The sequence below is a fragment of the Malania oleifera genome, chromosome 10 (assembly GCF_029873635.1).
Source record: "Malania oleifera isolate guangnan ecotype guangnan chromosome 10, ASM2987363v1, whole genome shotgun sequence".
NCBI classification, from domain to species: domain Eukaryota; kingdom Viridiplantae; phylum Streptophyta; class Magnoliopsida; order Santalales; family Ximeniaceae; genus Malania; species Malania oleifera.
This window is the reverse complement of record NC_080426.1, coordinates 3,431,031-3,569,804: the sequence shown is the minus strand read 5'-3', so window position 1 is coordinate 3,569,804 and position 138,774 is coordinate 3,431,031. Positions and strand designations below refer to the sequence as shown.

The following is a 138,774-nucleotide window of genomic DNA, read 5'->3' as shown; positions in this document are numbered from 1 at the left end:
TGTAGTTGATTGGACAAGACCGAAGAGTGTGCAGGAGGTTCGGAGTTTCTGGGACTGGCAGGTTACTATCATCGATTCATAGAGAGTTTCTCTAAATTGTCTGGACCTCTGACACTTTTGACCATGAAGGGGGTGAAGTTTGACTGGACTAGTGATTGCGAGCGGTGCTTTCTTGAGTTGAAGCACCAGATGGTTACTACTCCAGTATTGACCATTCCTTAGGGGGATGAGGGTTTTGTGATCTATAGCGACACGTCCCTGAAGGGTTTGAGATGTGTGCTTATGCAACAGGGTAAGGTAGTAGCTTATGCTTCTCGGCAACTTAAGTAGTATGAGAAGAATTACCCTACGCATGACCTAGAGTTAGCTACTATTGTTTATGCCCGGAAGATCTGGCGACACTACCTGTACGGTGTTCAGTGTAAGATTTTCACTGACCACAAAAGCCTCAAGTACCTTTTCACGCAAAAGGAGCTGAATATGAGGTAGAGGCGGTGGCTAGAGTTGATCAAGGACTACGATTGCACGATCAGTTATCACCCGGAGAAGGCTAATGTGGTAGTAGATGCGTTGAGTCTAAAGTCAGAGCATGCGGCAGTATCTGCAGTTGTAGCTCAACATTATATCAGGTGGGATCTGGAAAGCTTTAGCGTAGAGTTGGTGTCTGGTGATCATCAGGCTTTCATTGCTAGCTTGGTGATCCAGCCGACTTTGTTTAAGCGTATTAAAGCCACTTAGGCTAGTGATGCGAAGTTAGCTGAGGTGTGTTGAGGTTTGGGACCAGGCTGTGTGTTCCAAACTATGACGAGATCAGGAGGGCAATTTTGGAGGAAGTGCATCGTTCTTTGTATACGGTACATCCGGGTAGTATAAAGATGTATCGGGATTTGCGCGAGTCCTTCTGGTGGAGTGGTATGAAGAGGGAGATTGCCCAGTTCGTGGAGCAGTGTCTGACGTGTCAGCAGGTGAAAGCTGAACATCAGAGGCCGGAAGGACCGTTGCAGCCTTTTCCTATTCCAATGTCGAAATGGGAGCACATTTCCATGGACTTTGTTACCGGATTGTCGCCAGCATTTCACGGGCAAAATGTTATTTGGGTAATCGTGGACAGGGTGACGAAATATGCTCACTTTATACCGATGAAGGTTAGCTACCCTTTGAGTAGGCTAGCGGACCTGTATGTGCATGAGATAGTGAGGATGCACGGAGTACTGGTGTCCATTGTTTCAGATCAAGATTCAAGGTATACTTCCCGATTTTGAAAGAGCTTGCAGAAAGCACTGGGGACGAAGCTTACTTTCAGTACAACGTTCCACCCCCAGACTGATGGACAGTCAGAGAGGACGATACAGATCTTGGAGGATATGTTACGGGCTTGTGTATTAGACTTCAGTGGTAGTTGGATTCAGTTTCTACCATTGGTGGAGTTTGCTTATAACAATAGCTTCCAAGCTAGTATCAAGATGGCACCATTCGAGGCTCTGTATGGTCGGAGGTGTCGATCTCCTTTGTATTAGGATAAGGTCGGTGAACGTCAGGTTCTAGAACCTGAACTCGTGCAGCAGGCGTCTGAGAAGGTGGGTTTGATCCAAGAGAGAATTAGATTGGCTCAGAGTCGGCAGAAGAGTTACGTGGATGTTCGCCGCTATGAGTTGAAGTTCGAGGTGGGGGGTAAGGTATTCCTTAGAATCGCTCCGATGAAGGGAGTGTTGAGATTCGGGAAGAAGGGCAAACTGAGCCCGAGGTATATCAGACCGTTTGATATTCTTAAACGAGTGGGTCCAGTAGCCTATCGGATTGCACTTCCTCCTGCGCTCTCAAGGATCCATAATGTATTTCACGTATCCATGCTGAGGAGGTACGTTCCGGATCCGTCGCATGTTATTAGCTACGAGTCTTTAGAGATTGGGGAAACTTTGACGTATGAAGAAGTACCAGTTCAGATTCTGGACCGAAAAGTTTAGAAGTTGCGTACCAAGGAAATACCATTATTAAAGGTATTGTGGTGGAATCACGCGGTTGAGGAAGCTTCTTGGGAATTGGAGGCAAAAACATGCCGGAAGTATCCGCAGTTGTTTTGAGTAGTAGTCCTGATAGCAGAGTCGGTATGGTATGTATGTATGTAGTACTCTGTTATCGTAGTAGTATTGTATGGTTAGTCTCTGGGAGAGTCTTGTAGTATTGTGAGCTCCCGAGACCGTATATGTATATAACCACAGTATTCCTCCGCCATAAGTGAGGGAATATATGTATGTATGTATCGTAACAGGGTTGCGTATAAATGGCCGCCGGTTCTTCTTAAAGTGTGTATCTATCGTAACGGGGTTGCGTATAAATGGTCGCTGGTTCTTCTTAGATTATGTATGTATCATAACGGGGCTGCGTATAAATGGACGCCGGTTCATCTTAGAGTGTGTATGTATTCGGTAGTATGAATGTGTTCGTAAAGAGAGATTGCAAATTTCGAGGATGAAATTTTTGTAAGGAGGGGAGGTTGTAAGAACCTGAACCATGATATATGGATTTATTATATAAGAGGGGGCTAAATTGGTAATTGAGTAGAGTTTGTCGACAAAGCTAGAGTTCGTCAACGAAGTCTATGTGTTGCTCGTCGATGAAATTCAAAGGCTCATCGACGAGGAGAAGCCGAGGGATTTCGAGAAAATCGGTAATATGAGATTCATCGACAAGGTCCTTGTCTCGTTGACAAGCAACCTACATGGCCTCGTCGACGAGGACGTAATTCGTCGACGAGGGCAGCCAAGTCAAAGGGGTTATAAATATCAGTTTCCATTACTTTGGAGCTAAGTAATCTCAAAATATCCTCTCCCTCTCTTTCTAAAACTTGTAGATTTCTCTCTCTCTTTAGATTTCTTCGTCGTTCGTTGCTTGATTTGTAAATCCAACGTTATCGCGTAGATCAGGGGAGGATTCTCTATGTTTTTAGTGGATTAGAATCTCGTTTCGAGTGGTTTCGAGTTTCAGGCCAAAATCGAGGTAAGACTCGATTTTCCTTTCTGATTTAAAATATGTGTAGTAGTATGAGTTGTGAGCATGTATTGTATTGTGGTTTATAGGTTTTGGAGTCTCGATTTGTATTTTTGGGGACCGTAGAGTTCGTAGTTGGAATTCGGGTTAAGGTAAGGGGATTCAGTTTATATCAGTTAGTTTTTGAAATCGGGATTGGTAAACCTGTAGGTTATGATTGTATGTATGTTTTGGTAACTTATTTGGGGAAATCTATCGGATAAAATATGGGATTTTCGGGTTACAGTTTTTGGGAAAATTTGGGGATTTCGAGTATCATCTCTGCTTTGTTTGGAAAACCGTTTGTTTTGGTTTAAACTGTATTATTGAGATGACTGTTATCCATATTTGTATAAAGTTGTATACTTGAATTGGAAAACGATATGATTTTTCGTAAACCAAATAAGTGTGGAATGTATGGTTGTATGTAATTTGTAATTACCTAAATAATAATGGTATTTAATCAAGGACTCGTCGATGAATACAGGGGATTCATTGACGAGAATAACACAGAGTCTCGTCGACGAGGGTAGCTATTGTCGACGAGAAATACCGAGAGAATTTTTGGGCGACTTTGAATTTCGTCGATGAAAGGGAGAGTTCGTCGACGAATTTCCTTTTGACCTCGTCCATGAGGTGACGTGACTCGTCGACGAAGCCCAGTGTATAAATAGGGCCAACTTTCATTTTTGGCCAAAATCGTGCGCAAACATTTTTCTCTTTCTCTCCTCTATGCCCCTCCTACCTTCTCTCTACAATCTTGGGCCAGATTCTCGCCAGTTCGACGATCTGAAGCTACCACGACGCTCTTGGTGAAGTTCTCTCTAAGTTTACCGGGGCAGATCGTCGGTGGGGCTGAGTTGGACCATCCCAAATCCAGGGTAAGGCTTTCTACTCATTATTTGGTTTCTTGACAGTTGTAGAAAGCGTAGTACATGTAGAAATACTGAATTTTAGTTATGGGAAATGTCTTTTTCAGGGTGTTGAGTGGGGAACCCTGTGGGTGCAAGAGTATTTCTCTTAGGGGCTTTTCAGGAATCAGGTAAGGAGATAAACTAAGCTAGTATTTTATGAAAAATATGTATATTGTTACAACATTTGATTTCAGGAAAAATAAATATATTTATATATGTTTTATATTTGAAAAATACTGTTGAAAATAATGGTATGTTAAATATACAAAAAACCTGTTTCGTGTGGCATGAATTGAAATTAATATGAAATATTGTTTTCTGGGAATATGATAAACATATGAATTTTTATAATGGAAAATCAGCGTACGGGCTGAGATTTTGATATATTTGTCGGCATACGGGCCGAGCTATATGTATGATTTGTCGGCGTACGGGCCGAGCTATGGATATGATTTGCCAACGTATGGGTTGAGCTATGTATATTATTTTCCAGCGTACGGGCCTAGCTATGGATGTGATTTTCCAACGTATGGACTGAGCTATGGATATGATTTGCTGGCGTACGGGCAGGTGATTTTCATGATATATGCATATATGCAAAATGATATAATTCATTTAATAATTAATGGTATGAAATATCCATGTATCACAGTTTCGGTATATGTTATATGTTATCAAAACCTGGTTGGCTTAGTCTAGGCTAGCACTTGCACGGTACCAATGCTATGTGTTCATGATTTATCATGATATTTGTGTTAACGCCGTTGTATGGAGTGGTGCGAGATTGGATGGTCGATGAGGTTTTAAGAAGTGTGTGAGCGCCGCTAGTGTACGGACCAGGTCTAGCAAACCCATTGGACTTATAGATTGTACTCTTGACTTGGCAGTGGTTAGTCAACCATTGTTAGGTCCCGCCTTCGGGCCACACAATCCAGTCATGTGAGGGTAATACATGACAACAACTAGCTAACCTACCAGGATGTTTTTGTATTATTATTTATATGAGATGAATTATACTATGGAAACCATTATGTTCTGTCATGTTTTGGTTATACATGTGTTTTCCCAGAAATGATATATATACAGTTTACTGGTTATATTTATAATTATATGTATACCATATAAATGCTCATGTTGCCACACGCTAGTGTTAGTTTATTTCCCTTACTGAGAGGTGTTTCACCCCAAAATTTTATAAATATTTCAGGAGCCCATGGTAGGAGAGTGGGTAAAGCATCGCTGATTTAGTACTGTTGATCTGCACTCTTTGAAAGGCAAGTTTTGGTAAGGACGGTTGGATTTTGTGGGAAATGTCCCTAGGTCTTTCTTATTTGGGGATGTGTATATAATGGATGTAGTAACTCTGGTGTATTGCGATGGATTATTATGTATTTATGATATTATGATTTTATGTTTCCTGCTGCTTAGGTTTCCACATTGTGTTATTGTTATATCCCTGACACTCACGAGTCCAGGTGGATTATGATCTGCTAAGTTTTGTGATATTGGTTTTATTATATTATGGAAAAAAAATATGTGGAAATTAAGCAGGTCGTCACATAATTGTTCCAGGTATTTTGTAAAACAGCAGTGTGGCAGCTAATTACCGTACGTTGACAAGTATAAAAACGTGAGTTTCAAAATGATTCCAGGTTTTGTGAAATCGGCTAGTGGCAGCTAATTACCGTACGCCGAAATAGTTATGTGGCGGCTAATTACCATACGCTATGCCATGTTCCGGTGTCAAAATCGTGGGCGAGAGTGTCCGACTCTATATCCAAGGGTGTGAAATATCACCTGTGTGTTCCGGCTAGTCATCGAGGGGTGTGAGCTACTTGTATTGGCAACGTAATCACTGTGAAGCTACAAGTTTCATAGAGTAGTTGCGTATTAGTGTGAGCTGCACCGTATTGGCAACATAATCGCTGTAAAGCTTCGAGTTTTATAAAGTAGTTGCGTATTAGTATGACGACATTGGCCGTATGTTTGGGTATCGTATGTACTGGAATGGATTTGTGAAAATATTGGAACTGTATGGTAATGTTTTAACTGTATCGTATTGAATGATGTTAAGTTTTTTCGTAAAATAACACTGGTATGCCACACACTGATATAACTTGCTTTCTTCCGTACTGAGAGGTGTCTCACCCCGAATGTACATACAAATGTTTTCAAGTCCTTCAGGTAGCCGTAATTAGCATCCTAGCAATCGGAAGCGGGGGTGTCGTTAGCTGCTGTTAGTGCCTGTTTAGGTATGAGTTTTTGTAATCGGGTAGTCGTGATGGTTTTTGTAGACACCTGGGGTATGTTTTGTAAATATGAGAATGTATATCCTAGCTTTGTATAGACTTTGGTATCGTACTGTACATGTATAGAAAGATCGTTTTTTGCTGTGTATTTGATGAGTATGGATGTATATGTGTTTGTGTATAGGGCATCTGTATACCCCACGGGGTCGGACCCTCTTATTATATCATGTCATGTATGTTTCAATTGATACAAAGACAGGTTAGGTTACTATATTCACACCTGGGACCCATCTGAGGGTTCGAGGCGTGACACCGGAGATTTAATGTGGTTTGGCACTAAGCCTACGTCCACGCCTTAGCACCAAGTAAAAAATTTTACAATCCATTATGAGTACTCCTTCACTGGCGGAGCAAGTGTAACGACCTAGAAAATTTTAACTATTTAAAATAATAAGGAAGATAATAAATAGAATAGGGAAAAATTGAAGAAAGGGAAGAAAAAAGAAATTTTTAAAAGGAGTGTCAGCGAGGCCTGGGGAGGATACATGTATCATTGATGAGGAGTTACCGAGAGAGTTTGAGATATTTTGAAATTGATGAGGAGTTACCGAGAGAGTTTGAGATATTCTGAAACTCGTCGATGAGCTCACGGTCTCGTCGACGAGTGTTCTTCATGGGATCGTCGACGAATCCACGTGTCTAGTCGACGAGTCCCTACTTATAATTAGAGTTTGCTTCATTTTTCAGCGAGAAAATTTTACATGAAGTCTTTCTCTCTCTAGAAAAACGGTATTTCTGCCTTCTCTCTTCGAATTCGACTTGGATTCAATTGGTTTGACGATCCGGAACTACCACAAGGTTCGTGGAATCGTTCTCTGCAAAGCTTCCGGAGCAAATCATTGATTTAGGGTTTTGGGGCACCATCCTAAAATCAGGGTAAGTGGGTTATTTTGGAGTTTTCTTGTTAAATATAATTATATGGAACCTATGAAGTATTAAATGAGTATTTTTTGAGATTTGAGTGAGTTGGGAATTTTGGATTACAGGGTCTCGTTTTCCATTTGATTTAGGCAGGAACTTGAGGAGCAGGTAAAGGGAAATACGTTATAATAGGTTTTATTCATTTTAAATTGGTTAAATTTGAGTATAAATTCTATAAATTTAGGTATATTTTTATAAACAGTGCAGGCATTGAAAATTATGTTTTTTTTATTATATATTATAATGGAAAAAAAACCGTGTGGCATGAAAACAACTTTGATAATTAAATGGTTGTGGGTACTGCTTGATTTCATCTATTGTTCGCTTGTGATTACTGGTTGGATTGCAAATTTTGTTTGGTTGTGATGCTGTTTGGATAAACAAATACTAAGAATGGGAATGTAATGATGTGTTTACCTGTATTGGATGTGTATTATTTTATGGTTCATGTAAATTGCGATACAACGTTGGTAGTGGTATGAGGAAGTCGTTATATTGCACCTGATATAACCGTCATATAACATTGGCAGTGTCAAGCCCCGAACCCGCGGATGGGTCCCATATGTGAATATAGTAACCTAACTTGTCTTTGTATCAATTAAACATACATGATACAATACTGATTGAGGGTCCAACCGCGTGGGGTACACGTAAACCCTATACACATTCACATACATATCCATACTTATCAAATATGCACCAAAAAATGTTCTTTCTATGTATACATTATACCATACCAGAGTTTATACAGAACTAGAATATACGTTCCCAAAATTATAGTACATACTTCGGGTGTCTACAAAACCCAACCATGACAAACCAGTTACAAAACTTGTACCTACTCAAGAACTAAACGTAGGTAACCGACACCCACGCTTCCAGACTCTAGGATGCTAGTTTCGGTTACCCGAAGGACCTAAAAAATATTTGTATATTTGGGGTGATACACCTCTTAGTAAGGAAGAAAACGAGTTATATCAATGTGTGGCATACGAGTGTTATTTCAGCGTAAAACATAACACAATACAATACAGTTCAATATAGTTCCAGTATTTTTCACAAATCCGTTCCAGTACATACGATACCAAACATACGGTCAGTGTTGTTACACTCAAGCACCCGATACCCTACAATAACCAAAGCCTCATAGCGATATCATTGCCAGTACAGTGTAGCTCACACCCATCGGTGACCAGTTGGAAAGAACAGGCTATATTTCACACTCTCGGATATAAAGTCGGACACTCTCGCCCATGGTAATTAGCCGAGACATGGTATAAGTGTACGGTAATTAGCTGCTCCTAACTGATTAAGCGTACGGTAATTAGCCGCCCTTAGCTGATTTACAAAACCTGAAATAATTTTGGAACTCATGTCCTTATACTCATTAGCATACGGTAATTAGCTGCCCCTAACTGTTTTTACAAAACCTAGAACATTTTACATACAACAGTTCATTCCACACTTATTTGCTATACAACAAATCCTATTTTTTTCAGTTCAAGAATACAGTTTAATATAAATATGGGTACGATCATCTCAATACTACAATTTTAATACAACATTCGGTTTCTCCAACAAAATAGAGATGATACCCGAAACTCCCAAATTTTTTCAAAAACTGTAACAAAAAAATTCCGCATTTTCACCCGATAGATTTTTCCAAATAAGTAATCAAAACATACATACGATCGTAACCTACAGGTTTACCAATCCCGATTTCAAAAATATACTGATATAAACAGAATCCCCTTACGTTTTCCCGAATACCAAAATACGAACTCTACGGCTCCAAAACTATGAACCGAGGCACAAAAACCTAAACATCCAAGAACTATACTTCACTATAATTCTTACTACTACATATAAACCGAAACGAAACTAAAATTGGACCTTTACCTCGGTTTTGGGGTCAAAACTTGAAAACCCTAAAACGAAGATCTAGTCCACTATTCTCGAAGAGATTCCTCCCTTGATCCGCACAGTAACGTCAAATTGTCGAATCAGGCGACAAATAGCGAAGAATCAAGGAGAAAGAGAGAGATCTCGCAGGTTCTAGAGAGAGAGAGAGAGAGAGAGAGAATTTTAGCTTACTTACCCATGAAGCAATGAAATAGGATATTTATAGCCCCTTTGACTCGGCCAACCTCGTCGACGAGATGGTGCCTTCGTCAACAAATCATCCATACATTTCGTCGATGAAACGGCTCCTTCGGCGATGAACCCTATTCCGATATTTTACAACACGTTCGGTATCTCTTCATTGACGAGGTTATGAATTTCAACAACGAAGAGTACGAGGGCTTTCGTAGACGAGAACAATGACTTCGTTGACGAAACTTACAAAATTTACCTTTTCACCCTTTCACTATTTAGTCAATCTACATATCTTGGGTTGGGTTCTTACAGGCAGTGGTATAAGGAGGTCTTTATATGTGCGTTTATAGTAGGGGGTAAAACATTGGCAATGGTATGAGGAGTTTATCTTACCTATTTTCCATGAACATGGTAGTATGTGTTGCAACCTGTGTGGTTGAGAAGATTATGTAGTAACATGTGTGGTTGATAATCCTATGTGGACGTGTGTTTTATATGGATTAGAGTCTTGTGTGGCGACATTGTATTTTGTGTGGATATGAACCCTATGTGGGTGTGAATGAAGACTGTGTGAATAATCCTGTGTGGATGTGGGTCCTGTATGGACTATGATACTTGTATAGTTATGGACCTTTTGTGGGTGTGCATGAGCTATGTGTGGATTGGTTGTGGTAATGCAAATATGCGAGGATCTCTATGTAATGATAGCATTTGGATGCATGTAACTTTAATTATATAAGTATTTATGGTAAAGTAAGATGCTCCACCGAGGGCTTGCTGAGAAAAGCGAGTGCTCGGGTAATTATTTGTGAGTACCAGAGTAGAAGGAAACTACTTGTATTGGCGGGTATGTTTCCCTATTCTTAGAGACTTTACTTGGATACATAACCCGAGGGCTTACTGAGGAAGGTGAGTGCCCTGGTTTTAGTACTAGAGCAGAGGGAAGTTACTTGTATGGGCCGGTAGACTTCCCTATTCTCGGAAATTATCAGTAAAAGTAATTATGTATGCGTGTATATGATTGGGTAACAGAGAAGTCGATAATGATGTGATTATAGATGCATTTTTCTCAGCTGCTATTGATAGTGAAACACAACTGTATGTATACTTTGTAATTATATATTAAACACTTCAACCACACACTGTTGTAATTTATTTCTTCCTTATTGAGAGGTGTCTTACCCCGACGAATATTTAATCTTTTCAGGTCCTCCAAGTGATTGAGCTTAGAAAGCTCCAGGGCGAGGTAGTTTTGTGAGTAAATAAAAGAACAAATATGTTTATAGACCGTGTTTAATGTTTTGTCCTAGTTATGTAATATGGAATATATGGAGTACTTCTTTTTATGGGTTTGCATATATAAATATAGGACTCTGGTTTTTTTATTTCAAGTTAATTATTTAGTTTTGTTGCGTGAATGGTATAAAAGACGTATGTATGGTCTCATAACACCACGGGCCCCACTTGGCGGGTCTGGGGGCATTACAACAAGCCTTATAACTCAGGTACCAAACCCTACACTCGGGAACAAATCCCTGCCGCGCTCATGAAGGGCCTTCACTTTGGTTCACAACGAACCTTCACCAAACGGTTCACAAAGAACCTCACAAGCAACCTTACAAGAAGATGGGAATACAACACAATGCTCCTCAAATGAGCAAATATAAATTACAACCCAAACCTCATACTATTCTCTTAAGAATTGAATCAAACACAATAAGTGAGCAAGAGAGAATGAGTACATGTAATGAAGAACTAATATGCAATGTGCTACGTTTGGTATAAAATGATGTTTTTCACTAAGAATGATCAAAGACCTTCAAAACATGCTAATATAAGTCTAATAGCTTGTATTTATAGCCCAAGAGCCAAAGGAGTCGTTAACTAGCCGTTTGGGGGAAAAAAGATATTTTATTTGGTAAACTAACCCTTTTCCACCCGTTGGACTCATCGACTAGTCCATACACTCGTCGACTAGTGTTGACTAGTGACTCGTCGACGAATTCCCTGTTCTCGTCGACGACTATCTCGAATCAAAAAAAGTTATCAACATGAGAGTTGTGAGATTTTTTTTTTTTAACTTTACAGGGACACCAATATCGTGCTTTTTGGACTCTTTTAGCAAAAGTTATGCCTAAAATACCGAAGAGTGTTTAGAAAAGATGATCGATGCATAACTAAGGTTTTAAATCCAACCAAGAAGCCTTTTAATCATTTATAACATTTTTGGACAAAAGTATATGTAAAATATTAAGTCTAATAAAGTTTAATACTTGGCCAAAAGAGTTTTCCTTTAAATATAAGATATCTTGTTTTATGAAAATACATTTGAAAGTTCATTTGATATCTTATATGCTTATGTCTTTTTATAAAAATATGCTTGACTTTCTTTGAACCTTTAGGACATAAAGCTCGTGTTGACACAATTGGGACCAAGTATGAAAATATTTATAAAACCAAGATGTTTGAAAACTTGTCCCTTTAGAAAACATATTTGAGTTTAGGATTCATTTGACAAACTCTTTAAATTAACTTTGAAAACTATGAAAGTTGAGTTTGTGACGTAAGGTGAAATCCTATAAACTCATGTGTCATAGTATGCATGTGTTTGCTCAACACTTGCTTAGAAATCACGTAAGAAACAAAATGCAAGAGTTACAATATAAACTATCTTAAACACACACCCATTACATATAATGCAACATTGAGCTTCCTTGGATGTGTTGATGGGGATCAACAATCCCCAAACATAACATTCGCTGAGATGGTGTCATGTGGATACATTCATTGGGATGAAGGCAACTGTGCACCTTTACAAAAAAAATGCATAACTTCATATATAGAGGCCCAAATAACCTAATTCCAATTGGGCTGGAAAGAAGACTCCCATACCTTTCTTTGGGTATAGGGAAACACATGAAGTTCAAATTGTGCATGATTTGGCTGCCCAATAACAGTAGTTATTCATCCAAAAATTCTGCATCACATGGACAGTTGTACACCTTCACCAAATATGCATAACTTTCTTAAAAAAATCCAAATGGAGTGGTTCAAAGTGTGTTGCAAAGAAGACTTCCATATCTTTAATTTGGTATATGGTAGGTGAGCTTGTTGGCTCGATTGAGCGTCTAAAGGGGGGGTGAATAGACTTCTTCACGGATGTGCTAACTTTCTACAAACACAGAAAACTTACCAAGAGCAAGTGCATAAAATTGCAATGTAAAGATGCAGGAAATCACAATAAAAGTATTAAGGAGATATGAGAGAGGAAAAGCTTAGCACAAAGATATTTACGTGGTTCAGCACCCCGCCTACGTCCACGCCTTGAGACCAACTCAAGGATTCCCAAAATCCACTATAATCCTCCTTCGGCGGAGAAGCCAATACACGGTAGCTCACAAAGAGCTTCAACAAGGTGCTCACTTAGAGACACCCAACAGTAGTTCACAAAGAGCCTTTCTTTACAAGAAGTAGATGAGAAATAAATGTAAACTTGAATACTCCCTTTGAGCTAATTACAACAATAAAATCCTCACTCAATGTCCTCTTGTCAATAGAGTAGAAGCAAAACTAAGAGCAGCAAGAAGAGGGCAAGTGAGTGTATGAGCAAACCCTAGAAATGAGAACACCAATGAATGATCTTTTTACAATATCAACTTTCTTGGTGAGGAATAAATGCTATTTACTCCTATTTAAACACCAACTGGGTGAGGGGAATGCTGGAGAGCCGTTGGACATTTATTAATGTAAGATAAGGGTCAAACTAGCCATTCTGCAGCATTTAATGTTCGCTGCTGCCCGACGTTCGTCGACGAAATTGGAGATTCGTCGAAGAGCTCTTCAGTCAATTCGTTGACAAAGCTCTATATTCGTCGATGAGTTGCTGGTTCTGAATTCAGGTACCTCTCGGTATATTTTCGTCGACGAGAACCCTGTGTTCGTTGACGATTTCTTCATGCCATTCGTCGACGACGCCTTGTGTTCGTCGACGAGTTATGGCTCTGAATTCAGATGCCTCTCGGTATCTTTTCTTTGACGAGAACCCTGTGTTCGTCGACGAAATTTGTGTTACACTCGTCGACGAAGCCCTGTGTTCGTCGACGAGTTCCTTCTTCTTTAAGACTTGTTCTTTTAAGTTCAAAGAAGGTCCTTGTCTGTTTTGGGGGTTTCTTTTCACACTTTTAAATAACTTTACTTGTATTTTGTTGTGTGTGTGTGATATGCCCATTTCTTGCTCTTAGTTTTGAGTTTCACTCTATATACAAGATATTTACAAGATGGTCTCTCTCTCATTCTCACACTCATCCTTCAGATGACTTTGTATATTGTGTATTGTCCATGAATGCGTTGAGAGGCTAGTGCTTTTGGTCATGGCATGAGTTGCTTTGACTGTTTGTTGGTTCAGATGCCGTTCTGTATAGTTGAAACATGACTTAGAGAGAAACGTTAGTAGCCTTAAGAACTGCTAATGGGTTGTTGTCATCAAAACATGGTAGGAATGAAAGACCCTTAACTACTTGGTCTAACAGAGCTAATTCAAAGTATTGAACATCTGGAAGGCCGAAGAATGAGACTATTTGTTTTGAAATTTTGACATTTTTTTGACTTTTTTGGTTTCACTTTATCATTTTCCATTCAAAGTTTTGTTATATTTTATTTACCTATGGTTGGAGGGTTGTTCCAACATCTCTATATATAGCTGGTCATGTAAGTTATTAGGGACATCAAGTATTTTGAATTGAATCAAGAGTTATTGCCTTGTGCTTACGCTTTAAGCTTGTCCCCTCTTTGTGAGTGAGTGGTGAGAGACCACATCCCTTCTACTTTGGAGATTGAGTGGCGAGAGGCCACGAAATTATCATTCTCCATTCTCCATCTTACCATTCCAGTAGTTGTTATTGTTGTGTTGGAGCCAGGAGATGCGTGAGTTGTGATCTGCAAGCTGGAGACGCATCCGCAGTTGTAATCCGTGGCCATTAATTGTAAATGAATGAAATTCCTCAATTTTGATTTATTCCAGCTACCTATAAATAGAGGAGCTGTTGAGAGATAGATAGAACAGAGAGGAAGAAGAGAGTGTAAAGGAGTGAGGAAGAGAGAAGAGAGGCTCTGGGAGATTGTATTTTCTTTCCTAGTGGTTTAGTGAATTGTGGTGTGTTCCGTGGACGTAGGTCGATCTTGACCAAACCACATAAATTTCTGGTGTCTCTCAATTTTCGGTGCTTGTTTATTGCTCACAGGGTCTTAACAGTTGTGTGAGATTATTGCTTCAACAATTAAGTGGATCAATCACAACCCCAAGTAGAGCCGAAAATCATCATTTGGGATATCGAGTAAGGTTCGAGTGTGTTGTGTTTATCATTCCGAATAATTTCAGTAAGCTCTTTTAACAATCTCTGCAGACTAACTCTTCAAAGCCAAGAAGATTTTCACACTTGAATGCTTGATTGTATCTTATTCTAAGGATATATAATTTGCATGTTTAGGCTTAATTCCAAGGCTTGAATCTACCATCTTTCAAGTGATTATCTTATTATACTTAATTAGGTTCTTAAGGACAAGTCTACGTGAATCTTATAACTTTTTGAATTTTCTACAACCTGTAGTTTTCGCATATAATTTATATTGTTCATTGCGGTTAATAAAATTCTCATCTTAAAGTGTATCTGATGTGTGCACATTTGTGAGAGGGTCTTTGGTAGGACTAGGGTTCCTAGAATTGTCCTACATCATGAGTCCTTTCCGAGTACGTGTCAATTTGATCTTCCTACTTTGATCGTCAACTCGATCCAATACTTCATGAATGTGTCACTTGTACCTGTACTAAGCATAATCTACAAAGATGAAAGGCACTAGGAATAACAAGTAGGTTAATATCATCAAAACACAATAAGCCATGATAGTATGACCATCAAGACTAACGTATACCTTACTTTGTAAGTTTGTTGAATTTTTAATTTTTTCTTTTTGTTTATGATGGAAGCAAGGTTGATAATTAATACAAGCGTTTTTGGACTCTAGATTGGTTTTGCCATGATGCACTTGTATGTGGCAATTAAATTAAGGTCATTGAAACTAACTTGGAATTAGAACTCCTACAATCACAAATGTTTGGGAAGAATTCATATATATTTGCCAAAAAAATAAAAATAAACACATGCAAATTATATTACGTGATGTTGAAACCCTAAAAACAAAATATAAAATATATATTTAATTAATTAAAATTAATATAAGTTTAAGTCTTATTTCAATGGTTGGGATTGATTCAAATTATCAAGTCAACATTAAGATTTTAAAGTCTCCTTAAGAGTAGGAGGGATTAATTTTGAATGATTCAAAGACTTTCAAACATTGGGCCTATAGTCACTTAAATACAAAATTTTCCAAAAATAGGTACCGTTTAATCATATAAACTAACATTGATACTCTCTGTCTCTTGTTATGCAGGTGGATGGAAAAGACCCAATAAAGTCGCCCAAGACTTGAACACTCAATTTTCAATTTGTATGATGTTTTAAAAATGATGTATTTGTATTGTTCATAGAGGAATAAAAGTATTTTTTTTTCTTTTACAAAACGCTCAAATGATGAAAACTCAATTCCGCGCCCGGTGAGGTTGAGAGAATCAAAATGAGAGATCCGTTCTAAGTGAAGACCTTAGATGATACTTAAAAATGATGACAAAATTAAAGAACAAAAAATTTCCAAATTTGGCTATATAATGAAAAAAAAATGGAGTGTCTACATTAATAGTTACAAACCTACTCATAAATACTTTGTAGTTCATACAAAGTCAACAATGAAAACTTAAAATAAATTTGTTCCAAACACTTAACCCTATGTTTAGATAAGCCGAGCTTACTTATATTTAAGGGCAACTCATATTATATATTAATTGCTTGCTACACCAAGATGTACACATAATACGTCTTTATTTAATTCTTTATATATCTTGAATATTTATTCTCACTATGAGTTATTGTAAGTTACGATGTAGTTTTTTGTATTTGAATTTTAAAATGATTTAAAATCATTAGGATATAAAAAAAAGAGTTATCAATAATTATATATTACTTATGAGTTAGTAATAATAAATAATATGTTAATTATAAGGTCACATTTTGGTTGGAAAATGAAAAAAGGTGGAATAAAATGAAATAATAAAAAAACTGAATAGAAAAAAAATAAAAATTAAGTTACAAATATAATTTATTTTATTACATTTATATGCATCAAATATCCAGATATAATATTTTATTATCATTATTATTTCTTAGATATCCTAGAGATAATTATGTACAGATGGATATGTCTTATCTCTAATTACAAAAGATATTTAAAATACATTAGCTGGATATTCAATGTGCTTTTATTTTGCGGTAAACTGTAAATTCCAAATAGTAAATCTAAACAGGATATTTATAATTTTAAATTTCCTAAATTTAATTAAAATTTAGACAATTATTTAAATTTTTTTTAATAACTTACAAAAATCTCATCCAAATACACCTTGAATTTGTACTTTAAATTTGCTCAGTCTCCATTACAGAGAAAGGATTATTAATTATTTATGGATTAATCCGATAGGCTGCACAGCATTGTATAAATATAAATTATTTTATATAAATTTATTATTTAAGCAAAGAGGAGTGCAACCCCATCCCTGGTTGGTTCCACTGGTACCAGGGCTGCAGCAGCCCGTCACTGGCGCAACCCACAAAGCACGAACCTCCTTTTTTCTTAATAACTATAAATTCCAACAAATAAATTATTATTTTTTAAAGGTAAAAATATTTGAAAGGGACAAACAGGTCCTCCATCTTTTAATTTTTTTTTCTTCCTAAAATATCCTTTCACATTCAATGCCGTAGAGAGCGGCAAATAATGGGAAATGGATGCTCTGGCTGGCAAACCACAAAGGTCTAAACGCAAAAAAAGGCAAAAAATTTAAAATTTTGTCTACACTTCGTGGGCTTTTCTCATCTTTCGATGAACATGTAGCACAAAATTTGGTGCAAGAACCTGGGCCATGGGCCCAGCCATCTGGCCCACGATATCGCAGGCATGTCTCCTTGACCAGCGGTCCATTCTCTATTCCCACCGAACCATTTTCGCCTTCCCTCTCTCTCTCTCTCTCTCTGTCTCTCTCTCTCCGTCCCTCTCTGTTTCTCTCTCTCGCCATGGCTTCCACAACCCACAGCAATCAACAACAAACACCAAGCTCACACGGCGCCACCGCAGCTCCGCCGCCGACGCCGTCGACCCAAGCACCCAATCATCTGTCCACGTCAGACGACGCCGCCGCCACCGCCCTATCGCGGCTCCTCCACCGCCTGCCACCCTCTCTCTCTTTCCCCCCAATTCGCCTCTCATCGACCGCCACCTGTCCCACTCTCACCTCTCTATCGGACCAAAACGCTAAGCCGCTCCTCTCTTCCGCTTCCCAACTCGGCTTCTTCCAACTCGCCCACCACCACATACCACCCCAACTCGCGCGCTCGGCCGAGTCCGAGTCGCTCGCCCTTTTCGACCTCCCTCCGGACCAAAAACGCCTGTACTTCCCCAAAAACTGGCCCACCGGCTTCGACGACGGCGACGATGACGAGGGAGAGGGAGGAGTGGAATCGTTCTGCCTCGACTCGTCCTGTTCTGAGGAGTCCGCCGAGTTGTCATTGTCTTCCCTGCGCGAGTTCACCCGGGCGATGGAGAAACTCGGGATGGAGGTCGTGGAGTTGCTATCTTGTGCGGTGGGGTTTGAGAACCCGTTTCGGGAGGATCCGAATCGGGTTTGCTCTCTGATGTGGGTATCGGAGTGTTTATCGCCGGGTCGGTTATATCCGTATGTGGTGGGTTTGCAGTACCAGATGAGGAGCCAGAAGTATTCGTTGCTGGGCGATTCGGGTTGGGTGGGGGTGACGCCCCGGGTGGACTCGGTCTTGATCACGATCGGCGACATCGCTCAGGTGAGTTAACTCGGTCCGTTTAATTATTTTTATGGAGGGTGGGTCCTGCGTCGGTTCTACTTGGTCATGACTTGGCGAACGTGTGAGATGTTGATGGTAAAATTTGTTCAGTTAACAGCAGTTAATTCTGTTAAGTTACTTAAGTACGCGGGGGAGGGGAAAAAATAAATAAAAAGAGGTAATTCTGAACCTCTGAGATGGTGGTCGTTGATTGCCCTGAAAGCCGCCATTAGAATAGACCCTACTTTGTTTACAATTGTCTGAATTTTTTTTTTTAAATATGAAAGAGTTTACTTTTTTTTTTTTTTAATTGTTAAAGTAAATAAAATAAAAATAAAAATAAAAATAAAAATAAAAAATATATAAAATTAATCAACAAAAATATTATTTTACACATTGTTTATATTTAATTTTTAAAAAAATTTAATCATATTTACATTTTTATTTTTAGTAGTATTTAATATTGATAAAAAATATAGTAAAAAATAATAATATATATATTTATTTTTTTTCACAATCAAAATCTAGATCCAAACATGTCTTTTAGCCAGTGGGATTTGTTTATTATTTTGGCCATTGGGCGGCCACTACTGAAATAAAATTGGGATAAAATAAAATTATTATTGTATAAGAATATAATAATTAATAAAATAAGGTGTTTTTTTTTAACATAAATGATTATGTAAATTAGTACTTAGATATAGACAAAAAATAATTTATTTTGAATATCACTATGACTATGAGAGTGATTATTCATGTCATTTTAGGTTTGTGAAAATAATGTTATTATTTTTTTTTGGTATATAGTTATTTATTTTGAAATGATGTCAAAATTTTATTTTATTTTGTCGAACAAATGTAACAAAGGTTAATATGGCAGTCGCGGGTTGAATAGCTCCATAATTAATAGTTGAGCTGTAGTTGGGCCAGCTAGGGATTGGGCCTGGGCCTGGGCCTGGGCCTGACATGACCACCACTCGTGCCTGCCTAATTTCAGTAATTTACAGTGGCCTTGTCAATCATTTTAATATTATGGAACGTGTAATGGTTGCCTTTTGTAATGAATGAATTTTTCTCTCAATTATCCTATTCAATCTTTGTGATCTTTAAAGGAGAGAGAACTCATGAATTTTGTGATCTTTGATTTTACAAAATAAAATTCTAATTCCTCGCATTACTTGGTAGAAATAATAAATAAAGTGATAAATAGGTGTTGGTGGGACAAAAGGCCGATCGAGATGAGTAGGAATCGTATTGAATGACCTTAATTAAATAATGTGTGATGTTCAATGCAAATAGGTCGCAAATTGCAGTTAAATGACCAATTTAAGACTAATACATGACGAAGTTTAGTGGGCATTTATAAATTTATACTCTTAAGCTTCAATCGTTGAATGTATTGAACTGAATTAAATAGGAGTCGCCACTCTTATGGCTCTCAAGTTAAGAAAATCTTAAGGTCAACCATGTCTAGGGGCGAGCCTTACATTTGCCCAAGATTCTCTCAAGATACAACTTTCGAAAAAATTATCGTTCTCTCTCTATGTTTGGTATGCCATCTATTATAGATCGATAGGATAATACATAAACATGGTTTTCCTTTTTAACCTTTTTATTAGCTTTTATCTCTAAATTCCCTTAGTGGAAGCTGACCAATGGTGAGCGAAGGCCGACCATCTCAAACTCTTATGAAGAGGTTAAGAAGCCTCCCCCTAATATGTCTTATCTACAGTGGGTTAAAGATGCTATGGAGTTGTGTGTATTTGAAATTGTGTGAATTTGGATAAAAATGCAATCTCTTCGTAGCTTGAATTTTAGACTTTGGTTATGATTTGAAATTTTATGTATTTGGACAAAAGGCAGTGTAAAATCATACTCACTTTTATCCAAATTCATACAAATCAAAATTTATAACCCTCGCAAAATCTATATTCCTTAGTATGAAGTGAATTTACTCAAGCCACATAAATCTAATTTCATGCTCCCAATAGAGTGCTTAATTGATTGAGCTCGGCTGGCTAAGCCACACAAATCTAATTTCACGCTCCCAATGGAGTGCTTAATTGATTAAGCTCATCCGGCTAACTCTTAACTTGTAAAACGTTCACTCTAACATGCAGTTATGAATAGAGTATTAAGAAAATATTTGGTATGTACATCAGATATATACATTAGATCTATAAAATATCTAAAATGAATTTGTTATGTGTACAAAAACAATTATCTGATGTAGTTAAATGCATACAAATAACAAACCAGGTTAGATCTGATGCGCACATCAACATATCTAATAATTTTTCGAGCGTGTTGTCAATATAGTGATGTGAAATTAGTGTGATGAGGGTGGATATGTGTGGAGCAGGTGTGGAGCAATGGGAAGTTAAAGAAGGTAAGAGGAAGACCCATGATAGCAAGCCCAAGTGGTGCTGGTCATCTTCAGGGAGACATGCTCAACTCCAACAATGACAACAAAAATTCATCACGCTGTATCAGCATGTCCCTGCTGCTCACTCTCCCTCTGGACGCCACCGTCCGCCCTCTCCCTCGTCCAACCATCGGCGGTGAGCACCGCCACCTCCACCGCCAGGATGATGACGATGAAGTCAATTACCAGAATGATGAAGGGCAAGTTGGGGACACTACTACAGCTGCTAGCTCTACGGGTGGCGAAGAAGCTGAAGGAGAAGAGAGGATGATGCAGGTGGTCAACAAGTTCAACTCCTTTTCGTTGGAGGACTATGCATGGAGAGTGTACCACGAGCGCCTCATCCTCAAAGACCCTCTCGACAGATACCGCCTAATTAACAATTAATCGAATCAATTATATATCTATGTTAGATCCATTATGAATTCATTCATTTTCTGTCTCTTCATTTGTTTATTTTCTTCATTTCTTTGTTGCATCACCCATCATGAGTTGGATCATTTGTGTTCACAGAACTGCCAAAAAGAGAGGGAGAGAAAAAAAAAAAAGTGCATGTTGGGATTAAATGAGAAGTTGCTAGCAAAAATACTATTCATTTCATATCGAAAGTTTTTTTTTTTAATTTTTTTTGAATGTTTTTATTTTTATATTAATCGAGAGTTTACTTTTTTCCCCTCGATTTATATTTGTATCCCTCAGATTATAAATTGGTGGGACTTCTTGCCCTAATCATCTCTTCAACATTCTCCCTAGATCTTGATGTGTCTTTTTATTATTATTACTGTGACAATTGTTCGCAATATTTTACTACTTTTATCTATAATAGTAAATAATATTTATTTGGTTGAATCGTGGTTGGCGGTATGATCGGTTTTTGTCATAAAAGATATTTTATACCGACTATTGTTAGAATTCATAAAAAAATAATTTTTTTTATATATCTCCGTCTATTTTTAACATCATCAGTTGTGAATTTTCTAATCCAGCTTTTTAATAAATAGTATTGAGAGAATACACATTTTAATATATGAGAAAAAATTAATATGTATGTATGTACAAATATTAATTTATAAAAGATGTACTAATCAATAGTATTTATGACACTTGCCATAATGTTTAACAACAATAAAAACAAAAATCAAGTCTTAGTCCCACTAAGTGGGATCAGTTATATGAATCTTTTTTCGTCAATTTATGCGATCATGGACCATTTTTTTTTTTTATTTTGCTTGAGAAGATGATTAGTTTATTTTCTTAACTCAAAGTCCAAAAGATAGAGCATTGGCAGTTTTAACTATAGAATTAATGGACACAATCACACAAACATGGTATATATGTCAATGCCCCAAAATATATAATAGTTTAATATTAGTCTTTACATTATAAACCTAACTAGTAATTACTTTAAACCTAATTATTAATTGGTTCATCTGATATGATGAATCTATCTCTATTGGGTAGAACCTCAATTTATATTAGATTTTCGGTCAACAGTTGCTTAATTAGATATCCAAGATTTCATAATTACACATTGGCTCTGTTAGACTGAAGAACAGAGATAGATGTTTCAGAGAGATTTGAATGAGAGAAGGCATGGGGTCACCTCAAGACCGGTTCGTCTGAGCCTTTCCACCAATCTTAATAAAACAAGAACTCTCTGGCTATGGCCAATTTTTAAACCAAGATCTAGAATGCATGCAGCTCTTTGGGAACGTATGAATATAGGATATGGGTTAATTGGTATCTAGGTATTCTAACAACTTTACATGTATATGCATTGTCATAGAAAATGAAATGAAACAAAAGTTGTCTTTATAATTTTTATATGTCCGGTATAAAAGTTTAACTTTATATTTGAAAAAAAAAAACTTAAATTTGAATTTGTATCGATTTAGATAATACATAATATAAAAGTGTACAGTAATTTATCTACATCTAAATCCAAGACCTGAAAGCCAAACACAACCTTCATTCGAGTTCATTTCTATATTCAAAAACCTACCTCTTCTTCTTCCTCTCCGACATCTTCCTCATCTCTGGTTGCTCTCTCATCTCCGACTGTTACCACATTTCCGACTTCTTTCTTGGCTCCAGCTGTTTTCTCATCTCCGAGGTCTCTTTCTTCTTGTTAAGAATTCCACTTGTGAGATTGTCCCACATTGGAAAATTAAAGTGGATAATGGGTGCTTATATACATGGATGGACCCAAGACCCAATTAGCTTGAGCTTTTGGGTCAAATTGGTGTTCACCCATGTGTATCAAGCCCACCTATGGGCTCCTCCGGTCCTAATACATCTCCTAGTTCTTTGCTCTTTCCTACATTTTCTTTAACCTCTTCACTTTGAAATACTGCCTTCATGATGGATCCTGTGCACTCTCCTTTGTGGCTCGGGAGCACATTACGTGCATTGTCGTCTCCGACTATCACTGAATCCAGAAAAGCATTGCTATATGAGTTTGTGTTGCTAAGGCATGCCTTCCGTGCTATTCTTTTTAAAATAAATTTGTGCCTTTCTTCTTCAAGTTCCACCTTGAAGCTGGTGTCCCCATTTTTTCCACCACCAGGTCCTAGATGTGCCAAGAGTTCAACTTGACTCCTAATGGAAGCCCCAGATATGTTGAGGGAAAGGCGTCCATATTGCAATTGAGAATTTTTGCCTTCTGCTTTGCGCCTGTAGAGACTCTCATTGAGAAGATACTATTTTTGGAAAGTTGATTTTAAGACCTGCTACTACCTCAAAACAAAGTAGGATTGCCCGTAAATTCCCGAATTTATATGAAGAATTGCTACAAAAAACCAATGTGTCATCTGCGCACTTTGTTTGACTGTTTTTCCATACTGATTTCATAGCCTTGCTTTCCATACTTTCCATTTTAGTTTCTTGGAACCATACGATATTCGATTTCCAAATTTCCAGATTGCAATTGAGAATTTTTGCCTTCTGCTTTGCGCCTGTAGAGACTCTCATCGAGAAGATACTACTTTTGGAAAGTTGATTTTAAGACCTGCTACTACCTCAAAACAAAGTAGGATTGCCCGTAAATTCCCGAATTTATATGAAGAATTGCTACAAAAAACCAATGTGTCATCTGCGCACTTTGTTTGACTGTTTTTCCATATTGATTTCATAGCCTTGCTTTCCATACTTTCCATTTTAGTTTCTTGAAGCCATACGATATTCGGTTTCCAAATTTCCAGTATTTGCTTAATTTTTCTTCTCTTGACCAAATTATTCAATCCCCTAACGTTTCATGAGATTATTTTGGTATTCATGGACAAATTGTGATCGTATCCATGGCCTCTTTCCCTTGTTCTATTTCTGTAAATAAGCGTCGGAGCTCCCAATTGCAGTCCTTCTATCTGCATCCAACTTCTTTACTGACCTCCATAGCCTTGTTTATAACCCAATTCTTTTTCCTTACTTTATCTTTATTTAAATTAAATCTCAAAAAATTCACAATAGACCGCATGTATAATTAATTGGGAGACTCACCTCGTCGTGTGTTGGATTTTCGGCACTTTCATACCATGGCAACAAATCAACTTCATTATGTTGGACGTCCCTTCGTGGTTAAGATGTGCTTCCGGGCTGGTTGCATGGTTCCTTAGACTGTGAAGAGTTTTCTTGTATTTCTACTAATATGGGAGGGTGATTTTGCTCACAACTCTAACCTTTGTATGACTGGTTTTGTTTAAGAATCCAAGTTGCTTGCTTGAATTTTTTTCTCTATAATGAAATTACGTTTCTTAAAAAAAAAAAAAAAATTTCAAGTTCAAGATAGCTTTTTAATGTTTGAACCATTGCAGAATTTTTTCACATAATTTTTGATTTTACAAAAAGATAGGAAATAAGCGAACAAGGCTCGCTATGGCTGTTTTTTTTTTTTAATGTATATATATGGCAAAATTTGATCCAATCATACTATTGTTAGATAATCAAAAACAAAGAAAAAATAATAAAGAAGATCTGACGAAAGATCACAGCAGAAAAAAGAATATCTAAACATCGTATAGGGAATTGGGATGGAGAAAAAAGGACAAAGTGATAAAAGAGATGATCTTAATTATTAGCTCCAAACTCTTCATTATACTAGCTACAAACTGCATGCACCTTATTAAGCTTTCTCTCATTTTGGTTCACCAGATCAAGTAACTTTTTTCTTGAACAAGAAGGCCTCATGCTCAAGGGCGTGCCCTCAAAACCCATTAATGTGGCTTTGAAATGATTACGACAAGATGCTGAAAGCTACCATAGGGATGGAGTGGGAGCTTCTGAGTTGAAGCTCTGTGGCATATAATTGCCTCTTTTACAAATTACATATACTGCGTCGGGTTGAGGTATAAGTAGAGTTGCCTTTACTTGTAAAAAAAGTGAAGTTGCTCTGACCCCATCAACCCACTTGGCGTACGCCCAAAGGACAAACCCACTACACATAAAACACAACCCAACGTGCTCGCCTGAATCCTGATGTTGCTGTGGTACTCACTGGCTGCACCTAGCGACGTCTATCTAGATGAATTCTAGCCTGCTGATCGACGCCACACGGGGCTTTCCTTAGACTTTACTTTTCTCAAACATAAAGCTATTCATCGTTCGGAATGATGATTTGGGCTGGTTAAGTAATTAATCAGTCATCAACATACGCAGTTCACCATTAATTAATTTACAGTTAGCCTTATTGATGGGGATCGATAAGTTATAGATCATGAGAAAAACTTATACACGGTGAGCTTGATATGTTGCAAGTATTGGGTTTGTCTCTAGCTACCATCTTTTTAGCCCTCCAAAGACTTAATATGTAGAAACAGTTTAGTTGGTCACATGGCATTCAAAAAGGAAAAAAATGATAAACCATTAATGGAGAGTACAACTTCGTTTAAGGAACTGAAGAGGGTCAAGAGCACCACCTTATGAATTTAGCTTTCCTTCTCTTAGTAGTATGACCTAAGTGTTGAATCATCGCTCAGGCGTACTAGTCATCAACAAAAGATATATGGTCATAAAAGACTAAGATAAATCTTCTAAGAATTCAAGAATCAATAGTATTATAGTCAATTAGAAATATGACGCTACAAAGATCATATATAATAATGTCATAATCTTCAAGATTTAGCCATTTGAAGAAAGTGTTTGAAGTTGAAGGAATAAGGAAAAAAGAATATGAATTGAATTTTCTAAATTCTTTAAATATGTAGGCAATTATCAAATTATCTATGATTAGTTGTATAATAAAGTGTAATAAAATTATACTTTATTACATTGAGAACTAATCTACCTATGTCACAATGCCACTGTAACACCCCTACCCTCCACGTGGCCTCAGAGTGCTACTAATCCGTTTATTTACCTGATAATCCATATTCTAATATCACTTATGTAGCGAAAAATATAAACATAATCTTCCAACAAACATAATACTAGAGTTTTCTACTCCTATCTATATACTATAATAAACCATGCATTTACCTGTATTCACATATATACATATCTTCAAAACATAACCTACACTTCCAATATTCACAACCATCCATTTCTTAGAAGACTTAAAACATAAAAAATAAAACATAAAATTTATACATTCCCAAAAGTATCATTAGAAATTATACCCTTTCTATTACTATATTCTAAAATGATATAACAACCTCGAGCCCTCTAACCTCGATCTCGTAGAGGTCTTGAAAAAGATAAGTTCATATTCGGGTGAAACATATCTCAGTAAGGGAAGAAATAATATATTAAAACAGTGTGTGACCAACATAAAGATTATAAATATCATTTTAATAACATTTACAAAACGTTATCATAAACATTGAAACCATTCTCCGAGCCTAACCAAATACATGTAAAAGATTTAACCCACAGGATTACCAAGGATAGGGATGATTATTCGTCCATACAAATAACACCCCTCTGCTCTGATACTTAGGCAACCCGAAGGTCACAACTGAAGCATATCAGGACACTCAACTTACTCAGTAAGCTCTCAAGTAATAGATTAATCTCATATTCACACAGTTCATACAAAAGTTTACTAGCGAAGGCTCCCAAGAATAGGGAAATCTATCCGCCCATACAAGTAGTTTCCCTCTGCCCTAACACGTTATGTAACTTACTGCTACACTTGATACAATCAGGGCACTTGCCTTTCTCAGTAAGCTCTCGGATGAAGAGTTTGCCTCGCCCAAACGTAATATATTCTATTAGCATAAATACTGATAATATCATAATACATTATTTTGTTTGTCATTATTCTGCATTTCTCAACTGTTCATGTTTCCATTTTTTACTTTTCATTTCATTTCACTTTACATGACTTTTCCCATTTTACATTGTTCATATTTCACATTTCATTTCCGTTTCATTCATTTCCATTTTCATTTCATTTCATTTTATATACAATATCTTTCAACTGTTTTACCCAACATCTTTCAGCTGTTTTACTCAACATTTTTCAACTATTTTACCCAACATCTTTCAGCTGTTTACCCAACATCTTTTACCTGTTTTACCCAACATCCTTCAACTGTTTTACATGGTTGCATTAATACTCCCATGCAACATATTTCATATAACATTTTCATGTTCAATTCTTTTCTTGTATACCCTGCATCTTATACATATAACATATTTCCACACAACATTTCTATTTACTCATGCCACACTATTTAGTAGTAAAATTCATATATATATATATATATATATATATATATATATATTTCCTATAAAATAAGTCAACCCACATTTAACATTCACGTACTGGAAAAAAATACCTTTAATTTGCTACATAATTATTTTAAAAAATATTCCACTTTCATCAATTCAATTTCACATATATGTATCTAATAAAACAACCCTAGGCTCAGAAAGCATAATTTAAAAGGTTGACATTTTAAACCCATACCGAAACATATACACGTATATATAACACAATTCATTTTTCATTAAATTCATAAAAATTATGATTTAATATATATTTTTTCCCTTACCTGGTTTCTTGAATTACGCCAATAAGAATCCTGAAAAGATACTTGCGACGCTTACCCTAGCCCTGATACAAAAATTCTAGTTCTATTAAATTAACCTTGAATAAAATACTATTTTAATATTTCCTAAGCCCTTAAATTTTAAATAAATAATTATGCTCTCAAATATAACCAATTTACTTATTTTCCCAAATCTCACTTTCGCTTTGAAGTAGGGCATAGGAAACCAAAATTGAAAATTTACTCCGATCAAAATGATGACGATCGCGACTAGGACCCCGTGGTGGTGCCCGATCATCGATTTAACGACAGATTTAACGAGAAATTGAAGAAATAGGAAAAAAGTTATCTTATCCCAAGAATGGTGTCTACGCCGCTCCCACGACAAATCTGCTCTAATAGAAATGTCAATGGTGGAGTTAGGAACCCAACGGTACCTTCCTTTTCCTGATCAGTCGAATATTTACTGAGAAAATTAAGGTAAGAAAAGAGGAAGGCAGAGAGAGACGATGAGAGGCCGCGCAGAGCTGCGCAGGGGCGGCCTCTCTGTTGTTTCAAAATTTGGTGAAAGAAGATTCCTCTTTTTATATATATATATATATATATATATATATATATATATATAATATAATATAATATATTATATAATTTAATTAATAATAATTATTTAATTAATTTAATTTTAAATTTTAAATTTTAAATTTTAATTTAATTTAATTCCTTTTTTTTGTTTAGATCACTACAACCTCTCTCTCTCTCTCTTTCTCTCTCATTTAATTTGAGTCTAATCACCTCTAACAACCCCCAATCTTTTATTAGATTTTTACTATTATACAATTCTTTCTTATTCAAATTCCCTATCCTTGCAAGGAAACCCTAACATTGTAGGGTACACCACACCTTTAACGTGAATAAGGCATAAGATCCTAATTCACCAGCTCCTATCACCCCATCACCTTCAATCTAAAATGTGTTTGAATTTGTTAAACATGCTCAAATGTTAGGAGCAAGGGGATGGAAAGAGGAATGAAATGATACATGATAAGCCTCCAGTGGATTAAAGGCGCACACTTAGTCTTTATTTATTTATTTGCTAGGCACAACATACAATTAATCTTGTTAGACCAAGCATTAACATTTTTCATGCTGGCTATACCTATTTTTAAGAAAAAATGATCATCTTAGATCAAATTAATGTTAGTATATGTGTCTTAAATGAAAAAAGCTAACATAACAATGAAATTAAAATATAGTATAGTCGTGCTATTTAAATAATTTTTTTCATTGACACAAATAATTAATTTCTCTGCTTTACTTATTGTCTACTACTTTACTATATTTCTCCAATAACTCGCATTTATTGAGTAAAAAATAAATTAATAATTCGCAATCTTCATAGCAGTGATGGATCCACATATATATTAGTGGCACAACTTTGAGTCTAAAGAGAGATTTTTGATAAATTAAGGAGACCCCGCTATTTATTTCCCCCTATCTTCAAAAGTAATAAAGATATGTAAAAGATCAAAACTTTATGGTAAATACAGCCATTTAAAATATACATATTTTTTTTATATACATTTTTCTATAAAAAAATATGAAAAAATATTTATATTTTATTATTAATATATTTCATTGAGTGAATTTTTTTTTTTGAATCCATCATTGTCCCCTAACTTGATTTCTAAATTACATGTTTTACCTTAAAAAAAGAAAGGTGTTTTATGATGTTTAACAAGTTACATGTTTGATGTTTACGACACTCCTGAGCTTGAACTTTATTTTGTCCTAAAATAAGTTGGGTATGAAATAATAATAATAATAATAATAATAATAATAATAATAATACCCTAAATTTAATTTATTTCAGTCATCGGCCTAAATATTTTACCAATGAAGCGTCATACTTTTTTTGTTTCAATTAAAGTCAAACATAAAATCGAATTGATCAATTTTTAGTTTTATAAAGAATTATTTTAAAGAACAATCAATAATTTTTTTTAAAAAATGTATTAAGTGATTCAATTAACTTATCCAACCAAAATTTTAATTAATAGATCTAAAATACAAATTTTATTCAATAAAAAGATTAAATTTAAATTAAATATAAATCCCTCCATAATACCATGCTTAGTTGTTCACCATAAAGCTTTGTTTGTTGAAGACCGTTGAGTTGACTGGGCTGGGGCAGCCAGGGCCCAGGTCCAGCCCGGGGCCCAGGCCCTGTTCTAAGTCCTCGGAATCTCATAGACAGTAACATCTCGTCTACCATCGTCTGCAACAACCAACGATGCCCCCCTTCATATCAATATCATCCCACATCGAAACCTGCTCTCAAATTAAAAATAAAAATAGCCCCAGAACCTAACCCAACCTGGGCAAGCTTTGGATTCACTCTTCGTTCTCTCTCTCTATCTCTCTCACTCATTGTCTGTAACTTGGAAGAAATGAACGAAGTAGTTAGCAATGGATTAGATGAAAACTCGAAACCAGAGAAAGACAGAGACAACCCTCCCCCCACCAAAAGCCAAGCCAGTTTCTTCAAGACAATCTCAATCCCACCAAACCTCCCCATTAAAAAAAAAATATAATGATAATTTCTACCCATAACCCATCGATCCTAACAATGTAACTCACCCAATCTTCTCTCTTATATTCCATTCTTTCTCTGTATTTCCATCCCTCTCCTCACCTGCTCCTGTTCCTCTCTTACTCATGCAGCCACCTCGTCGGAAATCAGCACCCCTGTTCCCCTCCGACACCGTCCCGATGAAGCATCCCGGCGCCGGCGCCCGGAAAAGCAACAACCTTTCCTTGTTCGTGGTGGTTTTCTCCGTGTTCCTCTTCGGATGCTTCATGTACAACGAAGACGTGAAGTCTTTGGCGGAATTCCCGTTTTCGTGGCCTAAACCAAGTGATAATCAGGAAATCAAAGAGGAAGGATCAAATCCGAGCGTCCCAGTTCGGGAAATTAGAAAAATTGGGGAGGAGGACAAGGTTGTGAGGAGTGCGAGAACGGGAATGGAAGAAACCCAGGTGGGCAATTCTGAGGAAGTCGCCCACGACTCCCTCAATCTGAAATCGATCTTGGCGAAGGAAGAACAGAGGAGGGAGGAATTTGAAGAGGAGGAGGAGGAGGCAGAGGAGGTGAAATTGCCGTCGGAGGATTGCGATCTGTTTACAGGGGAATGGGTTTTCGACAACGTCACGCACCCACTGTACAGAGAAGACGAGTGCGAGTTTCTTACGGCGCAAGTAACCTGTATGAGGAATGGGAGGAAGGATTCTCTGTACCAGAATTGGAAATGGCAGCCGAGAGATTGTTCTTTGCCCAAGTGAGTGAGATTGTCTGATAAATTTTGAAATTTGAATTAATCCTCTACTGATTGCTTGCCTTTTTTCAGCTTATTATGAATGTTTTGGTGATTAATTTATGAAGGTTCAAAGCGAGGCTGTTGCTGGAGAAACTTCGGGACAAGAGGCTGATGTTCGTGGGGGACTCGTTGAATCGGAACCAGTGGGAATCCATGGTTTGTCTGGTTCAGTCGGCGGTTCCTCCGGGCAGGAAGAGCTTGAACAAGACGGGCTCTCTCTCTGTCGTCAGACTTGAGGTCCCTCTCTCTCTCTCTCTCTCTCTCTCTCTCTCTCGGACAACAGGGGAAGGCGAAATGTCACTTTCCTGTCTCTTCCGGCACATTTGCTTCTTTCATAATAGTCCGTAATTATGGTGATTAGCAGTTTTATCAATCATGGAGTTTTGTTTTTTGTTTTTGTTTTGTTTTGTTTTTTTGCTTGCTGAGATGGGAGGGTAAATTTATTTCTAAAACAAAATCTACGACAATGAACAAATCTCCCACAATCATTTATTCCTAGAAAATATTTATAAATTGCTGGTCATACACTCATACTTACACCTAAGTGATTCAAAATATAAATGCATTGAGAATTATTCATTGCAAAAAAATAATAATTGTGTGGGATTGAATCTAAGCAATTAAATAACATCTCATTCATATTATTAATTAAAAGGCTATGAGTTATTACACATCATACACACGTAAAATTTTAAATTTAGAACAACACTATAATATTTGATTCGCACTCTCCCGTGTCATACTTTTTATAACTAGAATAATTCTTTTGTAAATGTATGTTATTTTATTTTGACTTCCTTTTCTCTCTGATACTAATACATTTTTGTCTTATTTTTATTTTTATATTTTCTTAGACCTTATTTAATTCATGCATTATTATCTTTCAGACCTTTTTTTCTCCTTCCTATTCTTCTCTCTTTTTGGAAACTGTGTCAGATATTAAATTATTTACATAATAATTTATTTATAATTCAAATATTTACATTTTTAGTAGCTTGGTATGCCCATTATAAATACATGACATTTCAAGAAACTTTGAAAGATAGTAGTATAACCTAATAATACTTCATCTTATAAAGCTTTATACATAATTTATTCATTTTCAAATCTTTAATTTGGATTTAAATAAACTTAAATAAATGTTAATATAATTTTATATTATATTTTATACAAATTCAATCGAGTTCAATGTATTCTTTATATATATATATATATATATATATATATATAAAATGTATGTGAACATTCTAATTTGTGTTCACCAACATGGCATTGGCTCTAGTTTGGATTTATGATATATTTTGAAATTTGTAGGATTACAATGCCACGGTAGAGTTTTATTGGGCCCCATTTCTGGTGGAGTCAAATTCGGACGATCCGAATATGCATAGCATTTTGAACCGGATCATAATGCCCGAATCCATCTCTAAGCATGGTAAAAATTGGAAGGACGTGGACTACTTGGTCTTCAATAGCTACATTTGGTGGATGAACACTGCAAATATGAAAGTCCTGTGAGTATCTATGATAATTATTTTGTTTATTACTATGTTTCACTTCTATTCTATATTATTTTAGTACAATTCTCGCTTTTTGCTTTTATTTATTTAAATTCATCTAAATAATTATAATTTCTTTGCTATGGGACTTTGAAAAAGACGTGGATCATTCGATGAAGGGGCTACAGAATACGATGAGATCGAACGGCCGCTAGCTTATCAAAGAGTTTTAAGTACGTGGGCCAAGTGGGTAGAAGAAAATATCAATCCAAATCGTACCACGGTTTTCTTCAGCAGCATGTCTCCTCTTCATATCAAGTAAATAGTAATTTTTTTATATAAAAAATTTTGTTAGACTTTCGTATAATATGAAAACTTAGAATATTTTCGTAGGTAAACATCTAAAATGTTAACTTTTTCTATTCATTTTGAGCACCTTGTGAAATAATATTTGTAATATGGTATAAATTTAATCAATCAATTTTGTTTAATTTTTGTTGGATGGAGTGAATTACTAGAACCAAGAATTGACCATGCTGTCTAGGCACGCACGGTTTTAATATAAATGACACATATACTTGAAAATAAAATATTTTTTAATGTAATTTTTGATTTCTGTGAAATTAATAATCTATGTATATAAATATCAAAGTGTTGATCCTGTTTTGCATTTGATAATATAAAATTAATTTAATATTTGATGATCACTTACTAGTTCAATTAAATTATATGCAAATTAATGGGATGTAATTACCATAATATAGGAGCTTGGATTGGAACAACCCGGATGGGATCAAGTGTGCAAAGGAGACCACCCCAGTACTGAACACGACGACCCATTTGGAAGTGGGCACGGACCGTCGGGTCTTCAGAGTAGCGGCCAACATCACCAAATCCATGGGTCGGGTGCCCGTCCATTTCCTCAACATAACCGCGCTATCCGAATACCGCAAAGACGCCCACACCTCCGTCCACACGATCCGACAAGGCAAGATGCTCACGCCCGAGCAGCAGGCCGACCCGGCCAACTTTGCGGACTGTATCCATTGGTGCCTCCCGGGTTTACCCGACACGTGGAATGAGTTCCTTTACACACGTATTATCTCTCGGCCTAATTAACACAATTTTTATTAAAAAAAATTATAAAAGCACGGCCTTTTTTTCTTTTTAATTTTCTTTTTAATTTTTAAAATTTTTAAGGGAAAGGGTGGTTGTATTTTTTGTGTTGTACTTGTCTTTTCATTATCTATTTTTTAAAAAAAAAATTTCTTATGACATGTTTGCTCCTTACCTTTTCCCTCTTAGTTTTCTCATGACTTGGGTCGGGTCAGTTCTAGGGTCGGACCGTTGGTGTAATTTTTTGTTATTTGGTCAGCCTATTTGACGTGCCCACAAGTGGACAATGTGATTCATCTGCCTTAATTGTAAAATAATGTATTTGTTGAACAGAAAATAAAGTAATACAAAATGTATGTAAGTTTCATTTCAATTTTCAACTTTCATTTAACAATGCTTTTCCTTTTTTTGGGTTCTCCGGTTTGTTTTGGCTTGTACTCAACTTGCTAAGTCGTTTTCATCATAAGACTAATGTAATGTATGAAAGCCCTTCGACCATATAATTATTTTAGGGCTTTGGCATGCTCTTTCTATTGAGAACAAATTTAGGATGGATAAGCTCACCGATGTGCATAGAGATATGATACAGAATGATAAATTTCTCCGTGTGAAGTTGAATGTAGATATTTGTCATGTGACGATAAATTTTAATTTTTTTAGCTCAATGTTGAGCAGTGGTCTTTCTCACAAGTGGTAACGTTCAAAATTTTGCCTCAGTTCAAAACAGTAGTAGTACTCACTACACTGATAGTTTGACAAAAGACATTCTTTGTCACAAGAAAGCAAAGATAAGCTAGAAGTTTATCATGATCTTAAGACTAAGTTAGAACTTGCGACAATACCATTTTTGAAAATGCAATACAAAGGGTTATGGTAATAAGTGGGTCATTCTCAGCCAGATCAAAACCCAAAATCACTACACAATAGTCTACTACTTACAGTTGCAATTGCTACATATTACCTTTCAGTCCTGGCCGCAATCATTTTTGCTGGGAAAACTGTTGCGACAGTTCACTTGGTATCTTCTGCGGAGACAACCTCCAAACAAAAAAATTTGAGATTTGACAAATTTAAAATGCTTTAAATAACGTTTTGATTTCTTGATACCTAAAAGATTTCACACAATCAACTTTAGGAAGGCAAAATTCTTGCCCACTTGGGTTCCATTTACTCAAACCAGTAGTGTTGGGGATAATGAATACATTGACAAGACAAGTTTTATAAATCTATGACAAAAAAAAAAAAAAGATAAGATAGAACTTAGAAGAGATTCATAAATCTAAGTTCAGGAAAGATTATTATTATTTTTTTTTGGAAGGATAGATTTAGATGTAAGAATTTCTTTTATAATTATAAGTTATAAGTCATGATAATTATACAACAGGGATAAATACAAAAACAGGATTTTTTCTCTCCGTTTAGTCTAGCAGGGAAACATTTTTCTACCACACAGCGGCTCCTACAAAATGATACAGGTAAAGCTTGGCTGCAAAAGGCAAAGGCCTACTGCCCATATGGTTGGCTTCAGTAATTCTCAATCTGCAGGGTAAACATCAAGTTTGAGTTGCATACTATGATTGAGCTCATTGTCTCCAAAACAAAACCTCGTCACTGCCATTTCGAGCTGCACTGGCAGTGAAAATTTGCCCAGATGGGAGTTGTCCAAGAGACGCATACAAAATTGCCCATTCCTTCAGACCATAACTGATGACACACGTCAATGGCTAATTTGAGAAGGAAACCAGAACTTATCCATCTCACTAATAGCACTAATGTGAGTTCTTGGCAACAGCAAACACAACAAAGGAACGGAAGAGGAGGATGTTGTGAGCTTTGGTTTGATTCGCTCCACAGCAGTCTTAATGACAGATGGTGATGGAACAGCAAACCACTGAAGATACCAGGCAAGAAGTATCGACGCTCTCTCTCCCTGGGATCCCTTGTCAGGCCACCTTCCAGAATTCATGTAATTGCAGAAATCATCCTTTATTCCCTGGGAATAATTTAGAAGCTCTACCACCCGTTTCGCTAGAGAGCCTATGAAGGCAGATTGAATAATGCCGCCTCTTGGAGTGGTTAACCTCCCACATAATAGAGCTTCATTGTAGGCTAGAGCAAGCTGCAATAAAGGGATAGTGAAAATTTATAAGCCATTCTGGGTACCAATGCGAACAATGTACTAGTTCATATTCTGATCAAGCTGAGCAAATGTTCGAACAATATAGAAAATAACAAGCTGAAGTGCTGAACAAAATTTCTTTTTGAAAGGCAACCAAATATTATGACTGTATAGAGAAGTGATGTTTAAGCAATGGACAACAGACGAGACTAATCATGCCAACGAACATTGTTTAATCATTTTTTTCTTCAACATTTGATATGTGAGAGCCAAACATGTAAAACATCCACTCCACACTGGTTGTTAGTCAATTTCCTAGTCAAGACGGTTCTTTGATTTATTTATAACCTCTTCAAACTTTTCATTTTTTTCACCCTGACATTTTGGATGATTGAGGATATCTGATGACACCATGTTTGCAAACTCCTTGTGGAATGATATGGTAGACAACGTGCTCGAGTTGCATGAAATTACCTTTAAACCATGGATGAAGAGGGAGTCGCCTAAAATGAGGGTACCACTAGTAACCTGATCAATCATTGACCCAATTGTTGTGTATAGTGACAAGTAAACCTGCATAATTTTCAGAGCAATTGTAAAGGTGTGACAGATTATTAAGAGCAACAAAAAGGAGACATCTGATACAATTTACCAGTAATTGCTTTAAACATTTACACTTACCTGTAAGAGAGCTGGTCTGTCTTTCCTCACGCATTCAAATAATACTTGCAAGCAAAATTCCTGAAAATCAATATCGGATCTGCAAACACGTTTGATGAAAGATTATATATTCAGTAACCACAAATCAGCAATGAACAAGACTACTCCACTCTTGCATGTAAGATAATGAGATTTTTTTTCCCTATAATTATTATTATTATTTTGCTTGGTAAGATTTGAAAACACACCCCGACCCATTTATTACCTGAGTCAGACCTCAAGGAGCAAATACAACATAATTAATTTGGGTAAACTCTCAACGAAAGAAAAAAGTAAATGAGCTCAAGGGAGAAAACAGTGTAAAAGATTGGAGGTACTAATGCACGTTCTTCCTTGCTACTCCCACAAGATGGCCAAGTGGGTATGTTACTACCACTGTTGGACACTTGCATCTATACCCTACCACTTTTTATGGGTCAGAAATCAGAATGCGATCTAAGAATGATAGAAAAGTTCCACTTATGCACAATAGTAATTTCTGGGAACACTAATTTACCAAGGATTCAAAACAAAATTGCAGTCAAAGCGGGAAACTTCTACAGATGCACAATTTGATTTAGAAGTCAATTAAATAAAAAATTAAGTATAAGAATAAAAAACCCTTCACCTACCTCAAGCCTAGAATTTTCACTATTTGATCTCCTAACCCATTTCCTCTCTCCTGTATAACTAAGTATCCTGAGAAAAGCACCAGAACTGGGTACTTTAAACAGCAGGTGTCATCAACCAAGATGCAAGTTGTAGCACTGGAATCTTCCCATTCTGGTGCTAGCTAGTAGCTAATGAGAAAAGCAACCTTCAAAAGAAATTCTGCACGACTGAAGCTTCACATCATGCATCTTGGTTGCTTATGTTCTGAGACTACCTCCAGGATAAAACATTCAATGACCACATTATTATATCCTTTACCCCAGACGATCATTCTTTATGTTTTGAGATTTCTAAGAACAATTCACACTTTTTTTTCATTGCACAGTTGGTTGAAGCTTTTCTGTTTACTTCTTTCAGAAGCTTTGGTTGGAGTAAAGATGCTAGCAGGTCGCGGGGACGTGTGGTTTTTGTTTTTTGCAGGGTTTGGGTGGAAAGGAATATGCAAATTTTTAATGAAGCATTCAGACTTTATCAATGCTCTAGTATACAATCCTGTTTTTTTTGGGCTTTTTCTGCCTTGCTGCTTTAAGGGGATCTGATTTTCTGATTTCTAGCATGATTTTTGCCAGGTGTCACAGACCCCCAAGTTAAACTCAATTACGGGGCCGCGCGGCACTTGTCAAGGCTCTCCCTCGACAGAGTCGGCCAGCAACTACACATTCAAACCCCCTATCATGAACACCTGAGAGGTTTTCAGAAGCCATTCATAGTCACAAAATATTATTTCCAACAATAATGAATTCATGAAGACAAGCGACCTTCATACTCAATGACATGTGGAACTATTTGTTTTATTCAATTCACCAGACAACCACACAAGCCATCATCTGAGTAATTCGACATCTAGTATAAATATCCCTGGCGAGGACAAGTGAAGACATCTCTCCTCCCCATTTAACCAAGGTCACACTGTTAAGCCCTAACATTCTCCCCCACTCACTCTATCGATGTCCTCATTGATGTATTTGTAATAAGACTTCCCACTCTTTTTGTTGATGACCTTCGTCATAGACTATATGTCTACCAAATTATACTCTACATATTTAGTCTCTACTCTATATGACTCATCCACAGTATGAGAGAAATACAACCATTGACTTGTAAAGAACAGAAAAGGGATACGACTCATCTACTGTGCGAAGTAACTACAACAACTGACTGGTAAAGAACTGAAAAAGGATATAACTCATCGATAGTGTGAGATAACTACGACAACTGATAGTTAAGGATCTAAAAAAGCATACGACTCATTGACTCATCCACTCCAGTTGGTTGTCTTTTGGGTATTGAAATCTACCGAATCTCACATCATACCATCCTTCAAGTCATCAGAAGCTTTCAAGTCTCTACATTAACTTGGTCAGAGTGTGCAGCGTTCACCTTGCCTACCCTTTTCGCGCTTTGGCGATCACCCTGCTTGCTTTCCTAGGTACTTGGCGTGAACTTATTATCCTTTCCCTACCATATGAACCAAAGCATGCATCGCTCACCTTGCCAACCCTTTAGCGCATGGTGTGACACCCTGCATACATTCCTGGGCACTTGGCGTGAACCATTACTCTTTCTTTGCCACGTTGACTTAACAAAGCGTGCAACGACAGCAACGTTCACCCAACCAACCCCTTTAGCACTTGGCATGACACCTTGCCTACTTTCCTAGGTGCTTGGCGGGAACCATTACCATCTCTCTATAATCCTTCTGGAAGTCCTCTGTTCACTTCCCCATCAAATTGTCATGGATTCTTTTCCAATCTCTGCATGCCACAAACATAAGCAATGATCTCCATAACTCCCGTAGGGAGGCCTCAAGCTTTATTGGCTCTACCCCATAGGATTATGGATGGCATCATGCCCACAATGTGTTTCGGCCTAATCAAGCCTTCTGACAGCTCAATATTCTCTGACAGACCTCAAGCTCCATTGGTCTATTTCCCATAGGGAGGCCTCAAGCTATATTGGCTCTACCCTTTGGGACAATGAATGGCATCACGCCCTTGATATGTTTCATCCTACTCAAGGCTTTCAATAACTCAATATTCTCTGGCATACCTCACGCTCTATTGGTATGCTTCCTGTAAGGAGGCATCAAGCTCTATTGGCACGATCCCTTGGGATGATGAATGACATCATGACCTCGATGTGTTTTAGCCTACTCAAAGCGACAACTCAATACTTTCTAGCAGACCTCAAGCTCTATTGGTTTGCTTCCCGTAGGGAGGCCTCAAGCTCTATTGGCACTACCCCTTGGGATTATGTATGGAATCACGCCCTCGATGAGTTTCTGATTGCTCAGTCCTCCTTTTGAATATTGCAAGCTCTGTTTGTCTTTCTCCTTCAGGAGATGGGAGATGGCATCATGCCCTCAATGTATTTCAACCTATTTTCGAGGCTTTCAACTACTCCATACCAGGGATTCTTATACATGGAGTGACTTACTCAAGTTCCACAATTTTGTTTTCAAAATCAATTTTCTCTTTGGTGGCCTCAACTCAATTGGCACGCCTTTCTCTTGAGTCATCCCTTGCCTCACATGCCTCAACATTGTTCTGGTTTACAAAATTTTAAATTCTCATTTTACAACTCAGTGTTCACGCACACCGGGCTCACGCACACTGTGCTCTGATACCAACTGTCATGAACCCCTAAGTTAAATTCAATTACGGGGCTGCGCGGCACTCGTTGAGGATCTCCCTCGACAGAGTCAGCCAACAACTACACATTCAAACCACTGTCATGAACACTCGAGAGGTTTTCGGAAGCTATTCATATTCACGAAATATTAGTTCCAACAATAATGAATTCATGAAGACAAGTGACCCTCATACTAAATGAAATGTGGAACTATTTGTTTTATTCAATCAACAAGACAACCACACAAGCCATCATTCGAGTAATTTAACATCCAGTATAAAAATCCTTGGCGAGGACAAGTGAAGACATCTCTCCTTCCCATTTAACCGAGGTCACACTATCAAGCCCTAACACCAGGTTTTATTGAAGTGATGTTGCTCTTTGTCCTTTTCTTTTCTTTTCCTTTGTACCTTGATTTTATTTTTTAATGTCAAGGAAGATATCATTGGCGTTGTATATTCTTCTATCCTAATGAAATCTCTTATATATTTAGATATATATTTATATATATAACGTGTCTACTGAGATAAAGGGAAAAAGGTGACAAAACTGGTGCAAAATTACCACAAAAGTAGGGAAGATTACTGGATTTATATATTAACAAGGATTATTACAAGGATGTTTGCAATGACAGCTTTTTTTGCACGTTTAAAAACTATGTTTCTCAATATTATAAATGGTGATATCTAAATAAGGCCTAATTAGCATATTTGCGCAATTCAAAATACTGATATTTCTGCAGCCCAGTGATCCAAGTGATGCTCACATTATAAAAACAAGATGCAATTTGAGTATATCATCATAAAAATAAGTTGAATCATCTTTCTTTGTACCTACCTTTCCATTTCCTAGATTACTTCTTTAAGTTGGGAGAAACTCCAAATCATTCACATTTTCAGAAAACTGGAGTGTGAAATGAAATTTAAACCAGTTAGTGGCTCATGATAATCTCAGATTCCTATTTAGCTTCATCTCTCAAAACTGTTTTCACACACATACGCACACATATGACTAAGAAAGACTAAGAAATCTATTGTTAAAATGTCTCTCTATGGCCCTAAAATGGATTAAAAGAATGGCAACAGATGTTATTGTCAGCTGCATAAGTCAACCTGGATTCCTTACCAAAGTGATGCCATCAGAATTAAGTAGCTTCTCATACTATGCAAAAGAAAGTATTCCAAAATAACAAAAAAACAGGGACACAGTTGGACCTAACAAAATAAAGGGCATCATTAATGAGGAAAAAAGAGGACAAAATTAAAATGGAGATTTGCAAATGCTTGCCTGCTGTCCCAGGAATGATCACAGCAGAGTTGTGCGAAAGCAATTAAGCTTGGATCTGATGAAAAGGTACTGACCAACTGATCGACAGTCCCTGAACCTAGTCCACTGTGGCCATTGGTGCTTCGTGTACAAGCTTTAAGACTAGTCAAACCAAATACCTGCAACATGTAGGTCAATCCAATTTACCTATATTTGGACAGATTATTGAATGGATTGGGTGTAGGTTTAATGAATGGCTAATAAAATGCAACCACAACCTTATGCATTGCTCGTGACAGCAGCGACTGGCACCCTATGGGATCATCAACATATGAACAAGCCCCGACCTTCCGCTTAATGTATAGGACACCAGAATTAAATGGGTGGTTCTTGTCTCCTAAACTCCACCAAGGTTTATCTGCGGAAGAGTAAATTTCTGGAATATCCCAAATTCATATATTATGCAATAAACATGACTAAACAATCTACCTTCAGGAACAAGCTCTATCACTCGAGGCCAGTACCGAGGGCCGCAAACACGTACAGTTTTCAACTGCAAGTAACATATTCAATTATCCATTAAAGTTGCAGATCAACTAATTCAACAGATATAGTTCCAGAATATTTTCCTAGTGGCCAATATACCAGAACCTTTTCTTGGGATATATCATGTTCCAATTAAACATTCCATGCTAGAAAATTTGTACACTGTGCCAATCACATCGCTTCAGATTTATGCCAGAATATGAACAATATAAGTATATAACATCTGAAATCCTTTTCTATGCGCCATCATGCACATTTGCACTAAAAATTTTGAGCCATGGATAGAACCTTATTAAGAATGCAAACAACAACAATACAGAAACTTACAATATCACGTTCTGGAAGAATGCAAGGTGTAACCTCACAAAAACTTGTCTCAGCATAATGCTCGGTTTCCCTAATAGTAACTTCTAGTGGGGCATAAACAGGTAGGCCTGTGTCAACATCAACTGTCTGAATCCATCGAGCTTCAGTTGCAAGGACATACAAATGCCTGAATGCCTGGAAACAAGCGTGAGCAAGAAGTAAGGCAACAGAAGTATATGAAAATAATACAGACTAGAAAGCAACCTGAAACCCTTCAGCTACGTTAACATACATCACAGGGATTGCACAAAAGGATGTGTTGTTGGTCAAAGTTAAATTGCAATATCCATTGCCATTAATCAAGTTATACAGGGAATGAATGCTTCATATCCTTGAAAAGAACATTTAAAATTTTTAAACAAGAAATGGAGATTGAATTGAACAGCAATTTAACTGATTTTGCCCATATTAGTACAAAACAGGGACACAAAATGATAAATCTAAAATGAATTGAACCTGTGTCATGCCCTTTTGTAGCTGAAAGCCTTTCAAATCCATTTGCAAATTATTCAAGAAACTCCAAACTATAATTCATTTTATAGGCATTTTCAAATACCTGAAGATGACAGCGATTGTCGCTTGGTCCTGTAGGTAAGCGCGGATAGAGTGTGATCAGCAAAGCAGCAATAGAACTGTTACTAGTTGAAAAGGTTCGCATTCCTCCCCCAAGAAACAAGAAACCAATGGCTAAGCTCACCTGGAGAGAAGAAGGGAAAAATGAATAAGAAAAAAAAAAAAAAAAATACATAAATGCATTTTATCTAAAATTATCCTTGTCCTGTATTTAGGTCAACAGTGACCCATAGAATGTAATTCATTCTAAGATATCCCAAAGTTGAATGTTTGCTCATGCAAAAGTGAAATTCATCAATGAGATAACAGGAGGGACTAATTTTACATCTCATAAAAGTTAGCAAGTGATGCAATGCAAGTTGGAACTCATTTAACATCCTCAGTAGCCAATATGAAGGCATTTTAGAAGGGCAACTGAGCAGGACCATTAAAATTTTGCAATATGATGACAATAAAAGATGCTACCTGCTAATAAATCACATGCCTGGCGTTTGGCTCACATGCACCATTTCTTAAATACTTCATGCAATTTATCTTACTTGATTTGATGTTTCTAGTGTACAGAAATAATGTCTGAAGTAATAATTGCAAGAGCTTTCTGATTTCTGGCATTTTCAGGATCTCATAACATGTTGGGAAGAAAAAAGAATGAAACAGTTCCGAGCAGGAGAAAAGAGATCCCCAATACTAGGTCCAAAAACTTACCGCCATCTGTGTACCATAATTAGTATGCCCATCTGTACAATTTCGACTGCGAAGAAATCTCAATAATCTAAATGTTTGTAGATGTCCAGAACCTGCCATAACCTGCTCAGCCAAATATAAGCATCGAACACCTAACCATAGTTCATTTGCGAAATGATATAATAATATAGCAGAAAAATAAACTCAGACTCAAAAATCTACCCACCACAGAAAGGGAAAGAACAATGAGATGAAGGCATATTTCCAATGTGCCTCGATCAATGTATTGAGACAATCCCTTCGGGAAGGTCTTTCGACTCATAATAGACACAGGCTTGATCTGTACAAAATGATATAAATATTTTACTACTATTAAATTGACTGATGATAGTTGAGGAACATCTTTGAAGGTCAGACCTCATTTAGAAAGTAGACAGCATGATCATACAACAGCTCCTGCGCATTTCCATTTTTTGTTCCAGCAAATCTCAACCCTGCCAATCAAACGCATGCCAGCCGACAAATTAAAGAAATCCCAAAACCAACACTTGAGAGTAAATAAACACTTCAATACTAAAATCAGGATTCCTTATGATTCTAGAAGTTGAGCAGCATTCAGAGCTACAAAGATCAGCCCTAGAATCCCACATGAATTTCTATCAGGAGTTGCCACCAAAAGAAATTCAATAAACACAACAAATGACACGTAATTAATATTTTTAGGCTTTCTACATAAAGGAAAAAAAGTACTAGACATCTTCAGGTAGTCAACCCCTATTCAAAAGGATATTAAGCACTAACAACCTTTACTCAGTTGACCATTTGTTTCACTAATGAATTACCTATGAAATCTTTAGAAGATTTGGAAAGCACTGGGGAATACAATAAATATCTACTTAGAATAACACCTACAAATCAAATCATTGAGGAAAATCAAAATTGAAAGGGAAAAAAGTTCATCCATGGAAAAATTAATCATTGGATGATGAAATTAGAAAACCAATACAATCAAAATCTATTACAAACTCAGCAAAGCTTAAATCCCAGTTGCTTGCAGTTAACTGTGCGAGTGCGCAAGCAGACACATATTTTTCATTAAACTAGATAATATGTCACATGCAAGATGCAACACAAATGGTTTCAAATGAATAATCTTGACTCCTGTATTTAGTTAATTCTTAATATAATTTGGATGTTTTTTTTAAAACAAATAGATATACATTGTCACAATAAATTTTATAAACTAAAGAAAAAAATACTCAAAATTATTTAAATTTTAAATTAAAACCCAGACATAAGATACTTTTACAACACATATAGATATAAGGAAACAACACACATGTAGGGACACAATAAATCCAAAAGATATAGGACATGATGTGATAGGAACATGCTAGTTAAAGTTATATATAGTATACTTAAATATGTTGCTGATACCAAATATTAAATTTCAATATTTACATCACACTATATGAAAAAAAATTTCAATATATGACTTCTTTGGTTGAAAATCTCAATAGGCTTGCCATTCTCTTGTAATATATTCTTCTTTTTTAAATTTAAAAAATATATAAATATGTTGCCACTTTTTTAAAAACATCAAAGTTGTATTGCTATTCTTGAGCAATTATTATTATTTTTATTTATGAAAACATAAAATAAATCACATTAATTGCATTATTACATGCCTTAAAGGCTTAAACAAGTTCCAGAGAATATCAGGCATTAAAAATATATTTCTAAAACCATAGACATATTTATATAGTGTCAAATGTGTGACAAAGAAGCATCAAAAGGATTGTTTTTATGGATATGACAAGGATACAATACTTCTATAAAAGTGCAGATACATATGGCATTGCAAAAACTAAAATATGATACTTACTATATAATACTAAGATTACACTTTGATTAAAATATAATAAAAGATCAAACACATATTTATCTAAATTTAGAAGGAACTTTTCAGATTATTATTTTTACACAATTGTAATATAGTGATATAGTGTCATTATATATAGGTTTAAATGAATTGATAATACTTTATTGTGGTTATAATTATTTTGACATAACATTTAATAACATATTTATTAATATATCACACTGTCCTTCAAATTAAATTTCAAAATAAAAATTATATGGTGTAGACAAAGATAGGAGTTTTAATTCATTGTATCACATGTGTGCGTGAGTTATGTTTTTTATTTATAAAATATCAAAATAATTTTAATTTACAATTTTAATTTACATATTAAAGTGGTATGTGAAACCCATCAATGGAATTAAAAGGTATAGTACACAATTTATACAGATGTTAATAATTAAAGTGTTATATAAATTGTGATTCATTAGTTACAATCTTCATGACTGCAATTTTTTTTACTTAATGGATAATTTGTGAATTTGTTCTAATTTTAGATAAATTTAGCCTTTTACCTAAATGTACTTAAGTCTATGATTTTATTCCTAATATTGATCTTTTGGAAGTTAAATTATTGTTCATTTGAATAATAATACACACTTTACATAGTTTTAGAAGATATCAGATAGGTATCCAAAATAAACTTTTTCAATGTAATTTTACCCATTTTTTGGTAAAATTTAATTCTTTGAGAAATGTCTGGTCCTACTTTTAAAAGATAAGAATGGTCTTGCCCACAAAATGAATTACACTACTTGTACTTTTATATACACATAGGTTTACTGCCCATGCCCGCGCGCGCGCGCACTGGGGGGGATGGGGATACAAGTGTGTCTGCCTTTAAAAATGAATAAGATAGAATCCTAAGGAGATAAATTGGAAGAATTGGGTGGAAGAAACCTAAAAAATGAACTATTTTAATTGCCCTTGATTGACATGACTGAAAGTTGAGGATGGAATCGTATAATCAGCTTATTGATGGATGTATGAAAACTATTGAGAACCAAAACATGGCCATAAATTTCCATCCTACAAGTGGCCTCATTGGAGCAGACAACTCTTCCTGTGCCCAAGCTCCAAAGTGAGGGAAGGTGATTCCATAGTGATAGGAAAACTACAACGCATAGAAAGACTCTAGACATGATTCAACGCTGCAAAAATTCATGGACAGGTGAAATATTGAATACTAGGGTAAAATTATACAAAGGTCATGCAAACAGAAAATGACTCAGCATATGTAAAATTAATAATAATGTGATTCAAGGAAATTTGTAACTCTGGCTGCTACTATTTACTATTGAGCTGAATGATATGATTATCTTTCTTTGTCTCCTGGGTTTAAAATGAATCAATTTTTGATAAATTTAAGAAAAACATTCACGTGAGTTTGTGCGTAAGTAACCCCAAACAGCTGGGATTTAAGGGTTTATAGAGTTTGCGATAATATGATTTTGTGTGATGTAAAGACTCAAAACGTCTCACCACCATGACCCACATTGTTGCTAACCTTCCACTGGTCCCTGTAGTAACTTGAACTAGTATCAATTACTCCTTACCAACCAGTAATTATTTTTCACTACATGCAAGCAAATAATGTTGCATAAAGATTGCCAGTCCTACTATGATTGCTAAGGGAGGATTTGTATGGCTTGTAAACATGAAAAAGTCCAACACCACAACCAAGTATCTTGGCTTAAGCATTTAGGGCTGTATGGGCAGCCCAAAAGTTGTTGGGCTATTAAGCATTCGTTTGGGTTTCAGTCTTTCAGAGCACACCATCCAAAACTGTGGAACAAAATGCTGTGCAGAGTTCAATGCGACAGTGAATGGTGGGAGCCACATTCTGAATCCCACATGGCTTGGTGAGACAAATGACATGCCACAAGAAGGAAATTGTGCATTCGAGCAGGGAGATCGTAAAATCACAATTTCCAGTCCTAGAGAGGTTGTGAACAACGTGTTTGTTTCAGTGGCAAGGATTACAAGAATCTCTTGTCCCATGTTAGGATTGCTATTTAAAAATGGCAAGCTGACTATTCAAAAGGTGAAAATGTCCTTAATAAAAAGAACAAAAAAAAATGAAAATAAAACAAAGGCTGTCGAGTCCTTTTGTCTACTGAGATTGCTATGCCACTGCTGGGGGGGGGGGGGGGGTGGGGAGTGGGCAACTGGCTAGACTTCTACCATACAAATGGGTAGGTCCTCCCTCTTGTCCAGTTCTATCCCACACCTGTGTTGCACCAATCATGAGCTAAAGGTGCTCAGCCTTGCCCCTCGAGAAGGCACAAAAACAAATACACCTGAAGGAAAGATTTGCATCTGTAAGTTTCATGCAATGATTCTTAATTCTGAATTTGTATTGATCATTTTTAAACCACCCATCAAAACAATTACAAATATGATATTTAAAGTAGAAAACCAATTAACAAAGCGAGAGAGAGAGAGAGATGCTTCCCAATTGAGCACAAACAACAGCTTACCAATGGAAATGCATGCTCCAGCCATTATATTGACATATGCCTGAATTAATGTTTCAGCATCCATTTCATCAACATCATCTGTTTCATCACCAAGGCGTTTGACACCATTACTAATAATTTCGGGAATCTGGGACTGAATCCAATCATTGGATGGATGAACCCTACAATAACAGAAGCATGTTGATTTGAAAATCAGGGGAACAGCCAACAACTAAATTTTCTGCTGTCTGGTTTACATGACAAAAAATACCTGCTCCACATTATCATATTTCGAGCAATGACACGAAGCATTATGAAGTCTGGCCTCACATATTGCAAGTCAAAATGGGTATGAGGAATTGAAAGACGAGATACCATCACCTCTGATTCAGTCTGTAATAAACAGGCAACTGAGTGATAAAAACTTAACATATGTTTACAGAAACACAAGGGTTTCTTGCTTAAAAAAGAAGCAAACTGATCCAATTGGTCCAAGAAAGCGAACATATTATTCAATTAATAATTCCCTGCTAATGAAGTTACCTTTAAAAACATTAGAGCTAGAGCAATTGTAGCTCCAGGTGCAGTGACATCAACATTGATGGGGGCTCCATCTATATTCTAAAACAATAGTAACCCAAACAAGTGAAAAAAAAAATGGATGTCAATCGCAGGAAATAAATTGCTTTCAGCGGTAAGTAAAATCCATATACAAGGTTTAAGATAATTAAGTCCATAACACCAAATAGTTGACACTACCTTCCCAGCACCACGATTGTATTCTTCTGTTGATAATGTCAATGGCAGGGACTTCTCCTGATCATTCAGATGAAATAGAAAGAAAAAACGGAAAACCAAAACAAAAAATACAATAATTATGATCAATTCAAAATGCTTCAAATCTTATAGCACAAAATGGAAACATTGAAAGATTATTAATATCAACAAGGACCAAAAGAGGGGAAGAGAAAGAAAGCATAATCAGAACCATCATACCCCATAAAGTTCTTTGCCACCAACATATTGCAGCAATCGATTGACCAAACTGTCTGCAGAACCAAGTGCATCCTCACCCCGACCTTCAATGAAATAAAACACAGTTAGCTAGAACCCATATGTTCAATAAATTTAATAAGTCATACCCAATGCAACAATGCCTAGCGAAAATCCTGCAGATACGGCGTAACCCTCTCTTTCAAGTACATTATCACCTCCACTTCTACGGCCTATTTCACCCTGAAGATTACATAACATGCAAAATCAACATGGCAATTGAATTGACAGGAAAGAACAGGGAAAAAAGTACAAATAGTGTAATGGCCAAGAAACGCATTGCCATACTAGAGCATAAAAACTCACAGATCAAAATCAAGGATAATTACATAAGTTACAACTTGCAAGAATCTGTAAATTTTAGACTACAGGTCTATTCCTCATTATGCTTGTTGGCAACATATGCATAAGAAAGAAAACTATCGACATTTAAATAAAGATGCCAAAGTAGCAGAGAAACAGGGGAAACCAATATACCAGAAGAATTTGCATGGTTTGTGGGTGTGCTGATCCTTCATAAAGAAGCCCGACAGACAAGAGCGCTGCTGACTGAATATCAAAGAAAGAAAGTAGAGGATTATTTTGTGAAATCAAAAAACAAACAACCATTTTATTTTGGTTTGTAAATTTGACAAAATATCACAACCACATCACTGGTCAACTCCACAACAATCAAGATAAAGACATGCAGAAAATAATGAACTACAAAAAATGCGCTAAAACAAAGGGAGAAAAGGTGAAATTAAGTGCAAATGAAAATCATTCAAGAACAAGTGTTAAATATCAGGCGAAGACAGAATCCCTGATTTTCTGACTAATAGATAAGGGAGAGGGGAACTGTGTGACACAAAAATACATAAATACCTATGTTCATTAGACACAAATTTCCTTCATACCTCCCTCTATTCCAATATATATCATACATATCTATGCATATCAAGCTTAGTGGCTAATCTTACCCACAGCAAACCCAAAGCCAAGTGACCTCAGGATATGAGCAAGTCAACGGCCATGTAAGATTAAAAATCTCTCTTCCTATTATTAAAAAACAAAAAAAAATGTAAAACCTGATCTTATGTAAAGATTTCCCAACATAGTAATCTGTCAAATGGGGGCCAATTCCCTTTTGCCTCGAAAATATGTGGTTAAAGCATGATGGTTTCATGGAGCTAGTGAAAACTTGGTGGCCTTCCAATCTTGTCACAAAGAAGGCTAGTTTTGTGCTTGTCCCAAAGCTGAAAGGATGAAAGAAAAAGCTTAAGATTTGGAACAGAAACACCTTTGGGAATGTCCAAGCAAAAAATATTGTTATCTTTAATGGCATCAAAGAGATTGATGAGCAAGAATTAATCCAGGGACTTAATGATGATCAGAAAGCCATGATCAGAGAGCCAAAAGAGCTAAGCTTAAGAAGGAGTTGTACGAGGTTATTAATCTCAAAGAGATATCTTGGAGGCAGAAATCCAAAGCTCTATGGCTCAAAGATGGGGACTGTAATACAAAATTCTTTCATCGGACAACAAATGCTCACCGTAGAAGTAACATCCTTTCCAACATTGAAAGTGGGGAAGTCACCTTAACCAGGGAAGAGGACTTTAGAAAAGGTATTTGAGATTTTTATAAAGACCTCTACACTGAATTTGAGTCTTAGAGACCTACAGTTGATGGCATCAATTTCAGATCCCTCAGTTCTTCCGCTGCAGAGTGGCTTGAGAGACCTTTTGAGGAAACAGAAGTACTCCAAGCTATTAAAAATTGCAATGGGGATAAAGTGCCTGGCCAGATGGTTTCTCCTTGGCTTTCTTTCAGGCTAACTGGAGCCTCCTCAAACATGACTTGTTAAACATGCTTGAGGGGTTCCATAGATTAGGAAAATTCTCTAGTTGCATATACAACACTTTTGCAACTCTTGTTCCTAAGTTGGGGCTGCTAGCATCAAAGATCTCCGCCAAATTAGCTTTGTGAGAAGCATAAAATCATTACCAAAGTATTTGCTGAAAGGATAAAAAAAGCAATACCGGAAGTCATTGGTTAATATCAACATGTTTTTGTGGCTGGAAGACAGATTATGGATGCTGCCCTTATTGCTAATGAAGTGGTGGATGCCTATCAGAAGGAGGAAAAAAGGGGAATAGTGTGCAAACTGGATATGGAGAAAATCTTTGATCATGTCAACTGGAATTTCTTTCTTTATCTCCTCATAAAAATGGGCTAAGGTGAGCATTGGTGTAGTTGGATTGTCAACGCATAAAAATCCCAAGCTTCTTAATGCTTATTAATGGCTACCCTTCTGATTTCTTTTGCTCATCGAGATGTTTGTGAGAAGGAGATCCCTTGTCCCCTTTTCTGTTTATTTAGGTCATGGAGGTGCTTAGCCTCATGTTGATGAAGCTACTGAAGAAGGGATCTTTAGAGGTCTCAAGGTGGGCAGAACTGGAACTATTACAGAAGTTTCTCGTCTTCTTTTCGCAGATGATACTATTATTTTTTGTGAAGATGAATCCCTCCATATCCTCAACCTCCAATGCATTTTGTTGGTTTAAGGCCATCTCAGGCCTAAAAGTGAACCTTGGCAAAAGTGAGCTTATTCCAATTAGGGAGAACACGGGGGACTTTCCTTATTGATCTCTTGGGTTGCATGATGGGAACCTTTCCCATTAATTACCAGAGTCTCCCACTCAGAGCCAAATTCAAAGATAATGGAGTTTTGGACTCTATTATTGAAAAGTTTGAAAGGAGACTGGCAGCATGGAAAAGAAATTTCCTAACAAAAGCACGTTGAATAATCTTCCAATTTACTTCATGCCTCTGTTTCCCTTGCCTCAGTCGCAAGGAGATTGGAGGGAATTCGGAGAAGATTTCTTTGGGGAAGCTTAGGGGAGGAGTTTAAATACCACCTTGTTAGATGGGAAGTGGTCAAACCCATTTGTTCAGGAGGTCTAGGGTTGAAATCCCTTCACTTTAAATAAAGTCCTCCTTGGGAAGTGGTTATGGAGGTTCATGAAGGAGGAAGACCACTTTTTGTGGAATATTATTGTTTCTAAATATGGGTTTGAGCACAATGATTGGACAACACACAATGGAATAGGTCCATATGGAGTGGGTGTTTGGAAATTCATCAAGAAAGGATGGTATGGTTTTTTTTTAATTTTGTGACATTTGAAGTGGGAAATGGGGCCAATGTTTACTTTTGGCATGATGTGTGGCGCAAGAACCATAATCTTAGAGCTGCATTTCCTTCCATCTACAACTTGGCTTGTGATAGAAATGCCCTTATCAGTCATCATCTCCTAATCACTGATCAGAGAATTTTCTGGGATATTCCTTTTACAAGGAACATGGCAAATTGGGAACTTTACACACTCTTTGAATTCTACAGATTTCTAAACAATTTCCGTCACCAAAACAGCCCCAACGAGCCAAAATGGGCTTTGGACAAAAATGGTGTTTCTCTGTTAAATCTTTTTATAAGAAGCTCTCACTGTTGGGAACAAATTACAATAAATCCGCTTGGACTCACATTTGGAGGACAGCAGCCCCTTTAAAGTTACCTTTTTTGCTTGGGAGTCCATACATTGAAATATTTTAACCCTCACCAATCTGCAGAAAAGAGGGCTTATGGTCACAAATTGGCGTTTTCTTTGTATGGCTGATGCAGAATCAGTCAACCACAAGACTCCACTGCCCTTGGACAAGGAACATTGGGATTTGGCTATTTTTTCTTGACTAGGCAGCAGTGGGTTACGGCAAATTCAGTTGGAGGGGAGATTTGGGCTTGGAAAGGCATCAAGATCCACAAAGGAGAAGCGAAAGGATTAGAACTTCATAGTCCTCATCCCTCTCGCCATCTTTTGGTGGGCTTGGAAAGAAAGGAGAGCCTTCAAAGATTCATCTATTTCGCTTCAGACCTGCAAAGCCCAATGGATTACTGCTATCTACAGCTGGCTTAGTGGGAACATTGTTAATGATCATTTTGTAATCCTTGATGTTTGCTACACTCTATTGGTGGTTGATGTTTTGTACCACGGGGTTGGCATCCCCTTGATGCCTATATATATTTTTGCTGATAAATAAAAAATCTCATGGCTTTTGATAGATCTCAATTACAAAAATGAAAAAAAGATTCATGTGGCTTAAGTGTGGGATTTTAAGGCTTTGATGAGGCAAAAATAAACAAATATATACAGACACTTACTCCACTTCCCCCCCCCCCCCCACCTAGAATGCAAGAAATGTGAGCGCACCAATCTGAATACAAGAGCAGATACAATGATAATGGAAAAATAAAAATACCTGTAGAAGCGTTGGTAACTCCAGCTCAGGAAAGGAGGATGGATGACGAGCAGGAATGTGAAAATAGAGAGACTGCACAGAGCAGTACAGTTAGGTCAACATAGATAATGAAGCTGAGCAAAAATTACAGATGAAAAATGCCATTGAAAGATCATGAGAAAAATTTCACCGCCAAAATTTATATGCGTATTGATTAATTGGAGCAGCAAAATGAAAAAAAGATAAAAAATAACATTAGGGGTTGTACCTCTTTTTTAATCAGCCATTAGAAATTTTATTTTACCAATTTGCAGTTATTCAACCAAAAAGACAAATATATAAAATAAAAAACAAATAACATACAAGAAGGAAACAATAATATAGAAGTACATAATGCAGGAAAGCAACATTTTAATGTAATAAAAAGATCATAATAAGACTATGAGGTAACAACATTCATCAATTTTAGGGGTGTTCAATAACCTGATCAACACAACCAATTCAAGTTAGACCGGCTCAAAAAATTGGGTTTCGAATGGTTTATGGGTTAGTCGGCAGTTTTTCATTTTGCATAACCCAACTGTATGGGTCAGTCAGTTTGCGGATTTAGTATCTAACCCTTCTGGCCCAAGCCAACTCAGTTCTAATGCTTATATGTAAAATAATAATAATAACAAGGGACTGCAACTACTTGGGACCTATGATAGAATGCAAAGGATCGATTGCGGGATTGATACATTTTAGAGTGTTTTAATTTTTATATTTTCAATTTTATTTCTATTATAGCAATGTTTAGGGGTATGATGTTTTGGTCCTTCTAGAAGAAAATGAACATATTTTGCATTTTATGATTTCATGTGATTGATGGTATGCATATTAGAAAATAGATATAATAATTCTTTGATTATTTTCAGAACCTTCTTCATACTGTATTATCAATGCAAAATTGAGATTTGTAAAGTACTTATTATGTTACACCATATAGTCACATTGATACTATTGTTTTTCAATGAGAAGTCTACTAATCTAATATAAATAAATTTGAATAACACTACTGTAACTAGTGCTTTGAATTTAACAAATGTTATTATGTTTGCTTTTTTTCTTTTCTACTTTGCCTTTAAATAAGCTAAACCACCAACTCAAACCAACCCTTCCAATAACTAGATCAACCCAAACCAACACAAGCCGCATCCTCAACAGTTTGACTTAGGATTGTCTTTTTGCCTAAACACAAGATTGGATCGGTTGGAATTTTGAGCCCAGGCTGACACAACCAAACCCATGACACCCCTAATCAATATTATTCAGCTTTGATGTATTTACTAGCTTTGAGCTTGTTTTGAGCTTTGATGTAGCATGATGTGTAGTTCTTAGTCTTGGACGGTTATGATGTAATTTTGGATGGGGTTCTTTTGCTCCCCTCTGGCTGGGTATGCCCAGTGTATGCTGTACATATCCATTTTGATCTATATAAGTTTTACCCTTTATGATAAAAAAAAATATATATATTATTCAGCAAACCAGTCCAAGAAAGAAATTATAAAAGATAAAAATGGAAATGACAAGCAAAGATAATATTATTACATGAGTTTACCTTTGATATTGCTGGCTGCATAGTGCCCCTATATGAAGCTGCTAAACCAAGCAGTAATCCAACCGATGTGCTTTCATGTTCCTATAAGCAGAATTCATCAACAAACAAGAAGTAGACGTGTTAAAGGCTGATATACATTGTTGGCCCACAACCTTACAGCTTAAGCTTCTAAGTGGTAATGTAACATGGTATTAGAGCTAGATTACCAAAAAGTTCTAGGTTCTAGTCTTGTGGCCCGTATTTATTGTGTCATGTTTAAAAACTGTTGTATTCCTTATAATGGGTGCTATTTATCATTTGTTTATCTCATGAAGTATCAGGCTGCACATGCAAGGGGGCCTTAAAGCTTGATATACATTGTTGGCCTACAACCTAACAGCTTAAGCTTTTAGATAAAGTAGTAATCTAAGATCAGGAAAAATTGATTGAGTGTAAAAAAAGAAAAAAGAAAAGGGCAGGTATTCAACTTACATACTTCTTGAAGATAAAACAGATAGCACGAGAGAGAGAGAGAGAGAGAGAGAGAAGCACAATAGAAAAACTTCTTGATGTAGGACAAGAAGCCTCACCATGGGCAGATGATTATTGGAGACTAATTTAGAAGAACCGGGTCAAGGGATTGTTGTGTTAAGTTAATTAGTTTATTATGTGGGTATAGTTTACTTAGGAGTAGAAGTACGTGTATTTGAGCGTCTGTCTCTAATATGCGTGTTTTAGGGGTTTATTTGTAATTTCATGTATCTATAGGGATTTATAGATAATTCTTGTAAATTTAGGCTTGCTTATAAATACGGTGTGAAAGCCATGTATGAGTTAGATTTTTATGAATTTGAATTGAGTTCAACCCCAACTGTATCACTTTCCTCCTCTCTTCTTCCTTCTTCCTCTCTCCATTATCTCTTCCAAATTCTCTTTTAGCTATAAATCTATGATATGGTTCTGGATCATTTGGTATCAAAAACCAAAATCAATCTATGTTTCCATTTCTATCCCCCAGTTTCGACTCTCTTTCTTCTTCTTCTTCTTCTCCTTGTATTTTTTATTAACTCGAGAAAATTCTGCAGCATTCTTAAACTAACAGCACCTCTCCATCTCTAATTTTCTTCCTCCCTCCTGCTTCATTCTCCTTTCTCTCTCCCTCTGTTCTCTATTCTCTGTTCTATTTCTTTTTTCCCATTCTGTAATTAATTTCTATCCTAAATTGCAACAACTTCTCTTCTCTTCTTCTTCATTCCCTCTCTCTCTGTTTCTGATTTTCTACACAAATATTGAACTACCAGTCCTAGATTTTGAAAAAATAAAATAAAAAGAAAATTACAGCCGTTGCCCTTGTGTAGGGGTGTACAAAAATGACTGAAAAACTGAAAACCTGGGAGGCACTGATACTTATACAAGACATGGATATGAGTACGACTCTATATTTAGGCATGTTACAAATATGTTGAAATTTTTATTTAAAATGAAATATAAGCACCATTCATGCAAAAATATCAATTACATATTTTACAAACTTTACACATTTTACAAACTACACTAATACAATCATCAACTACACTAATAACTCAAGTGCATGGCTGATCATGGGCAAATGGCATTACTTGTCAATAAATTAAAATATATATATATATATATATATATAAATATTATCAAAAAGTGACAAAATTGCGATGACCTTATAGAAGGAGGAATTTTTACGGCTGGGAGGTCCAACAGTGGTTTACAAGGCTGGTGTAGTGGCGCTAGGGCTCCAAAGTCCAACCACTCCAATATCAGAGAACCTGACTCTCGATCTCTTGACCTATCCGTATTTTCTTTTTCTGAGTTTTATTAACAGAATAAAGGGGCAACAAAAACACACTGTTTCAGCGCCAGAAGTGTCCAGGAGATGTTCTTATGCGTATCGTGAAGTGTATCAGTCGTGTTCAAAAATAAAAATAAGTTGAATGATTTCTGATACATGTTGGATACGTGTTGGGGTGTGTTCGGCAGGTGTCGGTATTTGATACGTATCAGACACTAACATTTCAGGCTTCCAGAAATGTCCGTGTTTCCTAGCCGAAAACCAGTCCAAAACCAGACCAAAATAAGTTTTGCTTTAGTTTTTCAGTTTTTGGATTCAGTTGCAGTTCTTGCAAATTAAAATTTGCAGTTATGGATTCGGTTTTTAACCCAAAATTGGAACAAAAAACCAAAAACCAAATTTATCAGTAATAATATATAAATTTTGATATATAACATTCATATCAGGACTTTGATAGAATATTTTATGATTTTTATCTGTATATTTCTTTCCTTATATATATATATATATATATATTGATAAATAAAGAATTGTATTAAAGGAGAAAAGAATGTACATCAAAAAATTTGAAAGAGAAAGGAAAGAAAAAAGAAGAGACAAGGAGAAAAGAAATTCTCCCTTAACATCAATAGAAACTAGTCACAAAGAATGCAACCAAAACAAAGAACCAAACACTTTTGACTATTCTAGTGTCCCTTTCAACCAAACACGCCAAATAATAGCCATAACGGTGCAACTCCCTAGAGCTTTCCTACCATTTCCTTTTCCAAAACCCCTAAAAGTTATGTTATAGAAGGCCTTCAAAGTGGTATGGACAGACCCAAATTTCACCAAATATACCAAATAACTTATTCCAAATAGCCATGTGGAAGGGCAAAGGACATGAATGTTGGGGGGGCAGGGCCTTATTAGCTCTTTTCTTCTGAAGTAAATCATTGGTATTAATTCTATCAAGTATCGCAGTCCAAATGAAAGCTTTTATTTTTGAGGGAGCTTTAGCTTTCCAAATCAAAGGATACAAAGAAAAAGGGCCCGCAGTAGAATTACAAGAATATAAGTCAAGTAGGCGACAAAATATTTACAAGAAAACTCTCTAGAAGGATCTAAACTCCAAAATCTATTATCACTCCCCAAATTATAATTTATAATTTTTAAAATAATTTTTCTTTGATAAATCTGATTTTATAGAAAATCAAATATGAAATAGATACTAATAAGTGCGCTTTAGGAGAAAAATGGGTTTTTATAAAGGTGGGAGGCCTTTCCAACTTACAAGTTTTCGATGTGGGCAAGAATGTTCAAGTTCAACTCTCAGTACTTGCAATTGTCCCCCATTTTGCCCTACATCGGTTGAGCAACAGACCCTCCCCCTCTCAGCTGCTTATAAATAGTCAATGCCCGTAACTGAAGTCTTTGTGCCTTTCCCCCATGAACCTTCTACTTGTTCAGAGAGGACCCACCAACTAATATATTTCCTTGGTTCTTAAAAGCAACGTAGTTAAAAATAGTAGCTGCTTAAGTAATGTTTGTGATTCTGTAATCAGTTGAAAACCAAACGTGAACCGTTGAACCATAATATATTTGGCATGAAAATAGTTGGTTCTGGTTTGGTTGCGCTTTGTCATTTTCAAGAACCAAGTTTTTTGGTTTGGTGTTTGGTATTGGTTCAAACTGAACCGATTCGAACTGATTACACCCCTCCCCTGCATTTCAAACCCTACTTTTCCAACTTCTTGTGACTGTTCCCCCAACATTAAAAACATAACCCATCAACAGGCCATTCCCTGAAATTTCATCGCCATCATAACACTGTAGAGACCCCATGCACCACCTGAATATTTTTCCACTATCACCCACCTTAAATAAACTATTTCCTGAACATCACTCAAAACACCACCACCACCACTGAAACTTGCTCCTCCTGATCTAGCTTTACCCCAAAGTTCATTGCCTAAGAGTCACCGCCAGCAGCTTATGCGCCGTCAACACGTGTGTGGGAAAATTTCCCCAGCTCTGCACTTCCAAATCATAAAGTATTTGTTCCCAGCCATTGTACTCTGACTTTTCAACCAAAAACCTGAAAATTTTTGAGTAAATTCAAGAGAAAGTTTATTGTTATGTTTGGTAACAATTGGAGGGATCCATCAGAGCTGCCAGCAGCAGAATCAGACCAGACTGCTTTAAGTTGTTTATTATGGTTTGCTTAATTGTGATGAAATACTCTACAATAAAGGAAAAATTGAAGAAAGTTCTTGAGAAATTGGAGTCAAATTTGTGATTTTGCATGAGTGGATTGAGCACTATGAGCAAATTCTGTTAAGGGCTTTTGATGATATATAGCTGCAATATATTTAAATAATCCAGCAACATGGTGACAACTTACTGGAAAAGGGAATGGCTTTTGTCATACTTCACCCATAATACTAAGTCATTCCATACCTTTGTGAATCATGTCAAAACATTCCTACAGTTGATTGTCAAAACATACAAGGAAGGAAATGAATGTGTTTGAAGACATCAAAATTCCTACAATTGATTATCATTCCTGAAATGTTTGTTAATGCCAATTCTCAATTCAAGTATGTGGTCCTACCAAAGGAACTGATTTCATCCGTCATTCAAGCAACAACTTTCAAAGAGTCCAACTACAGAGATTTGATGTAGGACAAGAAGGCAGACCATGGCTAGACCCTTGTTGGAAAGTACCTCAAAACAATTGAATCAAGAGATTGTTGTGTTTAGTTAATTTGTTTATTATGTGTATAGTGTACTTGGTAGTAAGATAATGTGTATTAGGGATTTTGTTTGTAACATATGTGTGTTTTGGGGGATTTATCTGTAATTTTGTCTATATTTAGGGGTTTATGTGTAATTCTTGTAATTTATGCTTTCTTAGAAATAGGGGTGTGCAAGCCATGTAAGGGTTAATTCTTGTAATTTCATGATGCTGTTCTGCATCAATTGTGCAAAAAAAAAACTATAAATTTTATTTGAAAACATAAAATAGTCCTAGCAAAACTAACAAGAGATTATTAGCAGTTAACATCACAACACAAACAAGCAGTACAACATGCAAAAATAGTAGTTAACTTTATCATCTTCCAGATTATTTCACCAAGCACAATGTGTATCCAACTACACTGATTTAATAAAAACAAACAAAACAATGCTACATCAACTGGTTTGATGGTAATGAAGCAACAATGAATAGGACAGTGAAGCAGTGGTGATGTGGTGTGCAAAGTGAGTGCACAATAAATCATCCCTGGAATACTCAACCTGTGCAAAATACGTGTATATATCAGTTATAGTTAAAACACGCAAATGTCCATGCAATCCGAGAGCAAGGAGAAGTCCTGCATGAGTAATATTTGGCTCCTCAGTCTTATTATATGTTATCCACGTTCTTGATATTTTTCCCTGAAAATGAATCGCAAAGACACGTCACAAAGTCAAGGAGTGGTACAATATACTGTGAAACAAAGAAATGTAACTAGGCAGGACAAAATGAAAAGAAGATCAAAAGTTGTGTTTACTCAATCCATACTTAATGAAATGCAACCCAAAAAAGAAAAAAGATAAAAAATGAAATCTACAATAAAGCATGCAGCAGTCAACTGTAAACAGAAATTTAAAAACTAGAAGAAGCATCCAATGAATAGAATTTCTTCAAAATAAAATGAAAATATTACAGTGACATTTCAAAATTTGGCATCAGATGAGCTGTCAAGTTACTTATGAATAATCTCCTGAAGTACAAACAAACCTGAAGGGGTGCCAGCCTCAAACCAGCAGCAACAGCATTGTGAAACTCTGGCCAAGATTTAAGTTCTTGAATATTCCTCATATTTGGATCTAGATTAACCTATTCGGAAAAGAAATAAGCATGTAAGAAAGAATTGCAGTAGGGTAAAAATAACATGCGCAGATGCTCAAAATAGGAAGTTATGAAATAATGAATGTTAATGCATACGCATTACTATAAGATTATAGGCATAAAAATGTTTAAAATAAAAATAAAGAAAGAAAGTATCCCACACAAACCAAAATTCCAATGGTAGAGGAAAAAAAATTACAACTGGAAAAATAAATCTCGAAAAAAAAAAAAACACTCTGGAAAAGGAAAAGAAAGAAAAAACCAATTTCATTAAAAAAATTCATATAAAAAAAAAGTTGAGACTAGGAGAAATTTTACTGCTCTCAGTTTGCCACAAATAGACAATATGTTGCTCAAAACCAACTAAAATCAACAAAGCAACACATTTGATATTACCAAAACAGCACATGCACACATGTAATGCCCCTGTAAATTACTGCTACGAACATACGGTTGCATTTTGTTGGGCAGGCAACCGACCTGCTAAAACGAGCTTTGGAACAGTTAACGCCTACAAAATAAATAAATAAAAATTGATCTAGTTAGGACTACAAGATGCATTTAAGCAATGAAATACAGAACATGAAATTGTAATTGACAAGTAATATAAGCAACCATTCAAATGATATGAATTTTAATCCGTATTAAAAAATACATACAAGTGAGCTTAAATTCCAGGCAAGATAGCAGATTTCTCAGTAGCTACTACAAAACAAAAAATACCTCTGTCAAAAGAGTACACGTGGTCGCCAGAGTAAATGCCCCACGCCCGAGAGGAAGAGCAGTAGTCCTTTGTGCAAGCTGCCATAGCTGAGCCTTCACACACAAAAGAAGAAAAGAAGCAATCAAATGACAGCCTAAAAAAAATTTAAAAGGAACAAGAATCGCACATTTAAATTCACAGGATGCAGAAATTGAGAAGAATTTTTCCCTTGTATTGTCAAAATAAGGAAAAGTGAGAATGGAAATGCAGGTTAAAATCAGGAAAAGGAATGAGAATTTAATTCAGTGATTTCACCTTTCCATATATATGTTTTATCACTGATTGAACATTGAAAATTGAAAAGGCTATGGGCAGAATGGTAAATGAAATGGCCATTCGCATTCTTTACTCTCTCATTCTCATTCCTTTTCCATCATGCAACTGAACATATTGTTCTTTCTTTTTCGCTTTGCAACTTTCTGGGTCAATTGCCCATCAGATAAGCTCAATATGTACGCAACTTCACCTTTTTTTTTCCTTTCCTTTTTTAGTAGAGGGAGGGGAGGTGAGGGGACAAGAATTTTATTAAAAAAAAATAATAATAGAAAAAGAAGAAAGTACAATTGGAGCATGTAATGTAGGGCTGCAAATGAACCAAGCCGTTCACGAGCCAAGCTTGCACTTAGACTTTAAGCCCAAAAGATAAGAGAGCCGAGCTTCAGCTAGATGATACTTAGCTCCTTAAGCTCATGAGCTAGCTTGTTTAACTAGCTTGCAATTTAGATTATTTAAAAACTCAAATAATAGGCTTGTTTAATAAGCTTAGGCTAACTAATGAAGTTTATGAAATTTTATTAGTATATAGAATAAAAAATAGACTTGTCTATCTACTTGTTAGGAGGCACATTAATTTATATATTTTAGAGTTCATTTCAAATTGACATTATTTAAGACATGGGCGCGCGCGCACACACACATATCTATTTAAAAGTATGTAGACTTTATCTTTTAAATTTTTTTTAATGACATGAGATAGTAAAACATGAATTAAAATATTAAAAGTACTTTTTAAATGAACTAAATCATTTGTTTGTTTGTATCACTGAGCAATTTTAGATTTAATTTTAAAGTCCACTAATATATAATCAAAATTTTAACAAGATTAGTTTTGGCTCGTTTAGGCTTGTTTTAAGCTCGATTAATAAATGAGCCAAACATGAACAAAGCTTCGCTCGGATTGTTTATTACTAAGCCCAACTTGAGCTCAATTTTGGGGCTCATTTATTAATGAGCCAAGCCTGAACCTGCTAAAGCTCTGCTCTGCTCAGCTCAATTGAAGCCCCAAGCATGGGTGTGCCAACACCTTCACGGAAGACAACACACCAGAGCTTTTAAAAATCATATTAAATCTAATATAAAAAACATTAAAACCTCCCAAGACGAAATACCAAGCTACATAGCAAATAAAGTGGAAAAGATCAGAAGAAATTGAGAAATGAAATTGATTCCATTCTGCACAATTCCATCCCATTCCTATGTAGTATATGCCAAACATGTAGTAAAGCACCACATAAAGCTTAAACATGGCTCCTCCACCTAGCTCTCCTAGGTTACACAAGGCAACCATCAAAACTAGAATTAACATGCTATTGAGAGACTCCCAAGAAAGAGCAACAAGGGCGACTTGGGTGGGTACCTAAAACACCCAAAATTTGGCATGCACAAGTGGTTGGAAGCCTCAACCTAACCTCAACTCCGATTGGACTTGTCGTGCATACACGTGCAAAAGTAAACATGCTCTTTTATAAATCTTATGTGGCAATTTTAAATGCTGAATATATTTTAATTGTTCTTTGACAAATGCAGAATAATTATTTTGAAAATCAATTACATAAAAGACCCAATTCATTTCTAACATAACCCAACAATAACAACAATATATTAGGTTCCACCTGCTAGAGCTAGAGAAAGAAAATGCAAGGATTTAGGTAATGTAAAATGCATAAAGTATGATGATGATAATGTCTTGGTTAGAGAAGAAAACATAAAAAAGAGGTAGCAAAGACACTTTAATAAGTTATTTATTGAAAAAAAAAAATTTAAAGTTTAAGCTTAGAAGTGACAAAAAAAGGTAAAGACTAAAAATTTGAGATTTATTGCCAAAATTAGAATCGTGCAAGTTAAGATAGCTTTAGAATAGATGAAAAGTGGGATATCTATACGATTGGATAACATCCCAATTGAAGCTTGGATGTCTAGGGGATAATGGAAATACATTGCTAACTAATCTATTCAACATTACTATAAAAACAAAGAAAATACCACATTAATGGATGAAAAGCATGTTAGTACCTATATACAAAAACAAAGGTGATATTCAAAATTGTAATAACTATTTCAAAATTAAACTTAAGAGTCATAAGATGAAATTGCAGGAAAGGGTAATTGAACAAAGAATAAGATTAGAAACAAGGGTCTCAAAGAATCAATTTTGTTTTATAAGTGGGAGATCAACAATAGAAACTATTTATCTTTAAAGAAGATTTATGAAAAATTTTAGGGAAAAAGGACTTCATATGGTTTTTATTGACCTAGACGAAGAGAAAGACTATGATAGAGTACCTAGGAAAGTTTTATGGTGGGTTTTAGAAAAGAACAGAGTATGCAATCGGTATACTAATATCATTAAAGATATGTATGATAAAGAAATGACTAGCATTGGGACTACAAAAGGAGAGTTGAGAGAATTTTTAATCACAATAGGTGTACATCAAAGCTTTACTTTGAGCCCTTATCTTTTTTCTTTAATGATTGATGAACTCACTAGGAGTATCCAAAATGAGATTCCATGGTGAATACTACTTGCAGATGATATTGTTTTGATAGATAAAAGTAGGACTAGAGTAGAATCGAAGTTAGGATTATGGAGAACAGCTTTAGAGTCTAGACGCTTTAGGATAAATAGAAATAAGACAGAATATATGAAATATCATTTCAACCGTGCAATTTAAAAGTTCTAGAAGACTGCCATAAGTCCAACCATGCTTTATGGATCAGATTGTTAGACAACAAAGAACAACATAACCAAAAAGTAAAAGTTGTCGAAATGCGAATGCCAAGGTGGATGAGTGGTATAACATTAAAGGATAAATTAAAGAACAAACATATTAATAATCTAGGAATAGCACCAGTAAAAGATAAGACAAGGGAGGGCATAACCTAGACCGTTAGGGCATTAGAAACATAGGCCAAATAGTGCACTAATGAGAGTGACCTAGTCATTGCTATTGGTATAAGAAGGGGTAGGGATAAACCTAAATATGGAATGAGATAGTGGGCAAGGATTTAATAGCTCTTAAGCTAGCCAAGGAAAATGGCCTCGATCATGAGAATTGGCAGAAATATATTCATGGAGCCAAAACCACCTCGTGCGACTAAAGGCTTGTGATTGTTGTTCTTGTTTTTGTTGTCATTGTTGGGTTGGGTCAAGTTAGGTTGGCCTCATGCATTGTTTCCATCAACTTGGACTGGTCTCTAAGCCCCAACTCACCCTAATTGCATCTTTTTAGCAGAAATCTCCCTTAAAAAAACTAAAATGCTGCCTAAATGAGCATGCAAGAAAAATCCAATAGGATGAAGTTTAGCAAATACATATTCAAATACTGCATAACCAAGATCAAAGAGAGGCCATAAAGCATGCTTTATCCTGGAAAAATCCGCAAAATAACATTAAAATTCTAGCATCCCTTTCGAACAAATAACCCAAACCAAGACAAGACACAGATGGCAGCAGAACACGAGTCTGCATCATAGATCACACAATGTCGCCCATCTCCCAAAATGCAATGACCAACATGGCCAAATTTCATTGTATTTATACTTGGTTAGCTGGGTTTTTGTCTGCAAGCCTACTAGTGAGGGAGCACTGGGCACAGGCAATTTGGTGTCAAGAAACATTTCATTGCTAGGAAGAGGTAATGTCAGTTCCCTTTAGAGTCCAATTCCCATTAGCACGAAGTAATTTGTAGAAAAAAATGGATGGGATGCTGGAGGTGGGGCTAATGTCAGCCACACATACCCATGGAAATTTGTCTCAGACAACCATATTTTCCTTCCCATGTGTCAGGGGTATAAAATTGGGAAAAAGGAGGAGAGGGTTCATATCAAGGAAGATATTTGGATTGAGGATACTCCTTTTGATTGAGTATTCCCAATCTTTATCGTTTTTCTGCCGTTCATGATTCGCCTACTGCTAATTTCTCCTTTGCTTAGGAAGATTCTAACTCTTGGAACTTTCATTTCACTAGAAATTTGAGTGATAGGAAGACTATGTTTTGGTGGTGTTCTTGAATTTTCTTCATTCTTTTTATTTTTGTGCAGAGAGCTAATTTGATGTGTTTTCTTGTGAGTCTTTTCTTTGCCCTTTTGATTCATAACCCCCAATGTTCATTCTTGCCATTTTGATAATTTTATTTGGAAGTTTAATGTTCCCTTCAAAATCAAGGTTTTCACCAGAACTACAGTCCCCCGTAAAAATTCTAATTTAGTGGCGAAGTCATCTCCTAGAATGCTGAGAGAACTGCCATGCAGAAGAAGCTTCATTTCCGAAGGCAGAAGATTTTCCGAATGTATGAACCAAGATCCAAAGAGTGCAACTAATAAAGAAATTCTACTAACAAACTCAGTTTCCACTGTGATAAAAATTCATTTCTGGGGAATTCTGAAAAATAAACTCAACGCCCTAGCAGAATCTGTGGTCCACATTTTTCAACATATGTTTACATCCTTTGGAAAAAAGTTAAAATCAAAAACGAAAAAAAAAATAAAAAAATTGTGTAAGCTGAAAATAAAATTAAAGTTATATGATCATAGTGTAACCACCAATGCAATTCTTCCCCCCCCACCCCCCCTTTAAAAAAAAGAAGAATGAAAATAATAATATGCACCTGCTGGAGGTCCTGATCAGAGGCACTTGGGTTAGCAGATGTTTGAATTGCCACTGGTTTTGCAGAGCACAAAAGGCGTCTAACCTGGAAACAAAAAAAGTAGCTGTCAAGCACACAAAAGCATCCAACCTAGCAAACTAATTGAAATTTAAAGATTACCTCAGAATTAGTCAAAACCAAGGATGAGTGCTCAGGCTCACCAAGACAAACAAAACAAACAAACAAATATTCATACATCCGTGCATACATACAAGGATGCATGCCCAGCAGTAAAAAACAAAATAATAAAAAAAATAATTACACGTGCATACATACAAATCAGCATGTTTACCAACATATAGACACAGATTTGCGATTCTGTCATATAACAATTTAGCCAAGTGATTATGAAGAGGAAGGTGAAACGTTAAGCAAAATTGAAAAAATAGTCAATATTACCAGCAATCAGCTGCAGTCAAACACATAAAACATATAAATTAATGGTACAGACTGGAAATTAACAGGCCAAAAAGAAAAAAGCAACGTCAAAGATTCAGAACTTGATATGAAATTTATCTATGCCTTGACAAAATTTAAACAAGATGTGAAAAGGAAAAACAGACCATCTTCCATTGACAGAAACTTCAGGTGGTCCAACAACCAAAATTTCACAAGTCATGCATGTATAAAAGTATCTAAGCCCAACTGTTAAAAATCTTGATCATTCCTCACATCACGAAAGCCAGTGTGATATATGGAAAACACAAATATATACAAGAACAACAGTGTAAAAAGAAAACCCAGAAAAATCCAGGCTGCAGGGTTGGTTTAGGCAAATGATAATCTCTCGCCCTTTTCATACAGCAGGAATGACCATTCAATGAATCACTAAGAATCAAGGACTGTAAGGATCACCATCAAACAAACAAAAAAAATTTCCTCACTTCAACAACCCTATACAGCTATACCATGTAATGAAATGAATGAAGCAATTCTGATGAAACAAGAAAAAGAAAACCATGCTAGAAGACCCTCATTACAGCAAAAAGTTCTGTAGCAAAGAGTGACATGTAACTTTCAAATAAAAAGCATGTGCAACAAGAAAAAAAAAAAAATTGAAGATGGCATGCAATCCTATCTTCATCTTTGGGTTTTTGAAGCCTTCCATGATAAAAATCAAGATTTTAGAATAAACCACATCTGCAAACTATAAATCAAAGTTAAATTCCTCCATTCCATGTACTTTTTAATACCAATTTAGTGCAATTATCTCAATGTAAGTACCAAAGCTGACCTCATTCAAACGCAGATCGCGGCCATAACGCAACTGTGTGCTAGAATTAAAGATATGTTCCATACCATCCGTTAAAGACCCATCAATAGAATCTGTATCCTCAAACTTGGCATTATCTAACCCGACCGTATCAGAAACTGTGGAAGGAATAGTCACCGGATGCAAATGTAACATGTACGGTGTAGACACAGAGATTAGATTCACATTGGTTTGTGTTTCAAGTTCCTTGGATTTGCCTGTATGCGCAAAACATGACAAGGCCAAATCTTCTCGACCAAGAAGATAATATGCAGCAGCAGGCCAGTCAGTTGGAGGAGATTCCCGGCACTTATCCAATGCCTATGAGTCAAACAGAAACATATACCTCAATAAGATAGTCGATCATTCAATCAGAAAAGCATAAAGCTAGCTATGGAACAGCCCAAGGACACCTCACTGGTGGCGCAAAAGTAGCGCATACAACCAAATAAAAAAATCATCCAAATTCAATCCTAACTCTAATTTTGTCCAAATATTTTGAGCACAAGAAAGACATAACAACAATCAATTTCCTGTGATTTATAACAAGTCTGGCAGTATGCTATTGTAATTCAATAACCACAAATATAATCTTCACATCTCTGCAGATTTTCTTAGACAAAAGAAGAATATTATTTGTCAAAAAATAAAGGTGATAAGAAAAGAGAAAAGCACCGGATAAATCATAAAAGAAAAGAAAGATAACCAAAAAAACATGAGTTTGGCAATGTCACTGAATTTCATAAGCATACACTACTCATATTGGCACTAAACAGAAGTTTTTACCACTAAAAACAAAGAATTTAATCATTAGAGAAAAATATCATAAGCCATCTTTGTGAAGCATGCAAGATAAGAGCATGAATGAAAAAAATAAAGAATTAAAAGAGAGGGGGAGAAGAAATGAGCAGATGGAGGAAGCAATAATAATTTCTGTTCAAGTAGTTGGAATCAGTTCCAAATAGAGCTAAAAACAGAATTTTCAGATTGATTCGTATCCATCAGCTCACCACACTATTAAAGTTACTAAAACCAGACTTACATGTCGCAGAGGAAGAGATATGCCAGCCGGCAGTAAGTCTAGCTGTTGCAGCCCAAATTTCTCCCCGACCATTGCCAAGACTGCAAGCTCCTCACAGGTACAAGAAGATCCTGTGGCAATATTACAGTAAACGCCAGATGACAGCTTCTTCCCTGTCTGTTTTGCCCCAAATAATATACTGTAGAAAGAGACTATCTTCCGGGCCCAATTCACAACAGAATTTCCATCTTTATGAATTAGAGGTGGGAGGTCACTAATATTAGAAAAATTACATCCGTGTTGCAAACAGTTTTCAAGCCATCTGAACAAACTGGGAGGAGTCCTTTGGGAGAAAGATGCACCACAGATTCCATATTTCTTTGAAAGATTAGGAAAATCACGAATATAATGATCCAAATAGCTTTCTTGGCCCAGAAAATCAGCAATAATACATAAGAGATCCACCAGAAGACCCAAGTCCCTATAAACAAAATGTTGAATCTTGAGACTGACATATTTGAAGAAAGATTTAAAAACAACAGATTTGTAACATCCATCATAAAATATAGCTTCAATCTGCTAGATATTTATGGGTTGGGAGTTCAACCAAAATTGCAACTAAGGAGCCAGAAAAAAATTTAAAAAAAAAAGGTACAAAAAAATCAAGCCAGCGTTGATCAAAAGTGATCAAACAAAGGAAATATTAGCGCAGTTTTCAGCTGACATTGAGAAACAAATATATCATCACTTGACTCACTTCCTGAGGCCCCAAAAGCCTCTTCATGTCCTCACCACAATTGATTGATGCTTTCAACATCATTACTCAGAGATCTAAACACATTATAAAATCCTAACAGCATTTTTTCGTGGGACACATGACATCCCAGTATTTTAAAATTATTCCGCAGTTCATTGAAGTTCAAGAATAGAATTGTGATATGTTAAATTTATTTATAATTTTATTTTAATTTGTTTAATATGAAAATGATTATTTTCATGATTTCATTTAACATGAAAACAGAGGCATCCAAATATAGAGGAAAAAACAACCTGAAAATATTTAAAAAAGAAAAAAGGAAAAAAAGACAATGAAGTCAACACTGAATCAATAACTCGCCAGTCATAACTACAGTCAACAATGCAAACTAAAATGCAGCGCTTCGACCTCGTATATGTGCATGATGTGTTGAATGCAACAAGACCCCAAAATATAAACACAAGGGCACAAGCACACTTTCAATAAAGTTTAAAAGCACACGCAACCACACTTATATTAACCATATAACTGGCCCCATCAAATTATAATACCCAGTTAAACTAATGATTCTAAATTTCCACAAATTTATCAAAAATGTGCATAAAAATTCCCACTTTCCAGCATCCACCACTCAAGAAATCAAAATGACAATCAATTTTTATGTTAGAAAAACTCCTTCAAAATTTCTTAAATCGTCCCAAATTTATCTTAATTATAAAAATTTCAACAATTTTTTTGACATTCCAACAATGTAAAAAAAAAATTGAAATTGAAGTTTTATATTCAAAACCCTCCAACACTATAACTCAATATAGTCTCATTCTTGTGAAATTTTGATGAAATTTTTCAAGGGTTCAATAATTCTCATACAAAATTTTTAAAAAAAATCAAAGAATTTTGCAAAAAAAAACTATTTTGATTTAGGCAGAATTTTAGATATTTGAAAAGCTTTCAATTTTTTGTAACCTCTGTTAAATAATTGGGTAAAATGGAAAACCTAACCTTAATGATAGGTCTCTCCCTCTAATGACCATGATATCCTTACCAATCATATTTACTAGCATAACTCCAGCACAAACTAATAAAGTTAAATGACCAAAATAACCATTAACACTCCCCCTCAAGCTGGAGCATGCATATCACTTGCTCCAATCCTATTAAAAGTGAATTTAACACAAGCACCTCCCAAGACTTTAGTAGACCAATCAATAAGCTAGAGTTATGCTCTCCCAAACAAATTGGCAATCGACTTCAATGTGCTTTGTCCGCTCATGGAAGACCGAGTTGGAGGCAATATAAATAGCAGCTTGATTATCACACATCAACTCCATAGGCCGAGAATGTGGAAAACCCAATTCTTCCAACATGTTCTTCACCCAAACAAGTTCACATATAGTGTGAGCCTTGACCCAGTACTCTGACTCACTTGACCTAGCCACCACAATTTGTTTCTTAGTCTTCCAAGAAACCAAATTACTACCAACAAAGATGTAGTGCCCAATGACTGCATCCCAATTACTTGTTCTCAGAAAATCAAGAGACTCACAATACTTGTTACAAAAGATATGTTCGATCCAGTGACTGTGAAATAATTCAACTTTCCAATAATTCTCCTATAATGTCCTAGGTTAGCCAACAAGTTACCCATATCTGGCACTAACTTACTATTGGAATCCATGGGCGCATAAATAGATATGGATTCAAACAGCCCAATCTCATCGAAAAAATGAAGAACATACTTCCTTCGAAATTTATCAAAATCTCAAAATTTTAGCAAAACTTGTCAAAATTTTAATTATAGAAGGAAAGTTCCTCGAAATTCAAACAAGAGAATTTCATTTGTATTAACTGAATATTTTTAATGCACATTACCTTATACAAAAATTATATTACAACTTTTCCACCTCACACACAACATAGATGTACTTAACTTGTAATATATTAGTCCTAAAACTTATGTTATTATGTCTATTGACCATTTCTAAAGTTTCAAAAAAGAATTACATGATTTGCTACTGATTTACATTATTTTTTTCAAATTGAAATAGAAATTCCATTGAAATTTCTACAATTTTGGAGCTTTGAAATTTGAGTCGAAATTGGAATTTAAGACCTTGAACTCAAGTACTACAACAATAAATTGACCAAGACATGCTCTAGGAGACATTTTTAAACCATATAATGAATTCTTGAGCCAACGCACTAAGCCTGACTCTCCCTAAGAAACAGACCCAGATGGTTGCTCCATATAGACCTCCTCGTGAAGATCACCATGTAGGAAAGCATTCTTAACATCTAACTAGTGTAAATGCCAATGACAATTAGTGGCTAAAGAGATTGATTAAACATACTAAGGCAAGTTTAGTGATTGGAGGGAATGTGTCTCAATAATCCAAATCGTACACTTAAGTATATCCCTTAGCAATAAAGGCGGGCCTTCAAACGAGCCACAAAACCATGAGAATTGACTTCACATTGTACAACTGGTCACAACAAAAAAGACAATGCAGTCCTCCACCTAGAATGGGATAGGGTTACAAAAATAGATTTTGGAAAAGCAGAAGAAGACACAATGCTAACAAAATAGTAATACAAAGGTTACAAGAAATCAAAACAAACAAAATTAGAGATTGGATGTTGGGTGCAAGTATGTTTACCATTCCAAGCAGCTATAGAAGGATCAACATCATGGGAAAATAGGATCATCTAACAAGGGAATAAGGGGTGTGGAATTAGGAGCTAGAGAAGGCTCTCCTCGCTTGAGTTGTCGTGTTTAAACCAGCAAAATGGGATGATCCAAGCCATGAGAAGGACTCAAACTATATGAACATTTAGGAGGATAGGGCACAGATAAAGGTTAGGATCTTGAAGGCAAGGCAAAGGAAGCAACTTATAAAAGTCAACAAAACTCAATGAATCAAAGTACCATGGTGTAGACTCAAAAAATGTCACATCAACAAAGGCAAAGAATCGATGTAAAGTAGGACCATAACATAAATATCCCTTTTTCAGTGTAGGAATAGCCCCAAAAAATACATTTGATAGCATGAGGATCCAACTTATCCATTCCTAGAGTTAACTAATGGACAAAGGAGAACAAAGGAGCTTTAGGGAAGATAACTGAATATCATATTTTACAATCAAGAACAAAGGATGACATTTTACTGATGAGAGAGCAAGCAGAGAGCACATCATCCCTCCACAAAGCTTTAGGAAGATCCATTTTATACAATAGGGTACCATGACTTTGAGAATATGTCTACTTTTCTGCTCTGCACCTCCATTTGTTGTGAAGTGTGAGCGCAAGATAACTAATGAATCATACCAGACTTAGTCATCTAGGTATTGAATTGGGTATTGAAGTGTTCCTTAGCATTATCACTATGAAGTATCTTGACTCACATATCAAACTAAGTCTTAATTTGAGGACATAAGGCACAAAATATATCAAACAATTCAGAAAGATCTTTCATTAAACACAACCAAGTCATCCTGGAGTGGTGATCGACAAATGTAACAAAGTCCTGAAACCCCAATTTTGATGCAACACGACTAGGAACCAAACATTGGAATGGACTAGCATAAAAGGACTAACCGCATGTTTGTTTAACGAAAAGCAAAGGAAACAAGATGACATTTTCCTAATTGACAAGACTCGCACTCAAGATTAGACACAAAACTCGAGGTAGGAACTAGTTGTTTCAACTTGTCCAAGGATGGATGACTAAGACGACAATGGATTTGAAATAGTGTAGCAAAGGTTGTACAAGCAATAGGAGAAAGTGACTAAACGTAGTAAAGTCCACATCACGTCCTATGCCAATTGCCTTCCTCATCTTTGGATCCTGAATAACCACTAGGAAAGAAGATTACAGAACAATTTAGTGACTTTGTAAGCTTACTAACATGAGATTGGAAGGGTATTTAGGAATGTACGAAACACAAGAATTGAGGTAGATTTTAAGGATACTGGAGGGCAAAAAGAAATTGGTTACACCTGTCATATGGTTAGTGGCAGCAGAGTTGATAACCCAAGGACTAGAGGGAGAGATATCAGACAACATTCAAACTGTAGATTACCCTTCTAAGCAAAAGATGCAATGTGATGAGATGCTTTTAGGGATGCCTAATACTATAAGAACCTTGAATACTCTTCCTCTGATATGGTTATACTACATTGTTCACCTAAACAAATGCCTAACGAGGGAAACAAACTTTTTGGATTTGGGGTTATCATTCCAATAAACACACAACTTTGATACAGCAGCAAATCAGAAATACACAGCAAACAAAATGCTTTTGGATTCACAGACTCCATCCCAACACTCGCAAACAAAGCCAATAACAAACAAGGTGAACTTCCGGACCATCTGAAACAACCAAAAATAAGGTTAATCATCAACCAACCACAAACAAGTCACTAACAAAAAAACATAGAACTGCCACAGCCCCCAAAAATTAGCCACAAGGCACCAACCAAGCACCTTAATAATACTAGACAGAGACCAATAAGGTTAATCACCAAATCAAACATGAACAAGTCACCAACAATTGGGCATAACACTGCCACAGTCCCCAAAAATTAGCCTAAACACACTGCCACTGCCACAAAATACCAATTGATCGCCTTAATCATACTGAACAACAACTAATGAGTTCCCACGAGTGAATTATCAAAAAAGGTTGAATCTTCGAGGAAAGAAAAACATGACCAACAACTTGATTTTATGGTCAATGGCACTCTATGGAAGAAATCAAAGCGTTCTGAGAAGAATCAGAGCAGAAAACTTGCTTAAAAACATGCACCGGCGCATGGAGTCAACTGCTGGCCAGTGAGTGGTGGCGCGTGGGGCACTCTCCAGCTATTAACTTAACGGGTCAATTGATCGGCAGGTTCTATGCTTGTCTATGTCGTTATTTTTGAAGACTATGAATGATTTTTATGAGTTTCTAAGAGGGCAGCAACGTCCAGGATTTTCCAGCGAATACAGTGTTTTCCAGCAGCTCCCAGATCTTTGATGCCTGGTCTTTGGTGGTACAAATAGTCCTTCTACGTTCCATGTTAAATAATTGGGTAAAATGGAAGACCTAACCTCAATGATAAATCTCTCCCTCTATTTATAGTATATGTCAAATAAATACCAATGACCATAAAACTCTTACTAACTCACACTTACTAACTTAACTCTAGAACATACTAATAATGGTAAATGACCAAAATAACCATTAACAATCTCCAAATAAAAAATAAATAAATAAAGAACAAATACACAGTACAGAAGAAGATAGAATCCTCAAAAAAAGAAAAAAAAAAACTAAAGAAGAAAAACAAAACAATTAATACAAAATAGCAGACCAATACACTGAACATCTTCAAGACATAATCCTAACCAGCAGCAACAGCCCATAGAGCTTTCAAAATTTTGACAAATCTTAATAGTTGATTTGTACATATAATTTCAACCATTGTTCATAATTTTTTACCAATAACCTTGATTTGGTTATTTATACTATATAAAGCAATTATAACACAGATACTAAATTTATTGTTTTTCAAAAATTTGATAATTGTTGGCAAAATAATAAACAAATATATCAAAAACAGCAAATAAATTTGTTAGATTATTATATGCACATTTTGTTATAAATTGGCATCTAACATTTCAATTCTAATTAAGTGACATCATAATAGATCTTCTTTCTTAGTTGAAAATAAAGATTATTACTAGAAGGATAGGAATTGTTGGAATTAGATTTTGATGATTGACAAAACATAGGAGAATTGTCGATGAAAAAATATATTGGTGTTTTCAAATTATGACTATGCCAAAATTTGTGAGATATTTCAAGAAGTGGCAAAAATCTTGGTAAAAGCATTGATAGATGCATTAATAGATGCTTCAACAGAAGCTTCGACAGACACATTGATAGATGCATTAACAGATAAATCATCAGGCGTCTATTGAAGCTCCCTGCATCTACAAAATATGTTCATTGGACATTTATTGAAACCAGCTGCTGTTTAAATGTGTTTGCTAAATTTATATATACTGATGAAGTTCCTCCAGGTTGAAGAACAATTGAAATACATACATAATTGAAGCTATATATTTTAGTCATTGAAAGAGGTGATATCTTCTATTGTATTTCTAAATCAAGTCTGCTCATTGTAATGTCCTCCAAATAGGTTGAGACTATAATTCAGTCTCTCTAGTCTCACTGATTTTGATCAAGAATAATCTTGAGTGAGCTAGAAAAGGACCTCTAGATTAAAGCTTATTTATATTTTGTAACAGGAGCATTTCCCCATGAGAGCCGAGTGTCCTAAAGCGCTATTGAACTAACTATTATTGGCTTCGGAGCCAAGATGGTGCATGAGAGAAAAAGATGGTTGTCCTGATTAAGTGAGACTAGTGTAATTGGTAACTGAACATGGTGAAAATACTCAAGCTGGTTTGCTTGAGGAGTGGATGTAGGTCTGCTTGTCTCTATTGCTGCTCCGCATTTATTTCTGTGCTCCTTGTGGTTATGTTTAAATTGCAAAATCTCATTTATTGTATTGATTGTGATTTAGTTAACCTTCAATTTGATTTGAAAAAGGATTTAAACAAGCCATATTTTTAAAACCACCCAATTCCCCCCCCCCCCCCCCCGACTTTGGTGGGTGCCAATTTGGACCAACAGGAATGATAGAATTAAGCCTTTTTAAATTTATCAAAAATTGAACTTTGATTTTTTTTTTTGTTTCAGGTAAACAAAGAAATCTATTTGCATAAAAACTAACATTTTACTGATTTATGAATTTCATATAAATTAATTTCAAACATGTGATATAGATATCATTTTACAATTATTGCACCTTATACACCACATACTTGTCACTGGTGAATTGTATTTGCAATATATTAGTGAAAAATTTATTATTATGCCTATTAACAGTTCCCAAAGTCTTATTAGAAATTACCACGTTAATACATTCACTTTTATCATTTTTAAAATCAAAATTGAATTTTCTATATTCCCTAATCCATGAAAATTCAGTTGAAACCAAAATTCAAAACCCTAAATACTCTAAACAGATCAAAACTGATTGACCGTGTAATCTTCACAATTTGCCAAGAGATTAAACTATCATTAACTAGTTAATCTTTAAGCATAAAACACATAAATTTTGAAGCTATACATCTACAACAATGCAGAAATTAGCAAGGAGATGTCTAGGTTTGTGCAAAAGCTCCAATTATCGATATTTTAACTGTTGTTTGACAAAAACTATCAACAGCCAGAAATTTTGGTAGGAATAAATTTCACAGACAAAACCCAAATTAAGAATAAAATGTAACACTCCATAAGGACCCGATATCATCAGGGGTTTGGGAGGGCATGATGTGCACTCAATCTTACCTCCACAATAAGTGAGACTGTCTCTACGACTTGAACCTCTGAACCTGAGGATCGCCTTCAAAACCCAAAGGAAGAATGCCACAGGAAATACATGTATCCAAAACCACAAAACTCCAAACTTCACTTCAGAGTTAAACAAACATAAAGTTACCAAAGAAACCCATCAAAAATGCACGTGAAACCAAATGGTTTGTGAAATATTCTGAATGCTTACTCTGCAGATAACTGTATATCACATCATGCCCCCCTCATGTGCAATAGCTCTTCACAAATTCAAGGAGTGGCTCACAGACTCACCCTCTGACTAATCTTACAAACAGAACCGATAGGCATCACAATTTAACCCAACAAACAGCAAGACATCTAAGTTCACCAAGAAATTTCCCATAACAGTTGCTATACTAGTGGCAGTTCTGGGGTCATAGTTCATTGTATTAAAGATATTTTACTCATTGTTTATTAATATATAATACGGTTATCTAGTAAGTTAGAGCTTACTCTCTCTAGCCAAAACTCTTTTCTCGTCTTCATCACTCTTTTCTATTATATTTTCTAACACCAACCCTAATTCTCATAAGAAAGTTAGATCTAGGTTCACAACATGCTATTAGAGCCATTGTTCTCAAGAAGTCTTGGGTTCAATTCTTGTTGCTTCTTTCGTATGTTTGTTGCAAAAATTATCCTATTTCCTGTAATGACTGTTATTCATAGTTTGTTTCACCGCACTATTAGTGTTTACAAAGTCTTTGTTTAGACCTGCATTTTATTAGTGTTGTGCCAAGATAGGATTGATGATATTTATACACTCCCAGCTTGAGGGGCAGTGAGAGTGGCATCAGGTCCAGGTTATTGTTGCTATTAATATATACTTTTTGGCTACTTGCCAGAGCATTCTCTCTGGCTAAACCCCTTCTCACATCTTCTTCTCTCTCCGCTTCGGCATTCTATCCTTAACTCTTTCAATAAAATTAGATCCTTCAGGTTCAAATTTTGCAACAACAATGCCTAAAAGGAGGTTTTAGATCAGCTTGGCTCTAATTTGCACACATTTCTAGGGAACATTCCAGTTCTTAAAGTAAAGAAAAAAAAAATTATATATATAAATATATATATGTGTGTGTGTGTGTGTGTGTGTGTTCCATGGTTTCATGATCTTAAATTTCCAAGAAATTGTTGAAATTTCCGATTTCCGTCATCCTCGAAATCTAAATGGCAGTCAATTTCTGCCTTGCATAATTTCCGTTGAAATCTCAAAAAATCATCCAAAATTTATTGAAATCTTGAAATTTTGGCAAAACTTGTCAGAATTTGAACTATGCAATGAAATTTCCTCAGAATTCAAATGAGGGATTTAGGAGTGAAATGAAGTTTCTCTTTTAATTTATTTTATTTATTTTTATCAAAACAAATGATTATTACAAGTTCTTTTGAAATTATATGAAAAAATAAACTTAAAATAACATTTTATTTCACCATTCATTTCTAAATTATCATCATTTGTATAATAAATAATATTTAAATAATTAATGAATTTCATTTGCATTAACTGATTCACTAAATATGTTTAATGTACATTATCTTACAAATATGTTAGACGCACATATTATATTACAACTTCTCCACCTTATACACAACATAGATGTATTTACTTGTAATATATTAGTCCTAAAACTTACATTATTATGTCTATTAATCATTTCTAAAGCTTCATAAAAGAATTCCATGTTTTACTACTGATTTCCATTATTTTTTCAAATCAAAATTGGCATTGAAATCAAAATTTCCATCGAAATTTTCGTACTTTTGGAGCCTTGAAATTTAAGTCGAAATCGAAATTTAGGACCTTGCATGGTTTTTCAATTTTAAAGCAAGATATTTTATTCCAAGGAGGATTTCTTACGACCCTTTTTTGTACTTTCTCTTCTCCCTAATAAAATTTCCTTTTTCTATCAAAATAAATTAACGCAAGACATTTAAATGCTATTCAAGACCCAATCACCTTGCCAACAGCAATTTAGGTCATGGTGCAACAAGCATATTACTTTTGAGAAACTATATGCTGCTTAATGCTTAAATTTGTCATGCAACACTCATCACCATAGGATTAATTGAATCAATCAAAGGCATGGAAATGGGAGTACTTCAGCAACACAAACCAGAGTTTACCGTCTGCGAAGATTATCCAGTTTCAGACTTTCATATACTGCATGCAGACAATCTAAACTCTCCATCAAAAGCTCAGGGCAGAATGATTTTTCTGTGCTCTGTATTTCGCCAGCATGTGATCTAGAAGTATCTGCTTCTTGGAAGTCAATTGCTATTCCACAAGAAATTCCAGTCGTAAATGTAGAATGACAGTAGTTCTTGTGAAATTTGCTGTTAATGAGGAACTCCCATGATGAGTTTATCGAAACTGGAAGTTTCTTAAGAGTGGCTCCACCCTTTCTGCCCATGTGGATCAAGGTACTGCTAAAAGATTCCCATTGTGAATCAACACTAGAATCACCCTTGGACAGATATGTAGAACTATCATCTCCCCAAAGTAGAACAAGAAAGTGAATATAAAAATTGAAGCTTAGTCCCTCAGCCATTGCTGTGATACAATCATCTGCCAAAGAAGATGAAGGGCTTCTTCTTAATGCACATCTAAACATCTGGAAAACAAAGGAATTGTAAGGGCCAAAATAATAAATCTTAAAATGAGGAATACAAAGAAATATTGATGGAACAGTCAAGATATTTAAGGAATATAATTGTACAAATATGTGCGTCCAAACTGAACTTTCTCTCATGCTGCTTCCCATATTTGGATTACAGTATTTAATTCCAACTCTAACTAGCAAATAAGGTATTCTCCACTGAAGAGAAAAACAACAACAAAAGAAGAAAACAACTACAAGAGCAAAAAAATTGTAAGAAACAACTCTCCAATTTATCTGCATTTCAGTCAAAAGAAACTCCTCTAAAAAATCCTTCAGCAAAACAGTAAAGCCTTTTCATCAACTGCAACAATACTAATCAACAAAAAAACAGAACCCTTTAAAATTATAGCATTGCAATAAAAGCAACCGCAGCCATACTTCCAATTGAAGTTGGCAAAGCAATAACTGAGACATGCATCCATCTACATATGAAGGATCTAACGGGGAGACATTCAGAAAGTGACATCCAAGCATAGTTCAACTGACCATAATGTTTCTTACAGAAATGAAAGGCTTTAGATTGAATATTATATACCCAAATAGAAGGCCAAACAAACAGTGCTCAAAACACCCAAGTCACTGCAAACATTACCAAAAAAAATAAGAAAATTTCCAGGTCAAATAAAACGGATACCGCAGATTTAATAGGATCTGAGTGAATACAAAGAAATTTGCAGATGAGTTCAACTTCAAGAAACAAATCAAAAGCATAAATAATACAGAGGAGAGGGAAACATGCCTGTCCATTGCTTAAAATCACATTGATACGCCCTTCAACAGCATCAGCCAATCCTACAATTTTCAAGTCACGGAAACTGCATGCCATTTTTGAAGACTCCAAATTATGCAAAGCTTGGCCTTTATCTAAACAGGAAGAAAGAGAATACCTACATAGGCATTGCTTCCCTAACTGCAACAAAGAGCATATATAAGTTGTTCAAGAAACATATGGCTGTACAATTTTAAGCAAAAGACACGTCAACCTTCGCCAATAGGAATTTAAAAAAAAAAAATTGAAAAAATAAATGAAAAAAAAAAACAATTAATAGATTATACAACAAACAACAAAACCAAGCCTTAAGTCTCACAAAGTGGAATCGGCTATATGAATAATTTTCCGCCAATTTATGCAATCATGGACCATTTCTTGGACAAATCCAGGGCTATTAAATCCTTACTATCTCATTTCAAATTATTTTAGGTCTACCCCTACCCCTTCTACTGTCCCCCACAATAACTAACTCACTCCACCTCACTGGCGCACTATGTGGGCTATTGCAAGTACCCAAACCATCTAAGTCGTCCCTCCCTTATCTTCTATAAGAGCTACACCTAACTTATCATAAATATGTTCATTCCTGAATTTATCTTTCAGTCTTATACCACTTATCCATCTAAACATTCTCATCTCGGCAACATTTACTTTTTGGATATTTTGTTTCTTCATTGCCAAACATTCTAATCCATATAGCATAGCTAGTCCTATAATCATCCTATAAAACTTCCCTTTTTAATTTTAAGGGTATTCTATGATCACAAAGCACACTTGAAACACTTCTCCATTTTACCCAACCTGCTTTAACTCTATGCATTACATCATTTTCAATTTCTCCTTTAGCTTGCATAATAGATCCAAGGTATCGAAATCTACAAGTGCTATTTATTTCTTTATCACCAAATTTAACTTTGTCTCCAATATTCCTCTTACCATTACTGAAATTACATTTCATACATTCTATCTTATTTCTACTAATCCTAAAGCCTCTAGATCCCACAACTTCTCTCCATAGTCCTAAGTTAGCCTCTACTCGGCTCCTAATTTCATCAATCAATACAATATCATCTACAAACAACATACACCATGGAACCTCATTTTGAATGCTCTTAGTCAGTTCGTCCATCACTAAAGCAAGCAAATCCTTGATGCACACCTATGGTGATTGGAAATTCTCTAATTTCTACATCTATAATCCTTACACTAGTCATTACTTTATCGTACATATCCTTAATGACAACAGTATACCTACTACATACATCTTTTTCTCTAAAACCCACCATAGATCTTCCCTAGGCACTCTATCATATGTTTTCTCTAAGTCAATAAATATCATATGCAAGTCCATCTTCCTTTCCCTAAACTTTTCCATTAATCTTCTTAAAAGATATATAGCTTATGTGGTAGATCTCTCAGGCATAAAACCAAATTGATTTTCTGAGACCTTCGTTTCTAGCCTTAATCTTTGTTCAACTACCCTTTCCCACAGTTTCATTGTATGACTCACAAGTTTAATTCCACAATAGTTATTACAATTTTGAATGTCTCCTTCATTTTTGTATATAGATATTAAAGTGTTTTTCCTCCATTCATCAGGAATTTTCTTAGTTTTCATATTTGTGTTAAATAAATTAGGTAACCATATAATTCCGCTATCACCTAAGCTTTTCAAAACTTCAATTGGGATATTATCCGATCCTATAGCTTGTCCAATATTCATCTTTTTTAGTGCAAACTTAACTTCATTAACTCTAATTTCACGAATAAATTTCATATTTTTAGTCTTTTCCTTATTTGACAATTCTAAGTTTAAGTCTTCTATTTGGTTTTCATTAAACAACTTACTAAAGTAGCTTTGTCATCTATCTTTTATGACATCTATCTTTTATGTCTTCTTCCTTAACCAAGACAATAGCATCCTCACTTTTTTTATACATTTTATATTTCCTAAGTCCTTACTCTTCATTTCTCTAACTTTAGCAAGTTTAAATATATCTCTTTCCCCTTCTTTTGTACCCAATCTATCATACAAACTATAAAATGATCTGTGTTTAGCTTCACTAACGGCCTTTTTTGCATATGTTCGCGCATTTGATACTTTTCAAAATTATCCATGTTGCTACATTTTTGCCACGTTTTATACCAAATTCTTTTTTGTCTTTATGGCTTTTTGGATATTTTTATCCCACCACCAACTTTCTTTACTATTCGAGAATCTTTCCCTTAATTCACCTAAAATCTTGTTTGCTATCTTTTTAATAGAGCTAGCTAATCTACTCCAAATAGTATTTGTATCTATCTCATCCTCTATAGTCTAATCCCCATTTTGATCATTTTATCTTTAAATTTCATTATATTTTCTCCCTTTAGGTTCCACCACCTAGTTCTCTTACACTGATTTATTTTATCATTTTTCTTCCATTTTTTAATGCATATATCTAACACTAAGACTCTATGTTGTGAAGTTAGGCTTTCACCTAGAATAACTTTACAATCCTTACATAATAAACGATTTACCCTCCTAGTTAAAAATATATATATATATATTTGAAATCTGGTTTGTCCACTTTTAAAGGTTATTAAGTGTTCTTCCCTCTTCTTAAAACAAGTATTCACTGTAATAAAATCATATGACATAGCAAAGTCTAAGATCATCTCCCCAGGCTCATCTTTGTCTCCATATCCTCTATGAATCCTCTCATAACCTTTATTATCCCTTCCAACGTATCCATTCAGCTCTCCTCTTATGAATATTTTCTTGGTCATTAGTATGCCTTGTATAATACTATCCATATCTTCCTAAAATTGTCTTTTGAGATTTTCTGCTAAGCTTACTTGAAGAGCATAAGCACTAATGATATTTATTATCTCTTGGCCTAACACCATCTTGATTTTTAAAATTATATCACCTACTCTGTTTACATCAAGAACGCTATCTTTTAAGTTTTCGTCTACAATAATTCCTACTCCATTCTTATGTTTTTCTTTTCCAGTGTACCAAAGTTTAAATCCTAATTTATCAATTTCTCTAACTTTCTCCCCCCACCCACTTCATTTCTTTAAGGCAAATTATATTAATTTTTCTTCTAATCATTGTGTCCACAATTTTCATGCTTTTACGCGTAAGTGTCCCTAAATACCAAATTGCTAATCTAATCCTGGTTTCCTGAACTAGCTACTTTACCTACCCATGTCCAGAATGATGCAGGAACCCTCACATATTTGACATCGTACTCAAGCTCCGACACGGCGCATCACTTCAGGGTGATAACCTAGCCTACCCTCACCCACTTCTCGCTACACCCAGGTGGTACAAGTGCAACACATTGCTCGTAGGGGGCGCCCCAGCAAAAATTGCCAGCATGCCAATGCCATATCCCCGCACCCAACCTTAAAAAAGGAATAACCATACGCTGCAACATGTCGTATTCTTCTTCTTTGTAAAATACTCAGATCTGCTCATGTCTTAATCATTTTCTCTCAAAAAATCCAAGTGCAAAAAACAATTCCCTTTATTTCCCTTTGATTGTCTCTGACAATTTCTTCCCTCCATTCATCCCCCCCCCCCCCCCCACCCCTCTCCTCCCTCTCTCTCTCTCTTACACAAGCTGACAAGCCAAAATCAAGCACAGAAAATTTGGGGGGTTGCTGTGCTGATCAAGCCAAAAAATGGAGACCTGAAACCATCTTTTTCAATATCTGTCTGTGACAATGCCTTTCTTTTTCTCTCTTTTCCTAGATCACTCAAGTTCCAATAGATGAATTAGCATGGACCTCCATTTTTCTCTTTCTTATAGTTTTGATTGTTTGAATTTTCCTCATTTAAATTTACAGAATTCATAGCTATCGGACAATTAGACCTTCTCTGTTCTTACATTTATTTTACCTTCTGCATCTTTTTGGAATTTTACTATATTTATTTGCTAGAAAATACAGGGTAAAGAACCTCAATACCCAAAATACTAAAAATGGTTGTTGAAAAAATATGAAAAGAGGAAAATGGAACTTTGAATTTTAAATTAGTAGACCTGTGAACCAAAATAAATGAAGTAATGAACCAAATTAGCATGAAGCAATTTTCAGTATAGGCACTGTATATTCTATGGTTCCATAAATATAAGCTGGATATATATAAATATATGCATTCATGTAAAAAAGAAAAGCAAAACAGATTCTTCTTTTCCCTTGAAGAGTTCCTTTTAGAAAGATTATCCTCGTCATTGTTTATTTCTCAAGTAGGAACAAATTAATATTAGTGTCTCTGCCAATGGATCAGCCAACATTTTTCACAAAGTTTTTAAACGGAGACCCATATCTCCATATTTGTCAGTGCTCATCTCAATTCCAACCCTTACAATCCTTGTTTTTTTTTCCAACAGTTTACTCTTACCAACTCGTATTCTACAAGCAAGATGTTGTCTAAGTAGGCTATTGGTATCTGGAAAAGCTCTACTGCTATTTCACAAGGCACATTCATGTAATGAAAGTGAAGGGACATAGGAGAAATAACAAAAAAACACCATTAACCAAGCAAAATCTCACAAAATCTTCTCCTTTTGCTTGTCAGAATGCCAACAAGCATCCATTACTGAATTCATTCTGCCAATAGTACTCCTTTTTTAAACATCCAGTGCCAAAATCACTAAAGGGTTAAGTTGCCAATTCCTAATAGACTGAGTAATGCACTCATCCATCCAGAACAGGCACGCATTTTACCAAGGTTGCTACAGTATCAATCTATCTTGGTTATTCCCCATGATATATGCGGGTGGTGGCTGCAGAGCAAACAATCTCAAAGTGGACTTTCCATTCATTCAAATAGAAAAGATCACAAAGCCTGGAGTAATTGAGTAGAACTGCTAACGTTGTTGAATATCCATTTGACATATAACAATTGCATTAAAAGATACATTCAATATGAATATAAAAATATGACATGTTACGGTTCAAACAGAAGGATAAAAACTTGCTGATAAGAAAAAAGAGGGAAAAACAAATCAACTCCAGAAGCTCCATCAATCCACCATTCATCAATAGACAAAGCTGCCTCTTTATCATTACATGCTAGATACAATAAAGGATGAGCACTTTTCTCCCAAGACACAGGAATGCCTCGCGTCCGAAAGAGCAAAGCTCATTTTCCTTTCGAGGTAAACCAGAACATAAAAAAGGGTTGTCCCATCAAAAGTCTAGTTCCCTCATGAACAAACTTCAAAATAAACAAGGATTCACATATCAAATGGTCATACAACTAGACTCTAAAATTTAGAAGGCTATGATCACTGGCAATGTAAACTAAAAATAAACAATATTTTCCATGAAGGGAAGAGGCTGGTAATAATCTATTAAGGATTCGAGTAGATATTTCAAGGACTGCAACTTTTTATCTTTCCCACACTATTATTTAAGTATTTCACACTTACAACAAAATTTCACTGGCCAACCATACATTGATGACATTCGCGGGCCTTGTGTACACTGCCCATGCACCATGAAAGCTGGCCACGCCCAAGGTCGTTACCTTACCACAAGAAGGCAGATGCCAAAGATAAGGCTAGTGACTGAAACGAAGTCATAGAAAGGTATCCATACAGGAATGAACAGCTGGATGACTTCTTGTTCAAGGAATGCTGATGCTTGTTCGTAATTTTTGGTTTCACATGGCTTCACACACAAAAAGAAGCAAGCTGCATCTGAGTAACTTGAAATAGGGCGGGTCAGCTCGTTTTGGTTCTCTAGAGGTTGGTTGGTCTTGGTTCTATTTTGAGAACAGATCAAGATTGGTTCACCCTCCTGAATTGTGTACATCCATCAAGTGTAAGATTTAAATAAACATCTCAAACTAGCTTACAAAAAATACAGTCCAGAGCATCCCTTTCCAGTTGCATTTAACTACTAACAAAAGCTCAGCAACATGCTTTGAAAATATTTAACATCTCAATCCTGGTCATGCAGGCCGGTTGAGAGAGAGAGAGAGAGACTACAACAGGATAGAAAGATGCAAGAGAGAAAACAAAAATGAAGGGAGGGAGAGAAAATGTGAAAGAAAAAGAGAAGGGGAAAATGGTTGCATCGAGGATTAACAGTTAGGGGAATTTGATAAAATAAAGCATTTGGTTAAGCACAAGAATCCCAGGTGATGGCCATCTTAACATTCCTAGGAATGAAAGATTCCAACAAATTATGGGCATCCATTCCCAGCCTCCACCATGCGCAAGTTTCACGTGAATCTCATTCCTATCGGAATCCTACTTTTTAGACTAAATTAATCTCACTATTTTGGCAAGTTGCACAAGAATGCCCCTATACTATTATTATATTTAAAACATTAAATTAGTAAAAAAATGAAACTAAGATAATTAGTGTTGTGTTACAATAATATAATATAACAGCTGATACTTGGACATCAATAGCCTTCAATTATTTCAGTTAATTGATTAATTAAGGATTGAATTTTTTTAATTTGTGATTGTTAAAAATTTTAGGACATGGATCTAATTAAATACAAATTCCTAGTAGGTTTTCGCGTTGAAAATATAATTATTACTTTAATATATTGGTTATACACCAGTCAAGGATATAATAGTTATCTTCTTGAAATGAAAGTTGAACGAAACATTAACATGGGAATCCTCTGCACATTCTAGGAATCTCACAACGTGAACCCAAACAAAAATATTCTCGTGAGACAAGCATCCCATCGTCAGAAAGGAGATTCCAGGATTGTCATTCTATGGAAATATTTTGGATGCTGCAAAATAAATGTCCCCTCAAACATTGTTATGAGAACTTTAAAAACAAAAAATATAAAAAATTCTTAGATCTTAAATACCAAAAAATGCATTTCACATAATACATAAAAATTGAAAAAAAAAAAATCAAAACACAGAAAATTAAAGCATCTCGCAAATTACAAAAAGATATCTAAAAATAAAACCCAGATTGTCACAGAAAAAACTAGAAACTGTTCATAAATCATTACGAAAAAGATCCAAGAAATAACCCAAATTGTTCACAAATTGAAGATGATACTTCTTCTCCTCGAACAATACAATATAGAAATTAACAAAAAACATAATAAAGATAATAAAAATGGAAAATAGTCAACAAGTCTCAAATCAAATAAAAAATTACAAACAAAAAATATATCACCCAGAAATTATAGATGAGATGTGAACCATGTCTCCCTTAATCGGTATCTCCCGCTCTTCAATAAACTACTAAAAACAAATTCCAAATCCAGCCATTATGGTGAATGAAAACACCAACCCCAAAGTGGCCATCCTAATCGTCTCCATTGGCATGAAGATTAGATCACATGGCATGAGGAGAGGAGGCACATCTGACTGCATATGTTCTCTCACCATCTCCAGCAGATCATTCTAATCTTATCGTGTTTTTTTTAGCCAAACCAATCTTGTTGCTAGACCAATCTTGGCCTGAGCAGATCCTGTTCGGGGTTATGTCATTCAAAACTTGAAATTAGGTTCAACCCAGCTTCTTATTTAAGCATGAACTTGATTCTTCCTTTATTTCTTTTGATGGACAGAGGGAAATTGGAGTTACTGATCAAAAATAGCTTGCGAGCAATGATGAGGACTATGAAAACAGTGGCAACCCCTTTCTTTACTCCCATGAGGACTTGATGGAGTTCTTTCTTGGTGCGTAAGCTAGACATGGAGAAACTTTTGATCACGTAAACTGGAACTTTCTTCTTTATATTCCAAGAAAGATGGGTTTCAGGGAGCGATGGTGCAGTTCGACTGCCCATTGCATAAGTATACCAAGTTTCTCAGTGCTCATAAATGGGCGCCCTTCTGATTTCTTTCACTCCTCCAGAGGACTGAGACAAGGGGATCCTTTTTGCCCCTTCTTATTCATTGTGGTGATGGAGGTGCTCAGCCTCATTTTGAAAAAAATCACTGAAAGAGGGCTCCTTAAAGGCCTTAGAGTTGCAGAAATGGAAGGTCTTTGCAGGTCTCACATCTTTTGTTCACAGATGGCACTGTCATTTTCTGTTAGGATAACCCTTTCCACATTCTGAATCTGCAATGCATTTTAGCAGCATTGAGGCTGTTTCAGGTTTGAAAGTAAATCTCAGAAGAAGTGGGATTATTCTGATCGGCAACAGTTCAGGAGGACCTCTTCTGGCAGTTGAGTGCAAATTAGGATCTTTCCCTTTCAGCTACCTCAGGTTACCTCTTGGAGCCAGATTTAAATATAAAGGAGTTTGGGACCCCAATATCCAGAAGTTTGAAAAAAGGCTAGCATCATAGTGGTCAAATCAAGATTTGAATTGTGAATCAAAATTTTAATTTTCAGAACCGATAATCGAATCAAATCGAAAGATTCGGCACAAGTGTCCAAAATCAATTCAAAATGGCGTGTATATATTGAAATGTAAACAACAAGCAAAACAGAGATACATTTAAATTTTGACTACAAAAACATCATATTCCATGCATGCTTTCCATAAACAAAATGAAATGTAAGAGAATGGGTCAAGAAATATTAATAAAAAATGAATATTATTTTGTATAAGGAAAGGTAACAAGAAAAATAAAAAAAATAAAAAAAATTGAACTTCTAAAGTTTATTTTCAATAAAAAATAATAATATTTCATACTTAATTCTTTCTTAGACTAAAAATAAAAAAACTAAAAAAATAATAATAATTGAACAAACTACTAAAAAGACCATCTTTTGAATCTTAACAACACAACGAAACATGAGTACAACCTTAGTCGATGAGTGTTCTGCCCCCTCACCATTGCAGAACACTATACGCCTCCAAGAGTGATAAATGGTTTTGTGAAGGCAACATAAGACCTAAAGTTTTATTTTTTCTTCTTTTTTTAGCACAAAACTAATGTAGACTAGGAATGGAAGATAATCGTGTAAAAATAAAAGCAATAAATAAGAAATGTTGTTTTTAGGGTTTTAAACTAGTCAAATTTGTCAAGATATGATAGGCCATGAATCAATAACATTGAATTGATTTGTTAGATTCACGAGATAGATTCGACAACGATTCAGTCATTTTTAGATATTCTTGTAAGATTCAAATTGATATGGTGAGGAATTGATACGAATCGTATGAATTGAAAATTGTGAATCATAAGATTCTAACAACTATGGCTAGCAGGATAGAAACAAATCTTCCAGTTTACTTCATGCCTCTCTAGCTCTCCCAATATTCTCTTTGCCAAAAGACTAGAAGGGATTCAAAGCAGGTTACTTTAGGGCAGCTTCAAGGTTGAATTCAAATCCCACCTAGTCAAATGGGGCTTGGTGAAACAATCAATTAGCTTAGGAGGCTTGAATGTATAGTCCCTTCAACAAAGCCCTACTTGGAAAATTGTTGTGTAGATTTATGATTGAGAAATATCACTTTTGGCAGAAAACCATTGACATGAAATAAGGGCATGAGCACAATGAGTGGATCTCCCAAGCTAATAGAGGACCTTGAAGCACAAGGGTGTGGAAATACATTAGGAAAGGCTAGAATGACTTTATTTTCTTCTATTAGATTCCAATTGAGGAATGGAGAAAACATTAACCTAGAGGCTCTCAGTGTCTTATTTCTAGTCATTTACAACATGGCTTGTGATAAAGATGCATGCATAAGTCAACACCTTCAAACATCAATTCAAGGGTTTTTTGGAATATCCCCTTTCACAGAAATGTGGGAGATAGGGAACACTACTAGCTCGCTGATTTCTACAGTCATCCTTACAAGATCCAGTTTCAAACATTCATGACCTTCAAATTTGGTCCTTGGACAAGAAAGGATCTTCATTGTCAGATCCTTCTACAGGAAACTTTTTCTCCGATAATCAAACAACACTCACTCCCCTTGCTGTGAATTTGGAAGACAGCTGCCCCTACTAAGGTTGCTTTTTTCACCTGGGAAGCAGCTCACAGTAAGCTCTTGACCCTAGATGACTTGCAGAGAACGGAGTTCTCCATTGCCAATAGATGAACCCTTTGCATGGATAGGCAAAATCAGTGGACCACATTCTTCTCCATTGCCCCTAGATCAGATATTTTTCGAATGTAGGCTCTAACTCTAATTGGACAATGGTAAATAACTGCTAAATCTGTTGGAGGGGAGCTCCAGGCCTGGGGAGGGATTCAGGTAACAAAGGAAAACAGAAAGGCTTTGTCTCTCTTTCCTCTTGCAATTTCCTAGTGTGTTTGGAAAGGGGAACAGAAGAGTATTTGGAAACTCAATATCAACATTTCGATTCAGAAAAGAGCAAGAGTTAACTGCTATTACTAGTTGGCATAGTGGTCATGCAGCGAATGAGGTCAATGTAATTTTTTATTTTTGTGACACCTTTCAGGATGGTTGAGTTCTTGAACTTCGTGTTGGCATCCCCTTGAAGCCCTCTTAATACATACTATCTTTATTGATATACACACATACATATATATATATAAGGCAATTGCATGCGGCGAGAATTAGCAGTAGGATAGAAACAGCAACAAAAAATAGTTACAATAACACGATAGATGGTGACTCTGACAAACCTTCAATCTGATGATTGTGATGAATGTCGATTGAACTTTTGACACAATTATGTATGACAGCAGAAACACATGGAAAGAGAGACAGCTGCTCCTAATAAGGTTGCTTTTTTTTTACCTGGGAAGCAACTCATGGTAAAATCTTTACCCTAGGCAACTTGCAGAGAAGGGGGTTCTCCATTGCCAACAAATGTGCCCTTTGGATGGCTGAGGCAGAATCAGTAGACCATATCCTTCTACGCTGCCTCTGGACTAGAGATCTTTGGAATGTAGCTTCAACTCTTATTGGACAATGGTGGGTAACCGCTAGATCTGTCGGAGGGGCACTCTAGGCCTGGAGAGGCATTTGAGCAACAAAGGAAAAGAGGAAAACTATTTCTCTCATTCCTCTCACAGTTTTCTGGTGTGTTTGGAAGGAGAGGAATAGAAGAGTTTTTAATAATTCAATATCAACTCTTCAGCTCATCAAAGAGCAGTGGTTTACTGCAGTTACTAGTTGGCATAATGGACTTGTAGCAAAAGACTTTAATGTAATTTTTTATTTTTGTGACACCCTTCAGGGTGGCTGATTTCTCATACTTCGATTTGGCATCCCCATGACGACCTTATAGTATATATGTTCTTTACTAATCAAAAAAAGAATGGAAGAAGAGTGAAAGGCGGGAGAAGAAGATACAAGGGGCTGGGGAAACACATGCTACCTAAACTAAAATTCACTAAAAACTGACTTTACAAATAAACCCTTAAAAAGAAATATTTATTACAAACCCATCCCAAATATACATAAGCCTAAACTAAACACAATTGGGTCTAGAACCCGACAATCCCTTAACCATATTCTTTGAAATCAGTCTCCAAATTGGGTGCAAGTGTCCAAAAACCTGCTTCCCATCCTACATCAATTCCCTCCTACCACAAAGAAGTCAACTTCACCAAGTAGGGAACAACAAGAAGTCCATCACCATGAAATTAATCATGGTGCTCCAAAAGAAAGGAACCATCAATGTGCTTGGAAAAGCTCCAGATTGCATCACCTTATACCTCACCTTGTCCTTGGACAAGGCATAAAAGCTTTCATACACATCAAGCTTAACCCTGAGGGCAACCCTCAACTCAAAATTTAAGGTGTTACACCACAGCCTCAGAGCCCAAAAATTTAAATCATGGAAACAGTCTCTCCAAGCATGGAGTTAAGATGGAGTAATTTTTCCCTCCTCAAACCCACGATGGCGTGGGAGCCTTGAGTTCTAGGTGTTACGTTTTATCATCCTCAACCCTCCTATGAAACAATCATATACATCTTAAAAGAAACCCCAGTAAATAAATTATGTAATTAATGAATGAAAATTTTGGAAATATTAAATAAATAAATAAAAGGGCAGGCTGGTGCACAAAGCTCTAGCGTATGTAGGGTCCAAGGAAGAGGCGGTCCAGGATGGGTCTATAGTACGCAGTCCTACTTTATATTTTTGCGAGAGCCTATTTCCATGCCTCGAACTTGTGACCTCCAGGTCACACGGCAGCAACTTTACCATTGCATCTAGGCTCTTCTATCGAAAACACTAAATAGATGATTGTGAAAAATTTAGGAAAAATTTTTAACTTTAACTGTTGAAATTTCAGAAGATATACCCAAAAAATAAAACCAAAATTCCAGAAACTTCACCAGGAAATTGAATGCTGATATTGTTTGGAGTCCTCCCAAATTTCAAAATTTCAGTGAATCACCAAAAGTTAAAACGATGCCTGAAGGCCCTGAACACATGTCACAAGCCAAGCTCGTTCAGGGCATTATGTTGTCTGTGACTGCTTGTCTCGTGTGTGTGGGATGGGTTGCCATCATGTAAGTACTAGTATAGGTTTATTGCTTTAAGGGTATTTCTGTCTTAGTGTAAAAATAGGAGCATGAATCCTCGAACAGTTTGATGTTCCCTAGTCTCAAAGCTGGATTAGCATAGAAAGCTCTTTAGGGGAGGGTGTGTGTCAATCAATCATGTAAAACTCACTAGTCATTGCAATTGTGTCTAGCATACTTGCCACCCTCGCTACATAAAAGTAATGGTAAGGCTGCGTACATTGCAACGGCCCTCCCCTTACCCTCACGAAGCGGGGAACCTAATGGCCCGGGGACGCCTTTTTTTTGTTGTTAAACTTGCCTCCCTCGCTAGACACGCGTTGTTAGGAGAGGTGTTGCTTTTATGAATTAAGTTGCTTCAATGTTTACCACTTGCTTGCCATTATTTTCCTGAATTGTTTACTACTAACGCTTACATTTCATTCAACTACTATAAATGTGTTATGTTGGTAAACCTTGGCAAACTTTGGCCGACAAGTTAATCAAGAGTGCTTTAGCTAGTGTCGCATGGCCCTTCACAAAGGTATGAAATGCTTGACCCATAACACCTGGACACACACATTGTGACAATGTGGGTACCATAGGGTTCCTACTTCCTAGTCAATTTAGAGTTCGACTTGCAAGAAAGTGAGCTACTATAAAGAAGCTTATGAGAGATCTACATCCCCCTGTGATCTAATTGTCTATTTTCCTTTCCTTTTTTATCTTTCCATGTTTTCCCCTATTGTTGAGATAGTATCTTCTCCATAAAATCGAAAAGTCAAAACAATTCAAGCACATTAAGATTTAACAATTTTAGGAGATCCCTAATATATGGTAAAATGAATTCCACAAGGCTCCAAGACTAGCCAATCCAGATTCTAGAATTGGGACTTTCTAGGAAATGAGCGCTAATAGAAGGAAGAAAAACAATAATCAAAAATTATCTTAGGTTTTATTTAGATCTATGCCAAGTTTAGCAAACAAAAAGTCATCAAGTAAATATAAATGATAAACTGATCCAAAGTTCCAAACAATAATTGCCTGTAGAAGAAAACTAACCACCATTTAGAAACAAAATAAGTAACCTTACTGCAAGCAAAATTACAACCCTCGATGGGTAAAAACCTAGTGTTAAAACAATCTCGATCACAATGTCAACACAACCAAGGCAAAGTGTCTATGCAATTCAAATATTGATCAATACATGTAGCTAGAAAAAAGATACCGCTGAAAAGAAGAGATCTCATTCATGAATATCATTTACAAACGACAGAACAAAAGAAAGTCTATATAATGTTTCATGGAAGATAACTGAATGACCATTAGTCATCATTGCATACAACTTACGTAGAGATTAAGGGTATTCTCTGAAGCCAAAACAATGATGTCTGTAAATTGCAGTGGACCCAATTTCACTCTGAAAACAAATCAGAGGACAAGGTGTATACAAGATAATTAAGCGTTTATACAAGCCTAAAAAGTAGACAAAAATAAAATTTACCATTTATGAAGAAAAGATACAACCCTACCCTGGACGTGTCACAACCACAGGTGCAGCCGCAATAGCTGGTATACTCCAGCTCATGTCAGGTTTAATATCAAAGAGAATCTCATTATTTATTTCAACACTTTGAAGCCTTACGGACAACAGCTTCTTTTGTTCTTGGAGAAGAAAGCAAAGTACAGGTGCAGAATCATCATCAGTTGCCAAAAAAACCTAGTGAAAACATTTGACATGAGTAAAACTCAATAAAATGACAAAATTTGTAATGTAGAGAATACAAACATTATAGCATTATATGGTCAAGTTAATTAAATGTTGAATAACAACTTGAGAGCGGAAAATAATCGGGGTTTGAAATGATAGGTTATGACTGGCAGAGAGACAGAGTTCAGGACAAGGACCATTACACCCATTCCTAACCAACCTGTCAGAAAGTGGGTGTGCTAGACCTGGATACACTGGATCACAGCTTACTTAATCGCATATTTGCAGATATTCAAGGTGTACAAGAATAAAATAGTCAAACTCAGTTTTTATTGATATATAAAGTCTCAGCAGTCTTGCAATCCCAGGCAATCCTAAAATGCTCTGAATGCCAGCTCATCTTCTATCCTTGTTTCTTTTCTTTTCTCCTGCTTTTCTTTTCATTTATTAATTACATGGTATTAGAACAAGTTTGATATGCATGACACTGTACAGCATTTCTTCCTTCTCTCATGTTATTCTCTCTTCCTGATTTGTACAGCTTTTTAAACCCTGATGTACCAATCAGTCCATCTGTGTTTTAGCTTCTTCTGTTGTGGCAACCAAACATAGCTGCTGGTTGTTTCTGGTGACTTGTTCTGCTACTCATAATGAGATTTTTTCTCGCTATTCCTGTAGTGCCATCTTCCAGTTTTGGTTGCACAACTATTGTGTAGGCCTCTAGCTTCTGGATTACAGTATCGTGAAGTAATTCCAGGTGTAATTGTTAGGTATTATGGCAAGCTCTAGTGAATCTAAACCATCAGGTTAAACCTCTGGACAGCCTACAAATTAACTGGTTACCTTTGTTAAATTGCATGGTGCCAATTATTTGTTGCAGGCACAAGCTGTGGCGGTATACAGGAGCTAGAGACAAGTTGCATTTGCTATTCAACAATTCACATGGTAAAGATTCAAAAGATTTAGTTAAAAATGGAGGTAAATGTTAAGACTTGATATATATTGTTGACCCACAACCTAACAGATTAATCTTCTAAGTCAAGCAATGAGCCAAGATGGCATTAGGGCTACTGTTGTCATGAGGTCTTAGGGTTCTGTTCTTTTTGCTCACGTTTGTTGTTTTTTTTTGTTAAAAATTACCATATTCTTCATAGTGGGTGTATTCATTGTTTGTTGACCTTTCTGTATGCAATCAAACTGCACGTTAAGGGGAACATCAAGGCTAGGTATACATTGCTGGCCCAACATCTAACAGCTTATGCTTTTTACGTCAAGTGGTGACTAGCAAAATAACTATGTGACAATGACATGGTTGTGGAAGAATCTGGAGCCTAGCACAGTAGCACTCTGATAATGCAATGTCAATCAAGGAGATGTTTTCTCAACAACAAGACTTTAGGAGAGTGAATTAGTTGCATGAGAAAATTTTTATCTTGAAGCAAGAAGGAAAACCTTTAAGTCAGAACGAAGAAAGAAAACCTAGAGAGAGATGATTGAGTTAAATGCGGTTTCAACCACTTAACAATGATTTGGAGTTCCTGAGAATGTGATGAAGCAATTATCAGATTTCTATCTGTCTAAGTTTCTATCTCGTTTAGATTTGGGATATCAGATTGTTGAAAGTCAACTATTAGATAGTGAAACCTTGCCTACCATTAGCAGTGCCTACCCACTTCAGAGAGTGATAGAATCTGAGTCTTCCTCGATACCTGAAAGTTCAGCCCTCAGTTCTTCTGCTGGTGGAAAGACATAGAGCAAACCGAGGACAAAGTCATGAATCAGGGAGAGGCCGTCATCGAGAACACAGAAATGGAGCCATTCAAGTATGTTCTCTGTTGCCAAATAAACCACAAGAGTGATAAGTGTTGGAACAAACAAGGGAAACCAGATTCGCTAATCACACGGTGCCCAGTTGATAGCAACATTAGTGAGCCTTCAGCATCTAATAGAACTAGTGATTCTGACACATGTCCAGGGATGAGTACAGTAAATTATAAATGATGGTACAAAAGTTACAGAGCCGGTAGTCATCTACCTCTGCACATACAGTTTCACTAACCCATTCAGGTACAACTGCCTTCTTAACCTCCACTCACAAGTCATCTTGGGTCATTGACTCAATGGCATCTGCTTACGTGATTGAATTGATATTCACTTGTTAAGATAAGTCTACTCAACAAACCTTCGTTATTCAAGCTGATGGTTCTTCATCCCAAGAGTAAGGTCAAGGACCCTAGCTCCTAACCATTCTATTCACTTTTCTCTGTTCTTTGTTTTCCTAAATTCCTGATGAATTTTGTGCATGTTAATCAGGTCACAAAATCTCTGAATTTCTCAGTAATTTTTTTCTTCCTCATTGTATTTTTCAGGACCTCTGGATAAGAAGGAAGATTGTGCATCGACTGCGCCATCCATCATTGTCCAAGCTTCAGCAATTAGTTCCCTCTTTTAAGTCTGCATCTCGATTAGAGTGTGAAGCATGTGAGCTTTTAGGAAGCATCATTGGACTGGCTTCAGTCCAAATTTGAAGAAGCACAGTTCTATTCCTTCTTCTTTAGTCCATTAAGATGTCGGGGTCGGAGTCCAATTCAAAATGTTTTAATTTTCATTACTTTGTCTCCTTGGTTGAGGGCATAGCCATAGAATATTACAATTTGATTCACAATTCAAATCCTACAATTCATACCAATTCCACACCAAATCAATATCAATATTACTAACAAACCAAGAAATATCTGAATCATTGCTGAATCTATCGATTCACCCGCTGAAACTAAGGAATTGGTCTCCACCGATCAATTCACCCGATTGAACATATCGGACATAGTAAGAGCAGACTGGTTTATAACTCCAAAAACAGCATTTCTTTTTTTATTTCTCTTTTTTACATGATTGCCTTCAATTCCTCCCTACGTTGATTTTGTGCAGAGAAAAAGTACAAAAAAGAACTTTAGGTCCTCTGTTGCCTTCACAAAATCAATCTTCACTCTTGGAGGAGCATATTGTTCTGCCACTGAAAGCAATGGGCAGAACACTGGTCAGCTAAGTTGGTACTCATATTTCGCTGTGTTGTCAAGATTCAAAAAGGTTAATTTCTTTAGTAGTTTGTTCAATTACTTGCTTGTTTTAAGTTTTTTGTTTCTGTTTATATTGGAGAAAGCATATGCATGGAATATGAATATTCCAAAAATTCAGTTCTTCATTATTTTTCTGGATTCCTTCCCTTAACGAACACAAAGTTCAGTTCTTTATTAATTTTTCTTGATTCCTTCCCTTACTTCTAAATGTTTAGAGAAAGCATGCACATGAAATATGAATTTTTTTATTGTTAAAAAATTTAAATCTATTTACTATTTTTCTGGTCATTTGAAATCAGTTTTGAAAATTTAAACCAAATCTTACGATTTGACATGATTCTCGAATCCCAATTCCCAAAATGGGATTTTGGTTCAAGATTCATACTCAGTTTTAGAAAATAAGAAAAGGAAAGGGCGGCTTAGATGATTTGGGCATCAGAAACGCAGGCCAAGCAGTGCACCAGTGATAGGGGTGTACAAAAATTACCGAAAAACTGAAAACTGGACCGAAACCATAAACGGTTCGGTTTTTCGGTTTTCGGTTTCGGTTGTGGTTTCCAAAAATAAAAATGTTCGGTTTCGGTTTTATGTTGAAACCGAACTGAAAAAAACCGAAAAACCGATTTATAAAAGATATATATATATATATATATAAAATATGGCTAGTAAAAATATAGCATGCAATATAGCCATATAGCCACTACAGAAAATAAAAATGCTCAATAAATTTTAAGAACTTTATGAAAAATCAAGGTTATTTTTGTTAAAAGTGCCCAACAAATTTTATTTTGTTAAAATTATGAGTCCTTATAAAAAATTAAAATGCTCAATAAATTTTCAACAACTTTATGAAAAATATAGGTTATTTTTTTGTAAAAAAAATTGGTTTAAAACCGAAAAACCACAACCTAACCGACACATTTTCGGTTTTCAATTAAAGCATAATTTCGGTTCGGTTTCGGTTTCGGTTCGGAAATCCCAAAACCAAAAATTTCGGTTCGGTTTTCGGTTCTGGCCAAAACCGAACTGCACCGAACCATGTACAGCCCTAACCAGTGAGGAAGACTGAGCTAGTTATTGTTATTAGTATTAGAAGGGGCAGGGGTAGATCTAAAATAACAAGGGGCAGGAGTAGATCTAAAATAACAGGGAATGAGATGGTGAACAAAGTTGTAATAGCACTTAATCTAGTTGGGGAAAATGCCCTTACTCGTGTGAATTGGTGGAAAAGGGCTCATGTAGCCAACTCCATCTAATGGAACCTGTATTCATATCTCAATTATACAACTATGGTTGATGGTCATTCTTGAATGACATGGTTTTATCTTCTCAGGCAGCAGTGAGGACTTAAATTTTGATTTCAATGGAAATTTCATTGATCTCAATTTATGGAAATTCAATGGAAATTTCAGTCTTGATTTCAATTTCAATTTAAAGAAATGACAAAGATGTATAGTAAATGATGGAACTTTACAATGAAACTTTGGGAAGCATTGAAATAGATAATAATGCTTTATTTGGAATCAAAATAAATTTAGAAAATGCATAAATGACAATTTTTTAGTGTGTAGGTATATAAATTGCATACTGCAAAGCAAACAAGGCAGCAAAGAACATTTATAATATAATGATGATAATGACGATGATGATGATAATGAGGCCATAATTAAGTAGTGGGGAAAGTGTTGTAATTGGGTAAGGGTTAATTGGTAATTGAGTACCCCATGGTTTCCTAGAATCTCCATTTTAGGAGACCTCTTAATGATAGGGAGTTGGTGGAGCTATCTTCTTCGTTATCTCTATTGAATGGGAGAAATATTTCTGCAGGGAGGGATGGTCGGTGCTGGTCTTTGGATCAATCAGGAACATTTTCTTGTAAATCTTTATTTGGATTCTTGACTCACTCCAATTCTTCTTTCCCACTCTGTCATTTCATCTGGAAGGCTAAGGCTCCCCCAAAAATTAAGGTTTTCACTTGGTTGGTTGTGGTCAATAAAATTAATACTAATACCTTGCTGCAAATTAGGAGATCTTTGAAGCCTCTCCCTCCAAATGTGTGTGTGCTCAATTACAAAAATTCTGAGATGGCTTCTCATGTTCTTTCGCACTATAAACTTTCTTCGAGGATTGGGAATATCTTTTTTGGTATTTCTGGAGAAAGCTGAATTTGCCCTTCTTTGGTTGGTGAATTGTTAGCTATTTCTTTTAAAGGCTTTGGTGGGAGAAACAATAAGGCAGTCCTATGGAAGTGTGGAATACTTGCAGTTTTATCAGGGTTATGGTTGGAGCATAATTCAATGGATGGAAAGAAATTAAATAGGGTGCTGATTTGGGATAAAATTCAGTATTTGGCCTCATTGCGGTGCGCTGGTTTGGGTTTTTTTCAGAGGAATTTGTTTCCATGAGTTATATAGTGATTGAAGGAACATTTTAGCATGCAGATTTTTATTTTATTTTTTTTGTATTTATCAGTTGTTTTTTCTGAATTGTTCCAGGCCTTTTTTGGGAGATGTCTCATTCTCCCTTGTGTAAATTATCTTCCTATTAATGAAATATTCTTTTGCCACCCAAAAGAACAATTGGGAATTGGGAATTAGGGAGGGAAAAAATAGTAAAACAAGGCTGAGAGAGCATTTTAATTACATAATAATGACAATAACAGTAAGAACAATAAGGGGGTATTGCTTAGTTTACGGGTTCAAAACAGGGTGAGGTGATCAGCATTGTTTAGTTTAAGGCTTCAAAATTCATTTTTCTATTCAAATTTTTTCCATCAAAATTTGAGCTATAGTGTCAAATTTATTGAAATGCTCAAATTTCTGTACAACATTACCAAAATTTCAGTCAAAATTTTGAGATTCCTGTCAAAACTAATTGAAATTCCAAAATTTCAGTTGAAACTTTTCAAAAACAAATTTGACAATGAGTTTCAATTCAATACTCTCCAAACTTAAATTTCCGACCGAATTTCAATGTTTCAACCGAAATTTAAGGGCTTCACTCAAAGTAATGTTCTTGTTCCAGCAACTTCACGAAGAAATAAAAATTCAATTTGGTTCTGAACTTTTTGTTTTTTTGCCACCATAATGCTTTGCAGTATGTTAAAAATTACTTAACAAAGTTTTGCACTAAAAATGGGATAATTCATCGAACTTCATTTCCTTGCACCCTCAACAAAATGGCATCGCTGAAAGGGAGAATGGACAATCGTTGAGATGGCTTGTACATAACAATCAACATGAATGTTCCTTAATCTATTCAGGCAGGATGTCACACTTACTGCATGCTATTGCTATATCATAAACGCCATGCCCTCTGCAGTCCTCAACAGGAAAATAACATTTTCTACTCTTTATCCTCTTTCTCCACTGTACTACTTGCCTACGTGGGTTTATTGTGTTCACTTGCTTTGCTCATGTACTTAGCCTAAGTCATGACAAGCTGTCTCATAGAGCAACCAAGAGTGTTTTTCTCAGATATTCTCCCACCCATACAGGATATCAGTGTTTTTATTCAATCTCTCAGGAACAATATATGTTCATGTTAAATGGCTTGATATACATTTGCTGGCTTGCTGCCAAGCAACTTAAGCTTTTAAATCAAGTGATAAAACAAGACATCAAATATTTCATTTTTGCACATCCTGGATTAATTCCATGTTATCTGTGTCTTCTCCTATGATTTCTGTCATAGGGTCCCTTTGTTCCGTTTGTGTCCATGCACCTGCTCAAGTTCATCTATTTGCCTCTTCATGTGAGGGGGTGTTGAATAGCTTGATGAGTTGACATAAATCATTGACATGCCCTTAATAGCCCAGTCAAGTGATAATCTAACTATTCAGATGTCAATTACTTCTAGGGAACTCCATACTAAGATGAGTGCTGTGCTTTGGACTGCATTTTATTTGAACCTTCTATTTCTTTTCTCCTTCCTAAATCTCATGTCGTAAGCTTTTAAGTGAAGTGATAATCTAACAATTCATATGTCAATTTCTTTTAGGGAACTCCATACTAAGAGAGTCGTTGGACTGCACTTTATTTGACCCTTATATTTATTTGCTCCTTCTAAAATCTCATGTTGTTCCACTCTCACAAGCTCTAGTTCAGATGATGATTCCATTCTGCCAACTTCTAAGTATAATGATCTAGACCTTCCTCTCGGACTTTGTAAAGGTACATACTCTTCTGCACAAAAACCTCCTTGGTCTCAACTCTCAAGTTGCTTATCCAATTGCTAACTATGCCTCTTGATATTTTTTCTGCTTCATGCTGTTTGTTTGCACTTGCTCTACCATGTATATGTATGCCAAAGTCTTATCAGGAAACAATAGCCACTTATGGGTAGAAGTAGATTATGGATATTGAGATAGATGCACTTCTCAATCACGGTTCTTGGGAGTTGATGACTTTGCTTGAGGGCAAGGACATGGAAAAATGTCTATGGGTTTATGCCCTAGCAGTACTGTGAATTGATTTAAGGCCAAATTAGTGGTAAGAGCTATGCCAAAGTAATGTTTTAAAAGGCAAGGGTGTTAGGCAAGATGCTTTAATCTTTACCAAGCGAGGCATTGGCCTTAAAGGGTTGAGGCATAAGCCTTTTGAGAATTTTATTTTTGGAAAAAAATATGTAAATGCATTACATAAATTTTTAAATAAAAGAAAAATCAATATTACAAATTAAATGTTTTAAAAAAATCAAAAATAATTTGTAAATACTTGTTATACATTTTAAAAATATAACTTGAATTCATTAAGTAAATCATGCCTAGAGATAGCTATAATATTACAAAGTTCAAATTATTTTCAAGATCTAAGATACAACACTCAATTATTTTGAAAAGATTCTCATGAGTCCTGGAAATCACTCATATTATGGCACTCCTTTTATATTAACATATAGTTAAATTTTCTAGCCAAATCTAGCTTGAGACTCATACACTGAAAATGCGTAAGCCTCAACTAAAAAGGCACAAAAAGCCTGCCTTTTGTACAAATTCATAAGCCTCAGTACATAATGCATTGGCCTTTTTGGATCTAGAATTTTAGACTAAGCCTCAAGGGGTTTGAGGCATGCCCCAACTAGAGGCAAGCCTATGAGTCATTTAAACTTAGCGCTATCATTTCATTTGCAATTAATCTTGATTGATGCCTTAATCAAATGGATGTAGAAAAATATCTTCTTGTATGGCAATCTTCAAGAGGAGGTTTACATGGAGCAACCTTGACAATATGTTGCTTAAGGGGTGAATAGTAAGTATAGTAAGTGCATCGACTATGGAGGCACTTTATGGATTAAAACAGTTTCCTCGAGCTCAATGTGATGAATTCAACCAAATTAACAAGCAAGTATTTTGCACCAAGCACATCATCCAGCCTTTATTTGCAGACGCAGGTCTGGTGTTGCGGCTGTTGCAATTCTTATTGTTTATATTGATGATATTATTGTTTTAGGGAATGATATTGGAGCCACTAAAGATGTTGAGCTATACATAAAGTCTTTTCAGATGGACTAAGGGCAGTCATGGCATTTTTCTAGGCATAGAGAGATTGCTAGGAGCAAAATATTTCAGCTTTTCACAATGAAAGAATGTGCTTGACCGAGTTCCAGAAACAGGAATGTTAGGTGCAAAAGGAGCTGAGACTGCAATGGATCACTGACAAACTTGATGACCATTCTAGCTTAATGTTAAAAGACAAGCAAAGATATAAAAAGCAAGGCTCGTATGGAAACAAATTAATTTGACAATTGCACAACCAAAAGTCATCTTTTGCAGTTGTGGACCTTGTGATTGCCATTGAGTTCATGGAATCAAAAAGCAAATATACTAGGGTGCAATTTGTAGGATTTTAAGATACTTGTAGAGTTACCTAGGTAAAGGATTGGGGTATAGACCTTGAAGGATTTCTTAGAAGAAGAATAACCATTCTTATTAAATTTGAAGAGACGCGATTACAAGATAAATGGTAGAGGAAGGCCACCAAATTAGGGAGGCCATAAAATCAGCAAATCAAATCACCACAAAATCAGCAAATCAAATCACCAGATCTCTAGGCTAGAAAACAGGAAACTGAAACTACTAGAAACTGAAATAGTAATTTTAGATTTCAAAAAATAGAATTTCCTAATTTATTCCCCACAACCTAAAGCTTAGCTTTTAGGTAAAGTGGTAATCTAACATAGTATCAGAACTCTAATTACCAGGAGGTCCTGGGTTCAAGTCTTGTTGCCCGCCTTATTCTGTGGTGCTATTTATCATTTGTTTGTCTCTCCACATGCTGTCGGGCTGCACGTGCAGGGGAGTGTTAAAGCTTGATATACATTGTTGGCCCACAACCTAAAGCCGAGACCCCCCCCCCCTCAAGTTGGAGCGTAGATATCTATCATCCCAACTTGCTTACAAAGAGCTCAAAACTGGGTCTGAAAAGTCCTTTGGTGAAGATATCGGCTATTTGTTAAGTAGTATGAACAAAAGGCATGCAAACAACTCCACTATCAATCTTCTCTTTTATGAAGTGTCAGTCAATCTCTACATGCTTCATGCGGTCATGTTGTACTGGATTTTGAGCAATACTTATGGCAGCTTTGTTGTCACAATACAACTGCATTGGCATGTTCACCGGCATCCGCAGCTCTTCAAGAATTCTCTTCAACCATAGCATCTCACAAACTCCGCTAGCCATAGCCCTATATTCTGCCTCAGCACTGCTCCTTGCAACCACATTCTATTTCTTGCTTCGCCATGTGACCATATTTCCCCATACATAAGTACAGTATCCTGACGTCGATCACCTGTCAATAACTGAGCCGGCCCAATCTGCATCAGTGTATGCCTCTATGTTCTGCTGTGTGGTCTTCTGGAAGAGTAAACCCTTGCCTGGTGCACTTTTCAAGTATCTAAAAATTCGATAAACTGCTTCAAGATGTTTCTCGTAGGGTGAATGCATAAACTGGCTTACCAAACTCACAGCAAAAGCAATATCGGGTCGTGTATATGATAAGTAAATTAACTTTCCCACCAACTTTTGATACCGAGTTGTATTCACTGGATCACCTACCATGTCATCTCCAAGTTTTTGATTGGGAATTTGGGATCTATTGGAGTGTCTGCTAGCCTACAACCGCTTATACCAGTCTCCTTAAGGAGGTCAAGGACATACTTCCGTTGGGAGACAACAATCTCTTTCTTCGACCGAGCAACCTCCATTCCAAGGAAATGCCTCAGAGATCCTAAGTCCTTGATCTCAAATGTTGATGAGAGGGAAGTCTTCATTCGGTTCACCTCAGGTACATCATCTCAATGAGAATTATATCATCTACATACACAATCAGTATCGCTATTTTCCCATCCTATGAATGTCTTATAAACATTGTATGATCACCTTGCCCTTGAGTATACCGCTAACTTTTAACAAACTGAGTGAATTTCTCAAACCAAGCTCTTGGTGACTGTTTTAACCCATTTATGGACTTCTTCAGTTTACACATCTTTTGCCAAATTTTTCACCAAATCCTGGAGGTGCGTCCATATACACTTCTTCCTCCAGGTTTCCATTAAGAAATGCATTTTTTACGTCCAACTGTTGCAAAGGCCAGTCACGATTAGCTGCAAGTGACAAAAGAACTCTTACAGAGTTTAGCTTTGCGACTAGGGCGAATGTATCCAAGTAATCAATGCCATGGGTAGGAGTGAATCCCTTGGTGACCAATTGAGCTTTATATTGTTCTAGAGAACCATCAGATTTATACTTGATTGTAAACACCCATTTGCACCCTACAGTTGTCTTTCCTCTTGGTAAATCAACGAACTCCCATGGGCCATTTTTTTCAAAAGCTTTCATCTCCTCGAAGACGGACTCCTTCCACTCATGAACTTTCAAAGCATCCTGCACAGTATTAGGAATCTCTATACAAGACAATTGTGAGGTAAAAGCACGAAAAACAAGTGAGACATTTTCATATGACACATGATTCGACAATGGATGTTGGGTGCAAGACCTCACACCCTTCCGGACAACAATGGGAAGTTCAGAATCATCGAACTCATGATTGGAACCAGACTCGAGTTCAAAACTAAAGGACTCAGAACTCAAAGATGAAAGGATTGAACATGAGGTAAAGGCTCGGTGAGGGCATTGCCTGGAGGGTTTACGGATTCTGGACAGTGTAGAGGATTGGACAACCCTTGCTTTCGAGTTGCCCTCTGTCGCGAGTAGACAATGTCAAATGGTACCTATAGGAACCCGAACCAAGAAAAGAAAAATAAAAGAAAATGGAAAAGAGAAAACAAAAGAAAAAAAAGTAAATGGTTTGGTACAACACCAAACTGTCGACAGTTTGGTTAAAGACCAAATCATCGACAGTTTTAGCAATCTCAGGAAAACCGTCGATGGTTTCAACTACCGAGAGGTTTTGAGGAAGATTTTGGTTTGGTAAGTGGCCAAACCATCGACGGTTTCAGGAAAACCGTCAATGGTTTCCTTTGAGCCAAATTACCTATAAATAGGTGTAAGCTCATTTTTTTAGAAAAATAATTTCTCTCTCTCTCGCTCCCCTAAAGTTTTGGAGTTCTCTCTCTTTAAAGCTCTCCCCCAAGTCTCCCTCGTGCTCTCCGATCCTCTCTTTCCTCTAGGGCTTGCCGGTTTCTCTTCCCTTGGCGAGTTTAAGGAAAAGCTAGGTTCCGTTCCAGGGAACGTGGTAGGCAGATTTTTAGGAACAGGGAAAGGGATTAGATTATGCCAGTTATTTTTTAGATGTGAACCGATTAAACTGTAGTATATGGTACGAGAATGTTATATATAATTTCCTGATTTAATCAGGTAGATGAAAACGCTGTTTTGGTTATTATACTTGGTTTTGGGGAAAAACTAAATGAGTGGGGTGATCATCTCCGTTTTACTAGCAGAACAAGTATTTTGCGTACTAAATTTATGGATGATCATACCCTTATTTTTCAGCAAAATATATTTTCCCTTGGCAGTTTATTATATTATGACTTTATATTCAAATAGTGTGGCATGAATATGATTACCTATGGTTTGTTGATTGGGTATTATATGGCAAATACCAGGATCTTATACTGAGTGATGGTTATTATACGGAATACTGATTTTAAACTGAGATTTGGTTGTATCGAGCTTTGAGCTTGGAAATGTTGTGAAAAATGCATAAATTGTGAGTCCACGGTGATATATTGATCATGTGGTTACAAAAAAGTTATCATGGAGACGATGGGGAGGTATGCTCACGATATATTTGAAAAGTTATCGTGGAGACGATGGGGAGGTGTGCTCACGATATATTTGAAAAGTGATCCATGAGACGCTGGGGAGGAATGCTCACGATATATGTGTTGAAAATTATGAATATGAAATATTGTGAAATATGAACAAATTATCTGTTTTATTATGTAAATTACAATGTATGTAAGAACCTTGATGGACAATGGATGCTCGGTACCGCACCTACAGACGAGGGATATATAATATATATATGTCAGTGCAACCACACTATGTTGAGAGTGTTGGCAGTGGATGTTGATTTGACCTGCGAAGAGTTGTGGACCGCCCCTGGAGTACGGACCAGGCTGCAGTAGGCAAATCAAACTACAGACGCGTTATGTTTGACTTAGCCTGGTGGTAGGCCAGCCAAAGCTAAGTTCAATCTTCAGACCGCACAACCCAATCATGTGGGGTTATTACATGATGTAATTATGATAGTCCAATCAGGGAGGTTCTTATTTACATAATTGTAGATTTATATAATGGAGCTACTACTGAGTTGAGTTGTGAACTACAAAGAAAATATACGTATTTTTAAATATACAGGTGTGAGTACAGTTTACAATACTTTGCATTTTAATATAACTGGATGGATATATTTGCTACACTAAAACTCATGTTAGCCACACACTAGTAATAATCTAATCCGTCTTACTGAGAAATGTCTCACCCTAATAAATATATCAATTTTTCAGGGCCTACAAAAAATCAAATTTAGGAGCTCCAGGGCAGGATCTAGACGAACTAGCTGAGAGTGAGTGTTCATAGAACACTATTTTGTTTATATCTAAAGATTTTTGGACACTCTGGGTTGTAAATGTTTTGGAAAATATTGATATAAAGGTTGAGGGTTAGTACTCTGGTATGTAAGATATTAGAAGAATATTTTGCTTCCGTTGTTTGTTTGTTTAAATTAATTACGGGATGGTATTACCCAGGACCCCGCTGGGTCCGTGGATGTTGCGTTTGTGGTATCAGAGGTATCATATGATGATATCATCATTATGTTGATTATGGAATATTTTTGGGGGCGTTACAGTACAAACACTGTAGTGTCTTTTTTTTGCTTCTCCTTTGTTAGTCATTATAGGATCATGAACACCATGAGATGGCACTATAGGAAGACCTGCCTTTTTAGTATCTAAAAAACTCGACTCACTTTCTCCCGATATAATAATGCTTGGGTTTTCAGGTTGAATAATCAAAGTTGGAGAAGGATCATTTTGCGAGTCTTCGATTTGGAAAAAATCATGAAACACGGCCGAATCTTTGTTTTGGTTCCCCCCCCCCCGCGCGAAGATGAGGCGTAAAATAGGGATGTAATTCAAAGAATGTAACATTCATGGTAACAAACATTTATTTTTGGAAATGGGTTCAAAACATTTATACCCCTTTTGAGCCGGAGCATAACCAACAAACACACATTTTGTGGCTCGTGGTTCAAGTTTTCCTCGATTATGACTATGAAGATGAATAAAAGCGGTACAACCAAATATCTTTAGTGGTAAAGAAGAAGACAGCCGATTTGTTGGATAAAACTTATGAAAAACATCAAAAGGTGTTTCAAAGCTTAAAACCTTATTAGGCGTTCTATTAATGAGATATGTAACAGTAGGAACGGCTTCACCCTAAAGATATTTAGGTACCTGATTGGTAAAAAACAATGCCCGAGCTACTTCCAATAAGTGTTTGTTTTTTCTTTCAGCCAAACCATTTTGTTGTGGAGTGTCGACACAAGAGCTTTGATGAACAATTCCTTTTTCAAGAAAAAATTGGCCCAAAATGTTTTTGAAATATTCTCGACCATTATCACTCCGCAATATTTGAATATTTTTTTGAAATTGTGTTTGTACCATGGTGTAAAAATTTTTAAAAATTGTTTGCACTTCATATTTTTCCTTTATCAAATAAACCCAACTTAATCTCGTGTGATCATCAATAAAGGTCACAAACCATTTTTTTCCAGAATACGTAGATGTTCTACACGGGCCCCAAATATCACTATGAATCACAATAAATGGTGTAGTTGGTTTGTAGGGTTGGGTAGAAAAGGATAAACGATGATGTTTAGCAAACTGACAAACTTTACATTGAAAAGAAGATGGACTTTTATTCCAAAATAAATTCGGAAACAAGTATTTTAAATATTGAAAACTAGGATGACCTAACCTATAATGCCATAACATGATATCATTATCTTTGAAAACAGAAACATAATTTAAGCAAGTACTTTGACATTGTCTACTCGAGCTAGGTCCATCATCAAAATAATAGAGTCCATCTTTTTCCTTATCACTGCCAATCATCCTCCCCATGGTCAATTCCTGAAACTCACATAAGAAGAGTAGAAATTAGCTTGACATTGATGATCAAAGGTAATTTTACCAATGGATAACAAATTGCAAGACAAATTTAGAATGTGGAGCACATCATGGATAGTTAACAACGAAGTGAGTTCGATGGTTCCTATCACGGCAATTACCGAGACTGAACCATCTGCAATTTTGACCTTTTTATTGCCTACACACAGACTGTAGGATGAGAACAATTTGGAGCAACCAGTCATATGATCAGTTGCGCCAGTATCAATTATCCAAGAATGAACAAAATTAGGAATAACACCTAAAAACGCATTAGCAAGAGAGTTTCCCTTCTGTACCAATGAACAAGACGGAGTTAAGGATAGTTTTGGAAATTGAAACAATTTGTACAGGTGCTTAAATTGCTACTTGGTAAAAAGGACTGCATCCGAGTTGGTAGAAGGCTTTTGAGTTTCTTCAGCAGTGCTTGGTAGGCGTGACAGTCACGTTTGGATTTTGGCTTCCAATTTTCTGGTTTACCATGAAGCTTCCAAGACGTCTCCTTCGTATGCCACGGTTTTTTGCAATGCTCGCACCATGGTTTCTTACGCCCATTGAGTTTGGTAACCGTGAGATAAAGGGCTGAATTCTGGCGAAAGTAATCAGCAGATACAGATTTGGGAGGATTGGGTGGAATGGTTTCAGACGTACCAGAAGAGCCAATAGGATTTCTTTGGGTGCCAGTCATTGCCGATTTATACGAGATCATCAAAAGAAAAAAGCACGAGGCTCTGATACCATGAAGGATTTTTTAGAAGAAGAATAACCATTCTTATTAAATTTGAAGAGACACGATTACAAGATAAATAGTGGAGGAAGGCCACCAAATTAGGAAGGCCACAAAATCAGCAAATCAAATCACCACAAAATCAGCAAATCAAATCAGCAGATCTCTAGGCTAGAAAACAGGAAACTAAAACTACTAGAAACTGAAATAGTAATTTCAGATTTTAAAAAAGAGAATTTCCTAATTTATTCCCTAGAAATCCAACAGACCTCATGGCCATGTTGTCATAGGTTTTGGCTGTCTCTAGCAGTGATAGACAGTCCACTGCCGTGCGTGGGATATTAAGATATTTAAAGCCACCAGGTAAGAAATTGATGTATGGACCTTGTGACTACATTGGCATAGTTTTGGACTGTCTCTAGGAGTGAGACAGCCCACTACAGGCTATCACTGGTGGCACTTTGGTACTTGGAGGAGTAAGAAGCAGTCTATCATTGCTAGATCCACTGCAGAGGCAGAATGATGGCCCACATAGTGTGGGCATTAATGCAGCTAAAAAAACAAGAAGGAAATTGGATTTAAGGTTGATAAAATAGTGGAAATGTTTTGTCACAATCAGCATAGACAGTAATCCCATTTTTTGTGAGAGGACAAAACAAATGCAGGTATCAGACTTCATTAAAACATAAACCAAACAACCTAAATGGTAATGTCACCCAATGACCAGCATAGCTTTACGTAATTAGGAAAAAAAAAAAAGGCAATAAACAACCAATGAAAGGCCTACAGAAGTGTTTAAGCATTACCACCTTCGTCAACATGTCTGCTACTTACATACACTGATGTAAGAGTGTACCATTCGGACAATGTTAAACCTCAAGTCCAAGAAAATACTGCAGTGGACCAAGATCTTTCATATGAAATGAAGATTTGAGGTGCTGTAAGAGCTGCTCAATTACCTAGAGATCAGATCCTGGAATCATAATATCATCGACATACACAAGAAGTATAACGATCCCAAGGGCAGTCTTGCGAAAGAAAATAGAGGAGTCATACTGACTCCGAGTAAAAGCGAAATCCAGTGGAGTAGTACAAAACATCTCAAACCATGCCCGCGGTGCCTGCTTCAAACCGTACAGAGCCCGCTTTAAGCAACAAACCTCAACAAAAGAGAAAGGAAACAAGTCAGGAGGAGGAGACATAAATATTTCTTCCTTTAGATCACCATGTAAAAATGCATTCTTCACATCCATCTGATGAAGTGACCATCCTTTCGAAACAACAATGGCCATAACAGTGCGGACAGTAGTCATTTTGGCCACAGGAACGAATGTTTCCTCATAATCAAGCCCATACTCCTGCCTATTCCCGAGTGTCACCAAACGAGCTTTATGTCTTTCGATAGAACCATCAGCACGTAGCTTGATAGTGTAGACCCATTTGCACCCAATAGGCTTAACTCCAGCAGGACAAGGGACAATGTCCCAACTGTGATTGTCCTGAAGAGCCTAAAGTTTGTTCTGCATAGCTTGCCGCCAACACTCATGAGCAGAAGCCTGAGAATAAGACTTACGCACAAAGGTAGTATTAAGAGTGGCTTGAAGAGCATAAGAAGAAAAACCATACCAATCTGGAGGTCAGGAAACCTTAGTAGACCGGCGGGGCGCATTCAAGATAGGATTAGGTGGCGGTTCAGAAGAAGGAAGAGGCAGTAGGCGATGTCGCTAATACATAAAACCTGGCTTAAAACAAGAAGTAATACTAGACACATCATCAAAAGGAGGAAGCAAAATAGAGGAAGAAACAAGATAAGTACGAGACGGAAAGAAATATTAATTTTCAAAAAAAATCACATTGGAAGAAATACGAAGCTTGCTAGCATCTACATCATAATACACAACCCCTTTATGAGAATTACTATAGCCAAGAAAAGCACATTGAACAGATTGAGCAGCAAGCTTGTGACGTTCAATGGGAGGTAAGTGAACAAAACAAATGCAACCAAAAACATGTGGAGAATTATAGTCAAGAGAAACACCAAACAAACGAGAATATGGAGAATCAAGATCCAAGGTAGGAGAAGGCAGACGATTAATCAAATATACAGCTGTAGATAAGGCTTCTACCCAAAATCTAGAAGGAATAGAAGATTCAATCATCAATGTATGAACAACATCTAAAAGGTGACGATTCTTACGCTCGGCAACACCATTCTGTTAAGGGGTGGAAGGACACAAACACTGAGAGAGAATACCCTTCTATTGGAGAAAAGATCGAAAAGGATGAGACATGTATTCGCCCCAGAATCTAAGCCTAAGATCTTAATACAGGTAGAAAATTGGGTTTCTACATAGGCAACAAAAGTTTGGAAGGTTGAGAACACATCAGCTTTAGAACGAAGAAAATAGACCCATGTGAAACGACTGTAATCATCAATAAATGTCACAAAATATCTGTATTGAGCATGAGAAATAACAGAACTCATACCACCAACATCTTGAGAAAGGCCAAGCTGTGAGGCGAGACGCTGTTCTTCACCCAAGAGTTCACCCAAGCAAACCTCTAAAGATGGGACAGGTGTGCGATTGATTAACCCAACTCGTGCACTTTCAAACTTGGGTCGGAGCTTCATCAAGAATTAATCCCGCTAGCTCTCGAAGTGAACCGCTTGTAGGGCTGCCAAAGCTTCTTTGGGAACCTGAGAATGCACCAACCAAGAATAATCATTCCATATATTAATAAAACCAAAATAAAATTGCTCAATGGAGAGATTCCCCTGGCAAGCTATGCCACGACGAACTTCAGGCTCGTTAGGACAATCACACTTGGGACATTGTCCCTTGTCTTGCTGGAGTTAAGCCTATTGGGTGCAAATGGGGTTTACACTATCAAGCTACGTGCTGATGGTTCTATCAAAAGTAGGGGTGTACATGGTTCGGTTATTGCCAAAACCGTCAACCGAACCGAACCTCTCGGTTTTTAAAACTACTGAACCGCAACCGAACCGTATACCGTCGGTTTAAAATCAAACTAAACCGTTTATTTTACAGTTCGGTTCGGTTAATTCAGTTTTACCAAATTTTAAACTAACAAAATAAAAAAATTATTACTTAAAAGCCAAGTCAGGCCACAGCCCACAGCCTCCTATATTATTCCAACTAGGCCAAGGCTTTGACTGCAAAGCCTAGCACGGAATGAGCAGATCCAACTTCAATAAATAGGGTGGGGAAACTTCTTTCTTCCCATTTCCAACCGATGTGGGACAGCTAGAGCACCAGATATAATGTGGACGTGAGCTGCGTTACTATGTGGAGATGTGGCCGTTGGCGACTGGCGTGGGCATAAGCGTCGCTGCATCGGCATGGGGTGGGACTTGGGAGGAAGCGGGAGGTGCTATGAGGAGTCAAGGACGGAAGGATTGGGCGACTTGGCGTTGATGTGGGCGTGAGCGTCGGAGGGCATGGCAGTCAGCACTCGGCAGGTTACCAGGACCAGGAGCCAAGAGGATTGAGCGTCTCTTCAGTTGACGAGGCAGGGGTTGCATACATAATGGGACACTCGTACGTGAAGATGCTTTGTGTCTTTTGAAACTAAAGATGGAGAAGATGATGCACGCTGTGGTAGTAGCAGGCTGCTACTGGTTCGGTTCTTCCCAATAGCACTCATCCCACATAGCCAAAATGGGAAGCTTCGGTTCTCATGCCTCCTTTATAAAATCCTTCCCCACTCCCTAAGAAAGCACAAGACAATAATTCAAATTAAAAAAATAATATATTCCTCAGGGTATAATTATTTTTCCCACATGTACTTGTAATCAAAGTTCCCACAGGGTATAATTATTTTAAAATTATAATCGGTTTTCGGTTTTTACGGTTCGGTTTTTGAGTGAAACCGAAACCAAAACCGAAAATCTGTTTTTTATAAATTCAAAACCAAAACCAATGACCGAAACCGAAAAACCGAACCGAAGCTTCAAACGGTTCGGTTTCGGTCCGGTTCTTGGTTTTTCGGTAAATTTTTACACCCCTAATAAAAGACATAAAGCTCGTCTAGCGGCACTCGGGAATAGGCAGGAGTATGGGCTTGACTATGAGGAAACATACGCTCCCGTGGCCAAAATGACTACTATCCGCACTGTTATGGCCATTGTTGTTTCGAAAGGATGGTCACTTCGCCAGATGGATGTGAAGAATGCATTTTTACATGGTGATCTAAAGGAAGAAATATTTATGTCTCCTCCTCCTGGCTTGTTTCCTTCCTCTTTAGTTGAGGTTTGTCGCTTAAAGCGGGCTCTGGACGGTTTGAAGCAAGCACCGCGGGCATGGTTTGAGAAGTTTCATACTACCCTACTGGATTTCACTTTTACTCAGAGTCAGTATGACTCCTCTCTTTTCTTTCACAAGACTGCCCTTGGGATCGTTATAATTCTTGTGTATGTCGACGATATTGTGATTACAAGATCTGATCCCCAAGTAATTAAGCAGCTCTTACAGCACCTCAAATCTTCGTTTCATATGAAAGATCTTGGTCCACTGCATTATTTTCTTAGACTTGAGGTTCAACATTGTCCGAATGGTACACTCTTACATCAGCATAAATATACCCAAGAACTTCTTTCATTAGTAGGCCTTCAAGACCGTAATTCAGCTCTTACACCTATGGAGGTCATTTTAAAGATGCATTAGGCAAATGGTGATCCCTAATCTGATCCTTCGATGTATCGATAGCTGGTGAGTAGTTTAAATTATTTGACCATTACTCGACCTGATATCTAGTTTGTTGTTCAGCAGGTCAGTCAGTTTATGCAGGCTCCATGCCAATCACATTTGGCTGCTGTCTGTCGTCTTCTTCAATATCTCAAAGGGACATCTGGTCGTGGCTTGTTCTTCCCTTGAGGGAATTCTTTATAGCTGATGGGTTTTAGTGATGCCGACTGGGTTGGATGTGCGGATACTCATAGTTCTGTTACGGGTTGGTGTATGTTCCTTGGCAATGCCCTCATTTCTTGGAAGAGTAAGAAGCAGGCTCGTGTCTCGAAGTCATCCACCGAGTCTGAATATCAGGCTATGTCGTCTGCCTGTTCTGAAATCTTATGGCTTCGAGGGTTGTTAGGAGAACTTTGTGTTCCGCAGCTTACTCCTACTCCTCTTCATGCTAACAATACAAGTGCTATTCAGATTGCTGCCAATCCTGTTTTTTATGAACGCACCAAACATATTGAGGTGGATTGTCATTCCATTCGTGAAGCCTTTGCACGTTAGGAGATTACTCTTCCACACATTTCCACTGAACACCAAACCGTTGATGTTTTCACCAAGGCTCTTTCTCGTCCTCGCCATCGGTTTCTTCTTGCCAAATTGATGCTTCTCAATCGCCCAGCATCAATTTGAGGAGGGATGTTAGCAGAATTGACAGCTACATGTGCTGTATGTTGGCAAAATTTGTTTAGGATGTAAATAATGTAGAAATCCCTACAGTGTGAATGACGGCCACGGTTGGTGAATGACGGCCACCTACCATAAGATCTTGCCACAAGCCAAAGGCTATAAATTGATACCCCCCCCCCCCCCCCACCGAAGCTAAACTAGACATCTCAACTGCAAGTTGTGTCCTCTTCTGTTTTTCCATATTTTATTCTCTCTGTACATGTTAAATAGGGACCTGAGTATGTAAAGAATACACAATTGAATATACAATTGATTCATTCAGACCAAAATTGACATAAAGTAACCTTAAGTCTTTCATGTTTGTCAAGCAAGCAACAAATAATTGTATAAAAACAGAAAAAGAAACAAGTTCCTAATTTACAACAACTTCCATATTGTCTTTTACATAAATACTCAAAAGAAGTAAAATTGCCCTGATCTAATGAACCATGTTAGATAAAGATGATGTACGATCCTTACGGGAGAGAGCCAAAAAAATTTCAATAGATCAATTGTTAATATATCACAATCAAAGGCAACATTCCCAATCCAAAAACACACAATACTAGGTAAATTAGATCTAGTATCATGCAAGATAGGAGTTGTTTGTTGGTGTTAAAGCTTGATATACCTTGTTGGCCCACAACCTAACAGCTTAGGCTTTAGATAAAGTGGTAATATAACATGGTATCATAGCTGGTTACCGGAGGTCCTAGGTTCTAGTCTTGTTGCCCAGTTCATTGTGTGGTGTTTAAAACTTATTGTACTCCTTTTAATGGGTGTTATTTCTCGTTTGTTTCTCTCCATGTGCTGTCAAGTTACACAAGCAGGGGAGTGTTAAAGGTTGATCTACATTGTTGGCCCACAACCTAACAGCTTCAACGTTTAGGTAAAGTCACAATCCAACAGCTAGTGCAACAAACTCGGGGTTCACTTATCCTGACTCAATCTGCCAGGCCAGGCAACCAATAAAGCCCCAACAATTTTAGAATTTTTTTTTTAACACAACACATGAAATGCACTATATTTTAATTTTCAACTCTCAAGGGTGAACTTCTAGATAGGGTCTCATTTATGAACGTATTGGCACCAATCATTTAACCAACAAGCATAATCAGAGTAATTGTTAATGAACTTTTATTCAGATCCATATAGAGATACTTGAAAGCAGAAATCAAAGCAAGATGTCTCAAAGGCAGAATCAAAAAACAAAGACAAGCAAAGACCAAAAGAGATTAGACATCATCATTCTACCTGAACTGTTGTAATAAATAGCCTATAGAACCCTCTACACTGAGGAACATTAATTTTCAACTGAAACATTGAAACTTTATATTATCTTTGACCATGAAAAGTCTGAAGGATAGCCTTTAAAGACTCATGTGTTCCACGCTTCATAGAAGAAAAGAAATTCTCCCAAAGCAAATACCAATGAGATAAAATCTATTATATTCTCATAAGCTTCCAAAGAAATCATAGTGGAACAAAAGGCAAAGATATTACACCCCACAAACTAAAAAGTAGTCGGGGGCTCATATGATGTTTTTTGTTGTTTCATTCATTTGTACAGTTCCAGTGCAATCCATGTAGCCTAATAAGGGATCTATGCTGTGGTTGTCTATTATAAATCTATCTCCAGTTCAAGCTGGTGCTACCAAGACTGAAGATGATAATTACACAACTAATCAGGCACAATACTTCAATAAGGAATGATTCCCTAGTAATTTAGTCAAAACATGAAAGCTGAATATTTAAGCTTAATCCCGCAATTCATGTACATCAAGTCTTTCACTTAGATACAAATTGCACAAAGCATAAAATTAGTAAAATAAAGATGACACCCTAACAAACATCCATCAAAGGAGCAAGGAATTTAGCGAGCAAACAGGCACCTTACTAGCAGCAGTCTGAGCACCCTTCCCCTGCCATATCCTTCGAAAGGAAAACCGCTTTGGCAACACTCCAACAGGAATAATGTCAGATATACTAGCACTTCCCACTCCGGGGTTAGAATTAACAACTTCTACAACCCAGACAGAGTGTTGCATCTTTCCTGTAAGCAAAGTCTCATATTATAGGGGGAGGAAGAGATAAAAGTGGGAAATTTGGAAGAGGGAAAGAAAAAAAAAAAAATGAGAACCAGGGGGCCACGGGGCAGGGCTATGATGTAAAGTTCAAGAGGGAAGTACTACGACACACCTTTATTGTATGATGCCATTAGAGGAATACGGTCGCTTGTCCAAATTGTTTTTTCATCAAAATCTTTCATTATGTTCAATTTTCCCCTCTCTTCAACAAAAGTTGACTGGAAATGTCAAATAATAAAAACCATTTTAACTACCAAAAGCATAAACAACAAAACCCATGTAGACAACTGCCAAAACAAGTGTGCTTCAAAATTTGAAGTTTAGCAGCCAAAAAATTGCATCTAAATGAAGATAAGCAGCCATGAAGAAACAAAAGAAAGACATTAGAGCAATATCAAAATGAAAGTAATCAAATATAAACTATCATGCATACCTGGGGCTCTTCCAGTGGATCCTTCAAAATCAGATGGGAAGCCATTGACGCCCCATCTCCCTTGAGTATATGATCAAATGCATTAGAAGGACTGAAACTATTTTGTGGACTCTGTCCAATTTCTCTTTTTTGGCGGGATATATCACGTGCACTTAGTAATGGGCTAGAAGACAAAAAAGGACTATGTGTTGGTAAGCTCCCTTCATTTGCCTGCTGGAGTAGTAACCCAAATGGAAGAGGCCATATTGATGCAATGGCATGGGGAAGCGGAATGGATACTACTTCACCTGTTAATTTGGGTAGAGGACACAAGGTTTGTCAGAATCTCAGTTCAATTTGAAATAACGAAATCAGGGTCTAGCTTCATATGATGAAATGCCAAGAAAAGGCTTTCACGACATAAAGCATTCAGTTCCCCAGAAAACCAGATCATGATTGCATTCCCAGATTGTGGAACTACATTTAACAATATAGTAGAGCAGCAAGAATTTGGCACCAATCCAATAACAAATGGAAGATTTAGGTCATTATGTATCAAAAAAAATAACTGAAAAAATATAGAGATGGAGGAATAAATGAAAAATTTGTAAATTTAATCAAAAAATTTAGAGATGGAAGAATAAACAAAAACTTGTAATTAAGAATATTCTGATCTCACCTGATGTATTATATATTGTCAACGTATTAATTTGTAAGACACACAAAAGAGCTTCAGGCATCTCACCCAGCCGACACCAGCATACCTAGAATGTAAGTTGAAACATTCATAAAAAATAATTAAAATGTGTGAAATGGAGCAAACACCAAAAAGATGCAGTGTCACTGGATTTGATTCACAAGATTTGCCTTACATTATTTCACAGAAATAAAATTTGCAGTCAGGTGGAACAGAGATAACAAACAAAACCAACATGCACAAATAACCTCAAGCAACTTTATCCACCAAGTTTGACAAACATTAGGAGCATTAATACTTGGAAAAGAAAACACATAATTTATACCTTTAAACTCAACATCTGTGTATTAGGGTAAGCAATTGCAATGGTATCAATAAAAGAAACAAATGAGAACCCAGCCAACAAAATAAACCCCAGCAGCTGATGTTGTTACATTTTCCTTAACATGGGGTACAAAGGATGAGTAGACCAAAAGAGATAATAAAGCAAACCATGTAACTTGAAGGTTTCCCTGTACTTTAAGAAACTAAATGCATGAGGAATCCCTACAACTAAAACTATGAATGGTAACAACCATCAAGCCATTGTTGCTCCAGGATCAGCAACATGAGTTCTTTACTTGGTGGGAAAAAAAAAAAAAAAAGGCTAAATTAACCAGTCAATGGAGCAGGAACTTATATACCACATAAAAACAGCACTACTGATGACAAACAGATAAAAAGAAATGTACAATACGTAGTCTTACCAAGTCCAACAGCAACCTTTTTTTCCAAGTTGAACTGCAAGTTAATGTTTGATGATTTTAGCCTAAAATGCACAAAATCCCCTTGTATTAATTGCCTGTTGCACAATACCCCCCCCCCCCCCGTATTAAAAGAACCGCCACATAACCACCTCAAAGAATTCAAGAGGATTACACTGTTAATAATATCCACAAATGAATATTATGACCTTAGGAATGAGATAGATAATAATGGCAATAATTAAATGAATTAAGAAAAGAATTATAAACATTAATTTAACGATCCCTTTTAAATGTTTAGAGTGTTTAGAGTTAGAAGCCCTAGTCACAACTACCTAGAAAACAAAAAGTCATAAGAGATTCCAACAAGATGATTGGAGGAGTTTGAACAAATTACACCACCTAGCAATCATTTTTTTTTTAAATCAACATTAATTTAAAGGCATTTTTGGAATTAAAAATATAAATCCAATTAAGAATATTAATGGTTTCTAATCGAAGGGGGATTGTACAACAACAAAACTAAGCCGTAAGTCACACTAGGTGGGCTCGGCTATATGAATCCTTTTCCGCCAATTTATACCATCATGGACCATTTCTCAAAGGGGGATTGTGCATTATACAAAAGCTTTGAGGGGGGTTATGTGGTGGCGGTTAAGTTGTTTTAATTCAGGGAGGTATCGTGCAACAAGCTTTTAGTACAAGGGGATTTTGTGCATTTCAGCATGGAAGATTGTTTAATAACAGATGAGATCCAAAACAAAACATGGAAGATTGTCACTACACACAAAGGATCACCAAGCGATCTGTACAATGGAAGCTGATCAATAAATACAAGATTTTCTTAATGCACAACAGAAAAAAATAATACAAGTACCATGATCACTGATGAGGATAAGGTGAATCGCTTAAAAACTCGTGAACCAGTAGTCCATATTATCCTGCAGAGGAAAAGAGATTAGGAAATTTTCACAGAAAAGATATTTCATTTAAATAAAAAAGGTAGGACGCAACTAATATTAAAACAATCCCATGAAATTTAACAAACATGCTTACGTTCCCCCAGGTGGAGCTGGCTTTATGAATCCTTTTCTGCCATTTTGCATGATCTAGCAATCTAGGATGGTCAACCCACAAAGTTTTTAAGTGCTATCAAATCCTTACCCAGTCCAAGTCATTATTGATCTAACCATTCCCTTTTATAGCCGCTTAAGTCAACTAAATCACCCTCTCACACTACAACATCTTCTGGTCTATGTTGCAAGTGTCAAACCATGTTAGCCAGTCCTTATCTTATATTTTATGGGCACTCTGATCTACCCACAAAATCTACCATGACATAATTTAAGGTGAGGTTGGCCCCACCTTTTTGGATGAATTTCTCTTTGAAATTAAAGGTTGGGCACAGCACATTTGGTAAACAGCTTTTCAAACTTTTGGAAAGCTACACCTTTCTTGGGAGCTTCTAGAAGTTACAGATTTAAGCTTTTAAATCATAGAAGGATGGATCTTTTAGATAAATTATTGTACTCCATGACCATGAGTGCCTCCTCTCCCATTCCTTTTTTCATTCCTCATTTTGAGGCAAACCTCTCACCCGCATGCTGCCTCAATCCTCACCAACATTATGTCTATTCCAATATTAGCTGCAGTCTCTCTCACCTCTCTCAAGTTTACAGGTCTTCCTTCTCACCTCTCTCAAGTTTTTTTAGGTACACACACTCCTGAATCCCAAATATCCCATGCAATTTGTTAAGATTTTATTTCTTTCATTTTTTTTTTTTCAAGTGAAGTGGATTTTTACTGGAAGGGGGTGTAGACACCCCATTTTGTTCGAGGCTTGCATAACACAAATGGGCAGAATTCATTAATGTAATAAAATGAAAAAATACAAGGAAAAAAAACTGAATACATGGGAAAAAATTTAAATACATTAAAAAAATAAAAATAAAAAACAGAAAATGAACTAAAGTGGGTCAGCATCTTCATCTTTAAACTTGGAAACACAAAAGAAAAAAACAAATTAGAGATGTGAAAATTTACATAAGAAACGTGTGGTCAAATTATGGTTTAAATGTTTAATGCAATCATAAATTAATCAGTTCATTTCAATTTTGATTTATCAAATTAGGTGCTAATTGATCAAATCAGAATTGATTGAATTGATACCCCAAGCCTATAAATAGTGGGCTTCTGAGGGTGAGAGACATAAATGAATAGAGAGAAGAACTGATTAAGAATCGCAAGGAGTCTGAATGCTTGAAGTTGAGAAGGTGAAGGAAGATAGAAGATTAAGAAGCTTGAATTGCAAAAGCAGTGGAAAAATTGGCAGTGGAGATTCAAAAGCAGTGGAAAAATTGGCAGTGGAGATTCAAAGTAGCAAACTTAAAGATTGGAGGAGTTAGAAAACAAAGATTGGTTCCTTTAATTTTATTTAGTTCTGTTTCGTTTCTTGGATAATTAAAATTTGCAAAATTTTAAATTCAAAATTTTGTGATTTGAATGCAACTAGGAATGTTAATCCGGATTGATTACCCACATCCAGATTCAGTAACCCAAATCCAAATAGCCATACCCGATTACCAGTGATCCAACCCAAATCCGGGTCAACTTGACCCAAATCTTAATCAGCTGATCCGAAGAACCAAGACACAAATCCAAGTTGGACCTGAGGTCTATTGACCATTAACCTTTAACCCAATCTCAAGCCCAACGAAACTAAAACTAATGAGCTTGTTTCCCAATTTGAGCCTATTGGACTCAGTCCAATTGGTTGAGCCCTATTTAATTAAATCCAAGCCTAGCTTAATAGGCTTGCAGCCCGTTTAATTAAATCCAAGTCTAGCCCAATTGTTCTGCTGCCCTTCTAATTAAATCCAAGCCCAATGCCCAATCATACTACAACCCAATCTTAAATCCAAGCCCATTAACACATGCTCCTGGCCCAATTCAACCATAGCCAAATCCAAACCAACTAACCCAACTAGGACCATGCTTTTGGAAGGCGACGTAGCATAATCCTGGCCGTCTAGTCTGTGTTTTCTCTAGACGGCCAGATTGCTGAGCAATTTGTGTCAAACTTCCACAATCAACCAGAAATCACCATGTGGCAAGTGACGTCAATCACCACGTGATAGGTGACGTCACCTTGCTATAGCAAACTCAAAAAATAAATAAATAAATAAAATAGAGTTATGTGTCTCCACGGCTAGCAGACACATGGCCCACACCAACCAGGTCAGACCTGATTCAGACCTATTGAACCGGTCTAATTTTTTAACTGCCGATTTAGTTTAATTTTTAAAAAAATTGACTTTTAATTTATTTTAAATTTTTTAAAAAAATAGTAAAAGTCAAGGAAAAAATATTTTAAAAATCAAAATAAATAAATAAAATATTTAAGTTATTTTGACTCAGATAACAAAAAAAATGGAAAAATAAAAATAACAAAAAATAGAATAAAATTCTTTAAAAATCCCAAACAAATTTGGAAAAAATGTTGAAAAATTTTCAAAAATTTTTCTGCAAAATTTTGGAAAAATCTAGGAATATTTTAAAGACTCTTTTTGCTCAAATTTGATGAATTTTTTTATTATTATCAAAATATATTCTATTTTTGTGTGTGTGCGTCCCAATAATTAAACAAAAGCTAAAGAGGTATTTTAGACCTCACCTATATTAGTTTTGAGGGAGGGTTTATCTAACAAGATCCCCTCTTTTGGAGGTCTTATTAGACATTCCTAAATTGCACTTCATTTTCATTTTCCCTTGAAATTTTTATTTATTTATTCATTTATTTAATTTATCATTTATGTTAAAAGAGTTAATTAAAGGTCATAAGATTCAATTTAGGGATAATTCATAATTAATTAGGTATCGTTCGTAGAACGGGTGTGTTGGGGGTGCTAGTACCTTCCCCTCGCATAACTAAACTCCCGATCCCAACTCTGGTAAATGCAAACCGAGACTACTGATTCTTTGGTCTACGATTATTCTAAAGACCAATCAACGAGCAGTAATTAGGTGAACTAACCACACTTAGGTCAATAACAGGTTAGTAGCAACTCCATTAAACTTTTAATATTGTTATTCCTCACCATTCCGGACCCTTCTCCGGGCCGTTGCGACAGGGGGTTTTCTGCATTCACCACTCTCAAGTTTACAAGTCCTCTCTCTCACCTCTCCCTAGTTTTTCACAGGAACATAACTCTGCAATCTCAAATCTCCCATGCAATTTGTTAGTATTTTATTTCTTTCTTCCTCTTTTTTTTCCTTTGCCAGTAAAATATGGAACTTTTGCCAGAAGGTGGTTTTCTCATGTAAATGAGACATCATTTTTTATTTCTATTTTTTTCTTGCTTTAATCAGGTGTTCTCTTTTTTCCCCTTTCCTTTTATTTGTTTATGGAATCTAAATCTAATCGAATTTGGATTTTTCTTGTGTTTAATCAAGTTTCGTTGGAAGGAGATTGTTTGAATTTGGTAAATTTAATTCAATTTTTTTCTACCGCTGCAAATCTATATTTGAAGATAGCTACAGAATCCATAATTGCATTCTTTGTCAGGATTCATTACACCATTTGTGTACCAAACACACAACCAGAATTGAATGCAGCCTACAAAATGGATCCTGAGTTCAGATAAGAATCCACAAAGTGACACTATGCATCAGAATATCAAAATTTTTAACACAAGGACTATTAACAATTACTAGTTTGTAATATAGTTGCAATCCCAATTAGCAGAATCTGCCAGGGTAACCAAAACAGACAAATTGGGTCCAAGTTCAGCCCCACAACCTCCAATGTTGAATTTGACCATACTGCCACTAATTAATTATTGATGAGAACATTGAGAAGGGTCTGTTTGGTATTATTTCTCTATTCTGTTTTCTATTTTTGTCACTGCCTGGTGAAAAAACAGATTATGACAATGCATTGTTTACATGCTAATTTTTTGTTTTCAGTTGTTTTCCTAAAAACTAAATAAATAGATAGATAGCTATGAAACCAAATTTTGTGGTTTTCAGTTGTTTTGATCATTGAACATTATTTTTTATGGATTGACTCATTAATTTTATATATTTTTTTTTATTAAAATGAAAATAAAATGACTATGTGAATCTAAAATACGATTACAATAACAAAGATTTATAAAATTTTGAAAAAAAAAAAAACTAAAAAATCATTTACAAATATTTTTTTTACTTTTTTCAATAGTCACGTATAATAAGACTGTTTTTATAGCACTAAAAAGTGAGTTTTTGAAATATAATATTAAATAAAATAACTATAATTTTTTATTTTTATTATCATGTTTCTTAATTTATATTCTTTTGTATTTTTTAATTGTTATATGACTCAAGTACAAAATTGAGCATGTACTCAATCAAGTTTTTAATTTGTTTTAGTTTTAGAAATAATAACCAAACAAGTTGCTGGTTTTTAGCTTTTGTTTGTCATTTTAGTTTTCATAATTTTTTGAAAGTGATACCAAACAGCCCTTAAATTCTTATCTATTTAATCATATGATTAAACATTGAGAATGTCATTGAATGAACATTTGAGTTGTGGAAAGAAAGGGGGGAGATTTTGAAGAGCATGCCAAACTTCCTTTTTAAGATAGAAGAAGAAATTATATTAGAAAAGGAGATTACAGTATATTACAAAAAGTCCTCTCAAATAAAACATAAAATAAAAACAAACTAAAACAACAATGCTCTCCAGTTTAATTCATTAAAAAGCTATATTTCCATAAACAAACCAAAAGAACACAATAAGATTAAAGAAGTCAAAAAAAGAACCAAGATTTGCTTCCATGGTTTTGTATAACTACATACAGCAATATGCAACGTATGATAAAAAGGTTGAGCAAGTACTCAGTTCCTAACATGGAATATTAGTACAAAAGCTACAAATATGGATAGAGTTTGTGACATGATTGTTGGCCTGCCGGCTGCCGCTGGCCTTATCTATAGTTGTTGATATTATTTTATTTATAATGAACAGGACTTTAATTGTCATAAAATAATTATTCTTTATTATCAATGCAATTTGAGCAAGATTATTTTTTAGACTATTTATTTTTTTTTAGACATTATTTTTTATGTATTTCCAAAAAAATCACAAGGAATAATAAATTATAATGGTTTTACAATTTTTTATTCACATTTGCATGATATAAACCAAATATTTCATCCTAATTAATTCCTAATAAATATTTACTAATTGCAGACAAATCACCTTTCCTGCTTCATTTTAATTATATCATTTAAAATTTATATTGGAATATAACTCTAGTTTAACTTTTTGATTAATAATTTAAATGGCATAGACATTCTGGACATGTTAAACATTTCAGCCAAATACTCTGGATCAGTGACAAGATGAAAATTTTAACCTTTTTTTTATAGCAAAAGAAGAGATTTCATTAATCAATTAATAATTTATATAAAGAAGAATAAGACATCTCCCTATAATAATCTGGAAACAGACCAAAAGGAAAACATAAAACAACAAAAGAAAGAAAAAAGAAAACAAACAAAACCACAGCTCCCAAAATCAAACCATTAGATTACTCCAATCTCGCTGAACATCCAAAAAGCTCACTCCATTGAAGTACACCAAACCCAACACACCACAATGATGCCACGTTGTGAATCTCTTCCAAACCATCAAACAATTCAGTTTCTTCCCCAAAAAACATACATGTATTACATTCCAACTGTAACCCCCACAACACTAAAACGAAGCCACATTTCCATAAAGCATCCCAGTCCTTCCTCCTCCCAACCCACAAATGAAATAGCCAAAGAAGGCTATTTAACAAAAACAAAGTAGAAGGTCTAAACTTAGAATTGACAAAAGAAGAAAATACTGAAATTTTGAGATTTATTCGCAAAATTAGAGTTAATGAAGTTAGGTAAAAGGGATGAAAATGGAGTAGATATAGGACCGGATGTGATCCCAATTAAGTTTGGAAACATATAGATGATAACAAAATTATTTGGCTAACTAATTTATATAAGACAGTTATAATACTATAAAAAAAATACCAAATGTGTGGAGGAAAAGCACTTTAATACCTACATATAAAAAATTAAAAAAAGGAGATTTCAAAATTGTAATGCCTATGGAATTAAAGTCATGCATTGAAACTTGGGAATAGGTAATTAAACAAAGACTAAGGTTAGAAAAGGGGGTTTCAAAAAAACCAATTTAGTTTCATGCCTAGGAGATCAACTAAAAAAATTATATATCTATTAAGAAGAATATTGGAAAAGTTCAAAGAAAAGAAAAGATAATGACCTTGCACCTGGTTTTATTGACTTGGAGAAAGCCTATGATAGGGTACCTAGGGAAGTTGCTGGTTTTGGGGACAAAAAAGAGTAGGCAAAAGGTATACCAATATCATTAATGATAAGTAAAAAAATGACAATTTCCAAACACAATAAGTATATATCAAGGGGAGGCCTTATCTTTTTGCATCGGTAATGGATGAACTTACTATAAATATTGTTAAGATTTGATTAAAAATGAATGAAGTAACTTGAAGATAGGCCTCTCCCTCTATTTATAATGCAAATTTAAATACATTCTAATGACAATAATAGCTTCAATAACTCTCACTAATTAACATACTAACGCACTCAACAATAATAATACTAAAATACATATATAACCTCTAACAGGTATCAAAGTGTGGTATGGTTTGCAGACGATATTGTCTTGATTAATGAAACTAAGGACGAAATGGAATATATGATAGAGTTATGGAGAGATGCTTTGGACTCTAAAGGTTTTAATATGAGTACGAATAAGACATAATATACAATCATGGTAGGAGGAATAATAGAAAGAAGATTAAACTCGATGGTCAAAAAATAAATAGTACTAGTAAATTTTGATTTCTTGTATCTATTATGCAAGTTGAAGGAGAAATTGAAAAAAAATGTAATACATAGAGTTAAAGCAAGTTGGGTAAATGGAGAAATACTTTGGGTGTGTTTGTGATCATAGAATACCATTAAAATTAAAAGTAAAGCTCTATAAGATGGCTATAAAACCAATCATGCTTTATGGATAATAATATTTGGCAACCAAGAAATATCATATCCAATATAAAAGTTGTCGAAATGATAATGTTAACATGGCTAAGTAATATAACATTAAAAGATAAATCAAAAATGAATATATTTGTCGTACGTTAGGCATAGATAAAGGAAGAGCAGCTGAGATGGTTTGGGCACCTACAACAGAGGTCAAATAATGCACCATAGAGGAGTGAACTATTTACTATTAGTCACAGCAAAAGGGATAGAGGTAGATGTAATATAACTTTGAATGTGATAGTGAGTAAGCACTTAACAGCTCTCAAATTATTGGAAGAAAATGCCCAAAATCATGTAAATTGGTGAAAAAGGAAAGCAAGCAACCAACCCCCTTAAACATGCAAACACATATCATCTACCAAAACAGCATCAAGGAAAAAGACATAAATAAAGAAACTGGCATATAAAACATTACCTTTCAAAATTCAAATAAATCTCCTTTCTAGAGTGCTCAAACAAATTAAGAATGAACTATACAATTTCCATTTTTCAAAGCATTCGCCCAAAAATGGGTTCTAGTCCAAGGAAACAGCCTCTCTGCATAAAAAGCAAGGTAAAGCTAGGTACACTGTGATGACCCACTCCCTGCCTCTTAAAGTGGAGAGCCTTGTAGCCCAGGAACACCATTTTTCTGTTCACCAAAAAGTGCTAAGGCATGTACATTTTATTATCAAACGGTAACTTAAGTCTTAAGCATTCTGATTTCAGCGCAGGTCATTACTTAAATATGTTCAGTTAATTGAATGCCAGCATTATACTGCTTCACAATTTAACACGCACTTGTAACAAAAAATAAGCATGTAATTATTTTTTATCGTTACATAACTGAACAAAATCAAGTATGCGTATAACTAAATATTATTCAGATCTCAGTGCTGTAATACAACCATATTTTAAACGAGACATTTCCAGATAAAATGTTCAAGCAATTTCATTATTTTCTCGAGGTATTCGACTTTGCCACCTTCGACCAACCAACTAAAAAATGATATGTATTCAGTAAATTTTAAAAAAAAAAAAAAATGTGTAACATGTTGAACATTACCGATTTCCTCGAATGAATAGCTCGTGATCGCTTCGGTCGCCGGACGCGTCGTGTTCGTCTGCTCCGCCTTTATTTCTGGCAACTTCGGGATCGAAGAGGAAGTAATCGTATTTGTCGGGGACATTCTCGGCGGGCTTTCCGTCGAGAGCTTCTGCTATAAGGCCGAAGGGTTTAAATTCGCCGAGCACAGTGAGGTGGCGAATCCCGGCAGGCATCTTGAAACGTTTCGGGGCTGGGATCGGTACGTGACTGTGACGGTATCAAGGAAATGCACAAGCTTGAGGAGTTAATGATGACGAGAGAGCGTGGAGAAGTGAGTGCCTCTGCCCTCTCTCCGCCCTCGCCGTGTTTTTTGAGTACGCGAGCGGGAATGGCCGTGGGACGTGAAATAAAACCCTAAAATTAAACCGCAAATTTATTCAAATTTGAATTTAATTTTTCGTAAATATAAGATAAGGTTTGAGTGCAAAAATTTTGAATCGTAAATTTAAATTTGATAAATTTAAATAAAATATAATATTAAGTTATATTACATTATATGCAAATCAACACATATTCAAATTTAACTGTCATTATGTTACTGGGATATTTTAAGATTTATTTAGTTATGAAAATATTTTTTATTTTAAAATAATTATAAAAAAAATTAATCTATTTTAAAATTTTTCATAATTTGTATTAAAAATATAGTAAATAAATAGTTTTTATTTAAATCTGCAAAATCAAACTTCAGTTTTCATTTATATTTTAAAATAATTACAAAAAAAAATAATCTATTTTAACATTTTTAAAAAATTATATAAGGAAATATATTTAATTTCATAAATTTCAAGACTTGAATTTACATTTTTCATGTGGCTTTAAGTGCAATATTGAACTTCATGCTCCCATGTATAGATTAAAAGTTAAAAAATATAAATAATAATAATAATAATAATAATATTTTTTTCAATTTTTCTATGTAAACTAGTAAGTAGACACGTGCACGGACATGAAATAATGTGTTAAGTAGCTGGGTGTAGCAAAAAGTGGGTGAGGGTGGGCTAGGTCGTAGCCCCAAAGTGACGCGTTGTGTCGGCACTCGGGTACGATGTCAAATATGTAAAGGTTCCTGTCTCATTTTGTATATGGACACGTAAAAAAGCTAGTTAAAGGAACTATGATTAGGTTAAAAACTTTGAATATAGGGACATTTGTGCATAAAAGCACGGAAATTGTGAACACAGTGATTAAAATAAAAATTAATATAATTTGTATTCAAAAAACTACGTGGATAGGGGAGAAAGTTAGAGAATTTGATAAATCGAGATTTAAACTTTTGTACACGCGAAAAAAAAAAAATGAAGTAGGAATTATTGTAGATAAAAACTTAAAAGATAATATTCTTGATGTAAATAGAGTAGGGTATAAAAAATGTGATCAGCTCTCGGCGATGGATCGTCTGATTAATGATATGGATAGATCTCATTGGTTTCTTCGAGGGTTAGGTGCTGATTTCTCCACCTTTTCTATTGCCCAAATGTCGCTTACACCCCTCCCCCCTTTCATCTATTTGGTTTTTAAGGCCGAAAGCTTTGCCATTTTCCATAAATATCTTGAACAATCTCCTACTGCCCCTGTTGCGTTCACTGCCACTCATGGTTCCTCTTCTAACTCTCACGGTGGTGGTCATTTTAAACAGATTCGTAGCTGCGAAGAACACCAGCAAATTAGTGAACTTGGTCGTGGTCGTCTTCTATACAATCCTCGTTGCCAGATCTACAAAACCGAGGGTCATATTGCTGATCATTGTCAAAATCGATATGATAGGGCCGATGCTTAGCTTGCTAAAGCATTCACTATTGCTTGCTCTCTTTCGACTAAAGTTTAGTCTGATTGGTACATAGATACAGGCGCCTCAGCACATATAACCCCTTGTTTGGGTAAGCTGGACATATCATAACCACGTTATGGGAAAGACCGCATACCCGTAAGAAATTGGCCTCTCTTCTAATTACCCATACTGGTAGTGTCTACCCGTATCAAAATATTCAATTGTTAGATGTGCTTGTTGTCCCTCGCCTTACCAAAAATCTTTTATCAATTAGTATATTAACTACTAATTTTCTATTTATTGTTATGTTTACTAATGATCAGTTTATTGTACATAACCAAATAACAAGAAAGGTGGTGGCAACTAGTAAATGATAAGGTGGTCTTTATGTGCTCGAACGCATAAATCAGACTTCTATTTTTGTTCTTGCTAAAAAATATATACACGCCTCATTTGATTTATGGCATGCTAGACTTGGACATGTCAGTCATTCTGTTATATCTTTATTGAATAAAAAATGTCATTTATGTCTTACCTATTTGCTTCTCACTCTGTATATGTGCTTTACATGTTAGTTAGCAAAAAGTCATTGATTGCCTTTTTCTTCCAAGGATAGTAAATCTAATTTTATGCTTGGCCTCATTCACTATGATACTTGGGGTCCATCCCCTATTAAATCAAATGTGGGTTTTATCTATCATGTGTTATTTATAGATGACCACTTATGTTTCACATTACTTTACCCCATGAAGCTTATGTATGATTTGTGGAAAATCAACTCTCTGCAAAAATAAAAACTTTTCAAAGTGATGGACGAGCTATGTCATGACCTGCTCATTTTTCCACATATTTTTTTTTTTATAATAATATCATCATAAAATCAATATTACATATCCCACAATCCAGCTCAGCAGGTCACCATCCACCTGGACCCGTGGGTACTAGGGATATAACAAAACATACAGCAGAAGCCTACGCAGTAGAAAGTATAAAATTATACACATCTCATCGTAATGTGCCCAATACATACCAGAGTACTATAAACACTAACTCTTAATATATATACATCCCAAAAATGGAAACTAGGGACAATTCCCACAAAATCCTAATTGTCCCTACCAAAAACTTACCTGTCACAGAGGGCAGATAAACAACACTAATTTTGCAGGGCTTTTCCCGTTCTCCTATCCGGGGCTCCTGAAAAGTTAATGAAATTTAGGGGTGAGACACCTCTCAGTAAGGGAAATAAACTAATACTAGTGTGTGGCAACATGAGTAATTCGTGCTCAACATATATCATATATAACACATTTAGTACTATTTCATCAAATCTGGGAAAACATATATATATATACATCAACATGGCAGAACATACTGCATTTTCATAACATATCTCAACTCATGTCATAATAATAATAATAACATAAAACAATCCTAGTAGGTTAGCTAACCGTTGTCATGTATTACCCCCACATAACTGGGTTGTGTGGCCCGAAAGCAGGACCTGACAATGGTTGGCCGACCACTGCCAAGTCGATAGTCTAGTCTATAGGTCCGATGGGTCTACCCGGACTAGTCCATACACTAGGGGCGATAACAGCACACTCCTCGAACATAACCACATCGACCATCCAATCTCACACCACTTCTACAATGGCGTTAACACAGATATCATGATCACAAAGACTATGGACACATAGCAACGGTACCGTGCAAGTGCTAGCCTAAACCAAGTCAACCAGGTTCTAATATCATATACATATACTGAAATCGTGATACATAAATGTCTCATTTCATTTATTTTCACATCAATCATATAATTTCACATATATACATGTATCATAAAATCATCGGCCCGTACGCCAGCTACACATAGCACAGCCCGTACGCTGGCAAACAGTAATCACATAGCACAGCCCGTACGCTGGCAAATCACATAGCACGGCCCATACGCCGGCAAATTACATAGCACGTCTTGTACGCCGGCAAATCACATAACATGGCCCGTACGCCGGCAAACATATCCACATATATATATATATACAAAAACATCTCGGCCCATATACCGATTTTCCATCATAAAAATCCATATCATCCACATTCTCAGAAAACAGTATTTCCCAACATTTTACTCATGCCACACAACAGATTTTCCACATATTCAACATATGATTATTTCTATAGTATTTTGCAAATATAGAACATATATATAAACATGTACATTTTCCATAAATCAAATGATAACTATATGTATATAAGCATTTTCCAAAACAGTACTAGCTTAGTTTATCCCCTTACTTGATTCCTGGAAAGCCCCTAATAAAACTGTCTCGCACCAGCAAGGTCCCTAACTCAACACCCTGAAAATGAAAAATCTCAGAATTAAAGTTCAGTATTTCGAAGCATACAATATTTTCCTCAATTACCAAAAACCCAAATATTGGGTAGAAAGTTTTCACCCAAAAGCATTAAAGTTTAACACCTGAGGGGTTCCCTGACCAATACTCTGAAACTGAAAACCCCCAGTATTAAACTTCAGCATTTTCATGCACACAACATTTCTTCTAACTAGCGCAAGACTAAATATGATTTAAAAAGCCTTACCTCAACTTTGGGATGATTTCCAACTAGCTTTCTCCCACGATCCGCTCCAGCAGATTTTGAGAGAACTCCGCCAGGAGCATCGTGGTGACTTCGGATCGTCAATCTGACAACCAGTGGACTAGAAACGTAGAGAGAAGGGAGCGAGAACCGTAGAGAGAGAGAGGAGAGGGAGAGGCTTCGTACAAAATGATATTTCTCCTGGATTTTTCATTCTTATAAAACAATATTTCGTCGACGAGCCCGACCTTCGTCGACGAGTCCTTCACAAATTTCGTCGACGAGACCCTGTATTCGTCGACAAAATTCAGGCTGCCTCAGAACCTCTCTCGGTATTTTCTCGTCAACAAAGCCCTGTGTTCGTCAACGAATTTTCTTAAGCCTTCATCGACGAATACAGGGGATTCTTCAACGAAGCCCTGAAACTCCCCCTTCTTGTTATTCTTTTCCGAAATGCAATGTCGTCGACGAACGCGGAGGCCTCCTTTTGTTTTCGTTTTCCATTTCCCTTTCCTTATTATTTAAATTTCATTTTAAATTTGGGTTGTTACAAGCTATGTAACACCCTGAACCCCTCATGGGCCCGAGGTGCTACTTTAGTGACGTTTGTGTACTTGATACCATATTTAACATGCAGCAAATAAGTAAACATTCTCCATAGTCTATTATTAGAGTCAAACCATCAACATACCGCAAAATCTTTTCATTCTTATATTACATCTCAAACTAAAAAGTCAACTAACTCGGTTCATATGACCATAATACAAGCCCTAAGGCGTACAACATAAACATCTCACATCTGAGTTATTGCAGACACTCGCAAAAAGAAATAATACTAGTCTCCACCCCCTAGTTATGCTAAACTCGACCTCTGTGATTCCTTGAAAATATTTGTTGTATAACGAGGTGAGACACCTCTCAGTAAGGAAGATTAAGTTAATGATAGTGTGTGGTCAGCATGCGTTTTAGTGTATACAAAATCATACATCTCTCTTTTACTGAAAAGAGTATGTATACTCATTTCTCGTTTCTCATAGTATAAAACAGTATTGAAAACAATTACATCATTTACATAAATATACAAATATGCATGAAGGACTCTCCCTAAAACTAAACGCCATATATAAACCCCCGTGGTCAGGGTTGTGCTGCCCGAAGGCTGGACGAAAACTTGGAGGATCAACCCAAACCAAGTCACTCCCTATTAACTATGTCTGCAGGTTTCCGTAACTCGCTTGCGGGTCCGATTACCTTACCACTTCCTGGTATGTACTTCTAGGGAAGGTAACATCTTTACCTGAGTCAATCGGCTAGGACCGCCTAACACGTATCTTGTAGTATAGTGCGAGCGCGCACGGTCAAATGGTGAAACTCTCTTTAGCAATGGTACCGTGCTTATAATAACTAGGTCCACGGTGTTCCTAGACCATATCATGCGATTTAAGTAATTAAAACTGTACTTTAAAACTCATTTCAAATAAAATATGTCATTTTATAAATCCCGGTTAAGTGTCATATAATACCAACTCGGGCCTCGGCCCTCTATTACAATTCAGCTCTCAGCTGATGAATAAAACTCTGTCATTTTATAAACCTCGACCTCACACCATTTAATACAAACTCGGGCCTCTCACAAAGTCCTTGCATATCTCAAACAGTTCCAGTATGTTTCGCAAACAATTCAGTATTACACAAACATTCTCATTTCCGGTATTACCATAACTCTCAAAACAATATTCACCTGCCACACATTTTTTCATAACTAAAACGTAGCCCGTAGGCAATTATGAAAAATACTGTATAAATGGTTTGTAGGATCAAAACGAGCTTTTCATCGTTCATTTCTACTCAAAATACCATATCATATATCTTAGGTTTGAAAACGGGGCTTTTGAACGGTTAGTTTTAGAAACCTCAACCGAAAACATAAATATACTAACTCCATAAACATTTCTATTGGTTCAAAATCATTAAAAATGTTGCATTAACATAATCCCCTTGCCTATTTATGAAAAAGAATCTGAAATGCTCAAAAATCGAATCCTAACTTTTTTCCCAAGATCAAGAATCTACTCCGCTAGGATTGTAGATATTCGCTCTCTGATCCTCGTGGTAACTTCTGATCATCGATTCAGGTGACGAACGACGAAGAAACTGAATAGAAAGAGAATATGGGTGTGGGTTAGAGAGAGAAAGAGAGAAGACATTTTGATTTCTTAACAATGAAGAAATTGAAAATCTATTTATAGGCCCCTTGACCCGGTCAAATTCATCGACAAAGTGACTCCTTCGTTGATGAGTTTGTTGACTTTTTAAGTCTGTCTTTTGTTTTGATTATGACAAATCATAGTATCTCATCTATGTGCTAAGTGTATGAACAGGTTTCCTTTTCTAAGCACTGATGACAAATGAGAGATGGAAGCTGATACGCACTTAAATGAACACATCTTTCGACGAAATCCATGGAATTGACGAGGAGCAAAGCATGAGGCCTTCGTTTATTTTAAGTTGCATTTTTATATTTTTTTTTCATTTTGGGTCTGTAATAGTTATCGGTCTGTAATAATCTACATATCATGTATGGTAGGGACTATAAGCTCAAGACCGTTGAATGACCTTAGAGATTTGGTCGACTGACGCCGAATTGGGTCTAATTAAATAGCTCAAAAATACCTTAGATAGACCTTAGGTTCCTACATATTACATGCACAGGACCCCTCCTAATCACACATATCATCTTGAGTAAATTTAAATTAAAAAATGAAACTTAAGCTTAAAATCATAAAGGCTTTGAGCGATCGAATAAGGCAAGTCAAATTGTCTCGGTTGACTGAACTATTGACTAGTTAAATAGTTGACCTAACTTCGGGCAACCGAACCCAAATGACCTTAATGTCCTCCGTCAATTGAACTCCTAAAGTCACTTTTTCCAACAACTCGGGCATCCGAACTACATGTTCAAAAAAACCCTGAGTGATCAAATGTGCAAGTTCGGCAGACCAAACTAGAGTCCAGGTGACCGAAACTTGGACAGAATGGAAAATCGCCTTAGACTCAGCCACCCAAACCGCTCACCGGGCACCCGAACCTAAAAATTAACTTTTCTGTATGTGTCTATTCGGGCGACCGAACCAAAGGTCTGGGCGACTGAAACTCTTGGGTTGCTTAATTTTTAACCGCGGTAACTCGGATTAATTAAGGGTAAATTGGTTTTAAAATTCATTACACAAATTTAATAATACCCTTTGTGTCCTAACGATTATGTTTTTGCTGTAGGCTATATATATACCTTCATTTGTAAAAATTAGAGAGTGATTAGAGATCGGATTAAATTTGTTTCTCTCTAAAATTCTTTGAGCATACAAGCCTATATATTCCAACCTTTTTCATTCCTTTGAAAAATCAACCTTGGTGAGAGTATCTTGAGTTATTCCATATAGTTTATACATGCTTATACTCTCTGTAACGCATCAACCCTTTATATGGCCCCAAAGTGCTACTATACATACATATCCTATACAAATCCTCATAACATGCATAACTACCCACCCTAAATAGGGACATACGGGTATTTCATAATGATTTGTACTTTCATATAGTACAGAAAAACATAAACATTCATATGGAATCTAATAGACATACCAGAGTATCTATGTAACGACCTGCTATTTAAATGGGTTTTTATATATATATATATATATACTATAACATTTGAAATGCTCTGATACCAAACTGGATTAAACCCAATCATCAACCTAAGCAACAAGAAGAAGAAATCAAATAAATACAACCATACCTAGTTATATACAATACCGGAGTGCTAAAGTGTTTCCTAAAATATACATATATGTCTGTTTTCTAAAATACCCTCAACTAGTTAGGGCTATACAAAAATACTCACACTATTGTCAAGGCATTACCAAGGCCCCTCTATTTGCGAGCCTGATCTGCTTGCCTACCTAGATCACCTGAAAAATGTTATAAGTAATTGGGATGAGCCAACGCTCAGTAAGACGAAATATGCTATTGCTAGTGTGTGGCAAATGAGTTACAATACTATGAAAATCTATTACTATATAGTCATGTATCACTGAATCTGTAAAGTACAATACCAGTAATATAATTTGCATCTTTTAGTTGATGCTTAACATCTCTGTACTTTAGGTTTCTACTCAAAATACTGCTAATATATATATATTCTGTTTCTATAAACCTAAATAAACATAGTAATAACTGTAAACTTCCCTGTGGATAATTGTGTATCATGATTTAACCCCTCATGACAAGGTTGTGCGGCCTGTAGGAGGGATTTACCCTAGCTGGCCAACCAAGAATAAATCAGTAACGCCTCGACCCCCTAAGTGGGCCCGAAGTGCTACTAATCAATTCATTTACCTAATAATCCACATTCTAATATCATTTATGTAGTGAAAAACATAACTAAAATCTTTCAACAAATACAACACCAGAGTTTTCTATATCCATTTACATTCTAACATACATCATACATCCACTTGTATTCACATATATACATATCTCCAAAACATAATCCCCAAATATCAGTATGTTTCACAACCATCCATCACTCAGAAGACTTAAACATAACACATAAAATATTTACATTCCCAAAAACATCAAAATTATACACTTTTCCTCAAAGGTGCTATAATAGCTTGAGCTCTCTAAGCTCGATCTCGTGGAGGTCCTGAAAAAGATTAGTTCATATTCGAGTGAGATACATCTCAATAAGGGAAGAAACAATATATTAAAACAGTGTGTGACCAACATGAGTTTATAATCAATATAATATTTAACATTTGCAAATCTTTAACATAATTTCTGAAATCATTTTATGATCCTATTTAAACACATGGAAGATATTTTACCCACGAGATTACCCAAGGATAGAGGTGATTACCCGCCCATACAAGCATCACCCCTCTGCTCTGATACATTTGGCAACCCAAAGGTCACAGCTAAAGCATACCAGGGCACTCACCTTACTCAATAAGCCCTCAAGTGATAAATTAATCTCGTACTCACACAGTTCATAAAAAAGCTTATTGGCGAAGGCTCCCAAGAATAGGGAAATTTATCCACTCATATAAGTAGTTTCCCTTTACCCTAGCACGTTATGCAGCCTACTACTACACCTGATACAACCAGGGCACTCACCTTTCTCAGCAAGCCCTTGGACGAAGAGTTTGCCTCGCCCAAACATAACATGTTCTGCTAGCATAAATATTGCTAATATCATAATACATTATTCTTTCTGTCATTGTTCGACCATTCACCTATGTTCATGTTCATAACTTTAACATTACACTTCATTTCACTTTAAGTGACTCTTTCCCATTTCATTCATTTTCTTTTTCATTTCATTTCATTTAATACCCAGCATCTTTCAGCTGTTTTACCCAACATATTTCAACTGTTTTACCTAGCATTTTTCAACTATCATACATTTATCCAACATCTTTCAACTGTTTTACCCAACATTTTTCAGTTGTTACACATTTACCCAGCGTCTTTTAGCCGTTTTTGCCCAGCATTTTCAGCTGTTTACCCAACATTTTTCAACTGTTTACATGGTTGCATTAACACACACAAACAATATAGTCCATATCATGTTTTATTCACAATGCATTACTTACTTAACTTGCATCTCATACATTTAACATATATTTGCACATAACTTACATTTACTCATACCACACAATTTAACAATAAAATTCATACACTACCTATAAAATAAGTCAACCAACATTTAATGTTTATATACTGAAAATACCTTTCATTTATTTCATAATTACCCTAAAAATATTTTTCCACTTTCGTCAGTTCATTTTCACATATACGTATCTAATAAACAGCCTTAAACTCGAAAAAACATAATTTAAACAGTTGCCATTTTAAATTCATACCGAAACATATACACGTACATATAACACAATTTATTTTTCATTAAATTCATAAAAATTTTGATTTAATATATATTTTCTCCCTTATTTGATTTCTTACACTACGCCAACAGGGACCCTGAAAAGATGTCTGCGGCGCTCACCCGGACCCTAAAATTAAATTCCTAGTTCTAATAAATTATTCTTGAATAAAATACTATTTAAATATTTCCTATGGCCATAATTCCCAAATAAACAGTAATACCCCCAAATATACCCAATTTGACAAATTTTCAAAATCTCACTTTCGCTTTTGAGTGGAGCCTTAAAAACCTCAATTGAAAGTTTACTTACGTCAAAATGACGACAATCGCGACTAAGACCACATGGTGGTGCCTGATCGTCGATTTAACAGCAAATTTACAGAGAAATTGGGAATATGGGGAAAAGTTACCTTTCCCCAAGAGTAGGGCCGAAGCCGTTTCCATGACAAATTTACTCTAGTAGAAATGTCGGTAGCGAAGTTAGGAATCTAACGACACCTTTCATTTTTCGATCCGCCGCAAACTCATCGAGAAATTGAGAGTGGGAGAGAGACGGAGACGGAGGGAGGCTGAGGTTGAGGCTGGGCGCAGGAAAATATTTCAGGGGGGGT

The 138,774-nt window shown here is 36.0% G+C and overlaps 3 protein-coding genes across 4 annotated transcripts; 2 read left to right on the top strand and 1 right to left on the bottom strand.

Moving 5' to 3' along the window:
- The first annotated feature begins 17,370 nt into the window (after window positions 1–17,370).
- LOC131165685 (1-aminocyclopropane-1-carboxylate oxidase 2) lies at window positions 17,371–21,411 on the top strand. The gene is made up of 2 exons (XM_058123681.1): window positions 17,371–18,234; window positions 20,597–21,411. The coding sequence occupies exons 1-2, from the start codon at window positions 17,452–17,454 to the stop codon at window positions 21,044–21,046; spliced, it is 1,233 nt and encodes a 410-aa protein (XP_057979664.1). The 5' UTR covers window positions 17,371–17,451; the 3' UTR covers window positions 21,047–21,411.
- An 8,501-nt stretch (window positions 21,412–29,912) lies between these two features.
- LOC131165684 (xylan O-acetyltransferase 1) lies at window positions 29,913–34,007 on the top strand. The gene is made up of 5 exons (XM_058123680.1): window positions 29,913–30,980; window positions 31,085–31,256; window positions 32,334–32,533; window positions 32,678–32,836; window positions 33,283–34,007. Exons 1-5 carry the CDS (start codon window positions 30,361–30,363, stop codon window positions 33,635–33,637), a joined length of 1,506 nt encoding a protein of 501 aa, XP_057979663.1. The 5' UTR covers window positions 29,913–30,360; the 3' UTR covers window positions 33,638–34,007.
- Window positions 34,008–34,958: 951 nt separating this feature from the next.
- On the bottom strand, window positions 34,959–128,168 carry LOC131165683 (anaphase-promoting complex subunit 1). Of its 2 annotated transcripts, none has more exons than XM_058123678.1 (37): window positions 127,806–128,168; window positions 119,529–119,592; window positions 117,891–117,975; window positions 117,233–117,519; window positions 116,912–117,017; window positions 116,605–116,765; window positions 93,666–93,853; window positions 93,484–93,553; window positions 79,734–79,904; window positions 78,459–78,946; window positions 68,153–68,612; window positions 67,093–67,431; window positions 65,820–65,903; window positions 60,894–60,986; window positions 60,622–60,681; window positions 60,060–60,158; window positions 59,573–59,713; window positions 54,493–54,573; window positions 52,917–52,988; window positions 49,101–49,172; window positions 48,713–48,806; window positions 48,567–48,649; window positions 48,330–48,386; window positions 48,114–48,191; window positions 47,842–47,963; window positions 47,592–47,752; window positions 43,608–43,684; window positions 43,417–43,530; window positions 43,212–43,313; window positions 42,490–42,630; window positions 41,895–42,068; window positions 41,511–41,574; window positions 41,300–41,439; window positions 41,043–41,200; window positions 36,435–36,513; window positions 36,228–36,326; window positions 34,959–35,753 (listed from the first exon to the last, which is right to left on the bottom strand). In XM_058123678.1, the coding sequence occupies exons 1-37, from the start codon at window positions 128,018–128,020 to the stop codon at window positions 35,352–35,354; spliced, it is 5,481 nt and encodes a 1,826-aa protein (XP_057979661.1). In that variant the 5' UTR covers window positions 128,021–128,168; the 3' UTR covers window positions 34,959–35,351. The 2 variants fall into 2 exon arrangements, with proteins under 2 accessions (XP_057979661.1, XP_057979662.1); XM_058123679.1 differs by having other exon boundaries at window positions 60,894–60,980; window positions 127,806–128,162.
- Window positions 128,169–138,774: the final 10,606 nt, after the last annotated feature.

What these genes read in the sequence shown, in the direction of transcription:
- LOC131165684 (XM_058123680.1), top strand. Translation starts at nt 30,361, where the DNA reads ATGCAGCCACCTCGTCGGAAATCAGCACCCCTGTTCCCCTCCGACACC. An exon ending in TCTCTGTCGTCAGACTTGAG is followed by an intron (nt 31,257 to 32,333) that starts GTCCCTCTCTCT and finishes TGAAATTTGTAG; the next exon opens with GATTACAATGCCACGGTAGA. An exon ending in ATGTCTCCTCTTCATATCAA is followed by an intron (nt 32,837 to 33,282) that starts GTAAATAGTAAT and finishes ACCATAATATAG; the next exon opens with GAGCTTGGATTGGAACAACC.
- LOC131165685 (XM_058123681.1), top strand. Translation starts at nt 17,452, where the DNA reads ATGGCTTCCACAACCCACAGCAATCAACAACAAACACCAAGCTCACAC. An exon ending in CGATCGGCGACATCGCTCAG is followed by an intron (nt 18,235 to 20,596) that starts GTGAGTTAACTC and finishes TGTGTGGAGCAG; the next exon opens with GTGTGGAGCAATGGGAAGTT.
- LOC131165683 (XM_058123678.1), bottom strand. Translation starts at nt 128,020, where the DNA reads ATGCCTGCCGGGATTCGCCACCTCACTGTGCTCGGCGAATTTAAACCC. An exon ending in GCGATCTGCGTTTGAATGAG is followed by an intron (nt 65,904 to 67,092) that starts GTCAGCTTTGGT and finishes TTTTGTTTCCAG; the next exon opens with GTTAGACGCCTTTTGTGCTC. An exon ending in TAGCTCTAATGTTTTTAAAG is followed by an intron (nt 47,964 to 48,113) that starts GTAACTTCATTA and finishes TGTTTATTACAG; the next exon opens with ACTGAATCAGAGGTGATGGT.